Source organism: Myxocyprinus asiaticus, chromosome 48 (genome assembly GCF_019703515.2).
Source record: "Myxocyprinus asiaticus isolate MX2 ecotype Aquarium Trade chromosome 48, UBuf_Myxa_2, whole genome shotgun sequence".
Taxonomy (NCBI): Eukaryota; Metazoa; Chordata; class Actinopteri; order Cypriniformes; family Catostomidae; genus Myxocyprinus; species Myxocyprinus asiaticus.
The window spans coordinates 1160188-1270305 of record NC_059391.1 but is presented as its reverse complement, the minus strand read 5'-3'; the positions used below and the strand labels follow the sequence as shown (position 1 = coordinate 1270305).

Here is a 110118-nt window from a genome sequence, read left to right as displayed (position 1 = left end):
GACAACCGTTTGCCACTGAGCAACTTGCAGGACCTCGGAATGGTCAAAAATAGGCTTAAGGAGGAGGCCTGCTACAGTGAAATAGTACATTTGGTTTATTCAAATACCATATTCTATAATCACAAGTTTATTACATTTTCCATTACAGTTTGTTTCTGTCTTATGAGTACACTAATACATTATTACCTCAATTTAGGCAAAGTGCTGTATCTGGCAACAGTTGGGGGGTCCCAACCTATCCGCCAACACAAGACGCATCCTTGTGCGCATGCAAATCACCCCACTTGCTCAACAATTGTGCTGGTGTGGATCTCTTGCCAGAAGTTGGCCTTTGAGGATATGCTGGTCTGCAGAGCAGTCATAGATACAGTATGTAATGTACATATGCGATAAGACCTTAGAAGGGGAACAAAATTAAAAGTTAGGATTTAATTGTAAAGGCCAAATTACAGAATATTTTTGGCTGTGGCTCATCCAGGCTAGACCTTTTTTACAGCTGATATTTGTTAGTTTTGACCAAAAAACAGGATGAACTAAACTGAGGTACTACTACGAAACTAAAAGTTAGCCAACATTTTATAACTAGAGGCTGCATTAACGGAAAAGTCTCTGTCATTTAATGAATTTTAAAAACACTGACAGATAATTCAAAATGCTTTCCATCATTTTGACAGAAAAAAAAAAAAAATCGGCCCTGATTTCAATTTTAAAATCTTTGTTAACATGCACGTTATGTGCTAAACAAAAAATATGACTGGAAAGTGATGTCTAAATTATGGCCTAATAATAATGAAGAATGAAGCATGAATAACATCCCATAATTTGCTTGTCAGGACATTGTTCTGCACGCACCACGAGTGAAAGGGCATGTGAGACCTGATGTGAAATGAAATCATCCGCTCCAGATAAACGCCTTTTTTAAAATTCTGTTAATAATCATTTTCACGTCACAGAAATTTGGCCATAGTCTTTGTAGAATTTTTTTTAATGTAAAACGTAAATGTGTAAATAAAGTGTTGAAAAGTTTCATGGGAATCAATATTAACGGACGTTGACTTTTATTTCAAATGCCGACTAGCAGCACTAGTCGACTAGTTTGAGTTCCTCAAAAGATTTTTGGTGCCCTGGGGAACTTCCTGAGGTAGAAATGCCCTAACAAATGTTTTTTACATTTACTTTTCAATTGTTGTTTTCTTTCTCACTTAGATGCTGTGACAAAAAGTAACCGGGCCACAGCATCCGAAGTGGAAGCTGCATTGCTAGAGACAGAGATGGGGGAAGGAGCTCAGTGGTTAAGGCTCTGGGTTACTGATCAGAAGGTCAGGGGTTCAAGCCCCAGTACTGCTGAGAAGCCACTGTTGGGCCCTTGAGCAAGGCCCTTGACCCTATCTGCTCCAGGGGTGCCGTATCATGGCTGACCCTGCACTCTGACCCCAGCTTAGCTGGGATATGTGAAAAAAAGAATTTCACTGTATATGTGCAAATGTATAAATGTGTGATAAATAAATAAAATTATTATTATTATTATTATAAATGGTAGAGATCCACTGGTGCCCCTGAGGGGATTGATTTATACTTAATGTTTTCTAATGTGGTTCTAAGTGGTTATTGTTCTGTTTTATAAAATGCATTTTACTTATAATTTAATCCATGATTAGTTTTGTACTCAATTTTAAATATATATTTTCTTCATTTTTTCCTGGCTGTGAATAAATGTAAGTATTTGAAACATATGACTGTTAGTTTATAACTGCTACTTTCAACAGTGCAATTATTCTGCATATGCTGTGGTATTCTGCAGGTACAAAGTAAGACCAAACTAATTTTATTACTTGATAAGGACCCACTGAGCACACCCACAGGGCGTACTGTGGCCCAGATACCATACCCACAGTATGCCCACACAACATGTGGGCACACCCGGCTGCGCTTTGGGGTTAGGGTTAAGCAGAGTAGGCCCCCAGTGCAGCCCATTGTGAGCCTGCAACATGCCCACAGTATGCCCACACTTTGAACCTGCAGTGGGACAGCCCAGACCCAGCCCAAAGTGTGGGCATACTGTGGGCATACTGTGGGCTCACAAGCCATTAAACAAAGCCAAGCTGCTTGAATTTTGTACCAGGAGTGGCATAAAGTCACCCGACAGCAATGTGAAAGACTGGTAGAGAGCATGCCAAGACACATGAAAGCTGTGATTGAAAATCAGGGTTATTCCTTCAAATATTGATTTCTGAACTCTTATTAAGTTCAAACATTATTCCAAATCTGTAAACAGTGCATCTTTTTTGTTATTTTGACCAGTCATGGTATAACATACATTTTTTGTAAAAAACAAACAAAAACTGTTTTGGTAGTGGCCTTATTTTCATGGAACACCCTTTACTTATTTGTTTCACATGTCAAGTCACTTAATGACACTTTTAGCAAGTATGTTCAGGTATGTTCAAGGTTTCAGGTAGTTGTGGTCTGGTGTACGTTCACCTTCAGTTGACGTACAAGGTTCAGTTGTTTCCCTGCAGAAGGTCTCTAGCTCTTTCTGTGCTTACTTCCGTGGCCTATGCTGTTTATGACTTGCGCTCCAACTTGCACGAGTGTATCTCTTCTCCCTTCCAATTAAGTCTTTTACATTTTAAATTTTCCCTCTTGCTTACATCTTAATTTTGTATTCTCTTTCTTTTGTATGTTGATATATTTTGGGGCCATCCCTGATCCTCCACCTCTACTCACATAGGCACTCAGCTGTACTCTTAGGCATCTTAGGCACATCTCGTGTCTATCTGTCTGTATCAGTCTACAAGTAAAAAATACATATATTTACACTCACTGAGCACTTTATTGGGAACATTATAGTCTTAATAAAGTGCCAGATGTGGGCTTCTGCTGTTGTAGCCCATCCGCCTCAAGGTTCAACATTTTGTGCATTCTGAGATGATATCCTTCTCACCACAATTGTACAGAGCGGTTATCTGAGTTACCGTAGACTTTCTGTCAGTTCGAACCAGTCTGGCCATTCTCTGTTGACATCTCAGATCAACAAGGATCCAGTGATCATCCGCTCACTGGATGTTTTTTGTTTTTGGCACCATTCTGAGTAAATTCTAGAGACTGTTGTGTGTGAAAATCCCAGGAGATCAGCAGTTACAGAAATACTCAAACCAGCTCATCTGGCCAGAACAATCATGTCATGATTCAAATCACTGAGATAAAAATGTTTCCCCATTCTGATGGTTGATGTGAACATTACTGAAGCTCCTGACCCATATCTGCATGATTTTATGCACTGCACTGCTGCCACATGATTGGCTGATTAGATAATCGCATTAATAAGTAGATGTAGAGGTGTTACTAATAAAGTGCATGTATTATGATAAATTATGCATATTTTTTATAAATAAAATCTGAAAGAACAACTTAATATCACTACCAAAACAAATATGTCAGTACCAAAACAACCATAGCTTGTTCGGTAATGACAAAAAATGTTCCGATATTGACTGTTTCGGCTTTGAAAATTCAAGCTAATCTTGCCTTTGTATTAAAATGTCAGCACAGTAGAATTCTAGACATCACTCATTTGAACAGAGGAAAGTCACGAAAAAGTCATGAAACATTTTGAACACATTTTGTGTTTTATAAGACTAACAATTATTTGGTAATTAAACTGATTTTACAACACTATTATTTCAAAATGTTAAAATACATCTACTCACCACATGGCCCAGGGAGAGGAAATTGATTAATTTGTCTTCCTGGTCATATGGTTTGGGGTGTGGCCATGTTTTGCTTCAGTCCAGAGAGACTGAATTAAAATGGGACAGCAATTTTTCACTCGAAATAAATTCTTTAAAAAATGTAAAAAAGGCAGAAAAACTTATGTCAACTAAATTTCAGTAGGACTTGACAAGGTACATTAGGATTAAGTGTTTAAAAAAAGATTGGGGGACATGTGCCGCCCAATAGAAAAGAACATATAAACCACTGTTTTTAAAGATTTGTAAAGTTATTACATAAATTATTTATTTTGCCTCTGTTAGAACTCAACTCCACTTGTATAAATGTGTGTCAGATGCCTATATATGCCCTTTTAAATATATATATATTTATGCGGGGAACATCATTTTGCACCACTCCTGTAGAATGTATATACGTGTGTGTGTGTGTGTGTGTGTGTGTGTTCAGTGGTGTAACCTCTATCTAGTGGTATTTTCATGTTTACTTAAGGTGGATTGTAAATGTTTAAAAATTGTATAATATAAAGTATATCAAAAATGAAAATTAATTCAAAGTCATGTCATTTTATGTTATTTAATTTGAGTTCTGAAAATGCATTTTAGTTTAGTTTCAGTTTTGGTGAAGTAGGAAGTGTAAGTAGTAAATCAAAAATATGTATCAAAAAGTCATAAAACCACAAGACGGCATAACTTATACATAGAGAAAAATGTGCAAAAAGTGTTCAACTGAAGTGCATAAAAAAGGATTTAGCCTGTATTCTAACTTGCTAAAGTGAAATAAAAAGCAGAACGAGAGGCAAAAACGCTTCATAAACAGTTCTATGTTAACTTGGTGTTGCACTGGTAAATAAGCAAATATGCTTTAAAAACACTCATTAAATCAAAACAGTTAAACCTTCGTTGCTTCAAGCTTTTAAAGTAATTATTCAAGACCCAGTAATTAAATAGAGAACAGACTAAACAGTGTTTTAAGTTTTCAGTAACAGTAGCAATTAAACATGAAAAAATCTATATTTATATAAAAATAATAGAAAAACATGCAAAATGCAAAATATAACTACTTAAATTATTGACAGATTTTACTGTGTGATTATTAGATATACATTAATCTTACTTTGATGCAGTCAGAAAAGTCTGAATGCCTATAACAGAGAGCATCAGGTATACAGTACGAGGCTGCATTGACACAGATCCAATATTTTGAAATATACGATTTTTATCACATCTGTTTATATACTGAATTAACATCTGTGTTTACATTAATATCACATCAAGAGGGGAATTTTGACTTTAAAAAAAAGCATTTGGCTGTTCACGCACGCAGCTGCGTTCATCACAGGACACAAGCCCAGTGGCAGACATTCGCATGTAAGTGTTTGAAAGTAGCCAGCTGAAATCAAACAGTGCATGTCTACCAAGTTGAGTCAGAGCTTGATACTGCCGGTATTTTTTAGCAGCAGTAGCTATTAAAATATTCAACTGAGCGGAGATTTTGTGGCACCCTGCTGTTTGGAAACCACTGTGCTAGACTAACATCTTTGGCCATTGTGTTTCCTATTTTTTTTCAGAATCTCATGCAGGAGCGCTGTTTTAAGTTAAAAAGAACTTCACCCTTTAAAAACGTGTCTTGAAGCAAATTTCTAAATTAGATTTGACCTTGAATAAGATCGCATGGGTGTCTGAATAGAGACTGCGAACTTTCAATGATTAATCTAATGTGAAGAACTCTCACAAATACATAAATATATAGACTCAGATTGGTCATTATATCTGAAATACAGGATAATTCAACATACCAGCATAGATTGACATCTCTCATCCTCTGAAAACCTGAGTCATCGCTTCTTCATTTGGAATTGTACCCTCAACAACAAGTGGATTGTTTCTTCTCCCTGTTTGTGCTCAGATGAACCAGTGTATTTGAATACATTCATGTTCTATGTTGTGTATTTGTGTGTGTGTCTTTACAGAGAAAAGAAGCTAAAAGTTCATGTGGAAGCGGTGCTCGGTGAGACTGTTTGCATTCACTATGAGCCCATGAAACTAAAGTTGCTTCGCTCTCAACTCGCTTTCTTTCTGAAAGCTGATGCTAGTCTCCCCTCATCTTGCTATTCTCCTTTTGTGGCTGTAGAGGGACCACACAAGGAATCGCGTAAGAATGGGATGTTGAGCACTGAGATTATGAGGAGGAATTCTCATCTTTGATATCATTGAAACACTCTGCTAACATGGAAAAGTGGGACATTTAATTGGGTTTCGAAGAAATAAAATTGGGTATCATCGACGTAACAGTGATAACTAATTCCACGCTTCCTGATAATGTCTCCCAGGAGAAACATATACAAGGAGAAAAGCAGAGGCCCTAAATCTGATCCATGTGGCACTCCATTCTTAACTTTAGCTCTATCTGACAATTCCTCGTTTACATAGTCAAAGTGGTAGCAGTCTGATAAATAGGACCTAAACCATGCTAATGCCTGTCCACAATTCCAACATAATCCTCAAGCCTATCAAAGAGAATGCAATGATCTGTAGTATCGAAGGCACCAGAAGAGAAATGCAGCCGCGATCAGATGATAAGAGCAAGTCATTTGTAACTCTGATAAGTGCAGTCTCTGTACTGTGATGAGGCCTAAATCCTGACTGAAATTCTTCACATATAACATTTTTTCTGTAAAAATGAACATGGTTGGGAGGACACTAGTTTTTCTAGTGTTTTCAACATGAATGGGAGATTTGAGATCGGTCTATAATTAGCCAGTTCTCAAGGTTCAAGCTGTGATTTCTTGATAAGAGATTTGATAACTGCCATTTTAAAGTTTCTTGGGACATGCCCTTAAGAAAGTGAGGAGTTAATGATATTAAGAAGAGGTTCTGAGATTACAGGAAACACTTAGTAGGTATTGGGTCTAGCATGCATTTTGTTGCTTTTGATGTTTTAATAAAAAATAAATTGCTCTTCCTGACCTATGACAGTGAATGACTGGAGTCACTCGTAGGGAATAATATGAGACACTGTCTTCTGAGGTGCTGTGGCAAATGGTTGCTGATGTTTCTGATGATTTAAATTATATCAGTAAAGAAATTCATAGTCATTACTACTGTGCTGCGATGAAATATCTGGTTCAGTCGAAGCTTTATTTAGTCAAAGCTTTATTCCTTGTCAATTTTGCCACAGTACTGAAGAAACACCTAGGATTTCTGTGGTTATTTTCAGACCTGGCAGCTTTTAGAGCCTGCCAATAGCTAGAGACACAATCCTACCACGCACCACGAAACACCTCTATTTTTCTTCTTTTCCACTTGTGCTCCATTTTCTGAGCTGCTCTATTAAGAGCAGGAGTGTGATCATTGTACCACGGTGCGGGGCTTTTCTTTTTAACTTTCTTTAATCAAAGGGGGGGCTACATGGGGGCTACTTTTTGGCTTACTGTGTATTATAGACAAATCTGGAAGATTATTAGTGAAGCTAGCCTTAAAGGGATGAGTTTTCGCTAACTGATGTTCCTCCCATTGTAAGGATTCAGCACACTGCCCAGTGCAGACAATACTTTGCTTTTTGCAGTATTTACTCCATCCACACTTAAGGCCTGAGTATACTTCGGTGGTCCTCGTTGCTGATCGCTACGCGCTCAGTATTCGTGATGCAAATTTCTTCATCAGCACAGTCTGCATGGCCCAGATTTCCTTGACCTACGGATGCTGTCCTTGTCTGTACACATCTGTCTGCGCATGCACCTGCCATTGACTTAGGGTTGCCACTTTTGAAGTTGTAAAATAAGGGACACTCAAATTGTGTGTGTGTGAGTGTATCATGGCCCCTTACCACATCCTCCACAGTTTTAGCAATAAATGCACTGAGTTATTAATAAAGATTTTAAGATATTTTTTTCACCTGTACTTCTTGTCTTTATGACTCAGTGATTATATTCATACATTGTTCGATCTGTGTAATTTTGTACATCTTATTGAACCTTTATATATACAGTTTTAGCACAATATATGGACTTTTCAGACGGTCCCTTACCACACCCTCCACAGTTTTAGCACGTTTCAGCACAATGTGTGGACTTTTCAGATGGTCCCATAGGCAAAATTTCCAACTTATATCAATGTTAAATTACACAAAAAAATTGCTGTAAATTTACGGCTAAATTCCTACAGCAATCTACTGTGATTCTTAAATACAGTAGTTTGCTGTTAAAAATGTTGCATTCTGGGAGATCAAGAGCAGTCTCACTGTGAAGTGACTAGTTTCACGGTAAATAGCTGTTCTATGCAAGGTATTAGGGGCAAATGAACATTTCAAATCATGATATCATCTTGGTGAAAGCTATAGTGACATTTTGAAACTTATATTTTACACAATAAAATAACAGTATAGCACTGCATTGTGGGTTATAATGGTGAAATACTCATAAGCCTTTGCACTTGAATAAGTATGTATGCTTTGGCAATGCATTGGGGCTACAAAAAAAAAAAAAAAAAAGTTTTTATTCAGATTTAATAGAAGTATTAGTTTAATTAGTGTTGTTGTTTTGTTATCAGTAGTTGTTTTTTGATTGAAGTCACGATTATGGTGATTAGTGTTCTCTTGAGCTGGCACCTTGGACCTTCTTTATTATTATATTATGTTCTTCCAGCCAGTCAATTTATGTTTAAGTAAAACACAAGTTATTGCACTGTGCTACTTGGAAGACAAAATCTAAGGTCAGCCTGAATGTCTGATCCTACCTTGCAAATGGCACTATATGTGTCAATAGTGATGCATTACACATAAAAGCAAAAACAGTAAATTATATTTCAACAAAATGATATCAGCAAAATGAATGTTTGATGTTTCTGATGAACTTACAGCATAACTCGAGTTGTTATCAAGACACACAGAAATCAACTCTCGGCATACAAAACGCAACAGTGGTGACAATTAACAAACATACTTATTGGTCACTTCCACCTGAGAGAGCCCCTCCCTGGTTTGTTATTGAACAGGCAGTTCTTGCCCCTATTTCACCATTACAAAGCATCTCTATCAAACTAATTGGAAAAGTTACACCCCGTTATTTCGCATTTACACTCGGTATTGTCTAAAGTGTCCAGATTGTTTAAATTGGACACTTATTTAAATGTTGCCTCGAGCATATGGCAGAACCCAAGATTATGTATTGGCAAGTCTCCTTTCTGCTGGCCAGAGTGGATTGTGAGGGGGGTTGCTACACTCGGTGACCTATATGAAAGTGGAGTGTTGAGATCATTTGAAAACTTGGTCCAACATTTTGGGATCCCCAGACCTCAGTTTTATAGATATTTACAATTGCGCCATCTACTTTGTACTATTTTTGGGAGTAGCACACATCCCCCTTTGTTGCAGATGCTTTGCGTGAGGTGATTGGAAAACGTCATGAGGCATCAGTGTATTACTCCCTGTTAATTCAGAGTATGGGGGACAGAGCCTTAACTTCTATTAAGAGATTATGGGAGAAAGATTTGGATTTGGTCTTGGAGGATGGCGTGTGGACTAAGATTCTGAAAAATGTCAAGTCTGTATCTAGAGATGCAAGAGTTCACCTTATTCAGTTCAAGATTTTACATAGATTCTATTGGACCCCCTCTAGACTGTATAGGCTTGGTCTTAAAGACACACCTACCTGCTGGCGATGCCAATCGGAGGATGGAGACCCATAACCCATGTTTTTTGGAGGTGCGTTGAGATCCAGGGGTTTTGGTTGAAAGTTCAGAATTTTGTATGTGAGGTCTTGGGCACTTGGGTTTCATTTTGCCCCAGACTCTGTATTTTGGGAGATGGGCAGAAATTAATGTGGAGAATAAACATGTGGAGGATTGGGTCCTGACCTGTGTTATGGTCGCCAGGCGGGTGATTTTGAGGGGTTGGAAGTCAGTTGGAGCACCCCGGTTTCAGGAATGGTGCTCGGAGATGGGGAGAGTGGCGGCCTTAGAGGAGGGGTCTTATAGAAGACTGGGGAATCCGGATCTGTTTGTGGGAAAATGGGGTGGATATTTAGCATTCTTGGAGGATTCTCGGGTGGAATAGTGGAGAGAGAGGGGTACTTGTCAGTGTGTGTGTTTTTTATATTTGTATATATATGTATTTTTATTATTATTATTATTATTATTATTATTATTATCTTTTTTCCTCTTTTAGTTGTTTGGTTTTTGTTTTTGTATTCTTCTATATGTGTTCATCTAAGACCACAGAGATGTTTGTTGAGGTTTGGGATGGGGTTGGGGAGGAGGAGGGGTGGTAGTGGGTGTTAAAGTTGATTTTGTGTATTTATAATTATGTTTTGTTTTCCTGTGTTTAATAAATAAAAATGTTAATCGTAAAAAAAAAACAAAAAAAAAAACATACTTTTATGTAAAAAAGTAAAAACTAAACATTAAAATACAAGTAACTTAGACTGCTACAAAAACAATGTAAAAATAAACCAATAATTAGTAAAAAATTGAAGTAATTTCTTCATGCCGCAGTGCATGGTGGGAACATAGCTGTTAATTTCAACAACAGTAGATAGTATGTAATTTGACAGCTATATGCTGCTAAATTACAGTTGTATACTGTAGCTGTAAAAACAGTATCTAGCTGTTCATTTCAGCAACAGCAAGACACTGTTAATTTTACAGAAACATGCTGGCAACACTGCTGCCAGTTCTTTACTGTTTTTTTTTACGAGAAAATATTTAACATTGTAGTTATCTAGAACGATTTCACTGTGACGTCATCTGACCAGCTTAAATACAGGACAAATCGCGTCCCTTATTGATTCGATATGGAACGCATAATTTCATCTTTAAATATGGGATGATCCTGTATTTTACGGGATGGGTGGCAATCCTACATTGACTGTACTAAAAGAGTATCACAAAGCAGCTTTTTTTTAGGTCTTTAAAGTACGCCGCTGTCATTTTGACTGGCCATGACCCCTTGGGTGATTTGTCTGCATGGTGAGAGATGGCTGGGACCCTTTTGCCCCACTGCCATCCTGGTCTGGGACTCTAGTGCTGCATGCGCATACGGGTTGCCCATTTGAATCACTAGAGGCAGTAAGTTTATGCGTACTCTCTTTGAAGATCTCTCAGACACTCAGCATAAACGCCATCCATACGACTCCAGTCTTCTAAAGCTAAATGATTGCTTTTGGATAGAAAAAGATCAATATTTAAGTACTTTTTAAATATACATCAGTGCTTTCAGTAAGCAGCAGTATGCACGTTCACGTCACGAGAGGGCTGAGTTCACATGGTCTCTCGTGTGACATATTCACGTTGGCATTTTACGGACGTATTCTCACTTTTTTTTCCTCAGTTGATACTTCCAAGATAAGCACACAAACACACCATTGTGAAAAACAGATCTAAACCAAAACCAGCGAGGCTTCCGTTCAGTGTTCCTCCTCAGTTGTAAATAGTGATGCTCTTCCGGGTGTGTCACACGTGCGTCAGTTCTCACATGAACATATCAACACAATTACGTCACACGCACATACTGCTGCTGAATGGAAGCGATGATTTATAGTTAAAAAGGTATCATTAAATATGATCTTTATTGCACCAAAATTGTGTCACTTTAGAAAACATTAATTTAACCTCTGGAGTTTTATGGATGACTTTTATGAATGTCTGTTCTTTTTGGGGCTTCAAAGGTCTGATCAACATCCACTTGCATTTTAAGGACCTATAGAGCTGAGACATTTTTAGTTTTTCTTCAAATGTGTTCTGGTGAAGAAAGAAAGTCATAGACACCTGGGATGGCATGAAGGTGAGTAAATTATGAGACTTTTCATTTTTGGGTAAACTACCTTTTAGTGCAATCCTCTAAGTAGCAGGCTAGCAGCTACAAGTTTACTTACTCATGGCAGCTGCCAACTCTTCGCGTATCTAATTGCTTTGTGCATCATATGTGTTTGACCAAACACAGGTTGCAGCGTCAGCCTCAATACCTCTTTTCCCAAAGAAGTACCTACCTCGGAGTAGGAGATAAAAGGTCCTTCTAAAGTGCCTCTAGGAACTAGAGCTGCTCGTGTTAGAAAACATCTAGTTCCATGTAAAAGTACCTAAAATAGGCTTTAGTTTCTGCAATGGGAAAGGGCCTAATGAAAATTCTGAATGAAATACTGTACCTTTTGTCATAAATGCAATAAAAGTTCAATGGCAAACATCTCAAAGTGACGCTGAGGATTTGTTTCCAAAATAATTTTAAGCGTAAACTTTACATGATACAAAATAGTCTCTGATATCAGTATTGTCAATTAATTAACACATTTCATAAAATCATATTACCAGTGTATAAAAAGCCAAAGCGCTGATGTGTTAAAACAATGTGTTGGATGTTAGATACTTTAGATCTTAAAAACATAGGGCCCACACTGCTTCCTACCTACCACCTTATCGGGCACACCCTACTTCTCACTAACAACCTTGCAGGGCACCCACGACTATATCTAAGTGATTCCCCTAAATTATATTCAGGGCCTTACTTACATTTAGGGCCAAACGTTATTACATTTGGGGTCTTTATTACAGCACTGCAATATGAAAAACATCATATTGTTAAATAAAGATACAAATACATATCTGTTAAATAAAAATGGCAATATTCATATTTTTTATTATTCATTTTTTATACTTATTATTATGAAATAGCATTATTATTATTATTATTATTATTAATAAAATTTACAATTATAATGTATAATAATTTGTAAATATGTATAAGTATTAATAATAAATTAATATCTTTTTTAACAATAAATATTTTTTAACCAAAACTGAAGCATTCTTAATTTATCCCCAAATTATTATCTGTATATCCCCCATTTGTTATTTTGTATTAGTGTTAATTTAGTTCATGTATTACTTTATTTGCTTGCAGCTAAGCAGAAAATGCCTTGGCAATGCAAGTGTATTTTATTAGTCATGCCAGTAAGGCACAATCAGCTGTAAACTGAACCATGTCTCTAAATATTATTATTTTTATTTTTTTTGTGATTAATAGATGAATCAATAAAACATTTTAAACAAAGAAAAGCAAAACAGTAGTCGCTTGGCACCATGTGAGGGTCGGACGCAGCTCTGCGCACTTTGCTAGTTTTTCCCAAAACTCAAGTTAATTTTGACCCTTTAATAAAAAGGTTTTCGAGCGATGTGGACAGGTGGGCTTCATTACGTTTATCTATGATTGGGAAGGTTAATGTTATTAAAATGAATTGTATTCCAAAATTCAACTACCTATCTACAGTTGCTATCTGTAGATGTCCTCCTCTCTTCAAAAAATTTGATAGCATAACGAACTCCTTCATTTGGAATGTTAGACGTCCCAGATTGCATTTTAATAAGTTACATAGGCCGACTGACAAAGGTGGGCTAGGCCTACCCAAGATTTTGTTTTATTATTATGCATTCGGTCTCAGACATTTGGCTCATTGGTCACTTCCACCTGAGAGAGCCCCTCCCTTGTTTTGTATTGAAAAGGAAGTTCTTGCCCCTATTTCACCATTACAAAGCATTTCTATTAAACTAACCAGAGTAGTTGTTACACCCCATTATCTCGCATTTGCACTCGGTGTGGACAAAAGTGTCCAGAGTGTTTAATTCTGATATTTATTTAAATGTTGCCTCGAGCATATGGCTGAACCCTAAACTATGTATTAATAAGTCTCCTTTCTGCTGGTCAGAGTGGATTGTGAGGGGGGTTACTACACTCGGTGACCTATATGAGAGTGGAGTGTTGAGATCTTTTGAAAATTTTGTTAAACACTTTGAGATTCCCAGATCTCAGTCCTATAAGTATTTACAGCTGCGCCACCTGCTCTGTAATATTTTTGGTAGTAGCTCACACCCCCCTAAAGCGGCAGATACTCTGGGATTACTGCTTTTGGAAAACGTCATTAGGCATCAGTGTATTACTCCCTGTTAATTCAGTGTCTGGGGGATGGGGCTTTAACTTCTATCAAGAGCTTATGGGAGAAATATTTAAACTTGGTATTGGAGGAGTGAGTGTGGGCTAGGATTCTAAAAAATGTCAAGTCTGCATCTAGAGATGCAAGGGTTCACCTTATGCAATTTAAGATTTTACATAGATTCTATTGGACCCCCTCTAGATTACATAGGCTTGGTCTTAAAGACACACCCACCTGCTGGCGATGCCAATCAGAAGATGGAGACACAATACATGTTTTTTGGGGGTGTGCTTAGATTCAAGAATTTTGGTTGAAAATTCAGAGTTTTATGTGTGACGTTTTGAGCACTCAAATTTAACTTTGTCCTAGACTCTGTATTTTGGGTGATGGGTCGGTCATAAATTGGGGGGATAATCACTTTAAAAATTGGGTTCTGACCAGTCTCATGATCGACAGGTAAATCATTTTAAGTGGATGGAAGTCGGATGGAGCACCCTCTTTTTCGGTGTGGTGTGTGGAAATGGGAGGGTGGCTGCTTTCGAGGAAGTGATAAGTAGAAGGCTGGGGTTTTGGGACTTATTTGTTAAAAAACGGGGCAATTATTTAGTTTTTTGGGGGGACTCTCGGGGAGAGGAGGTGGAGAGTTTAGTTTAGTTAAATTATGTATGTTTATTATAATTTCTTTTTTTTTTTTTTTGGTTGTGTCTCTGTGTGTGTGTGTGTTATTATGTGGGACACAGGGGTGTTCGCTGGGGTTCGGGGTGGGGTTTGTGAATGGGGAGGGATGTTAGTGGGGTTTAAATGTGAAATGATGATTCATTTTATATGTAGTGGGTTTTTCTTTGTGATGTATATATGAATAAATAAAACAATTTAATGACAAAAAAAAGAATCAGACTGATCCAGGCTTGCATCATAGTTGGTGGATGCTTTCCATTCTTTAATGATTACGTATAAACTTCTAACAAAAGCGGAGCCAGTTCTGTAGCATAAGATTTTAGAAAATTCAGCGACAAAGCCATCTGGCCCCGGAGCCTTGCCTGTAGGCAGGGCCTTAATTACCTCATCAAGCTCCTCCAAGTTTATCTCAGAATCAAGAGAATTTTCTTGCTCAGTCGTCAATTTTGGGAGTTCTAATGGTTCCACAAAGTTTCTAATATCCTCTTCAGTAGACGAAGACATGGAACTATAAAGATCAAGATAGAACTCTTTAAAAGCATTATTAATATCAATGGCTGAGGTAAATATTTCACCACCAGCAGATTTCACTGAGGGAATGGTAGAAAAAGACTCTCTCTGCTTTATAAATCTAGCCAAAAGTTTTCCTGATTTGTCCACCGACTCAAAGTATGACTGTCTTGCCCTGAATAACCAAAACTCCACCTTCCGTGACAAAATAGTATTATATCTGTATTTCAGTCGGGTCAATTCTCTGAGGCCATGAGACGACATTTGGGGCTTCAGCTCTGCTTCGGCACTTTTAATATTCCCTTCCAACTCCACGAGTTCTTGTGCTTTGGATCTTTTGGTGAATGAGGCATACTGTATGATCCGGCCCCTAAGAACCACCTTAAGTACCTCCCAAGCCACGCCCACAGAAGATACTGAGGACCAGTTGGTCTCCATATAAACATTGATTTCGGTCTTTAACATTTGTTGGAAATAAGGAATTTGCTAAAGGGATATATTAAAGCACCGACTATATGATTTCTTTTTCTCCGTATGTGGCAACACCTCTAAACTCACCAGGGCGTGATCCGAGACTAAGATGTTTCCAACTGAGCAATCCACAACTGATGAAATGAGGGACTTAGATATAAAAACAAATCTATTCTAGAATAAATCTTATGGACTGATAAAACAAATGTATAGTCCCTACCAGATGGGTTCAAAAGTCTCCAAATATCTGTAAGACCAAGATTTTTACACATCCTGTAAAGCGTCAATATTGCTATAGGGGGCTTACACACTTTTGCTTCACTATGATCAAGGACTAAGTCCATCAAAAGATAAAAGTCTCCTCCCAATATTATATCATGAGGGGTGCCAACGGCTTGCAACATCCCTTCAAGATCTACAGTTGTGCTCAAAAGTTTGCATACCCTAGCAGAAATTGTGAAATTTTGGCATTGATTTTGAAAATATGACTGATCATGCAAAAAAACTGTCTTTTATTTAAGAATAGTGATCATATGAAGCCATTTATTATTGCATAGTTGTCTGGCTCCTTTTTAAATCGTAATGATAACAGAAATCACCCAAATGGCCCTGATCAAAAGTTTACATACCCTTGAATGTTTGGCCTTGTTACAGACACACAAGGTGACACACACAGGTTTAAATGGCAATTAAAGGTTAATTTACCACACCTGTGGCTTTTTAAATTGCAATTAGTGTCTGTGTATAAATGGTCAATGAGTTTGTTAGCTCTCACGTGGATGCACTGAGCAGGCTAGATACTGATCCATGGGGAGCAGAAAAGAACTGTCAAAAGACCTGCGTAACAAGGTAATGGAACGTTTTAAAGATGGAAAAAGATATAAAAAGATATCCAAAGCCTTGAAAATGCCAGTCAGTTCTGTTCAATCACTTATTAAGAAGTGGAAAATTCAGGGATCTCTTGATACGAAGCCAAGGTCAGGTAAACCAAGAAAGATTTCAGCCACAACTGCCAGAAGAATTGTTCAGGATACAAAGAAAATACCTACAGGTAACCTCAGGAGAAATAAAGGCTGCTCTGGAAAAAGACGGTGTGGTTGTTTCAAGGAGCACAATACGACGATAATTGAACAAAAATGAGCAGCATGGTCGAGTTGCCAGAAAGAACCCTATACTGTGCCAATGTCACAAAAAAGCCCGGTTACAATATGCCCGACAACACCTTGACATGCCTCACAGCTTCTGGCACACTGTAATTTGGAATGATGAGACCAAAATAGAGCTTTATGGTCACAACCATAAGCACTATGTTTGGAGAGGGGTCAACAAGGCCTATAGTGAAAAGAATACCATCCCCACTGTGAAGCATGGTGGTGGCTCACTGATGTTTTGGAGGTGTGTGAGCTCTAAAGGCACGGGGAATCTTGTAAAAATTGATGGCAAGATGAATGCAGCATGTTATTAGAAAATACTGGTAGGCAATTTGCATTCTTCTGCACGAAAGCTGCGCATGGGACGCTCTTGGATTTTTCCAGCACGACAATGACCCTAAGCACAAGGCCAAGTTGACCCTCCAGTGGTTACAGCAGAAAAAGTTTAAGGTTCTGGAGTGGCCATCACAGACTCCTGACCTTAATATCATCGAGCCACTCTGGGGAGATCTCAAACGTGCAGTTCATGCAAGACGACCAAAGATATTGCATGACCTGGGCATTTTGCCAAGACGAATGGGCAGCTATATCACCTGCAAGAATTTGGGGCCTCATAGACAACTAATACAAAAGACTGCACACTGTCATTGATGCTAAAGGGAGCAATACACAGTATTAAGAACTAAGGGTATGCAGACTTTTGAACAGGGGTCATTTCATTTTTTTCTTTGTTGCCATGTTTTGTTTTATGATTGTGCCATTCTGTTATAACCTACAGTTGAATATGAATCCCATAAGAAATAAATGTGTTTTGCCTGCTCGCTCATGTTTTCTTTCAAAATGGTACATATATTACCAATTCTCCAAGGGTATGCAAACTTTTGAGCACAACTGTATAAAAAAGCTCTGATCATCAACGTTAAGTGCGTAAATATGAGCCAAAATCAACCTTTGCTCCTGAATTTCTGCTAAAACAATAATGACTCTTCCTAATTTATCATTAATCTGTTTGAGACATTTGAATTGTAGATGTTTACTTATCAGTGTAATGACTCCCCTGCTCTTACTGAGCCAGCACTAAAGAAAACATATCCACCCCATATCTTCCCAAATTTTTCAGCTTCCTGCGGGGAAAGATGTGTTTCTTGAAGAATCACTATATCATATTTCTTACGTTTAAAAAAAGAAATAACCTTCCTTCTTTTTATGGGGTGACCAAACCCATTCACATTCCAAGTGGAGAGAGACAATCCACTCATATTAACTTTTGACATATTAGAAAAAACAGATTGTGTGTCAAAAACAAGATTATAAAGACCACATTCCAACATTAGTGCAACAGTCAAACCCCGAACTTCCCCCTGAACCAAACAAACAGAAAAAAGAAAAATGTGCGCATAAACCCCGTGCACGACATCGCCAACCGGCGTCCATCCCTCTAAACTCAAACACTCCATGTACACATACGAGAGCCCCCGCAACAACTTTGCCGTCAGATTGCTCAAGTCCGGTGCTTCTATTCAAATTTTGTGAGACAGAATTACATAACAGAAGAAAATCTATAAAACAAACTCCAGCCAATAGGCAGAATAAACACAAAGAATGTGCAGATTCATCCACATACTGTCCCAAAGGTTTGTTCCTCCCCAAAACAAACTCCAGTCTCTAGCGGAACCAGCACACACACACACAAAAACGTTCAGTTTCCTCGGACAGACAAACGAATGTTCAGTGGGCCGGCCCGTTCGGCTGTTTCATGAGTGCAGCAGATGACCTAATCATTCCAATATCCTGCAAAAAATATTCCACAAAACAAACTCCATCCAATAGGAGGCATAAGCACAAAGAACATGCAGATTCATCCACAACTGTCCCGAAGGAGTGTTATTCCACAAAACAAACTCCAGCCGCTAGGCAGAACCAGCACAAAAAGAAACAAAGAAGGTGCCCAGTTTCCTCAGACAGTCAAGTGAATGTTCAGTGAGTCAGGCTCATTTGCTGCAATGTGAGAATCACAACATGACCTACTCATTCCATTGACTTTATGAAGGACAATGCTTGCTGTGGGCATGTAAATATTTTGCAGCCATCCTTAGTGTCTATCCTCAATTTGGACGGGAACATCAGTGCAAAAGCGACCTTCCATTGATGTAAGAGTTTCTTGCATTCCTTGAATTGATCACGTTTCTCTCGTTGAATTCGCAAAGTCTGGGAACAAGAAAATGCTGTGGTTCTTCCAAAAAAGCCTTCCTTTGCTCCTCGCCTCGAGATGTTTATCGGATGATCTCAGAAATTTGGCCAGTATTGATTGGGGCCTGTCTCCCTCCACGGATCTCTGAACCGGGACCCTGTGAGCTCGCTCGATTTCCAGCTCGTCTAGGAATTTCACCATATCTTGGCCTTCTTTATTCTCAGGAATTCCAACAATTCGGACATTGTTTCGGTAATTACGATTCTCAAGGTCTTCCAACTTTTCCCAGATGAGCTGCAAATCTGCCTTGGTCGCTAGTGGGTTAGCAGCTAATTCCCTCTCCGTTGACTCCAGATAATCGATCCGTTTCTCGACATCTGACACTCGTAACCAACTCAGTGAATTTTGTCTCCATGGAAGTGATCGATTGACGTATTACAGAAAGATCCTCCAAGTCCGCAAACGACCTTCGCCACATTGCCAACATGCTCGACAGTTGACGCTGAATCTCTCCCACCGCACCGTCCAAACCAAGTCCCTGGTCCATGGTCTTGTCAGGTGCATCAGCTTGAGCACGTAAGTGTCTTTTAATGTTTTCAGAGCCCGAGGATTTTGAATTCTTTGACATATTGACTTCATAGAACAGTTATGGAACAGAGTGTATCGAATCTCACCGGTTTATGACACAAAAAGTAATAAAAGCTAGCAAAGTGCGCAGAACTCACCGTTCACACGTCCAACCCTCGCATGGCGCCATGTGACTCCCCCTGATTGAACTGTAATGCTATTTACTTACCCTATACCCTGCACACATTATCTATACTCTCAGAATGAAAATACTGCTTGGCCCTCGAAAATAAATCACTTGGCCCTCTGACCTTCAGTCATTTATACACAGAAAAAAATGTATTAGTACTGTAAATGGTAATATTATTAATATAAGACAATCAGGAAAAAAATTTGTTGTTTCAGCTGAGCTGTGTTTGTGGGAGTGGCCACAGGCCATCTTGCCCCCAAATATTTAATTATGTAGGCCCGGGCAAGGAGAGGTGGCTTATGTGGAACCTTGGTCTCCTTGCATCATCTCTGATTAATGAACATATATTCATTTCATAATTCAAAAGCAGATACCAGTATTGAAAGAAGGCAATGTGAAAAAGGATGAATGCCTTTTCTGAAAGATGCTTATCATTTTGGAGGAATAAGAGGGCAAAGAACAAAATTGCATTTTGTTTTTTATTTAGTACTGCCCTGATGAAGCTATTTGACAAAAATTAAATGCATATTTCCTCAAGATAAAATAACAACTGAATTTACACAAATTATTCCGTTCAAACATTCACATCCCCTTGGTTCTAATATAGTGTGTTACTTACGTTCTTCTGCACATTCGAGTTTTTCGTAACAATGGCTATATAATGCTGACACCCAGCTTTTGACACTTAGGACAATTGAGAGACTCAAACACAATTACAAAACGTGAAAACATTCATTGATGCTCAAGAATGCAACACAGTATTTTAAGAAACAAGGGGATGTATACTTTTGGACAAGATGATTTGTGTACGTTTTTTTTTTTTTTTTTTTAAACTACCCTTGACAGACAGACAGATAGGAGTTTGTGAAAGTATGTTTTATTTTACATTTGTTTTTACCATTTTAACTACAAAGAGCTTATTTTAAAAAAGTGTACAAATACCATGTTGCCTGTTCTGTCATACTGTATGTCACAATATAATGGCGGTCCTCCGACTGACTTAAAACCTGGGACGTCTGGTCAACCTTATGCATTTGTGGAGACTGTTTAACCTTTCTGGCTAAACACGCTAGCTATTTGCAGCAAGCAATGATACATTTATTCTGCAAGTTAAAGTGTCCAGGATTATTAAGATAAAACAATTAATATTCACTGGTAGTGATCTCAACATACAAATGTGTGCCAAGCACCATGTAGAATAAAGCAGCCTTTTCTCTAAGTCTGATATGACTAGTGTCTGGATCTCATGTACATCATTTTATTATATATTTCTAATATTTGTCAAAAATATTATTTATTTATTTCTGTTTAAAAGTTTAGCAATTAGCAAATATCCCTGCACCTTTAAATACTGCATTCACACCAAAACTCGTCTGGTGTTTTGATGTCTCAATGTTTTGCCGTCACTACAATTTTGAACAAAATTAATTTGACCTTTCCTGCCAAAAGTTTGATTTTGGTTCAGTTTTCCTGCAGTACCCTGTTCAGTGTATTCATAAAAGAAAACCACTACTAGAGAAAACACATTTGAAGATAAAACATCCCTGTGTGACAACTAGCCCCGGTCTCCCCTATACCATTAATGATCAAACTATATGTCTGGTTTGATTCAAACTGATACTCTTTTGAGATCTGCTGCTGGATGTTCTGCAAGAAAATAATCCTTTAGATGTACGTCTGCAAGAGTTTTGTTTCCACTAACATTCTACTAATATTAAAACATTTTTATTAATTTTTTAAAAGATGATTGTTCATTAATCAATGTGTTCACAATCCATGACTGGATTTTATTTCAACTATGTACAGTTTAACATGTCATGTCATAAAACAATAATAAAATCATGTCTGATCAACCTTAAAACAATTATTTTCTCTCAATTGTTGCATATACACATACTGATATGATGCATTGAGCTTTGCTTACATCTGCAAATGAACTTCTTATTGTTTATTATAATAATTTCATGATGATTTTTGTTTTGGATGCTGTAGAAGAGAGTTTGAGAGTCTCCTTAATCCCAGTAAAATCAGTCCCCTTTTGATTTAAACAGTTCAGGGAATTCAATTTAATTGCGTTGAAAATGTAAGCAGTTAAATTTAATGTGGTGAATTGTGTCATCATTTGCATGTTTCCTCTACATAGAAATGTGAAATCTGAACTGTAAATTTAGATGTATTATTCCCTGAAGTGCCTAAATGAAATGTCTGAACGACTCATAGGATCATATCATAAATCCATCGGTCCATCGGTAAGTGATCTGTTTAACTATAAATCAATCTCTGGTCTCTTCAACAGAGTTCATCAGTTCAGTCCACATAAGTGGTTTAATGTAATGCCTAGTCAAAGAAAATATGATATTGGTTAAATTATCATCTTGGTCCTGTTCACTCTTGTCCGAATCCCTCCGTTTCCTCGATAGCAAACAGAAGTTTCTCTCGCAGTTGCTCCAGGTTTTTATAAGGCGGCAAATCCAGTCGATTGAAGCTAAAAAATGAAGGCAGGAGGGATAAATAAGTCACTTCTAAGAAAAGTTATTTTCTATTGTCTTCTGATGAAAATATAATCCTCACCAAGTGTGACTTCTTGGCAGCCATGTCTCCTTCCCCACTTTGTCTATGCAGAACTTTTGTGGCCCGTTACTTCCTTAAAAACATGAATGAAAGAAATCGTTGAAAAAATGATAAAAACGTAATACTTTAAAGCACTCTATAACAATGAATGATTAAAGACATTTACATTTGTACTCGTTGATATTGTACAGTGTGGACAAATTTTAGCTAATTTTATTATTTGTTGGTTTTAGTTTTTTGAGGTTTTTAGAGTTCTTCGATATAGTCCTTCCATTTTTATTTGTATAGCGCTTTTCACAACAGACATCGTTTCAAAGCAGCTTTACAGGAAATTATGCTATAACAGAAAAAAAGCTGTAATGCCTTAGCATCATCATTGGGCGCCATCACAACAACAGTATTTCACGTGAACTACCCACCTATAAGTTCAGCAAAACCCCCAACTGGCAGTCGACACGTTCCTGTGACAAACTGAAGCAGGCGAATTCTCTTTTCATTGTCCATTTCCTTCACGACCTATGGCACACATGATGATACATAAGAGAGAGTAGATATGAAGCGATCACACAAACACATGTATGGTTGAACGTGTAAATTACCTGCCAGAACCAGTGGATCTGTTTGCTGTTTTTGGTGTAATGCCGATAGATGGTGTTCTTCTGCCAATCATTCAGATCGATCTCCTGCATCCCACACAACATCAGCTGCAGAAGAACCAATCACACACCATTATACACAATATATATTCTGACCATGCACAACACACTGCTCCTCAAACCTTACCAAAAATCAATGATAATATGAGTGATTCATAGAAAATCATACTAGTTTTTAAGGATAGATTGTAACAGCTTTCTACTTTTTCATTGGGTCTCTTTCATAACCGAGTTTTCAAGAGAATTTCACTATTCTTTGTTCCCTACCCAGACCTTTACCTTTCCTTCTCTAATAAATTACTGTGTAAAGTGTTAAAATCACAGAAGTTCTACTTTGCACTTTCTAATCAGAACTTATATTTATGTGATCTGTTTAGTTATAACAAAGAATCGCTGAGAATCTTGTTTTTATAAATTCAAAATTAATTGACCAACTTTTTTCCAAAAACTGACAAAATAAGAAATAAGAAACAATATAAGAAATCCACAATTTCAAACATTAAACCAAAATCCACTTGATGGGTTATCAAGGCCATTATCAGATCTTTATTACAGGATGTGTGATTAAATGAATTAACACATATGAAACATAGTTTGAAGAGGTTTTATTTTTGATGATTGTGTAGTCGAAAGTGCCTCAAATATAAGAATCACCCTTGTGTCAAGGGGTGACTTGGCCTAAACTTTCCACAAAGCACAAACAGAGTTATTTACAGCTGTTTGCTCAGTGATGTCACTCATGCTGTGTGTCTTCATATAGATGAGAGTTATTTTCTACTGTTAAGTGTTTTTTAAATGTAGCATGTCGCTTGTTAGGAGATATTTTAGTTTGCTAAAAATACAGCAACACCCACCTCCAACTCTTTCTCATCAAAATACCGCAGCCACTCCAAGGGTACAACCTCATTGAAGCCATCCAGGAAAGCCTTTGTTTGCTCCTCCACACCCCGTGTGAACCGCCAATCCGTAAGCAGACTGCAGGAGAAACATGTGATGAGTTTAAAATGACTTAAAAAAAAAAAAAAAAAAAAAAAAAAACTCAATTTAGCAGAAACACTCTTAATTTAACAACACAAATTTCGTTCTGTTTCTCGTACAAAGCTATCATGTTGGTTTTGAAGACTTTGAATATAGTGCATGAGTTGAATGTACTACTTTTACAACACTTTTATGGTGTTTTATTTATTAGTTTTTTGTTATTTGTATCTGGATATTTGTAGTTACCATTCATTTTCATTATATGAAAAAGAGTGACCAGGATATTCTTAAAAAAATAATAATTTTGTGTCCCACAGAAGAAAGACAAAAAGTTAGAGTAAATGGTGACCGAATTTTCGTGTTTGGTTGAATTAACCTTTAACTGTCCAATAAGATAATCACTAATATGACTACATTTGAGAATGGGGCAGCAGTACCTGATATATTCCTCTTTATTTTCCAGAGTGACCAGCTCATTCTCTCCATCGTTTTTCAGCTGGTGTGTCGTCACTTTACCCAGAATCTCCATGTCTTGAGCGAAGTACAGCTCTACACCACACTCTTCCAGATCATTCTCTCTGTGAACATCAGGGTGAATATAATGAGTGTTACAGTATTGAGTCGTATTGCCAGTATCAATTGCTGTAGTACTGATATTCTACAGTCTTTAGTGATGCAGTATTGATACTCTACATTTTTGAGCACTGCAGTATTTACACTCTACAATATTGACTGCTGCAGTATTGATACTCAATAGTATTTAGTGATTCAGTATTGATACTCTTCAGTATTGAGCGCTGCAGTATTGATACTCTACAGTATTGAGCATTGCATTATTGAAACTCTACAGTATTGAGGGCTGCAGTATTGAGACCCTACATTATTGAGGGCTGCAGTATTGATACTCTACAGTATTGAGCATTGCATTATTGATACTCTACAGTATTGAGGGCTGCAGTACTGAAACTCTCCAGTGCTGAGGGCTGCAGTATTGAGACCCTACAGTATTGAGGGCTGCAGTATTGAGACCCTACAGTATTGAGGGCTGCAGTATTGAGACCCTACAGTATTGAGGGCTGCAGTATTGAGACCCTACAGTATTGAGGGCTGCAGTATTGAGACTACATTATTAAGCACTGCAGTACTGACACTGAAATGTGTTGAGCGTTGCAGTATTGATACTCTACAGTATTTAGTGATGCAGTATTGATACTCTATATTATTTAGTGATGGAGTATTGATACTCACTTGACCCACATGATGGAATTATAAAATTCTGGGTCAATGGACTCCAGGTCTTTCAGGGTAGGTTTCTTATTGAGCATGCGCTTGTAGAAGGGCAGAGTGAAGCCAGTGTCTATAAACTTTCCATGATACAGTGCCTGCAGAAACAATCACAAGTCAAAGGTCATAAATCATTAACACTGATCTACATCATCTAACATTCCTGTGAGCTAAAGGAACACAGTTTAGCTTTGCTCTGTGGTCTTAAAAGTTTTTTTCCTCAATATATATAGCCTTGATAAACACACACTGCAGAGTGATGTTTCTGTAAGCAGACTGTTTAATGTAACAGCACAGAACTCTGGGAATGATCTCAAAAACAACACAGACACCCTCAGACAAACAGTCTGTTCAGAGCGGACACGGAGAAGCAGAAACCAGAGCTGCGAATGAATGTGCACACTCAGGATCGAGAAGGTTAAAGGGATAGTTTTCCTAACAATGGGAATTCAGTCATTATTTTCTAACCCTCATGTCACTCCAAATCTGTATACTGAGAACAAATTCTGAAGAATCTTTAAATGTGAACAAGGCTGTCAAGCTCCAAAATGGATGAAAGAAAAAAACACCATAAAAGCACCTTAAAGGTAGCCCATAGCAGGTCATGCTCTATATTCCAAATCTTTTCATACGAGAACAGACAGAAATGTAAGTCTTAAATAAGACGTTATTGATAATCATCGGCAACACTGAGGCTCTATTGTAGTTCACATTCAGAATCAAAAGTGTGCGTCACACCAGGTATAACATAAATCTGAATATGTGGAACAGAGAATTTGTTCAAAATACAGACTTGAGAGCTGCGTTGAAGAAGATTATCTGTGTATTGCAGCTTGAATTTCAGTCTGTTCCTCATAAAAAAGCTATTGTATGACTTCTGAAGACGTGGAATATGGCGCACAAGTCTTTTGGACCACATTTGTATACTTTTATGGAGCTTTTTTTTTTACTTTTTAGATCTTTACAGTTGTGATCACATTATATTGAAAGGACTGCTTGAAAGCTGTATGAAAACAATGTTTATTTTTGCAATTACTTTTGGTGGCGCAAGTAACACAGAAGTTACACACTTAAGCTTTAAGCCAAACAGGTTTGGAACGACATGATGAGTAAATGATGACAAAATATTCAGTTTTTACTGACATATTCCTTTAAACCTAAAAGGGTGGGTTGCGCTCTGCCCAGATCTTAACATAACAATATTATAAAACAGTGATTTCATTCAATGAAAATTTCAATGTCATGATGTCATGCAATTAGGTTTCACCCAACCCCCCCCCCAACCCCCACACACACACACACACACTTAAATGATGCAAAAATTCTGTATGAAATAGAGTGCTGAATGAAACATGTTAATAAAGTATTATGAAACTACTCGTGTTCTCACCATGGCAATGAAACGTCCAATGAAGCGGAAGTATGTTAGATGGTCGGGGTTGATGGAGGAGGCGGGGTTTATCTGCAGACAGTAGTTGTTTTTACCAGCGTACTCAAACAAACAGTACATGGGGTTCAACACCTCATGAGAGAGCAAGAAAAACCACTCCCTACAGACAGAGAGAGAGAGAGAGAGAGAGAGAGAGAGAGAGAGAGAGAGACAGAGGGGAAAAAAGAAAAACAATGTCAGTACGTCAACATTATAATAGAAATTAAAACAAATAATTGAACAGAGAGAGTCAAAGGTCATGTAATATTCCCACTTTCCACCACAAACACATAAGGAGAATAAACTCAATGTAGGCATGTTGCCAAATTAAGTGAACATCAAGACTGGTCTTGGAAACATTCTTTGATCACTAACAAATTATCTATATTTTTACTCGGCATCTTCAGGAAAGGGGAGCGTTTAAATAGTTTTAGCTTGAATAACCTATTTATTTTTAACAAGACAATCAGCCGCAAAAACATTTCAATTTAAAACAAATCAATTAAACATCAAAATAATGAACAATATCAATTTCAGAAGCACTGGGAAACTTCAGAAGCATTTTCTTTTTTTTTTACAAAATAAAATAAAAAGAAACATTACAAATACATGAATTACTAGAGAATAAATCATTCACTAGGAAATAATGTATACTTGTTCACGGAAATCATGTTAAGCTAACTAATAAATCACTGAAAACAAAGAATAACAAATTTCAATAAAAAGTGCACAATAATGATATTTCTGTGGCATAGTTAGAAGAAAAAAATAAAGGTATGTAATATGTACACATTGAAGGAAAAAAAAAAATTTCATAAAGGCATTTGATATGGTTTACAGTTGAAGTCAGAGGTTTACATACAGTTAGGCTGAAGTCATTAAAACTCATTTTTTAACCACTTCACAGATTTCATTTTAGCAAATTATAGTTTTGGCAAGTCGTTTTGGACATCAGCATGACATGAATAATTCTTCAAAAAATTGTTTACAGACAGATTGTTTCACTTTTAATTGACTATATCACAATTCCAGTGGGTCCGAAGTTTACATAAGTTAACTGTGCCTTTAAGCAACTTGAAAAAATCCAGAAAATGATGTCAAGCCTTTAGGCAATTAGCTTCTGATTGGCTAATTGGAGTCAACTGGAGGTGTATCTGTGGATGTATTTTAAGGCCTACCTTCAAACTCACTGCCTCTTTGCTTGACATCATGGGAAAATCAAAAGAAATCAGCCAACACCTCAGAAAACAATTGTGGACCTCCACAAGTCTGGTTCATCCTTGGGAGCAATTTCCAAACACCTGAAGGTACCACGTTCATCTGTACAAACAATAGTACGCAAGTATAAACACCATGGGTCCACGCAGCCATCAAACCGCTCAGGAAGGAGACGCATTCCGTCTCCTAGAGATGAACATAGTTTGGTGCAAAAAGCACAAATCAATCCCAGAACAACAGCAAAGGACCTTGTGAAGATGCTGGAGGAAACAGGTAGACAAGTATCTATATCCACAGTAAAACGAGTCCTATATCGACATAACCTGAAAGGCTGCTCAGCAAGGAAGAAGCACTGCTCCAAAACTGCCATAAAAAAGCCAGACTACAGTTTGTAAGTGCACATGGGGGCAAAGATCTTACTTTTTGGAGAAATGCCCTCTGGTGTGATGAAACAAAAATTTAACTGTTTGGCCATAATGACCATCGTTTTATTTGGAGAAAAAAGGGTGAGGCTTGCAAGCCGAAGAACACCATCCCAACCGTGAAGCATGGGGGTGGCAGCATCATGTTGTGGGGGTGCTTTGCTGCAGGAGGGACTGGTGCACTTCACAAAATAGATGGCATTATGAGGAAGGAAAATTAATGGATATATTAAAGCAACATCTCAAGACGTCAGCCAGGAAGTTAAAGCTTGGTCGCAAATGAGTCTTCCAAATGGACAATGACCCCAAGCATACCTTCAAAGCTGTGGCAAAATGGCTTAAGGACAACAAAGTCAAGGTACTGGAGTGACCATCACAAAGCCCTGACCTCAATCCGATAGAAAATGTATGGGCAGAACTGAAAAAGCATGTGCGAGCAAGGAGGCCTACAAACCTGACTCAGTTACACCAGTTCTGTCTGGAGGAATGGGTCAAAATTCCAGCAACTTATTGTGAGAAGCTTGTGGAAGGCTACCCAAAACGTTTGACCCAAGTTAAACAATTTAAAGGCAATGCTACCAAATACTAACAAAGTGTATGTAAACTTCTGATCCACTAGGATGTGATGAAAGAAATAAAAGCTGAAATAAATCATTCTCTCTACTATTATTCTGACATTTTACATTCTTAAAATAATGATCCTAACTGACCTAAGACAGGGAATGCTTTCTACGATTAAATGTCAGGAATTGTGAAAAACTGAATTTAAATGTATTTGGCTAAAGTGTATATAAACTTCTGACTTCAACTGTATATAAGTAATGGTCTAAACATCTAATTAATTTATTAGGTAATTTATTATACAGATTTACATCACTCCCTATACAATACACACACAAACGTAAAATTCAAAATAAAAAAATAATTTAAGTATTTATGCTTTATATTTTCATGGTGTACATTTTCCAGTTGCACTAAAAATGAGATAAAATCCTTGCTAATAAACTACCAATTAGTTTTTACCAAATTGTTTGAGGTCAAGTGAAGTTTCATCTTATTGTTTGTAATAAAGGACATAAAGCCATGAAAATGAAGACAGATTCACCAACACACACAAACACACACAGCAAACTATAACCACACTAACAGAACCCAGCCCTTGACCTTTGACCCTGGGCTGTTTGGAGAGAAGGTGAAGGGGCAAACAGAGCACGCGATTGGGGGTTTGGGGTGAGGGTGGGGGGCTTGTGACACCACAGGACGACGCAGACACCCCCACACATCCCGTCCGTGGTTCTACCCTGTGGTAGAACAGCATGACGTAACCTACCATAGGGTAAAACCACTGACGCGACGCAGGAGACACACACAGACACAGAGCAACGAGTATGAGGAGCTCCAGAGATACACCAACACCTCCCAGAAACAAGAAACATTGAGTGACTGATATGAGCGTGAGAGATGAGACAGGTGTTCAGTAACACTTGCCTGGCAATGCCTCCATAATCCAGCCCCTCCTCTCCTCTCATGATGATGTACAGCCGCCGACGCAGATCATACGGCTTCATATTCATGATCTGACAGGAAACAGGGTCAGTTATAAAATAATTTCAGATTATTTTATAATCTACATTTAGCATGAATATGGGACTGAATATGCTTTAAACTTTCAAAAATTATGAAAAAATGTAACAAAAAACAAAAAATCAAACAAAATATTATACAAGCTCTTTAATCCTCAGAGACCATTGTTTAAAGCAAGTAAATAATCAAATAAGTCTAATTTGATAAAAAAACAGGTAAAAACTACACATAACTATAGCTGACACTCTGAACTGTATCAAGTTTTGGTGGGGAAAATCTGCACATTAACTGTCACAGCTTGCTAAAATCATACAAAACAGTCACAGCTTGATAACAATTGCTAACACTTTCAGAACAAATGTAGCAATTTTCCAAGTATTTGACCTGTAATATATATATATATATATATATATATATATATAATTCCCAACATGTTTACTGATTAAAACATTATTACATTCCCCCGAAAATACAATCTTTCATAAATTTGAGACAATTTATCTAAGTGTAGCAAAACAAACCGCTGGCCATTAGTGATACAACTTTTTCTATATTCACATAAATGGAGCCTATTCAGTAAATCATAGATATATTATTCCAAATGATTTTCAGGTTCTGTGCTGTCATTTAAAAAATACAACTTTGTTTTATGCTATTCATGGTATATTAAACATACTTTATTACACAGAATTTGATTATTTTCATAATATAATTGTAATTATCACAGTAACAATATCATCACAATCAATAGCCCTTATTAGTTTTAGTCAAATGTCTAAACTATTTACCTTGAATGCATGTAATCAATTATTTTTCATACACTTTTGTGTGTTGAATTGTGTGAATTTTCAACCCTAAATGCCAAGTGTTGCAATTTTGAAAAATTTCCCAAAATGCACCAAAAAAATGTGCATTAAAAAAAATCATCATTTTGATTACCTTCCTAAATACAGTGTCAAGTAAGATAAACAAATAAAAAAAAACATCATCAGTATCAATGCTTGGGTCTCTGGGGTTTAATTTGACATTTATTTTAACTGGGGTTTGTTTTGTTTTTTTTTGTTTTTTTTTCTCAACCAATCAAAATTTGACTAAATACAGCTGAAAAATCAAATTTGTGTAATTTCACTATTGTCTTGTAATAAACATAAAATAAACAAAAAATAAATAATACATTTAAATAAACAATAATACGGGGTTGCAGTGTTGTAGATTAAGCATACATTAAAGCGATCAATCTATAGTCGCTAGTTTGATTGCATGTTACTTTTACTTTTTTTTTTTAATAATTATTTTCCACAAATTTAAGAAAATATTTGTTTGATCATTTTTTCTTACAATAACAGAGAAAAATAAGACAAAATAATGTAGAAAGGGTCCAAATATCACCACCAATTTATGTAATGTCCCATTGTTTAAATAATTATTATTATATTTTTGGTCATTTAAAACTTAATTGCTTTTTTTTCCTAAAATTCAACAAACCTAGTCAAAAATATGACTGTATGAGACCACATCATGTTTGAAGTGTAAACGCTCATGCAAAGCACCTATTCACCTGCTGAAACGAGTCTTCAAACAAAGTCTGTCGTGACACAGAGATCTTCACGTGACTGGGCAGAGCGTTGGACTGCGTACAAACACAAACAGATTGAGCTGCTGCGTAATCATGAGAAAATATTGCTCAAGAATCAGAACGAGAGTGATTCACTCGACTCACATGACACAAGAAGCGGAACTGGTGATATTTCCACCTGAAGCTGCGATCGTATGCGCCCGGAGAGCCGCCCTGCCGCGAACTGCATAGGAAAAGCCAGAAAATAAAACGCTATTAGAACATCATGATGTCATTTACTCCATGAGCTCCAGATACTGGCATGAACATCAAACTCAATGAAAACCAAACAGACACGTAATGAATGGCAGAACACAGTCAGTAATGATGCATTTTCCATAAACAGGTGATAATGACATGTCAACGAGTTTAAAAAGATACACAGACAAGACAGAAGTTAAAGTGAGCCCTGTTAAGCATTCACATCAGAGACAGAACAAGGCGGATACACCTCATTTTTCAAGTTCTTCTGCTGAACTACACAGCTGTGTTAATATAAGCGGAATCACTATATTTGTGAGAATTATGTGCTTTTCCTGTATATCTGTACAGCTCATCAGATAAACAGACTGCTGAAACTAAGAGGGAAAATCTGAGCGATGAAAAACATATGAGACAACAAAAAGATGTATGAAAGAAAAAGAGGGATATCAGGAGAAACAAAGAAATAAAGGAAAGAAACAACAACACAAATTCCACTTGAATTATATGTATATACTGTATATTATGTATGCAAGTTTGCATCTCATTGACTATCTATCTATCTGTCTGTCTGTCTGCCTATAAGTTATAGCATGTGTGATTTTTACCCTGACTCAAAGCCTGGTCGGGGGTCTTTAAAGGTGGTAGTGCGAGAATTGTGGTCCACAAAGTATCGCACCCCCTCTGCTGTGTACTTCATCTCCCAGCCGGGCGGCAGGGGCGGCTCCTGAATCATCCTGCAACAGGAGGAGGGAGTAAGAGCAGCACACCCTGCTGGACGCTACATACACTACCGGTCAAAAGTTTTGAAACACTTACTCATTCTTTATTATAATTTTATTTTTCATATTTTAGAATAATAGTAAAGTCATCAAAACTATGGAATAACAGAAATGGAACTATGGGAATTATGTTGTGACTAAACAAAATCCAAAATAAATCAAAACTGTGTTATATTTTAGCATCTTCAAAGTAGTCACCCTTTGTCTAGAATTTGCAGACATGTACTCTTGACATTTTCTCAACCAACTTCTTGAGGTATCACCCTGGGATGCTTTTTAAACAGTACTGAAGGAGTTCCCATCTATGTTGGGCACTTATTGGCTGCTTTTCTTTATTATTTGGTCCAAGTCATCAATTTCAAAAACTTTTTTTTTTTTTATTACATTTTAGTTTTATAATGAAATAAATTAATATGGTGGCACAATTATATTTTTGTCTACAAAACTAATTTCAAACATTTAAGCATACGCCTTCAGATCAAAAGATTTTTAAGATCATGAGAAACATTTCAGTCAAGTGTTTCAAAACTTTTGACTGGTAGTGTACATATCACCTAAACTGAGCTGAGCATTATAGAAAATAATCCTAAAGAATATAACTGTCTGTAAAATCTACAACACAATGAGAAAATACAAAAATAAACATGAAAACAAATATAAAAAAATGATTTGCATTTTAAGTGAATGAGGTTGATCATAACGTGTTCCTCTGGTGCTGTTCATTTGGTGGTCAGTTGCAATTTATTAGAGTGTATCAAGTATCTATTAGACATATCACTTCCTTTATAGCTTCATAAATAGGTCCAGCGACACTACTAACGTAACTAAATTCAAAATCAGTAGCATGACAGATTTTTGACTATTGGCATAAAGTCTGGTCCATATTGCAGCTTAAGCCAAGTGCAGAAGGTCGTTGGCCTGTACACACTTAAGACTTCACTAAGAGGCGAATTCATTAAACAGTTGCAACACTTTTGTACATAGCATTTCAGCGCAAAAATAGTGCTTTATTCACTAACCATCTGCAATCTAGTTTAACCATGTGCAGTCAGCGCTGAAAAGAGTTGAGTCTTAAATATTAAATTAAGTCTTTGTCAATCCTTTCTCCTCAAACACACCTCCTAATGTAAATTAGGCAAATTGTATAATGAACTTTATTCACAAAAGTCTGCGCTATTTGCCCCGCGCAATCAACATCGTGCTATAACCGCCCGAGGAAAGCAGGCGGTAAACTGATTATTTTTTTCAAAGCGACGCTTGTGTACATTTTTTTCCGATCATGGTAGCCGTAATTGAAAAAATAATGATTAAATGAAGCTGAGGAGTGTTATAACCTGACATATACCTAGCCAGAAAAAAAAAACCTTTCTTTGTCTGTCTCCTCCTTCTGCGCTAGCGTTTCTACTACTCTAGCTAATCATGGAACTTTTCAGTGCATTACAGAAGATATTGTTGAACTTTGTTTTTAAATGAATCATGTTCCTCATTTGTAAGTCACTTTGCATAAAAGCATTTGCAACAGGACTAAATGTAAAGTAAATACATCCAGATGCACAGTGTAATCAAGCACACAGTTAAACAAAAAAGTTGACAGTTTTAGCTTCCCCAACACTTGCAGACACTAGCTGCAGATATATGTCTGGACTCCAGCGTACTGTCGCTTTGCCAAGACATACACTATTTAATACCGGCTGTCTGTGCTCTGACATCCTCAACTGGAATCTATAGTTAATGTGCTATGGGCTGTACGGGTCATGTGACTGTATTACCCTTGGGTTCGAGGGTCCTCCCACTGTGTAGTTCGAGTGTTGTGATTGACGTAGTACACTCTGCCATTGTCCTGACGTTTCTCTGATGGAAGAAGACACATTTACTGAGTCACACATTGTGACAAGAGTTCTACATTTTCAACTGACACACTCAACTTACAGGTGGTTATTACATTCTATTTTGGGCTTGTTTTCCAGTAAACATATCTAAACATTCTTAAAACAAGATAAATTTACATGAGTAACAAAATGATGAGATATTCAAGCTTATTTTAACACAATTTAGTAGCGTTTATGCTTACACCATGAAAAAATGATTTGCCAATGAAGTCAGAAAAAAATACGTAATTAAAAGGGAAAAAAACCTTTGTTTATCTTACCCACTGGAATTTCTTTTCTTGTTTTAAACATAAACCCCACTACATTTTGTTAGAATTCTCTAAAATCAAAACTTATTCTTGTCATTCAGCTTCTCAAGTAATTTTTTCTTGTTTTAAGGATGTTTAAGGATTTATATCAGAAAATAAGACAAAAATACTCCAAAATATTATTGTTTTAAAATTACCCTCATGTCATTCCAAACGCATATGACTTTATTTCTTCCATGGAACACACAAGTAAATTCCAACAACAGTTCAAAATGACACAACAGCACCATAAAAGCATCACAAAAGTCATTAATACGACTCCATATGTGCCTATTCTAGTATGTTTTGCTTTTATGATACTATTATGGTGGTATTTTGTCCTTTTTGGAGCTTGACAGACATGGACACTATGAACTGTTATTTTATGTTTTAACATGTAATGTAGTATTATCTTCCTTTGATCTACCAACAGGCTGACGTGGAAGAGAGTGTAAAATGTGCCAGTGTTGATTGAAAACTGTCATGTTGGTGTGGCATCTCACTAGTACATGCTCCAAAATACATTCCTACAATTCACTGCATTTTTTTTTGACTGGGTTTAACTGAGCATAGACAAAGAGAGTGAGAAAAAAAGTATAAACGCTGAGACACAGGGAACAACCTGAATGAACGAAAATGCAAAAAAAGACGAGAAAATCTGCTGGCTTTTGAGAAACTCCTGTTTCTCAAAAAAACATTCATTTGTCGTGGGTAAGCAGTGTGGTTGTGTGTCTGGTCCCCCTCACCCCCTCAGTCTCTATACTGAGCGTGCGGTTGAGCTCTCTCTGTCTCACATCTTGTTCTCATTAAGAGTCGCTTGTGCAGCACACAGTAGCCCTCACATTACGCCGTTCAACGCTGCTCTCTTCTGCTGCTTCCTCATTAACCCTCTCGCCTCCACCTCACCATTACAGCTCTCTTTCTTCATGTTATATTCCTGCTCTTCATCCGTTTCAACACAACGTTAAAAGTTGACTCATACAAAAATGCACAACTTTTACTCCCATAGATAAAAATAACCAAATCAACAAACGAGGAAAAAACGTTACAAAAATTGAACTATCATCACTCGTTGTTTTCTATATTATGGGAGTGAAAGTAGTACCTTTTCATATGAGCCAAATCACACTATATGTTACGAGTTCGCTATTGTCTCAGTTGTCATGAGACTTTGAAGAAACCAAATAGTTACTAACTCTATGCACTGAAGAGTTCAAATGGGGCATTTTAAATGGCAAGTCATTGAAACTAAATGGCAAGTTTTGTACTAAAACAACATTTCATGATCTCAATATCAGTGCATGCGAGAGGGGATAAGATCAGGTGAATATTAATCTCGTAGAGCTCTAGGAATCTGGTTAAATTAATTCAAGAGATTATTCCCCAAATTCTCCAATGACACAGTTTCTGGATTTTTTTTGTTTGTTTGTTTGTTTTTACAATTATACGAATACATATTGTTTTCCTAAACAGTGATGTAATGGCATTGTTGGGTGTTATGTTTAGAGATAAATCAATAAAACAATGTGTCAAAAGAGTTTGTACATTACAGTAATATTACAGTTGGTAAGGGTGCTCTTAGACAAGCACCAAAAAGGAGTGCTTTAAATCCCCTTATCGGTGGGTAAAATCACTGTAACATGGACTTAAGAGGCTTTTATTGCCATTGCTTTCATAAAATGGCAACAACACTATGAAACAATATTCAATAAAAAGTTGTATTAATTATTAATAATAATCAAGAAAAATAAACAATACTTTCGGCAATGAATATAGTTCATTATTATAACTGTTGGCTATTTGTGATTGCCAAGCAACAAGCATTAATATAAAACGTGTGCATTTATAGTCATTTTATAACTGCTTGAACGCGGCTCATCTAATCAGAATGTTGAGTCATAACTATCCGTTTTAAGGACTCACGACCAAATCAAAGTAGAAAAGTGTGAAAATCGGTATAAAATATTGGTCAAACCCATCATCGGTCTGTCTCTTCCACAAGTTAACGTCAAACTCAAAGTGATCTAATGAGATACACCTCACCTTTAATGCCCTAAAAAGGCAAAATGCAGAAGTTGCACACTGTCAAAATTGAGTTAGAACTGAAATCTGGTCTCTTAGACTTTGATCTGCCCTGTGACCGACAGGTTTGGCTCAATTACGCTACGGTTCTGTGTAAAAGGAATGAAAAACAACAAAATCCACACTATTGAAGTCTCTTTCCTCGGTTGCAGTGTTGCCGTAGTTACAGCGTTTTGCTTTTGTAGGGCAGTGTAGATAAAGTGTGATGACTTACCCCAGCCTGGAGGAAGAGCGCCCAGCGGATCATTCTCAACTGCAACTCCAGACGACTGCGAGAGAGAAACAGACCTCAGTTAGTACACATTTCACTTCTATCTAACTCACTTTCTATCTGACCTTGGGCACAACACTCTTCAAAGCAGAACCCACACAATTAAACTACCAAACCAAACAACAGCAGGACCAGAAAAATGACAGCTGCCGTGGTCATCTACCTACAGCAGCAACGCAGTAAACCCTGCGGAATAGCGTGCTGATTTCCAGAAAGGTTTCTGGAAGGTGTTGAACCCAGCAGATCAGGGAGTTTGTGTCCAAGAGACTGACGGAGGTGTTCAAATGCCTCGCCAGCACCGTCCAAATACTACATGCATGCTACGGCAGAAAAAGACACACACACAGTGCCACACACACACATGCAGTGTTCCAATGATCTCACTGGCTGTTGGAAAGCCCCACCCAGTCTCCATCCGACCCCACCCACGCCCCCGTGCTCTTCGAGCGGGGCTGTGAAAGTAAGCAGGGAGGCGTGATGTCTGAGCATATTGAAGTGAACATTCATGGGACGCCCAGCATCTCCCACCCTCCAACCCCCAACAAAAGCACCTTTATTCACCCGCCGCCACCACTGCAGTTTACTCTGCGCACACATGTGTGTGTGTGTGCTGCATGGAAATGTATTTGTACACCAAAAACATCCACCCAGTATGTGCTTTTAGATGGTTATGATTATAAATTAAAAAGACAAACACACTCTGTTGGCATCATTGTGAATTTATACACTGAATGTCATAGAAAAGTCTTTATAGTGGACACTTAACTGAAAATGTAACTAAAAATCTGCTCTATTGTAAGATAACATTACAATAGAATATAAAGGCCTAAACATCAAACCCAAGAGTTTAAAAGAACTTATATATATACATTTATATATATGCACGTGTACAGTAGTAGTAGTACTAGCTACATATGATGCGTTTCTTCAACTTCAGGCACTTTTATGTCATTTTTGTCAATTTTCTGAAAGTCATGAAAATTCCCACTAGGGATTATACAGTTTCAATATTAACCATGATTAAAAATGTTAACGTTAATTTAACCATAAGAATTTAGAATCTACAGTCTAAACCCACAATAATCTTACAGTTATGACTCCAAGCACTCTGGTTACATTCATTCTGTGCCCAGGATGGAGATCTCTTGTTATATAACTCCAATTTATTTGTTTTGTATTTATCAGTTTTCCTATTGTAGGGCTGCGCTTAGTGTCCACTTATCCCTAAGAAATATGATCACTAACACGTATAGTGCTGTTGCATTATATGAAAATTTGCAAATAATCGTAAAACCGGTAAAAACTCACATCCTTAAATCTCCAATGCAGTGTCGCGTCCAGCACATGTCAAATTCTGTTTTGTGTTTCATAGAATTCTGTGCTGGAAATGATGCTGATGGAAATGACATTTTTAATGTTTTTGAAAGAAAATGGCCGACTCTATTGTTTAGCTACGGCTAATTTATATCTAATAATGTATATAATTTATATGCATAGCTAACATTTTATATCATATAAACACTAAATTAAATATGTTCACACACATTATTTGGCAAAATTACAGCTTGATTGGAAATGACATCCAATAAAAATCTTCTGCTCACAAGTGATATTTCCTTTGATCTTTCTTTGTTTCATCTCAAGCACACTCTTCACTCACACTTTTGTCCACTTGGTTAACAAGTACACTAACTTTTGAAAAACTTCAACAGGGGCAAAATTGTCTGGTGTAGTGAAATGATGCCACAACTGTGGGATAGTCTTTTTTTCTAAAATATTCAAAAGGTTTCTGCTTGTTTCACTGTTTTTTAGATTATTCTTTTTTTTAAACATGTAACAATTAGTATTTGTATAATTTTATAATTAATTTTATTAGTTCAATTTTAAAAGTCTGGGTCTGGGAAAAGGCTAAAACAGTAAAATCTATACACATTTGATCTTTGAAAAGTACCAAAAATAAATAACGAAGGCCTGGTAAAAAAAAAGTTTTAAACTTGAAATTTCATTTTAATAAAAATCAAGCCCTGGTTTGACAGAGGTGTTCAAACGCCTCGCCAGCACCCTCCAAACTAATGCTGAATGTCTTGAATATTGTGCCATCTTTCCAATGGACCTCTACCCCTTCATTACATTCAAACATTTAAACGCCTACAAGTTCCTATTGCAGCCAAGCACTCTGACTAAGCAAATTTAAAACTGGACTCCATCGTTTTGTTCTTTTTCCAGCACGTCATTATATTATGATGTTTGTGATCAGGCATATCCGATATTACGCATGTGCATTTAAGAATTATTACCCTCTGTGCCTTTGTTGGGCTAAAGTTGGTCAAAAATGAGGTGTGTAAGAAATGAGTGTGCGTGTATGCCCCACCCTCAGCAGTGCTTATGACTAAAAAAGGTAGAAAAAAATGAAAGAAAAGCATGACATCATCTTCACTCCCTCCACACGGCCATTACAGTCAAACCAACACTCACAGAAACAGAGAGAGAGAGAGAGAGAGAGAGAGGGCGAAAGAGCAAAGACATTAAAAAAAGAAGAGAAACAAAAGAGTTTCTTCAACTATGGGGACTTTTGGCAAAGTGGACTTTTAGAAAAGAAACTCAAAAACACACACTTTCACACTCTAATGTTGAGCTGGTGACATATGAAAAAAAATCACGATATATTCACAAAGACTTTTCTGGAAAATTACTCCATATCCATATAACTGACAGCATCAAAAACAGACTTTTCTTTGTCTTAAAGACAACAAAACACTAACTTTTATGTCCACAAACATATCTGAAATGTTATGGTTTGGTTTGTCAGAATGGACGCATTTGAGAACAAGAGTGAGAGTATTTTATTTGAGCTGAACGGCGGAAGTGGCGGTTAATGATACGTACGTCTCTCAGGAGAGGCTAATGAGCTGCAATTACTACACAAAAGCCCAGTGTGCCACGAGCAGCGGTGAGAGTGAGAGACGGCTGTGTTGCGTCAATGCCAGCTTGCTGTGTTTTCAAACACTTCTGTAGCAGAACGCAAAAACGTGTAATGTTGGAATCAGGTGACACTTTTGAGACTCATGTGAGAATGAAAGTGAAGGACTCTTCAGTGAGAACAACCGCTGGAAACTATCATCCAAACTCCATGACATGATCATTAATGTTTCTGATGTTAGCCATAAACTTTACACACAACTACAGCTGAAAATGTAGTTACAAGCTAAATATGGAAGCACGAACATGTGGTAAAGATAAAAATGAACACTTTACAATAAGGTTGTATACACCTTGCGATAGTTAACATGACCTAATAATGAACAAAACTTTTACATAAATATTGCTTAATGTTCATTTCTACATATACAAACCCATTTTCAACAGTTACACACATCACCATTAGATGCATTATGAACTAACATTAACTAACGAACATCAACCAAGATTAATAAATGCTGTAAAAAATGCCATTGTAAGTTCATGATGCCTAATGCATTATCTAATGTTAACATGTAGAACCTTAAAGTGTTATGAAGACACTTTTTTTTTTTATTCTGAGTAAACTGAATATACTGAAAATAGTTAGACATTAATTAGTGTTTTGTAGCTAAGGTAAGCATTACTAATTTGGCCTTTGCTATCGCTCATACTTGGTGTTGGTTATTCGAACAAACCCCTGCCCTTAAGTACTGTATATTTATTCATAATTTTTGTCTTTAGACGAAAATGTCTTTTCAATTTAGTCTATATTTCATCATGTCATATTCGTACATTTACTCTATTAATTGTAGTAGACAAAAATAATACATTGTGCAAAAATGACAAAAACATGTATCAAACTGTAACAGACCAAATACAAAAATAAATAAAAATGTAAACATGAATCAAACATATTAAAGATTAATATGCTTAACATGTAAGATTAAAAAACATTAGAAAACTGTCCTGAAAACCGCAACTCCTAAAATACCATATTTTCTGGAAATAGTCACACCAGAATATAAGCCGCACCTGGTCAAAATCATGTTGTTGAAAGAAAAAAAACACACACAGATAAAGCCTACCGCACACCACACAACTCAATCTCGTTTCATTTGTTGTTCTGAGTCGGCGACTCATCATAGATCACACAAATGATGGTCGTGTAGTAGGGGTGGGCGATAAACTGGTAGAAATTTGTCAACCGGTAAACATTTTGGATTATCGTCTCGATCATGGTAATGCAAAATTTCCACACGAGAAATGTGTACAGCACATTACACACATGCATTACTCTGTCGGATAAATGGAAGAGATGAGAGGAGATGCAGATGAGAGGAGATTATGAAGGAAAAAGTGCGTTCTCCATGGTGTGGAATTGGTTTGGCTGTAGAAAACGCGATACCCAGCAGAAAACGGCTATTTGCAAGGTTTGTACATTGCATATGTAGATATATCCATGTGTGCTTATATATATCAGTGGACAGGGCTTCACGTGAGACTGATAAAAATAATGAAATGCAGTTTTTCACTGACAGCCGCACTTGTCATTAGATGAAAAGCTTTTCTAGAACGCAAGAAAATGTCACTGAATCCGCTTCTGTGGCATGAAATTTCGCTTGAATGACCATCAAAGCAAATTCAATGACATTCATCCCGCGCTTCAAACATTCCTCCCATCCAAACACGCACAGCTGTGTTTAGTGCGAGTGTTGCACGGATGCGCAATCTGAAACACACAAGTGTGCATGAGTCTTGAAGTCATCCAATTCCTGTCATTAGTGCTCTAGTGACAGAAAAAGTGCAGATCACACCGTTACTCATTTTGGTTTCTCTCGATATCAAGTGAGTTTTTAAAATACACATCAAAACCATTCTAAAATTCTGTTCAAATGATGTTTGATATCAGGAAACAAACCATCCATACCATATTTTCCTTCAGATATTTTACATTTTCTATATATAGATTACTAAAAACATTAAGAGCCTAATTGTGTTTTATTTACGGATACTTTTTTAATGTTATTTTACTTTTTGCATTGCTTTGAGAAGATGTAAAGTTTCTTGAGGAAAGTTATAACAATAATCATAATACCAAAAACCATTATAATAATAATAAGAAAAAGAAAATTAGTGCACATCATCAGACTGAAATGTGTCATTTTTTTTTTACTTTGACTATGTTTGTCAAGTTCAAAATAAATAAAAAATTATATAAGATGAAGTTTTCATTTATAAAGTATTTAATTCACTGACTGGATTACTCAAAATTACACATTGCTACATATATCATACAATTGTATTGATTTTTCAGAAAAATGAAACTATATCGTGATATATATAGTTATCATGATATAAAATTACTCATATCATGATACAGAATTTTGGTCATATTGCCCACTCCTATCGTGTAGTGTGCGCACTTCTGCCAATTGCCCAGACTAGTCACATACGCTACGACGGATTTCAAACCTGCTTGAAATCTGGGCGATGAGTCATCAGGTGTGCACACTGTCCTGACGAGTGAGAGACCGACAATTAGCAACAGCTAATAAAGTATAGAGTGCACAAACCCGCTGTCTCATCATACATCTCATTCATATGCCATTTTGTGCAAATCAGTGCAATAAACGGGTGCAAGCCCTTCTTTCATGTTGACTGTTGACATGTTAATTACAAATAAACTCTCCCGTTGCTATGTGCGTGACTTTTTGAATCAATTTCAGGATCGTTTTGGCCGATCCATTTGATCCGTTGCCTGTTTCTTGTGGAATTAAAAAGGAAATAACCGTCTGAGCTGAAAATTTAAAAAAGCGAGTACATGCACAAACACTTCACAGACCTGAGTGCCTGATATCAACATGCAGTGACACAGATGAGAAGCACACACATATGACAGTCAATACAGGAATTCAACTAAACAACTCAGACTTCTGCACTAAATGTTATGTTTGTGCTTAGATTAAATATTCACTCACCGAACACTTTATTAGTAACACCTGTACACCCATTTATTCATGCTATTATCTAATCCGTCCTTCTCTGTGGTCTCTCTGTGGTCATTAAAAATCCCAGGGCACTTCTTGTAAAAGAGTTGTCCTGGCCAAATTCCCCCCATTGGCCCTTCTAAATCATTACCTCCTAATAATCCTCATCCATTAATTTGCTGTATCACTCTACTCTCTCCTCTCCACCAATAGCTGGTGTGTGGTGAGCATACGGGCACACTATGGCTGCCGTTGCATCATCCAGGTGGATGCTGCACACTGGTGGTGGTTGAGTCAAGTCCCCTGTTAACTGTGTAAAGTGCTTCGAGTGTAGTGTCAGAAAAGCACTATATAAATGTAATGAATATATATATATATATATATATATATATATATATATATATATATATATATATATATAATTCATTCATTCATACATAATCAGCCAATCAAGTGGCAGCATAAAGTGTAATGCATAAAATCATGCAGATATGGGCAGGAGTTTCAGTTAATGTTCATATCAACCATCAGAATGGAGAAAAAACATTTGATCTCAGTGATTTCGACCATGGCATGATTGTTAGTGCCAGACTGGTTTGAGTATTTCTGTAACTGCTGATCTCCTGGGATTTGCACGCGCAACAGTCTCTAGAGTTTACTCAGAATGGTGCCAAAAACAAAAACATCCAGCAAGCTGCAGTTCTGTGGGTGAAAACGTTTTGTTAATGACAGAGGTCAGAGGAGAATGGCCAGACTGGTCCAAGCTGACAGGAAGGTGACAGTAAATGACCCAAATAACCAAATGTTACAACAGTGCTATGCAGAAAAGCATTTCTGAACATACAACACATTGAACATTGAGGCAGATGGGCTACAGCAGCAGAAGTCCCCTCCGGGTGAAACTACTGTCAGCTAAGAACAGGAAACTGAGGCTGCAGTGGGCACCACCAAAACTGGATAGTAGGCGATTGGAATAAACATCGCCTGGTCTGACGAATCTCGATTTATTCTGCGACATGCAGATGGTAGGGTCAGAATTTGGCGTAAACAACATGAATCCATGGATCCATCCTGCCTTGTGTCAACGGTTCAGGCTGGAAGTGGTGGTGTAATAGTGTGGGGAATATTTTCCTGGCACACACTTAATACTAATTGAGCATAGTTTAAATGCCACAGCCATTCTGCGGACCATGTGCATACCTTTATGACCACAGTTTACCCATCTTTTAATGCAAACATGGGCAATTTATGGCCCATGAGCCGCATACGGCCCGCCACATGGTTTAATCTGGCCCGTGGCTCATTTGTCCTAAAAGTGTTTTTTCATTGGATATTTCAGTTATCTTGCATTGGGACCTAATGTGCCTTCACAAATGTTTAACATGCTCAGGGTTGCCAGATATGAGATGCAAACCCCACAATCAGATATTTATACTTGCGCAAATTGGAAATATTCCACCTAGTGTTACACTTATTTTGTGTAATCTGGCAACCACGCTCTTTCTAGCTCTCGATTTCCCCTTTGAACAAACTTTGTGATCTCTAGCAATATTCTGCTCAATGAAAATTGTGATACGGCCACTCAGTAGCCGGCAAACCTTCTCAGTGTTGAACTTTAATAAAATAAAACATAGATCTCGGCATCATTGACACAAGCAAAAGCAAGCGAGAGAATATGTATTTTTTATTTGTGCAATTTAGAAATTTTGAAGTTCCTCACACCTGTATTTTAATCTAACTCTTGCAGTTATCATTTATCATAGTCATAGTGTTTTATTAGTTGTGTGCTGAATGGAAAGCCAAAACATTGGCAGACAAACTACTGATGAGACCCGCATCATGACACTTTCAACACGTAAACGGGTAATGTTTTGAGAATAAAAAATGTGAATTGGCCCGATTTGCAACAAACATTAAAAGTTCTATAATTTTTTTAAACAGATCCCTGATGTAGAGAGTATTCAATTGAATAATAAATTACAAGGGAAGTAGAGATGGTCAAATAAATAATTTATAATTATGCTCAGCCTTTATTCGTTTTTTTTTTTTAATGCCTGATAGAAAAATATGCCTATCTACCTTTGTAGAGCAATACAATACTTTAATTTAGGCAATTGCAGAATAGTCCCATTAATCACATATACACTTCAGAAAATAACTATTTCTGGGCTTAAAAGATACAAGAACCAAATCAATGCAGAGCATTGTATCTCAAAAGGAGTACAATGTGACCCCCTATGCACTACTTAAAGCCCAATGTACCAAAATAGTTGCCCACATCTGTTCTAATGGCTACTTCCAGCAGGATAACAGGCCATGCCTCAAAGCACACGTCATCTCAAACTAGTTCCAGAAACATGACAATGAGTTCAGTGTACTCCAATGCCCTCCACAGTCCAGATCTCCCCTAGCACCAGATCTCAACCCAATTGAGCACCTTTAGGATGTGGTGGAACGGGACATTCGAAGCATGAATGTACAGCCGACAAATCTGCAGCAACTGCGTAATGTGGTCATGTCAGTGTGAAGCAGAATCTCTAAAGAATGTTTCCAGCACCTTGTTGAATCCATGCTACAAAGAATTCAGGCCATTCTGGGGGCAAAGGGGGGTCCTAATCAGTATTAGAGAGGTGTACCTAATAAAGTGGTCACAGAGTGCAAGTATAATTAAGAGAAACGGTACGTAGGTTAACAGTACTTTTCTTCTTCTTTTACTTTTTGCACTTTATTATCATGCAGTAATACACTGACGTAATGACTGATGCATGTCATCATGAAATCAGAGACTCTACCCTCGAAATACAACACAAGTGGTCAAAAGAGACAACCAGGTCTCCTTGTTATCGGATCACCCAAAATGCATCTCCACACCTGGTGTAAACAGGGCTTCAGTCAGAGATGAATGGTCATGTAGTTGAGATACCCAGTCGTGTAGTGTGCGCACCACCACGACCAAAAACAAAAGACTGCAAGTAGTTAAGTGTGCTTGCTCTGACTGCAAGTCGGGTTGTAAGCGCTTCACTTAATGCCTCCTACACACTACACGACTTTCAAAGACATCGGATTGTGGTACTGTTCATATTACACAACTGTCTGTCTTGTCATGGAAGTTGTAGGGTTTTCAAATTACATGAGGAATCGGCGACAGGGATGAACACATTACAAAACATTTCACTATTGATGAATCCCCGACAACTCTGCCTGGACACCAAATTACGTTTCACAACAGAGTACACGCGAAAAGTGATACGAGAATTACACAAGAAAGAAAACAAATGCATGATCATATGTTATGCATTTCAGAATATGATGTGTATGTTTTTAATCGGCTTTACAAAATGTGTAAAGGCATCATATATTTTATTGGTTACAATATAAAATAGAACCTCCTACAGAAAAATCTACCTATTTGCTTACCTGACTGTCCAAGAGAATTAGCAATTCTTCTCTTTCTCCACCCAGTTGTGGTACAGTTCAGAGGAAACATCAAATAGGCACTGGTGCTCCTGCCAATATTCCACAAATTTTTCCTCCATTTCTTTGGTCCAATGAGACTTTCTTGATATCGCAGCCATGCTAGTTTATGTTCTGTTGCAGGTACATCAGGACTCCTCCCACCCATTTCTTGCTCTCTCATTGGCTGTAGGTCAACGCTGCAGTTGTATTCAGTCAAAACACATTTCAGATTGTGCGATTTGGAATCGCAGACAGGTCCAGATATTTAACATTATAGATAGCTCGCTGAGATCAGTGACGCTTCTCTCAGATCGCGTCTTTGATAATTCATACATTGCGTTCGTCGCTCAAGGGAGCGAGCTCCGATTTGCCTATGATTTCTGGCTTTTGCCGGCGATCTCCACAAAACTGACGACGAGTGAAATTCGGCCCTAAAATCGTGTAGTGTAAACTCAGCATAAGTCGCACTGACAGAGATTGCATGCGGCAGGCACTAGGACCCAGAAGCAGCTGCCCGAACTCCCTTCGGCCGCTCAACACGTCAAGATACACTCCGTCAAGATTACCTCAGGATCTACGCATCTTATCACGCAGTATTTGGCCTTGTTTTAATCGGGAGCACTTGCATTAAGTAAGAGTAAAAACAAAATCATATTCTGTTTATGTTTCATGAATAAAACTCGACAAATAAGCCACATCTGTTTAAAACATAAGTAACTCTATGCTGTATACAAATAAACAGATTTTCCTGTTGAATTTTATTCATTATTGTTAGCAACAGTCTATTTATTGATATTTTTAATATTTGCAACCCTCTTTGCCATTTACTAATTATCCATTTAACGGAGTGAATGTTTTTACTACAAGTATGATGAAACTTTTCAGAGTTTGTTAGAACAACATTATGATGGGACAGAATATTTAAACTGGTTGCATACTCCGTAGTATAGGCTACTTGAAAACGCTACTACCATCTCTATGACTGATGTTTGCATCTGTCTGTGTGTAAGCTTATGTGGTTGGTATGCAGCGTGTTTGACTGGCCAACATAAATTACACATAAATTATGTAAAATAAAAATGATTCACTGTCTTCACTGTCAGATAATGGTAGTGATCTCTGGGAGCGAGTCATGTTGCATCAAGCCACTTGCTTGTGGCTTAAATTGGCCATTAAACCATCTTGTTCTTTAATTAACACAACATCTTCTCTCCAAAATCTGCAGATCTCAGCATTCAAAGCTCATGATGGCAGTTTTTCAATTCATTCCAAAATGTACCCTGACGTAGCTTTACAAGCGTACCAAAAGACTATTATCTTATGAAAGAGAGCAACATCTGGTGCAGCCTAGTTTCTAATCTTTATTTTTTTTCTACCTTGTCTGTCAAAACACCTGGTATAAATAATACAGATTACTGGCTGTGCATTAGTAGTAAATAAATGTAACAATATTAATATAATTTTTCAGCATGTGAAAGATTTGTTTGATTTGTGAAACCATGCACTGAGGCACCTAGGGTTAATGCTTTACATATGCACAAAATAAATAAATAAATAAAACCTGTTGTGTGTCAGGAAACATAATGACAGTATTGAGAGCACTGTACAAACAGTAGAGTGACTATGGAAAAGGTATTATGTAACAGTTGTTGGCAGGTTTGCCAATGATGCATTCTGCCTCCTCAACTCTAAGACTGTAAGGTGGTCAAAGTTCTTACAGTCAACAGTGTGTTCAAATGTGCAGCAATATGCTGATAATTATGAAAAAGCAACTTATAAAAAAAAACATTGTAAGAAACCCGATTTTACATTTATTGGATTATTCTCTGCATTTATACGTCAAAATGTAACCAGGCATGCACTAGGGGTTACACAGCTACTGTTTTTAATAGTCGACTAGCCTAATCCTTTAGTCGAGTCTAATTCGACCAGTCATGACGTCATCCCCTCCGCTCATCCCTTCCACGGGCGGGGCAGAAATTCCACTCTCCTACCCACTGAATTCTGCAGTACACAATAGATAGATATGCGTTCGCTACAATGTGATGGGTTTTAGCTAGTTATATGAACTATCTAATGTCATCAGACATTAGATAGCCAGCTGGGCTATGCCTGGGGTCCTACAGGTTGCCACGGAAATGCACATATGTAGTTTGAAACCTGAGCAGAAATTATGAACGGTCTGATCATTGTTTTATATGTGAGCAGATTGGATGGAACAAAAATCAACCATTATGTTATCTCCATGTAAGCACCTTTTTATTAGAAATGTGCAACAAAAGTTAGGCATTCGTCGAAATGTAACATATCTAAAAGTTAATATAAGTGTCTAAACATATTTTTGGTTAGCCTGGACTACCTGTAGCTTGTACAGATGATTATGGGTGGACACGGAATACGCATGTTGGATGGGGATGCATTCAGTCATGTCATCGTACTCCAACGGCTGAAGCTACAGAGGTTAGTTCACTCTCCGTCTCTTTAGCGGATGTAACCCGATCCTTCCGACGGGTGAATATCCGCAAAGCCGCGGGTCCAGACGGCATTCCGGGCCGCGTCATCAGAGCGTGCGCGAACCAGCTGGCTGGTGTTTTTACGGACATTTTCAACCTTTCCCTCTCTTTGTCTGTAGTCCCCACATGCTTTAAAACATCCACCATTGTGCCTGTTCCAAAACAATCGAAAATAACTTGTTTAAATGACTGGCGTCCTGTTGCTCTGACCCCCATCATCAGCAAATGTTTTGAGAGACTAATCAGAGATTACATCTGCTCTGTATTACCACTCAATCTTGACCCGCTGCAGTTTGCTTACCGCAACAACCGCTCCACTGATGATGCCATTGCATCTACAATACACACTGCTCTCTCCCACCTGGAAAAAAAGAACACTTATGTGAGAATGCTGTTTGTAGACTACAGCTCAGCATTCAACACCATAGTGCCCTCCAAGCTAGATGAGAAACTCCGGGCTCTGGGCTTAAACAGCTCGCTGTGCAGCTGGATCCTGGACTTCCTGTCAAGCAGACGCCAGGTGGTTAGAATAGGCAGCAACATCTCCTCATCACAGACCCTCAACACTGGAGCCCCGCAGGGCTGTGTTCTCAGCCCACTACTGTATTCCCTGTACACACATGACTGTGTGGCAACACATAACTCCAATGCCATCATTAAGTTTGCTGATGACACGACGGTGGTAGGTCTGATCACTGACAATGATGAAACAGCCTACAGAGAGGAGGTGCACACTCTGACACACTGGTGTCAGGAGCACAACCTCTCCCTCAACGTCAGTAAGACAAAGGAGCTTGTGGTGGACTTCAGAAGAAAAGACAGAGACAGTCCCATCACCATCAATGGAGCACCAGTGGAGAGAGTCAGCAGCTTCAAGTTCCTGGGTGTCCACATCACATGGTCCATCCACACTGAAGTCGTTGTAAAGAAGGCTCATCAGCGCCTCTTCTTCCTGAGACGGCTGAGGAAGTTTGGAATGAACCGCCACATCCTCACACGGTTCTACACCTGCACTGTAGAGAGCATCCTGACTGGCTGTATCTCCGCCTGGTACGGCAATAGCACTGCCCACAACCGCAAAGCACTGCAAAGGGTGGTGCGAACTGCCAAACACATCATCGGAGGTGAGCTTCCCTCCCTCCAGGAAATATATACAAGGCGGTGTGTGAAAAAAGCTCGGAGGATCATCAGAGACTCCAGCCACCCGAGCCATGGGCTGTTCTCACTGCTACCATCAGGTAGGCGGTATCGCAGCATCAGGACCCGCACCAGCCATCTCCATGACAGCTTCTTCCCCCAAGCAATCAGACTTCTGAACTCTTGATCTCCCACGATCAAAATACATCAGCCCTGCACTTTATTACTCTTTTATCTCACACCGGACTGTCATAAATTATATTACTGTCATTATAGTATGTCTCTCTTAACAACTGACTATCAACCGACAGCCTGAATGTCAATACAGTACAATACTGTACATTCTATATATATACTTTTTTTCATATATATTTTAATTTTTATTGAATAATGTGTATCTATATAGTATCTATATAGTAAAAAACAAAAAAATTGTATACTGTACAGTGTATGTTATTATTTGTATATTGTTGAGTGTAATTGTGTATAACAGATGTTTAAATTGTGTTGTGTTAATTTGATGTTTTAAGCTGTGTAATTATGTATAACAGATGTTTAAATTGTGTTGTGTTAATTTGATGTTTTAAGTTGAGTGTAATTATGTATAACAGATGTTTAAATTGTGTTGTGTTAATTTGATGTTTTAAGTCGAGTGTAATTATGTATAACAGATGTTTAAATTGCGTTGTGTTAATTTGACGTTATTGTAAATTGGTATATGTCTCATCACTGTCACGACTGCTATGTTGATCGGAACTGCACCCAAGAATTTCACACACCATTGCACTTGTGTATATGGCTGTGTGACAATAAAGTGATTTGATTTGATTTGATTTGATTTGAAAGAGCTTTTCTGTCGCCGAATTGTGTTCTTGAAGGAACAAACAGCAACAGGTCAGATGTCCGAGCACACAAAGTTGTGCTGATCATATTGAAAATCACTAACTAGCACCAGTGCCTGCCTTTTTAATGATTCCTCACAGCACTAGTATTTCTGTTATATTAGAAGGCCACTTCATCACTGCATCATCTTTATAAAAGTGCATTTAAGCCACTTCACTGTTTCAGAGCAGAGCTATCGGCCTGCACACCCGCTGGCAAGTTTCCCAAATGTAGGATGGCAGGAGAAGAGTAAAATACTGTACATTCATGAGTAAAGCGATAACTGATTAGACGATTCAGTAAAATTCATCAGGAAACTATAACCCAACACCTAACCCAAACAAATCAAGTACAGCTTTCCTCAATACGAATCTCAAGTCTTCCCTTGCCATCCTATGTTTCGGAAATCCACCACCCGCTGTTTTCCTACAGACACGTTTTGTAAATCACGTTGAAAGTGACTAGTCGACTACATTAGTTATTGTCGACTAGTCTATGCAACCCCTAGCATGAACAACCCTTGCGCACATTGGATAATCTGGTAAGAGCACTGACAAAGGTCTTTTAATGCAGAGCAAAATTGAAATAGGAAAACATTTTACATGTGTTGATTGGTTTTTACTTAACCCGTTATGTCCTTACCTTTTTAAAGGAAAATCATTTAAAGCATATGCATGACCTTACATACTGTCTGCTTATTAAGCATAATCATTGTAAAATTGTGCATGTAAACACACTCAGTATAAAAGAACTATAATTGTATGATTGTCAGGGTCATCATTGGTGCTAATCCCTTATTATCCAACGTCCTAGCTTAGAAACAAATGTTTCATGCAATCTCACAACAAGGCTTAATTGCAACTAACAGTAAACTTCATCATCACCAGCAATTTCACCATTATTTTCTCTTGTGCTAGTTGTATACTGACTTTTTTGTGAACATTCATAAGGGACTTTCAATTTTACACCAGCTCTAAAATTTCTAACACTATGCTTTAGCTCGACAAGTGGTGGATCACGAATTTAGTTGCTTGTGTTGTGTATGGGGACAGCAGGACGAAAACATCTTTGTCCACAAAAATAAGGGGAGTGCATGCCAGATTCCTGAGATGCAAGTTTGTTTGGAGTGTTGACATGCATGGCAAAATGCTTGCAAACTGATTGAGACTACTGAAGCGAGCCTGAAAAATACTGAAAGTGGGACATTTTTTTTGTTTTTTGTTTTTTTACAATTGCATGACAACGAATACAGCATGAATCTTGAAATGGAGATATACAAGCTCTGTTTCTAACCCGCAGCATATCAACTGCAGAGGACATTTTCTCCACCCCTCTGAACTTGTAAGAAATGAAACCAATGATGGTGCACGCCATGTGTAGAGTCATTGACATACAAGCAGCTTTCTCACAATAAACAGCTTTCTGGTGTTCATGGCTGGCAGAGTGATTTCTGAATGATGATTATGAGACGAAAGCTGAGAGGAGGTTAATATTCTGAAAACAAGGCCCTCACAAGATCTGTGACTTTGCTTTTAAATACAGAGCTTTGTGCTTAATACGGAAAGTAACATGCAAGCTGATGTAATATAAGAATTGGCTCTCTGATAGAACAAGATTTAGTCTGATTTGAATCTGGCCCAGGCTTTTGTCATTTCAAGGCCGGTCTGTCTTTCAGCTTGAGTGATTAAGCCTCTACAGATGATCCAATATACAGTCTGGTTTTTAACCAACCAAAGAGGGCCAAAGTCACACCGCTCTTGGTCTTACTCCACTGGCTAACAGTGGCAGCCCAAATTATATTCAAGGCTCTAACAATGGCATTCAGGACTGCCACTGGAATAGTGCTCCTACAGATCTATATTTCCTCCAGAACTCTGTGGTCTGTGAGTGAGTACAAAGTCACAATCCAGAACTTTAACTCTCTCTGATCCTCTGTGGTAGAACAAGCTTCCAACCTTCATACGATCTGAAGAGGCCATAACAACCTTCAAGAAAGAGCGGAGGACAAACCTCTTCAAGCACTTTCCTAAGCCATAACAAAAACCTTTTCTCTCATTCTCTCTTTTCTGCTCTCGCTTTTGTACTATTCAAGCTTACTCTTGAAACTCTGTATTGCTTTACTGTTGGCTCCTCTATGATAAACTGCTTGTGATGCTCCTCATTTGCAAGTCGTGTTGAATTAAGGCCGATTTATACTTCTGCGTGAACCTATGTTGTTGGCTCCGCATAGCTAAGGCGGTTACAGAGTAGCCTACGCTATAAATGATGTGCACCTCTTTAAAAATGTAACTGCGCGTCGCGTCAACGCAGACCACACCAGTCGTGCATTAGCCATTGATCTAATATGACAGCTGTTCTGTAAAGAACGTTAACCTATAACAGTTACGATTTAAAAAAAGAAAAGCTATAGGATAGAAAAATAGGCCTGTGATGTAGCCTATAATAAACCTAATGTATTCTAAACATGACATGCACACAGAATAAATATAATTGAAAATAGCCTTCTTAATCAGCAGATTTTAAAAATGGCATTCCTTGCCTAAAACAGTAATTTTCTAGACTACTTACTCAAACGCATACATTTTTTGATGAGCAAAATGAACATGTCCATATGGTCTGGTGAAAGACGGGACTTTACTCACCTGAGGTGACAATCCTGCACTTGAAAAAGCCCACTCAGTGGAAAAATAACTTACAAGCATGCACAGATTTAAAGAACATTCAAATGGGGGCCTGGGTCGTTCAGCGAGTATTGACGCTGACTACCACCCCTGGAGTCGTGAGTTCTAATCCGGGGTGTGCTGAGTGACTCCAGCCAGGTCTCCTAAGCAACCAAATTGGCCCGGTTGCTAGGGAGGGTAGAGTCACATGGGGTAACCTCCTCGTGGTTGCGATTAGTGGTTCTCGCTCTCAATGGGGCGCGTGGTAAGTTGTGCGTGGATCACAGAGAGTAGCATGAGCCTCCACATGCTGGGAGTGCACGCGAGCCACATGATAAGATGCGCGGATCAACTGTCTCAGAAGTGGAGGCAACTGAGACTTGTCCTCCGCACATGGACTGAGGTGAGTAACCATGCCACCACCCACTAAGTAGTGGGAATTGGGCATTCCAAATTGGGGAGAAAAAGGGGATAAAAAAAAAAAAAAAAAAAGAACACTCAAATGTGCAAACATCCGACTTTCAAGCCGTTTTGGAAATCCGCTTCCCACACCACCACCGAAGTGATTTCTATAGCTACTTTGCTGAGTTTTCTTGTCTAGCGAGAGGACATTTTCCTTTGCGCGCCGCGAGTGAGAGAGGGAAACACACACAGCCTGCGGTGAAATGAAACTTTGTATCTTCTGCAGATATCCTCTTTTTTAAATAATATTTGTATTATTAATTATATTTAAAATGTGTAACATTAATATGACAGTAATTTAAGTGCAGCCTCTGTAAAAATATAAAGCCAAACTTAAATGTGTAAAAATGTTTACAGGGAAAAATATTAACCGACGAGTAATTCCAGTTTAGATTAGTCGACAAATCTCGCACATCCCTAGCACTCATAGAACGACACAGACAAACCAACACAGAACTATAAATGCAAATGAACGCGTTGGCCACTACGCGGAGCCTACGCCGTAGGTTTGATGCAGAAGTATAAATCAGCCTTAAAAGTGACTGCTAATTGATTAAACGTAAATGTCAAAGCTGATTCTCCAAACAAAAACAAGAGAAGTCGGAAACAACTCATGGCTCCACTTTCCAGTCATGCCGGCACAAATGTCATGAAATCTGTGTCCAAATCCACCATAACCAGAACTGGTGATTTTTGCCCATCCTACTTCATGGCCGATACTTCTGTGTCATGGATGACACTAGTAGAACTCTTTAAATCCCAAGAACCCTTGTGGAACAAGCTTAAGCTCAGAAAAGAAAACCAAGTAGAGGGTAAAATGACCTGCTTGCCAAAGCTGAGATTCAGGCTGCTTTAATCATAACTGATGCAATCTGCATGGACAGAAAATACATTTTTCTTTCCATGTTTTGTGTGACAAAGTTCTCACTGTACCCCTCATATGGGATATGGATTTCCTCATAGCCTCTGGTCTCTTCCTGGACTTCAGAAAGGACATCTTACCCTCTCAAACTGATGGAGAAGACTGTAGTATGTAGAGTTGTCTTCTCTTGCCTGTCTATCTTTCCAGCTTTCCCTCTCACAGAAAATGTTCTTCTGAAACCTTCTCTTCTGTAGACTTCAAGTCCTTATTGGAAAATATTGTACTGTAATGTTGTTACAACAGATGAGGTCCAAGTATGAAAAAGGCCCTTCAGAGTGTCAGCAGGTCACTAATAATTAGATCAAAAGAGAAAGATATGACACAATGTCTCATTGGGCTTTACCGGTCATACGTGTTCCCCAAAAAGGTGGTACAAAGTTCTGTGTATTATTGTGGTCTGGATGCCAGGACACACTTGGATGGCTATCATATGCATCAAATTTATAGGACGGTGCTGTGATGTTCAGAATGTTGGATTTTAAAGGTGGGTACTGGGCAGGTTATTAGGTCCAGAGAGCATAGTCAAAACAGTTTGTGTAACCTGAGCTGGTATATGGGAGTTCCTTAGTCTCCTGTTTGGCCGTAAAAATGGCACTACATCTTTCTAAATGCTCATGGAGAATGTTTTTAAAAGACATATAGGAAAAAAGCTTTTTTGTGCACGTAGATGATGTTCCAAAATGTATGTGTATGTGAACTTCAAATATAAAAAAGAACACCATAATTATGTTGGGCAAGTTTCATCTCTGGAGTTCTGTTCAGGTTCATTCACCCTGAATTTGAAAAAGTGTAACAAGGTATTAAGACTTCCCAGTTCCACAATTTATTAAGAATGGGCAAGCCGGTACCATTACTTCACACCTGTTGTAGAACCCAGAAACATGGCAGGGATAGGGTCCCTTAGCATGTAACTCTTCCCAAAAAGACCATCTGATAGAGCTGTAGAGCTGTTTTCCTTGGGTGTGGCAAAAGTGTTATGAGGTTGTTCAGTTTAAAAAAAAAAAAAAAAAAACATTAGTCATTACAATTACTATGTTAAAATATTTGATTTTGAAACTTTGAAACTTTAAAATTACTGTCATTACTATTATTCTTTATTTGATAGGTAAGGAAAGGGAAACAGGGAACAACAGGGAGAAGGGGCAGAATTAGGTCTAAAAAGAACTTTGAGTTGAGATTCAAACCACCAGTAATGCTACTACACCATATGTCGGAGAACTGCCCATAAGGCTACGGCCCCAACTTAAGTATTAAAAAAAATTATAATAATAATAATGCTATAGACATCAATTGCATGGCAATTTTTAAGTACTTGCAAATACTTTTCAAAGTGATCAGGATTATTTCACCAGGCAGTTATCTGAATACCTAAAATGGGCAAAACAAATCCCATAGGGACCCAAGCCATATCTAGAGACCAGAATATCATATAGACCGGGGTGGGCTCTGGACTTGGGCCAGTGAGTAACCACCAAGCACTCAGAACACCCTAGCAACCACAAAGTAACATGCTAAAACCCCTCAGAACACCGCTGGCCCTTCTAGATGTTCAGATCATATTGAAAGAAGCGCACAAAAAGCTTCTTTATTAAGCTTTACATTATGCTTTTCATAAGTACATGATGGCTTGTAATACTTCAAGATAAGATTTGAATGATTTATGTCAGCATGCAGGGGGATACATGCTATTTACATAAAACATGTTATTTACTCAATATAAATATAATTGGGAGGGTGAGAGTGTTGCAACAGTGGGCTGAAGGGAAATGACTCTGTGAGGTGCTGTGTTTGGGAAAATGTGTTTACTTGTAAAAAGGTCTGTCAGTTGCCTTTTTTTACCGGAGCAGAGGTCTGTAAGGTGCTGTATTTATGGAGCAGAGGTCTGTAAGGTGCTGTATTTACGGAGCAGAGGTCTGTAAGGTGCTGTATTTATGGAGCAGAGGTCTGTAAGGTGCTGTATTTATGGAGCAGAGGTCTGTAAGGTGCTGTATTTATGGAGGAGAGGTCTGTAAGGTGCTGTATTTACGGAGCAGAGGTCTGTAAGGTGCTGTATTTATGGAGCAGAGGTCTGTAAGGTGCTGTTTTTATTAAATAGAAGTCTGTTAGATGCTGTGTTGACCTGGTAGAAGTCAGTTAGGTGATGTGTTTACTGAGCAGAGGTCAGCTAGATGCAGTGTTTACCTGGTAGAGGTATCTCTGGTTGAACTGTTGCATGGCTCCCTGTAGCTGACTGCGCTGTGACTGCCACTGCTCATAGTTACGCACAGACTCTTCGGTGGGACGCTGCCATGTGGTGGTTCTAGTGTTGTGATCCACATAGTAGAATCTACCACGCTGGTCCACACGCTTCTCCCAACTACAACAAGAGTAAGGGAGATTATGGATTAACACCCATCCAAATGACTGTATTGGTGGTTATGGTGGCCATGCACAAAAGTGAAATGTCAATGCACATTCTCTCTCTCTCTCTCTCTCTCTCACACACACACACACACACTAGCGTCTCAATTACACAATGTTCAATGCAAATTTCCTAGAGTGCTGATCCACTGATATTTTTATTGTTGTAGCATTCTTACTTGACTTGTATTCTTCACAATATTTTCTAGTAAATACCCCTTTACCTAAGCTGTACACCTCTTTGTAAAGACGCATGTGTTTAACCATGATTGTTAATGATCGACATTGACCTAGTCACTGCTTTTATAAACATGTCTGTGATTAGTTGAAATGACAGACACACACCCGGGTGGTAGGGGTCTCTCCCACGTGGTGGTCTTTGTGTTATGATCCACGTAGTAGACCCTTCCATGAGGCAGAACTCGCTGTTCCCAGCTGCACAGACAGGAGTCGAGCATGAAACTCTAAGATACGACATGTGATCGTGTTTAAATTCAAGTACCCACACGTAACTCAAGCCCTGCTCTCTGTGACATACCCAGCAGGCAGAGCATCAGTGGCGGGTGTGTCTGTAGTGGTCTGATCGCTGCTGGACAGGGTCTCTGTGGCTGGTGGCAAAGCAGAGCTGTCCGTGCCAGCCGGGGGGGTTGAGTTCAGAGATGGTGAGGATGGAGCTGCACGTGACAGTCGACCGCTGTCTACCCCATTAGCAGCTGTCTCACCTTTACCTGATACAAGATGAACAAAAAGTTCATAATAAAATATAAAAATAAAAAACAGTTATTAAGGTGCAAAAGAATGGGCAGAAATTCTACACATTTTCTGCTATATTCTTTATTGTCTGTACAAAAGGTAGCAGAGACTGCAGCTCTGAGTGTTTTTCCACAAGGTCTATTATTGTGGAATAATCTATTTCAAATAAACTGTAAAGAGCATATACAATCAAAGGAACTGGTTGGTTTGCTGCAGTCAGATGCCTCTTCCTGTCTTTAATGGGAGGTTATTGACCAGAATAAGCTGCAATATGGACCAGACTTTATACTGCGAGTCAAAAGTCTGGCTACGCAAGACCAGGGGTTGCATTAACCATCATTTACAGACTTTTTAAAACATTGACCAATTTAAATGTTTTTCCATTTGAACCATCTTTGTGTGAATGACAGTATATGCTTGCCAAATTTTCAATTTTCAGATCAGATGTTTTTTTTCCTTTAAAAAGCAGCATGTAAGTTTAAGACTTGTTTTAGCGCAGCGGCTGATTGACAGGTAGAACTCACATGTTTCACGCTAGAACTCCTTGGTTTCACTAGACTCTTGCTTGGGGGAGTCAAATATCTATATCCAATTTATTGTTTGTAATGTACTGTTGCGGAATGCGGCTCTTGTAATTTCCTGTCATGCGAATCAGTTTGTCATATGTCTGCTTGGATGTATGTTAACTGTTGCACTGTAGCTTACTGAGTGAACCTTATTTTGTTTTGTTCATTGCTCTGCAACGTGTATAAATGACAGTAAACCAAGAAATGGAGGATTCTCATGAAACTTGCCAAGAAAATGTCCTGGTCATATTTAATCCCAAATCAATACAAAGTAAATATGAAATTATATTTTGCGTAAAGAAAATGAAGCCTACATGAGGGACTATAAAGATATTTTGCATTGTGACATTATTTTCAAAACATTTTATCACTATTATTCTCTCACATCTTCCGTACAAAACTTCGGCACCTAACTCGTCCCACAACGTTTGTCGTACACCCTTGAATGAGGTGTCAAATCGACTTATCAGCTTATTGAGGAGAGGTATCCTATGACTTTTCTAAGCGATCAGGGGTACGATGTAACCCCTGGGGGGCAAAAAAACTGCCCCAAAAAATCCCATTGACTATACTGACATGAAATTTGACAAATCATATCTCCGGATCAGAATGTTCTAGAGACTTCAGGGTTGGCTTGTTTTACTTTGTTTAGCAAAAATATCTTTGAATAACACCTTGGAAACTACTTAGCCATGCCCTAGCAACCATTTAGAACACCCTAGCAACAAACCCCATTGACTTCCATTCAAAATGGCATAGAGAGATATCTTTGGATCAGAATGTCGGAGACTTCAGGTTTGGCTTATTTCTCTTTGCTTGGCAAGCAGTCTTTAAGTATCCCCTTAGAAACTACTTAGCCATGCCCTGACAACCATTTAGAGCACCCTAGCAACCATCCGCATTGACTTCCATTCAAAATGGCTCAGTGTGATATCTTCAGGTCAGAATGTCATAGAGACTTCAGGATTGGGTCCTTTGACTCAGACTAAGCTAGCAAGCAGCTTTTTCAGTATCACCCTGGCAACTGCCTAGCAAACAGATGTGTTCACCATAGCAACTGTACTGCAAAGCCCTTATCTCTACAACAGATGAGTTATTTTGTCTCGGGCTAGCAAGTAGCCTTTAAGTGTCACATTGGCAACTGCCTAGCCACGCCCTAGCAACCATGCATTTTACCTTAGCAACCATATAGAAACATGCTGCAGCCATTTCTCTACCTTAGAACATCATACAGTCGTATGGGTGGGCTCGTTTTACTTGGGGCAGTATACTGAGGCCCTTGGTGATGATTTTTGCCATGGCTAGCAATACTCACATTTTATTCAGGAAATGTACCTATCTAGTTACTTTTGATTTTGGAGTAAAAGAGAACCAGGACATTTTATTGACAGGTTTCCTGAGGATCACAAAATGCTGTGAAAGTTTCATTCATTGTTATTTTATGTGAACTAATGTGTTAACTAATGTTAACAAATACAACCATACTGTGAAGTGTTACCATGTCTAAAGCTACAGAAGGCAGCTAGTGTACTGCAAAAACAAAACAATGTGTGTTGTAATCACAATCAACAGTAGCCTGACTTGGGTTAGTGAATTCTTAAGTGTGTGTGTGTCTGACCAGTGTTACTGGGGCTGCTGTTGGCCGTCTTTGTGCTGTGGCGGTGTGTGGAGTCTACAGGTTCTCCGTTCAGTTCTCCATTAGTGAGAGCAGTTCCTCTGACGTCAGCTGGAGAACCTCCTCGGGAACCTGCTGACGAGTGACCTACACTGCTGAACACAAACACAAGAGAGGTCATATGAGTGATCTGGTGAACACACATACTGTACAAACACGTCATATCAGTGTGACTTTATACAGGTCAGTTATTTCTCAGTCACACACAAATATACTAAAATATCCTTAAACTGTGTTTCTATCAAAGGAAGAGTTTACCTAAAAATATAAATTCTCTCATCAATTACTCACCCTCATGCCATCCCAGATGTGTAGGGCTTTCTTTCATCAGCAGAACACAAATTATGATTTTTAGAAGAATATTTCAGCTCTGTAGGTCCATTCAATTCAAGTGAATGGTGATCAGACCTTTGTAGCTCAGAAAATCACATCAGGACACAGAAGTAATCCATAAGACTCAAGTGTTTTAATCCATGTCTTTGGAAGTGATATGCTAGGTGTGGGTGAGAAAAGATAAATGTATGTCCTTTTTTTACTCTAAATCTCCACTTTCACTTTCAGATGTAAAAGTGAAAGTGGAGATTTAGAGTAACAAAATCTGGTTGTGGGTTTCTCACCCACAACTTTCATATCACATCTGAAGACATGGATTTAACCACTGGGGTCTTATGGATTACTTTTATGTTTCCTTTATTGATTGTTGGAGCTACAAAGGTCTGATCACCATTCACTTGAATTGTATGGACCTACAGAGCTGAGATATTTTTCTAAAAATTTTAGTTTGTATTCTGCAGATGAAAGAAAGTGAGGGTGAGTAAATGATGAGAGAATTTTCATTTCTGGGTGAACTATTCCTTTAAGATAAAAAAAAAAAAAACTCTTCAAGACACATTTATACAACCATCTGTTGTCTTTTACTTTCTGAACAGATACTGTAAAAGCTTTCCACAGCCAATTATTACTGGAATGAAGAGCAATTTCAAAATGTATTTTTAAAAACTACATTTTCCCCTCTTTTTCTCTCTGTACTGGCAATGCATTTACACAATCATCAAGCAAGCAATGAAATCTGCACACTTTAATATTCATAAAGTGAGCATAAGATATGTGATGTTGGTAAATTTAGTCAAATATTTTTTTGGTAACAAAATATACTTTTGGCATAATCATACTGCTGTGATACACGTGAATAAAAACTGAAAACTTTCCAAAGATTGCAGGATTTCCCTTATAATCATCCACAGATGAGACTCCTGCACACATGGGGTACATGCAGAGTGTGTGTGTGTGTGTGTGTGTGTGTGTGTGTGTGTGTGTGCATGCTCTCATAGGCTGTCATGGGAGACTGAAAACACACAACACAGCAGCTCTCTTTCCTCCCATGATCCTGTCTTTGTGTGCTGAATGAAGCCGTTCACTGGATTTACACAGATTACTTTCCAGCTAATATGCGTCTGACAATCACATTCACTCAAATCTAATGCGGATCATGTTGTAGTACAGACAGTGCTGTAGAGATGTGTGATGTATAAAGTATGAAGCATACACAGAGAGGACTATAAAACGCACACTGATGAAACTTCTATCTATTTAGGGTGTTATGTATAAAAATCAAAAACATGTGTTTGCTGGGAAGTGACAGAGAAAACAACAGAGAAATATATCACATGACATGACAGAGGTGAACACTGGGAAAATACAGAGATATTAGTGCTGACCGTCCACGGGAGTTGCTGGTGCTGGGGGTCTCTTCACTCTGAGCTCTGTGCAGATTAGACCTGCTGGAGTGAACAGTTTCTACACACACACACACACACACACACACACACACACACACACACACACAAACACACACAAACACACACACAACATTAATCACTGCATTAACAACTAATGCAAACACATCATGTAGAAAGGTGTAAAAAGTGAGACATTTTATGTGAATGGATTTTTAAATTTTATTCATTAAATCTCCTTGCTTCCAATGAAGCACACAAGATGCTCACTGGTACAGGTTTGGTTGTTTATCATGCCAGCTCCTGTGCATGCTGTCATTTAAGCAAAAAGGAGGCACACCAAATACTAAGATATTCTGAAATCCCAGTTTTTCTATTCAACTTTCCAGTCAAATTGTTATAATGCTAATATAATGTGTGATATATATTTTTTCACTCAGTGTGTATCTGTAATTTGAAATGTTAATGTATGGCCCAAACAACCCTCAGACTGTGGCGTATATGTTCATACTGCCAATCAACTCATCCAGCAGGTGAACTGAACGAAAGTGAGTCTTGAACGTTTTCTTTCTCGTAGAACAAATCAACAACAAACTCGTCATCGCTGCTGCAGCTTGTAGAGAAATCCGTTTCCTTTGATTTTCTTTTTTTGATCGACTCGCTAGAGAACTTGCTTGCTTGTCTTTTGTATCCATGGTTGTTTTGGAAACTTTTAGGTTGTTCTTCTGATATGTTATAGGTGAAGGGTGGACCAGCTGAAAGATGTGTTGTGCCACTAATTGTACAGTAAAATTAACTATTTTTCACTAGACCTTTATATTTTTAACACAATTTCCAAACTTAAACTAAACTTGGGACACCAGGATAATCTGAATAGGCATCTCATAACATAAACATATCACATCATTTGATTGCAGGTGTTGAACAAAAGATTTTTCTTCAGCACAATTGGACAAATTGATAAAAATGGCAACCAACAATTTCAATTTATGAATGGCTGATCATCATGGAATTTGGAGTATGCATGCAGGACGTCTTTAAGAGGCAGTGTAATAAATTTTGTGAAAATCACCCAAAATATGCTGCTATAATAGGCAAATTTACATTTTCATTCATAACTCTGGAACCATATGGGCTACCATCAAGATTATTTTCCCTAAATAGTTGTGCTCTTCCAAATTTCCTGGTTTTCTATTTCTATCTACAGTTATTGAGGGAATTTCGATTCATCAAAATGTTTAGCAAAATTTCCTACACTTTCTCTGCAGTGTTCAATTGCCAGTGGTTGTATTAACAGGAACTGGATCTCATTTGGTTCCATTTTAGTTTGAGAATTTACTGACTTGACCCCACAGCAGTGATTAACTGCATTTTCTGTGGCTGCTTCAGTTGAACGTCATCATGTGTGTTAACTACTGCTGTTAAGGAGTGGGAACCTGAAACCCCCTAAGTTCAATGCAACAAAGGTTTTTTTGTTTATGGGGTGTCAAGCCTAGCCTCAACGCCCACCAATTCAAGCCCTGGATGTAATCAAAGAAAATTTGCATGTGGAAGACATTCAGCTGTCTTAAGATATCTGAAATGAAATGGTGTATTGCCACACTACTAATGTTGTTAGCTTCTTAAGATGAATCGCTTGTGTTTGCGTTTTCCTTCCATGTGTAAGTGGTTTTGAATAAAAGCATTGGCTAAAACAATAACTGTAATCTCCAGGAGAGCCATCACTCCACCCACTGCATTAAAACTTTTATTATATAAACACAGTTACTGTAATAATGCTTCAGTATGAAGCTTAGCGAGAAAACATTTGAGCACAAGTTTCTGTTTAGTCAATGTTTGTGTGTGTGCTTCCCCAGGCCTGTGCTACACAAAGGCCTGTTTATGGATCTGCATGTGTGTGTGTACTGTGTATTTCAGAAAAACTGCCAGGGGAAATGAGGGAAAACATTAAACCAACAAGAGCGCGTTCAGAGCGAACAGAGAACCTTAACAAACTTCACTCGACACACACTCTAATATTTATACACTTCTGAGGGTCAAACACAAACTCACACTCTCCACGTCTTCATACCCTCCACACACACAGATATACATTCATACATGAGTGGATGCCCACCTTGAGCTCAAGAGCCCATCACAGAGCCAATTGTTCTGGCAAGTGGTGAAAGAGAACCAGTCTTGTAGAACTCAACATTTACACCAAACAGACAAATTATTCATGTGTGTGTGTGTACTTAGCTATAGTTTTGGGACAAACTGTGTGAGCTAAACGTGACAAAACCTCCCTAAAACTAGACATACTCCACTGAAAAATAATCAAATTAAAATAAATATATGAATATAAAATAAGTGCAAAAAGTTTTCTTTTAGTGGTACAGTTAGGGTTAATCCACAGTAATTAACAAGCCTTATATAAAAGCAACAGATGTCTTTAGTTGTACTAGATGGCCAAGTAAACATTTGTACATAATTACAATGAGTAACTTAAAGACAGAATCAGATGAACCACTGAAAAAATAAACATGATGAAATTAAAATCAACAGCATCTTCAGGGCAACAATAAAACCTCACACAAACACACACACCACAGTTCATAAAGAACCTCTTACACACTCAGAGCTTCTATTGGTGTTTATTTCGACCTCATTAATGTTTTAAAGAGACCCATCTGCTCAATGGACAACACACACACTTTTTATTTTTATTTGTCTCCTTAGAATGAGTGTATGTACATGCATCACAGGAGATTTTTTACTTTGTCATGTTTTTTTTTTTTTTCAAAAGTCATGATAATTTCCACTGCAGTGTCACTTCCAGCACATGTCAAATTCTGTTTTGTGTTTCATAGAATTCTGTACTGGAAATGATGCTGATGGAAATGACATTTTTAATGTTTTTGAAAGAAAATGGCCGACTCTATTGTTTAGCTACGGCTAATTTCTTAGCTAACATTTTATAATATATTCTAAATACATCCTACATTTTTGCATAATGACGGCCAAAACAAATCTTCTGCTCACAAGTGATATTTCCTTTGATTGTTCTTTGTTTAGTCTCATATTTTAAATCAAGCATGCTCTTCACTAACACTTTTGTCCACTTAGTTAACAAAACCACAAACTTTATCAAGGACAACATTTTTTGATGTGGTGGAAATGACGACTCAACTGTTAGACAGATATTTAAAAACAAATTAATGATATAAATCATTTTTCAAAGTGTTTTTTGTTTATTTCACTCTTTGTTTAGATTATCATAGTTTTAAATGTAATGATTTGAGTTTATAATGGGTTTTCACATCTTTCCTGGTAAATGAACAACATTTGGGATAACTCTGTGGAGTTGTTTAAATTGCAGCAGGTGAATGACAAATAACCAGAGGTGGACTGACCACTGGGAGAATCGGGACTTTTCCCGGAGGGCCAGCGTGAAAACGGGGTCGCGATATGCAGAAGGGGACAGCTAAACACATTGCCACAACAGTTAACCAGCTTTATGTCATATGAAGCACTTTACAGACTGTCATTCAGTCACTGGGCTCATAATACACCTCTCACATGTTCTTTACAAAGCTTTATACATGCAGAAAGAAATTTGACTTCAGCAGCTATGGAGTCCTAAATAATGGTTAACATTTTAATAGAAGCAGTGTTTTATATGAAGTTGAAATATTTATATTGTGCATTGCAAATAATGGTTTCTGGTCTCATCTGGAACTTAATTTGCATATTGCATTAAGGTTTGTTACAATGCAGGTTTTTTTTTTCTTCTCCCCAATTTGGAATGCCCAATTTGCTCTAAGTCCTCGTGGTGGCGTAGTGACTCGCCTCAATCTGGGTGGAGGAGGACGAATCTCAGTTGCCTCCGCTTCCGAGACCGTCAATCCGTGCATCTTATCATGTGGATTGCTGAGCACGTTACCGTGGAGACATAGCATGCGTGGAAGCCCACGCTATTCTCCGCGGCATCCACGCACACGCCCCACCGAGAGCAAGAACCACATTATAGGGACCACGAGGAGGTTACCCCATGTGACTCTACCCTCCCTAGCAACCGGGCCAATTTGGTTGCTTAGGAGACCTGACTGGAATCCCTTAGCACGCCCTGGATTCGAACTCACGACTCCAGGTGTGGTAGTCAGCATCAATACTCGCTGAGCTACCCAGGCCCCCCACAGGAGTATTTATAAAAAGTCCACATTTACTGCTTTATTACAGTTTCCTCCTCCTTTCTACAGACTGCTTGGAAATCATGAGATTAATCACAATTATTTGATTCTATTGAGAGCCAAAGTTTCTCCTTTAGCTTGCTCATTGGAGGCTCAGTGGAGTATTCTTTGTAAATCTCCCTTATAACGATATTTCTTGTGAAAAGTAGGGATGCACAGATAAGAAATTGAATGGCCGATACCAATAACCAATAATTTAAAAGTAAATTACGTTTTAATTTGTAATCTTTTAACCTGGATTTGCTAACAAATTCATTTTAAAATAACTCATTTGAAAAATGTGTAATTTAAAAGCTTGGAAACTCTTAACTACTGCTATTTAAGGTTAGCCAGCTGTAACTTGAACCAGAATGTGCCTATATTACAGATGTATGCTGATTTGAATGAGAAATAAATGACAATACACCTGCATAAATTATTTGGTGCCCATTTATACGAGTACTTGCGGTAATCCTGATGAATCGTTCGAATATTGAAATTCTAACAGCTTTAATAATCCATTAAACCAAAATGAGGCGATAGATTAACAGCATGTAACGAACATTAAACATCAAAACATACAATACAAACCCTAATCTCTGTATACAGTACATGGTGTAATATTTATACTAGCAGCCAGTGCAGCGGTCAGTTTGACAATCCCAGTCTCTATTCACAATCATTACAAGGAAAAGAGCAGCCAGAATATTCTTCAAAAAAATCCCCTGTTGTGTTTCACAGAAGAAAGGTCATCATATGGGTTTGGAAAAACATGAGGGTGAGTAAATAATGCCAGAATTCTCATTTTCAGCTGAACTATGCCTTCAACACAAAATAACTTGGTTATCGCTGGTTCCCAATCCAAAATCAGTCTAGATGAGTGTGAAACGGAATCGGTTTGCGAGTGGTCAGTAAACCCACTGACTTCCTCGGCTCGGTTTGTCAGTGCTGGGCCAAACAGTTCAAGTACACAGAGGAGATGTGTAGAAAAGCGACTCTTTCCACTCAACCACAACCTCCTCTCCCATCCTGCTTTTAGTTCAGGTGGAGTGGCATGAATGTGCAGTTGTTCATGTGTTCTATGAAGTGTGCTCTATGAAGTGTGCATGTGTGTGAACAGAACTTACTGTCAGAGGCAGCACTGCCGTTGGGCAGAGATCCCAAATCAACAACCAGACCATCCAGACAGACGTTAAGCTCACCGCCTGCTACAACAGAGCCTTTGTTCTCCGTCTGCAGAACCAGACTGAGCTGAACGTTCTCCACTGCCAGAGAGAGACATTCACGTGTCAGCAAACACATTTGATTTTACATTCTCTACATTTCATTCACATTCACTCCATTTTAATAAGAGGATAGATTCTTTGTTTTGTCATATTTTGTGTTTGAAATGAAAATGGGGGTTAAAGGGGGTTTGGGAATCACTCGGCTGTTTTTGCACTGGAATCTGACTGATACTTTACTCACTCACAATCACATGCGTCAGAGTTTGAGGCTGGTGAAGTAAAACCGGCACAACCCCTTAAACACTGCACGAGCAAGAATGTGCTTATTTCTGATATTGTGATCTGTAAGACACGTGCTGACATAATAACTATGGGTGCACCGATCAAAATTGGCCGATGTTCGTCTTAAATCCGTGGTCGGCGATCGGCCGATCGTGCCTAGAATCAGGGCCGATCATTTTTGCAGCACGCAGGAAATCACACAAACACTGCTCCTCTAATAAATGAGTGCTTGCTCAGCCCTTGAAGCATGACAGAGAGGCCTTTGGAGGGCGAGTTGTTGGCAATTCTAAGCATTCATGAATTTAAACTTTTAGACATTATGTAATTCACATGAATATAACATTTTGTTTTTTAAAATGTGTAAGAACTACTTGTGTATGTATATTAAGTTGCCCATTTTCTAGAGTCATTATGGTAGTAATTCTGACACTGTGGTAAAGTTATTTTTACGTTTGGCATTCGTTGGATATTCTTTTTCATACACATTATCCTTCAGGACCATTTGACCTAAAGATGTCAAACCAACTGTAAATTACTCACAATATTACTCCCTCTGTTGCACAAGGCTTCTTTTTGGGCGTTTTTATTTGGTAATTTTTAAAAGACTCCTTACACAGCACAAAGCTTTTTTTTTTTTCTTGTAGAATACTTTAGTTTGCTTTATAAATATATATTTATATATATGTATGTATATAAATGCAAACTAAAATATACTGAGCTTTGTGCTCAGTAACAGCCTCAAATTTCCTGATCGGTGCACCACTAATAATAACTGCTGTGGGAACCTTACAAATGTAAGAATAATACTAGCTGGGTTTCCATCCATGTATGTTTATGCAAATTTTGGAACATTGCATAAAAATGCTGAATGGGAACACCAAGATGCGGAAAAAAAAGCACATTAAAAAAACGTATGCTTGCTATAGGTGAATACATTTTTATTTGGTAAGATCACATGCGCATAAAATTCAATGGAAACACATTTACTGAAAATATATCAATAGAACTTATACAGCATCAGAAAAGTCATGTGACTTTGCCTCAAGTCAAGTGAATACATAATTCACTCAGAGAATATCATCACATAGCATCTCAAATGTTGCTATATTTACTGTGAAATCAAAGTCTGTTATATAAAATGATTGGCTATAATTAACTCCCAGAACTGTCTGACGCACTTTCACTCTCAGACAGAGTGTTTTGTATGTGCGCTCTAAACCGCAAGTAAATTATTACATTTAATAAAAGAGCTTCAACTTCCATTTTCATTTCTATTTTCTGGCAATTTCCCCTGAAGTGATGAATTCGTTCTCTTCAACACATGGGATGGAAACGCTACTTTATTCTCAAATTGTTTTCGCAATATTCCAGTTTTGCACATCAATTTATAACTTGAAATGAAACAAGCTGGGTTTCCATCCAAATGTTTCAGATATTTGAAGCGCATTTCTAAAAATCTGACAAAAGAAAATGCGAGTCATTACACCTGGTATGAAGTATTAGTTGGGTGATCCAATCACAAGTGGTCAGCTGTAAATAAAGGTGTAAACCGGGTGCAAACATTTTGTGATCAGATCACAAAAAACATATGGAGTTAGTCAAAAACACGTGACCACATCGCATTTGAGGTGTAAATGCTAATCCATCCTGAATGCGTCCCAGACAGCAGTCAAGCGCCACTCCTCACCGGTCAATCAACCGATGCACTAAAACAAGAGTTTAAACATTGCTGGTTAAGAGCGGCTTTAGGGCCCCTGCACTTCCTACGAATTCAAAGAAAGAACGGGGTGAGACATCATTTAGAACAAAATCTGGCCATAAAGAAAGTGTTGTTTGTTTTGGTAGTTCCTAACAGCTCGCCAGGGTGAACTTTCAGGAAAACTTCTAACCAGCTGCTAAACATCTTCTTACCGCCATTGGTCCATGTCATCGGTAGGTGTGACCTGGAGCTCCACCTTCTTTGAGGCCGAGAACTCACGGTCAACATGAACACACATCGGAGTGCAGAATTATTAGTGAGGTGGTGCAAACTTACAAACATCTGAATAATCGTTTGCATAGAGACATTTCCCAAGACCATATCATTTGATTTTTTTTGTTTTTGTTTAATTACTCTACAAAAGGAATCATATCTACTCAAATACTCTTAAGTATCCATTCACAGATATGCCTATTCTTTTGTCTGTATTCTACCCATTAACACTCTTTTATACACCCATCTTTGCAGTAGTGTCAGTGTCACCATAAATTACAATAACAGAGTGAAATAATCGGCCCATATTATGGCTGTGTATCCTGTGTTAGCGCATTAGCCCCATGAACGCACAAGGTAAACACATTTTAATGTCAAACTGGTTGTTTTACATGTAGTTTTGAGCCTCCTCTTATTTTAATGTTCCTCTAAACACCTCCCACAGCAGCATGTACAGTGTCTGAATGTTCACAAACCTTATGTTGTTACTCAGCTGTTTCAAACTTCTTTTTGGCTCTGAGCAAAGAACGAAAAAGTACTTTGCCTTGAGTGTGCTGGGGCCTTTAAAAGGAAATAAACGTCCAAACAAAAAATTTGAAAAAGCAAATACATACACAAGCACAAGATCTTCTTAAAGCTACACTATGTAACTTCTGGCCCTCTAGCATTTGAAGCATAGAACTGCAAATTGCTTGCGGAGGAACACTGTACTGGTAATTACGTCAGTCGGGCTTTGGCTCTGCTTTTCTGTGTGGATGAATCTGATGGTTTGAGGTGTACCGGTGTAACTATGGATACAGATGATCAACTTATCAGAGCGAATGTCACTAACAACAACAAAACTCGCCCCCTCCCCTAAAAAAATAAAATAAATAACGAAAGGAAGAAAAAGATGGATATCCGAAACATGTGTCTTATTAGCAGGTAAGTAGCATATCTTCTGCTGTTGTTTTGACTTATTAAACAATTGTTTAAAAATAACTAACGTTACAAATGTTAGGCAATGATGACATTAGACTTAACGATTGCTAGTTATATCAGATAAAGTCAAATGGTGGAAACTATTATATCTTAGCTAGCAGGCAAATAAACTAAGGTAGTAATTGGTTTAGAGATTGCCATTGTTACCAGCATATAGTTATTTATTTCCCATTGTCCTTCCTTGAAAATGAAATCGAGCACTGCAGTACCACAATCCATAATACATTGTCACATTAGAGTGGCTAACACTATTTAACAAACTACCGTGCTAAGAGAGCTTCCTGGCTAACAATCGGTCCAATAAAATATCTTAAAGATCAAGAAAGAATCCATCTCTGGGTCGGTTTAAAATCCTTTCTGATCTCCGAGTTGTCACCACCTCTGAAAAAGCCAAGCCGATGTTGTTTCGCGTTTTATTATTACAGCTCTGTCACTTCCCTCAGACTCTTCTCATTTCAAGGTTTCTTTATTTTGAAAATGGGTGATTCCCCAGAGGGATGCCTTTTTGAATGAGCCATGGTTAATGTCGCTCAAACTACCACCACACCTATCACCGCGCACATACACGCACTGTAGTAGCTCCGGACCTTCTTTTCTTTATTTACGGACATGACGTAAATTACTCACGGACGACTGATGAAGTATGCAATTTCCCAACAAATCCGTCCTGACAGCTCTAAAATATAAATCATTATTATAGGCTTACCATAGTGAATCGGGGTAACATGGTTTGGAAGATGGATTGTTTGTGTACTTGATCATTAATAAAATTTTGTTAATTTCTAACAAAAAAGTCTTACATAGTGTAGCTTTAAGTGTTTCTGATATTAACATGCAATGACACAGATTAGAAGCATACGGATATGACTCTCCTTTAATACAGGTATTCAAGATAACTGAGAATTCTGCTCGAAATCCAAAAATCTAAATCCAACTGCATCTAGAAGAAAATTCAGTGCTGGTTTTATTTGTGCTTTATTTGTATTTATTTGACTTTTTTGTGGTTTATTATTACACAGTAATAATGACATGGTGATTGATGTCATCATTTAATCAGAGACCCTCCCCTTAAAATCCGAACACAAGTGGTCACAGGAGAAACGACCAGGAGTAAACAGCGATATGTCTCGTCTGACCACATGGGATTGGATCACCGAGATGCATCTTAATACCAAAGTAAACAGGTCTAGGTCATGCGCATTATCTTGAGGGAGCAGCCTTGTCATGATGGAGTAGCTGAATGACCTACTTGCTTTGGAAAGAGTTGTGCTTGCAGTATTGGAGCAATTGTACATCATTTTATTAAATGCTGCCAGAAGACGCCACAGAATGAGTGTAAAATCACATATAATGAGGGCTGAAATGGTTGCTATGCCCATATGCCACCCGCCCCCATAAACCTGGGAGCGCCAGAGCTCAGAACGGTTCTGGCAGATTGTGAGGACCCACTTTAACAGCCAGCTGTGGGTTAAACACTTCTGAATGTCAAGGGTTAAGTTAGAAGAATTGCTTTGTTGTGAGGAGCAGCAGAAACTCAAGCACAAACTGTCAAAACACGTCATCGTTTTGCTAATAAACTGTTTCCATTGCCTTAATGCGATGTTTTGAAAATCTACCTCAAATGAAGTTGGTTGAGAGAATGAACTGAGTGTATGGAGCAGGAAACATACAAAGGGTGAACATTTTCTCTCTATTTTACATTATTATTTACAAGATGGATGGTTCCAGTTCTGATGCTGACTGGTCAATACAACACCCACAGACACCAACTATTAACTGTAGTTTATATGTCAGGGACAATTTGTTCTAGTGAAAGAGTGACACTTCATAACACTTAAATGAAAATGTGTTTCCTAAAAGAAATGGTTCACCCAAAAATAAAACTCATAACAACATAAGTTTACATGGAAATGAATTAAAACATCTTTTTTTGTGTTCCGCAGAACAAAGTCAAATGGGTTTGGAATGACACAAGGGTAAGTCAGTGATGACAGAATTATTATTTTTGGGTGAACTATTCCTTTAATATTTTTATAATGCAATATCCGTATAATTCACGCAATAAAGCACTCAAGACATGCTAAAAAGTGAATATTCATTAATGTTGCTTCATCAAAAAATGATCTGTTTTGTGTTTCATCTTAATATAGTTGGTTATACTGTATTATCCTATTCAAAGGAAAGGGTCTGATGTGACTGCCACTGATTTGAACCCTTTTATGAGCAATAACTGCACTCTCAATACAGGTTTGTAGAGTTTAATATCCATTGAACATAACAGAAACTCTACTGTTCCTGTGTGTGTGTGCTCTTACTCTTGCCATCATGTGTTCGTAGAGTGTCCAGTAAGTCAATAGTGGCACTGCCTAAAAGCTCCTTCCTCAAAGTGTGACAACTCCACAACTTCAGGTCTAAATGACTCTCAGGAGTCACATTCCTGTGGAAAAATAAATATTCATCTAACAGAAGCCTTCATACAGATGCATAACTCTTTTACCTCTCATTAGTTCTTACAGTAATATCTGTGTCTGTCATGATGCAAACATGTTTAAGTAGAGTCTCCTAAACCTCACAAATAGTAATTCAATGTTTTGCACTCTTCTCAGGGTAATAAAAGCAAGGGTCAAACAACTTAAGCTTAGGTTGATTGATTGATTACAAGGGGAATGTATTTGTTTCCTTGAAATCAGTAATATATACTTGAACAGTGTTGGGAAAGTTACTCTAACAAAAGTAAGTAATTACTAACTACTAATTACATATTCTACAGTGTAATTAGATTACTGTACTAATTACTCTTACCTAAAAGTAACTGCATTACTTACTACTAATTACTTTCTAAAACCCTTATCAACCTCAACCAGATGAAAAATACAAAGATAGACATTAAACTGTTATTTTAATTCTTTCAAATAAATCATATAAAAATCAAATAAATTATTCATGAACTGGCCAAAGAATTTAAGGGGGCAGCGTTAAATTAGAAAACATATTTTAACATTAGATGTTAAATTTAGATTTTAAATTCACTATTGTTTTATATAGAATTGTCTGTTCAGTATTTAACACAATTACATCAGAAGTAACTGTAATTAAATTACTGAAAAATTAAGAGTAATCCCTTACTTTACTTTTTTTTTCAATGAAAAAGTAAATTACAATAATTAATTACTTAGTAATGCATTACACCCAACATTGTTCTTGAATATGTCATGATGGAGCTGTCTTACAGGGTGAGGTCCTCATTCCACTGCAGCTCGAGGTGTCCTGTGCGTTTGCCTGTTTTCTTTGTTTCACTGGTCAAACCGTCAGCAGTCACCTCCACAAACGAATTCAAACGAGAGTGACGACCTGGCAGCTTCGGAGACTGAGGCTTAGCTGACAACACTGAGAGAAAAGAGTAGAATAAAATTAGAACACAAAACCCAGCACAATATTGAACAGAATGCAATAGAAAAGAATATCGATAAAAATCCAAAAAGAATATAATTGAACCCTTTCATGGTCTTAAAAATCATCTCCCACTGTTGATCTCACCAGGTCAAATTGAAACGGCTCGTTAAAACAGTTCAACAGTCATGATTTTCTCCTCAACAACTGTTTTATCATCAATAACTGACCTTTCACTAATTTACAAATGTAAAATGTACTCATTTTGTATGCAGTAAATGCTCCAAATATACATTAGAATATGTGTGTGTACAGTATGTATTTATGTATGTTTGTGTGTGCATGTGGATGGATGGGTGGGTGGGTGTGGGTCAGATCTTGCATGAACTACACATACACACACACACACACACACACACACACACACGTTCCCATTGACAACTTAAGTGTGTGACTGTGTGTATGTGTGCTTGCTTTAATGCGTATGAGTGTACTTATACTTTACATTTTTAACTATTCTACCATTTTACAGCTTTCTCATAATTCTTTATATGAACCAGGTAAAATTGACCCAGAGGACTTTTGGCTTTGTTTATAAGTTCAAAAGTTACATTACCAGGATCAGATGACCTCTGTAGAGGATGTCAGGAAGTTTCAGGCCAAAAAGTTACGTTAATTTGGTTTAAATCAGTGTTAAATTTAAACGGGTCAAATTGACCCGTGAGAGATTTCAAGGGTTAATAGAACACAGAATAGAGATCACAAGAAACATAGAATAAAATACACAGTGGATATAAAAAGTCTACACACACACTTCTAAATTTGCAGGTTTTTGAAATGTTAAGACAGAAACAACAACGTTAGACATTTTCCATCTGTAATGTTATCTTCCAACAAACAAAAATTCAGAGAAAAAAAACAAATAGTTAATTTTTAGGAACATTTTAAATAAAATAAAAATACAAACACCCTGATTGCATAAGTCTGCACACCCCGCCTAACTAATACTTTCTGGAAGCACCTTTTGCATTTATTACAGCAGCAAGTCTTTGTGAATAAGTCCCTATTAAATTTGCACATCTAGACTTTGGAATGTTATCCCACTCTTCTTGCTAAAAAGTTAAAGTTCCTTTAAATTGCGAGGGGATCTCCTGTGTACAGCTCTCTTTAGGTCATTCCACAGGTTTTCGACGGGATTGAGCACTGGGCAGTGACTAGGCCATTCCAAGACTTTGATTTCCCTTTTCTGAAGCCTTGGTTGACTTGGATGTCTGCTTTGGGTCATTGTCATGTTGGAATGTGAAATTTCTCTTCATTTTCAGCTTTCTGACCGAGGCCAGATTTATTATCCCATCTATCTTGACAAGAGACCCTGACCCAGCTGAAGAGAAGCAGCCCCATATCATGATGCTACCACCACCATGCTTCAAAGTCGGTAAGGTGTTCCTTGGATGATGAGCTTTATTGGCTTTGCACAAAACATATCTTTGACAATTTAGGCCGAAAAGTTCAAACTTTGTCTCGTCAGACCATAGCACATTTTCCCACATGGTTTGGGGTGACTGAATGAATCTTTTGGCATAATTTAGACAGGCTTGGATGTTCCTTTTTTTAAAAAAGGGTTTCCGTCTTGCCACCCTAACCGATGGCCCACACGTGCAGAATACGAGAGATGGTAGTCACATGCAAGGAGTGACCGGTACCTGTAGCTCCTTCAGTGTTGCTGTTGGCCTATTGGTAGCCTCCCTTATAAGTTTTCTCCTCGTCCTCTCATCAACTTTGGAGGACCATCCTGATATTTGCAATGTTTTAAGTGCCGCATTTTCTCCACTTATTGATGATGGTTTTGACAGTGATCCATGGTACATCCAGGGCTTTCAATATTCTTTTATATCCCTCTCCTGATTGGTACTTTTCAACAATTAGCTTTTGCAGTTTCTTTGGCAACTCTTTGCGGACCATGGCTCTCCCAGTAGGATGCAACCCGAAACATTCAATCAAATCCTACAGCAACAGTTGACTTTAATCTGGGTTGAATCAGAATAACTTTCATTGATGGCAGATGTATGCTATTTACCTACAGGCATGATTTCGAATGTGATTGGTTAACTGTGAAAGTAGCTAGAGACTACTACTTCTGTGCAGATTTATGCAATCAGAGTGTTTGTATTTTTTTTTAATGTTCCTAAAAATTAACTATCTGTTTTTTTCTCTGGATTTTTGTTTGCTGGAAGACCACTTTTCAGATGGAAAAAGTCTAACATTCACATTGTTGTTGTCCACTACACCACACAGCCATAACACTGACAGTCAACAAAGGGATATACCAAGCAGAGAATAATCACAGCCAAGCACAGCAGTCACAATGGTCAATTTCGTATTCATGTAACGTTTCAAACAAAAATCAAAATTTGATTGGGGAAAATTCCAGCAACCACTCAGAAAGCATAAAACAAAAATCTCCAGAACTACAGAAATATCTACTACACGACTTGCACAGGTGGGGATTGAACCCACAAACCTTGAAACTATAGTGCAGAAACTTACACAATGTGCCACTCAGTTGACATGAAATTTAACAATGCTTTCAAAAGATATTATATATAACTTTTTAATAGAAATCAATATGGCCGAGAAGCAGTACGGCTGACATGGGAAGAATTTGTGTTCTTGAAAACCTCATGACACAAGGAATCCATAGACACCAAGCTCATCATTTTAGGACATATGGTTCAAAGGTTATGGGCCAAAATAGCCATTTTTTTTACATTTCTTGACCCATAGGTGGCACTGTCACAAGTTTACATGTACCCACAGATCATGGTTCTGATGAAGAATACCAAGTTAAATTTCGATAGGACAAAGCGTTCCCGAACTACAGCCTCATTTTCTGTTATACATTGACATTAACTTTGCAGTAGTGTAACTTTTCAACAAGTCACATCTGTACGGCTCTGTCTGGAGATTATTTTGAGCCATTGTTCGAGCAAATCAGAAAAAATGTCAAGGAACAGTAGCGGAAAAACCATAACCATCATGGCTATTTCTACAACTGAGTCAATAGTCACTGTTACTACCATTGAATACAAACAAAATGCACAAATGTTTTGGCTGATACAGGTTTTGCTTGGGAATTAAGATTTAAAAATGTAAAAAAGAGGTACAAAAGCTATTTTTTTGTTCTAAAAAGAAATAATTTCCATTGAAGATCTGTTGAATACATGCCAAAATTTTAAAAGAGCCACAAAGTAGAATATAAAAAAAAGAGTTAAAAATAATAATTTGACAATTGATGTGTGTGTGGGGGGGATGTTATTTTACACTTCTAAAATATTTTTGCACTGCTGTTTTTGCAGTTCTACACAACAGAACACACACATTATAAATTATGACAGAACATTGCAAATTCATAACATGCATTATTGAAATGATATAATGTTTCGTATTTCATTTACTTGTGCAGGTATACTGAAAAAGGATTATAAACTTTATACAATGCAATACATTTACATATTTAACTATAAATAATACATCTGTTTTTTATTTCTGCATTTTCATGCTTATGACCGGTATGCCGATGGTTTTCATTTGGTCAGTAACTAACCGATAAATATCAGTGGCTGATACATCAGCGTATCATTAACTTCTAAGCAACATTAAGACAAGATTCATAAACCGATTTCAATAATAAAACAGTATGAAAGTGCATACTGATCTTAATAAATCCCAAACCAGTGAACGTTTCTTTGTTTATTAAGAAGGCCTACTAGCTTAAATAGAAGACATTCTTAAGTTTCAACTGCAGCGTTCAGATTGCACTGTTCTTCATTAATATACACAAAATGAAGTGTACTTTACATAAAGCAGGTTTTGTTTAATTAAAATGTTCATCCTGTATGATCACATTATACAGGTGCATCTCAATAAATTAGAATGTCATGGAAAAGTTCATTTATTTCAGTAATTCAACTCAAATTGTGAAACTTGTGTATTAAATAAATTCAATGCACACAGACTGAAGTAGTTTAAGTCTTTGGTTCTTTTAATTGTGATGATTTTGGCTCACATTTAACAAAAACCCACCAATTCACTATCTCAAAAAATTAGAATATGGTGACATGCCAATCAGCTAATCAACTCAAAACACCTGCAAAGGTTTCCTGAGCCTTCAAAATGGTCTCTCAGTTTGGTTCACTAGGCTACACAATCATGGGGAAGACTGCTGATCTGACAGTTGTCCAGAAGACAATCATTGACACCCTTCACAAGGAGGGTAAGCCACAAACATTCATTGCCAAAGAAGCTGGCTGTTCACAGAGTGCTGTATCCAAGCATGTTAACAGAAAGTTGAGTGGAAGGAAAAAGTGTGGAAGAAAAAGATGCACAACCAACCGAGAGAACCGCAGCCTTATGATTGTCAAGCAAAATCGATTCAAGAATTTGGGTGAACTTCACAAGGAATGGACTGAGGCTGGGGTCAAGGCATCAAGAGCCACCACACACAGACGTGTCAAGGAATTTGGCTACAGTTGTCGTATTCCTCTTGTTAAGCCACTCCTGAACCACAGACAACGTCAGAGGCGTCTTACCTGGGCTAAGGAGAAGAAGAACTGGACTGTTGCCCAGTGTTCCAAAGTCCTCTTTTCAGATGAGAACAAGTTTTGTATTTCATTTGGAAACCAAGGTCCTAGAGTCTGGAGGAAGGGTGGAGAAGCTCATAGCCCAAGTTGCTTGAAGTCCAGTGTTAAGTTTCCACAGTCTGTGATGATTTGGGGTGCAATGTCATCTGCTGGTGTTGGTCCATTGTGTTTTTTGAAAACCAAAGTCACTGCACCCGTTTACCAAGAAATTTTGGAGCACTTCATGCTTCCTTCTGCTGACCAGCTTTTTAAAGATGCTGATTTAATTTTCCAGCAGGATTTGGCACCTGCCCACACTGCCAAAAGCACCAAAAGTTGGTTAAATGACCATATGTTGGTGTGCTTGACTGGCCAGCAAACTCACCAGACCTGAACCCCATAGAGAATCTATGGGGTATTGTCAAGAGGAAAATGAGAAACAAGAGACCAAAAAATGCAGATGAGCTGAAGGCCACTGTCAAAGAAACCTGGGCTTCCATACCACCTCAGCAGTGCCACAAACTGATCACCTCCATGCCACGCCGAATTGAGGCAGTAATTAAAGCAAATAGAGCCCCTACCAAGTATTGAGTACATATACAGTAAATGAACATACTTTCCAGAAGGCCAACAATTCACTAAAAATGTTTTTTTTATTGGTCTTATGATGTATTCTAATTTTTTGAGATAGTGAATTGGTGGGTTTTTGTTAAATGTGAGCCAAAATCATCACAATTAAAAGAACCAAAGACAAACTACTTCAGTCTGTGTGCATTGAATTTATTTAATACACAAGTTTCACAATTTGAGTTGAATTACTGAAATAAATGAACTTTTCCACGACATTCTAATTTATTGAGATGCACCTGTATATATACATATACACACACACATATATATATATATATATATATATATATATATATATATATATATATATATATATATATAAAACAACTTTAGTATGTCAAACTATAAAACTAACGCAAGCACTTATTGTCTTATTTTCATTCCTACAAACTGCAGTCATCTCATGTTTCCGTTTAATCTGCTCTTGGACATTCAGGAAATGCAAGTGAATGTGTCCTGCCATGAACACAGCTGATATATCAGTTATTATGCAGTGCACACCCCCCTCTAGAGGACACACAGCACACTGCAATAACACATGAAGTTCTGATAGTCATTTCAGCTGATACATCAAATCAAACTGATCAGGTTAGGATGAATCAATCACACACGCGATGAGCACAGATGTGATGCTGAGACAGGGCTGCTGAAAGATGATCTGTATGAGATGAGACTGGGATTCTTACCCTTCAAGGTCAACTGGGATTTCTCTGTGGCCTGAACGCTGGCAGACTGAGACACACTGGCAGATGCCATCATCGCAACACATCACAGTAAAGCTATGCCTGAAACACGCATACACACGCATTTATAACACAGTCATAACACAGGGTAATTCAGTGCCGATATTCATTCAGCTTATGTAAATCTCGGTGATTACTATAATAAAACAGAGGCATATACTGTGTTTACTGAGTGTACTGGAGCATACACTCAAACACACAGTGATCTTTCAGTTGAAGAGCGAGCGCGCGCACGCACACTATTGTTTATTAGCTACATGGTTATTTTACCCAAACAGTTAAACTATGAACAGATAACAGTGAAATGACATCAGTAAGGAATGAATACATGGCTTCTAAAATCATGATGAAATATAAGGCTGTCACACTCAGATAGTGACATATGTCAGTCATTGCTACTGCTAACCAGACATCAACAATCAGTAATAACCTAAAAATAACAAATACAAACATGAAAAACATGAAACGGTTTACATCGAGATCGGCTCATTACGACATCGCATTTATTCTTGGCACTAGAGTTAAACAGCAGAGAAACTCAATCTGAGATCATTTCTGCAGTCATTAAACGTTTATAATCATTATTCATAATTTACAATAGTTTTTAATGTTCAGTTGAATGTCGCGCGATGTGTAAATACTGTCGCTGTTTGACTAGCCGCACATCATTCATGCGTCACAAATGACACATTAATCAGAAACCCGTCAAGAACAAACCCAAAACAATGTACAGATTAATAATGCATCATTCAAGGGGTTATCTGCTTATGATAATGATAAAAATGTGTTTATTCGTACCTTTTAGCTCCCGTGAGTCTGTGAGGAGCTGACTGTCATTTCCGCTTTAAAATCACGGTCACGTGACTCACATGCGCGCACTGAATCATGGGTATCTTTTCTGTTCGATAAAGGTGATTTATAAATTGTGTTGATATACTTGTATATTAAGCATATCATTAATAACATTTTATAAAAATTACTCAAATGTACCTATTAGCAATTCAATTCATTCTTCGTCAGATAAAATGTAAATATAGTCTTTATGTGAGACTGTACTGTATGTGAATTGATCTATATATATATATATATATATATATATTATATATATATATATATATATATATATATATATATATATATATATATATATATATATATATATAGGTTATATAATAAATAACATGTTTTTATTACGTAAAAATATTTATCTAATAATCAGATGTTTACCATACAAAATCATGCTAAAAGGTTTGACAGTTTTAGGTCGTCCACTATACTGACAAACATTTTAGATTAAATAAATATTAAAAAGCTGAACATTAAGTTGTCCTAGCAATGTATACTTGATGAAATTAAAGTTTCTGAAGCATCGCTGTTTCAGTAATATTGATATAGGTATAATGATATAACATTTGAATAATTTGAACATATAGCTATATTTGATTTGACCCCAGTGTAAACTTGTCCCGTGTGTAACAATATTCTTACAGAATGTATAAAATTCATATAATATTATTCTTAATAATATATGTTTGACTTTAATGTAAAATACTAAATGAAATATTTTATGCAATTATGTATTTTCACAAATATAGAGTAGATGAAGTATTGAACTGAAACTGAATAATGACAAATCAAATAACAGAATCATAGTCAAAGAAATTCATATGAATGGTAAACTTATTTTATTATATACTATATAATTATATTCTGTGCAGGTCTATGAATATATTGGATACTGTACATATTTAGATGCCCATATTTTTAATTTAGGGGATGTTATAATAGAAATACTGTGAATTCAGATTGAATTCCACTTAATTAAAATGTAGGTTATAATGCATAGTGAAGATGTTTGAAATGTGCATCTAACACTGGAATTATTCAGCAATAACTCCATAACTTACAATAATTATTCAATTAAATAATAATAACACCAGAAACAACATGCCCCAATTCTGAGAGGGACATCTTATACCAAGGGTCAAACTTTACCGTTTCACTTCAAAATTAAAACAATATTTTTCACTCCACAAAATGCATTACAGTGTCCACAAATCTCCCGTCAATAATTAGACATAAAAACTTTAAAAATCTAACATAACAGAATGTCAAAGACTAGGCTACTATCTTCCAGTGACACAAAATTAGATCAACTGACCTGATGAATTAAATCTCATATATGTTGATCTTGAAATTATGAAATTATGAGATGAAATGTCAAGATTAAGAGCAGCACAGCCATTCAATAACTGCGAATAATTGCCATCTTTAGTGCCATTGTGTTCTTCCCCTAAATGTTTGGAAGACATTTTTGTTCTTGAAAGAAATTGATGCTTCTCTTCACCTTGTATGCATTAAATTAATTAATAACAAAATGAATAATGCTGAACATTATTTTTACTGATTAAAATTGCTGTTTAATATTTTCGTTTATTTTAAAATTCATTTTTACCCGTGATGTCAAACCCCCATTTTTCACAGTCATTACTTCAGTCTACTAAGAAAACAATGAGTCACATAATCCAGTATTATTCAAAAGTGCTTATTTGGTAATCAAGAAACTTTATTTTATTATTTTTTTTAGAACTGTTGAAAAGAGTTGTCCCACAATGAAGTATGTACATCACAGTCCTTGCAAGTCACTTTACAACTGCAAGTAAACTTTTTTTTTTTTTTTTTAATGAATAAGAAGAAACAAATCTCTCTAGAAATTCATCAGTCTGTTGTTTTTTAACAGATGAAGGCTATTCATGCACTACTGTCTTGAAAGAAGAAATCAAACTGGATCTAAATGGGACAGAGAGAGAAATGGACGGCCCAGATGCAAGTATAGACAAGAAGACAAGAAGACAAGTATACTTGATATATCAGAATCTCTAGTTCGAGAAACAGACCCCTCACAGGTCCTAAACAGGCAGTTCAATGAACAGTACATGCTAAACAGTTTTATCTGCACCAGAGAAGAGGAGCCTCAGGGATGTTGGCATTTTAGGCAGATTTTCAAAGAAAAAGCCACATCTGCAACTGGCAAATAAGAAGAAAAAAATATTTGTTAGAATGTAAAAAAAAGAAATACAAAATAATAATAAAACAAACTTCAAAGATTGAGTGGTAAATGATTAGAAATTAGTATTACGTATGGAAGAATTACAGTTTGAGGTGCTGAGCTGTTGTTGGAATATCTGTGAGAAGTGCTCTATATGAGCCAATGACATCTTTGGGAATTGTTGTAGAAAGCATGAGAAGAAACTTTACGAAGATCAAGGAAAACGTGAATGATGCTGCGATGTCATTACTGCAAATGAATTCTTGGATGAACAGAAAGTTTGAGGAACGCAGCATTTATTTATATGCAAACAGTCATTTTTACCATTATAAATGTCTTTACAGTAATTATTGATTAATTTAAATCATTATTTGTAATAAAAAATAATTTTCTTTCACAAGCATAACAAATCCATACATTGCCCCCAGTTTCAGTTCACAAGTTGCGCCTAATGGGAAATACGTGAAAAAATATAGTTTATATTTAATATACACTGGCGGCCAAAAGTTTGGAATAATGTACAGATTTTGCTCTTATGGAAAGAAATTGGTACTTTTATTCACCAAAGTGGCATTCAGCTGATCACAATGTATAGTCAGGATGTTAATAACGTGAAAAATTATTATTACAATTTAAAAAAAATGTTCAGAACTTCTTGAACTACTTCAAAGAGTTCTCATAAAATTTTTTTAAAAAATCCTCCATGTGCAGCAATGACAGCTTTGCAGATGCTTGACATTCTAGCTTTCAGTTTGTCCAGATATTCAAGGTGACATTTCACCCCATGCTTCCTGTAGCACTTGCCATAGATGTGGCTGTCTTGTCGGGCACTTCTCATGCACCTTACAGTCTAGCTGATCCCACAAAAGCTCAATGGGGTTAAGATCCATAACACTCTTTTCCAATTATCTGCTGCCCATTGTCTGTGTTTCTTTGCCCACTCTAACCTTTCCTTTTTGTTTTTGTGTTTCAAAAGTGGCTTTTTCTTTGCAATTCTTCCCATAAGGCCTGCACCCCTGAGTCTTCTCTTTACTGTTGTACATGAAACTGGTGTTGAGCGGGTAGAATTCAATGAAGCTGTCAGCTGAGGACATGTGAGGTGTCTATTTCTCAAACTAGAGACTCTGATGTACTTATCCTCTTGTTTAGTTGTACATCTGGCCTTCCACATCTCTTTCTGTCCTTGTTAGAGTCAGTTGTTCTTTGTCTTTGAAGACTGTAATGTACACCTTTGTATGAAATCTTCAGTTTTTTGGCAATTTCAAGCATTGTATAGCCTTCATTCCTCAAAACAACGATTGACTGACGAGTTTCTAGAGAAAGCGGTTTCTTTTTTGCCATTTTTGACCTAATATTGACCTTAAGACATGCCAGTCTATTGCATAATGTGGCAACTCAAAAACAAAGACAATGTTAAGCTTCATTTAACGAACCAAATAGCTTTCAGCTGTGTTTGATATAATGGCAAGTGATTTTCTAGTACCAAATTAGCAATTTATCATGATTACTCAAGGATAAGATGTTGGAGTGATGGCTGCTGGAAATGGGGCCTGTCTAGATTTGATCAAAACTGACTTTTTTTCAAACAGTGATGGTGCTGTTTTTTACATCAGTAATGTCCTGACTATATTTTTGTGATCAATTGAATGCCACTTTAGTGAATTAAATTACCAATGTCCTTCTGAAACAGCAACATCTGTACATTATTCCAAACTTTTGGCCACCAGTGTATGTGTTAAAGATTTTAATACATTAATATATTTTTAATAATATACAGTTATGATTATTTTTCGTAGCCTGTGTGACAAACATCAGTCACTAGGGATCCGCAACTTAAAACGTATCACCCAAATTCTATGACCTATAATAACGTATGAGCAGGACAAAATGAACTTTATCTTGAACTTTCCTGAACGTTGTCTGGAAAAGGTAATCAAGATATGGAGTTCCAAGAAGTACAATATAATCAAAGGAAAAAAGGAAATAACATGGGTGATGAGTCTGAATATGAGCAAAGGTGTACAAGTAAAACCAGGTATACAGGGCAAAGGGTGATGAGAAATAGTGAGGGAAAAGACATAAAAGTTATGATCACATTTGTCAAACAAGCAGAACAATACATGCATCCTGTTAAATTATCAAAAGCGATAGAAAAAGAAATAGGATCAGTGAAAGGGGCAACATGTCTGAGCAATGGAAGAGTCTTGATTAAGTGTAAAGATGAAAATCAGAGAGCAAAGTTTCCAAAACTAAAATCACTGGCTGGTGGTAAAATAAGCTGTGCTGGAGTAGATGTGAAGAAGCGTGGGGTGATTTCAGGAGTGCCCTTAACTATGGAAGAAATAAAAGGAAACTTGATTGGAGGCAAAGTTGCTTTGGCTAAAAGATTGATGACATGGAAAGATAATGAAAAGTGTGATAGTCTTTCTGTGTTGACACACTTTGAAGACAGCAATTTACCAGTAAAGGTGAAGCTTGGTTTCATCAGTTATGTGGAACGGGAATATGTACCCCCTCCTTTGCGTTGTTATAAATGTCAGCATATAGGACATACTGTTGCTGTATGCAAAGGGAAAATGCATTGTGCAAAATGTGGAGGAGAGCATGAATATGGGAAGTGTCAGGAAGGAGCTGAGATAAAATGCTGCAACTGTGGGGGAGAGCACAACGCTGCATATGCAGGATGTCCAGTACAACAGCAGGCTCGTGAAATCCAGAAGGTAAAGTCCACCCAGAATTTAACAAATGCAGAAGCAGCTCGCAGAATAAAACATGTAGAAGAAACAAGAGTACAAAATGGACAGATGCAAACCTCTCAGACTAATGAGCCAATGACACAGCTGAACTTGTTAAAGAATGACTCAACTGACAATATTAACATGAGCAACATTGATTTTGTGGCATTTATCTGTGCAGTGGTGAATGGCACTGCACTGGTAGAAAGAAGATCTGACAAAATAAAAATTGTGGTAGAATGTGCAAACAAATTCTTGAACTGCATTGGTATATCAGCAGAGCAAGTTCACAAGATATTAAAATCTAAAGAAGGGAAAACAGAAGGAAGTATAACAGCAAGCTATGATGCATCTCAATGTAGTGATATATAACATTATCATGTCTTTCCTGTTGCTTCATTGGAATGCCAGAAGCTTAATCGCTAATGGACAGAATTTAAAAAATATATTGCAGATATGAATAAATTACCTGATATCATCTGTATACAAGAAATATGGTTATGCAACTCATTGGACTTTAGGCTGAATGGCTATGAGACAATAAGGAAAGACAGGATTAATGGTAGAGGTGGAGGTTGTGCGACATTCATAAAAGAAAATCTGATATACAGATATGCAAAGAATGAAAGTAATGCAGAGTGCATATGTATAGAAGTAATGGGTACACAGGGGGTAATCAGATTATTAAATTTCTATAATCCATGTTCAGAATTAACAGTAGATATCCTGAAAAGTGCCATGGGAGAAATGTCAAACAAAATTATTATATGTGGTGATTTTAATGCTCACAATAGCATTTGGGGTAGCATGAATACAAATAAGAATGGAGAAATAATAGAAGAATTCATGGAAGAGAACTCTTTAGTGTGTCTAAATGATGGCAGTCCAACAAGAATAGACATAACAAGAGGTGGAATGTCATGTTTGGATATCACAATAGTTTCAGCATCATTAGCTGGTAAATGTATATGGTCAGTATCTAAGGATAATACAGGAAGTAATCATTTTCCAGTGACCTGTGAAATTCAAAATAAGATTCAACTACAAAAATGTAATTATGGTGTAAGATGGATATATAAAAAAGCAGACTGGGAAAAATTTCAAATGTTATATGAAGAACAATTCGATAATCTGTCAGTAGAGGGTAGTGTTGATGATAGGTATGGTAAAGTAGTGAACAGCATTTATTTTGCAACCTCTCAGTCTATCCCACTATTAAGTGGTACAAGTACAAGAAAGAATGTGCCATGGTGGTCAGAGGAATGCTCGACAGCAATCAGAGAAAGGAATAAAGCATTGCAGATTTTATAAAGAACACTCACCCCAGAAGCAGTCACAGATTATCAAAGGAAAAGAGCTTATGTTAAAAAGGTTATTAAAAGTACAAAAAGGACAGCATGGCAAAACTTCTGCAATACAATAGGGAGGGAAACTGAAATAAATGTAGTCTGGCGTATGATAAAGAAGATGAATGGAACTGACAGCTTAAAAAAGATACCTGTAATGGAGGAAAATGGGAAGGTAGCTATTACAAATAAAGACAAGGCTACAATGTTGGCTCAAACATTTGTTAAAGCTCATAGCTTTGAGAATTTAGATGATACATTCTTAGCAAGACGACAACAAATTAAGAATATATATGGAAATACTTGCAAGAAAAAGCAAGATTTTAATAGTAGTTTAGATGACGAGTTTAATTATATTGAGTTAAAAACAGCTATTAATAACTCAAAGAATACAACACCAGGTAAAGATATGATAAGTTATAAAATCTTAAAGAAATTATCACCAAAAGCATTAGAAACATTACTGGACTTATATAATTATATATGGAATGTGGGTGTCCTTCCTAAAGCAATGGAAAACTGCAATTGTGCTCCCTCTAGCTAAGCCTGGGAAAGATATAACAAAACCTAGTAGTTATAGACCCATCGCTCTTACCTCTACACTATGTGAAGTAATGGAAAAAATGATTGTGTGGCGACTGAATTACATTTTGGAGAAAAGGGAAGTGTTATCAACGTTTCAAAGTGGTTTTAGGAAATGTAGGTCTACAGTAGATCCTTTGGTATTGTTTGAAAATGAAGTTAAAAAAGCGTTTGTAATGAAAGAATACATGATTGCAGTCTTTGACATAGAAAAGGCTTATGACACTTTGTGGAGGGAAGGTTTGCTAATTAAACTGAATAAAATTGGAATAGGTGGCAAATTTTATAACTGGGTTTTAGACTTTTTATTCGAATGCACTTTTCAGGATAAAACTGGAGAAGAACTATCAGCTCCTTATAACATTCTAAATGGAACTCCGCAGGGTAGTGCAATTAGCCCAATATTGTTTAATTTAATGATTAATGATGTTTTTGATAAAGTTAAAAAACCAGGAATAGGATTAGCTCTTAATGCAGATGACTGAGCATTATGGAAGAGAGGCCATAATATTAAAAATGTAGTTAAAGGCATACAGGAGTCAATTAAAGAAGTAGAGGAATGGTCACTGGATTGGGGTCTAAAGTTTTCAGTCTCAAAAACAAAATACATGTTATTCACAAAGAACAAGAGGACTGAACATTTAGATCTGAAGTTGTATGATCAAACATTGGAAAGAGTACCCGTTTTTAAATATCTTGGTTTATGGTTTGATGAAAAATTTACATGGAAATTGCATATAAGTAAAATTGAATCAAAGTGTAAAAAGATCATAAATTGCATGCGTACGGTTGCTAGTCACAATTGGGGAGCTAATCATAGTGCATTGTTGTGCATGTATCAAGCATTGATTCGTTCTTGCTTTGATTATGGATGCATTGTATATGGGTCAGCAACCAAGTCTTTACTGAAAAAAACTAGATGTTATTCAATCCAGAGCATTAAGAATATGTTGTGGAGCAGTTAAAACATCCCCTGTAGATATTGGGGTAAAAATGGGAGGGATGCCTCTAGATCTTAGAAGGGAAAAACTGGCAGTGACATACTGGGTATTCAACGAATAATCATCAACAATCAACGAATAATCATCTTACTCACAAAGTATTGGAGGAGTGCTGGGAATATTCATATGATGGAGGACATAGTTTTGGATGGAAGAGTAGAATGTGGGCTAAGGAATGTGGCATGGACAATAAGATCTGTCCTAATGTACCGCTTACTGATGCTCCACCATGGAGAGTCCCTGAACCGCTTGTAGATTTGAGCTTACTAGACAAGTCCAAAGAAGAATACAATGGAAACGAGGTTAATGCTATTTTAAATAACACATTTTATTCAATTTTACAAATATTTGCAGATGGTTCTAAGGAACCTGTCGTCAAAAGGTTGGAATAGGTTTATATATTCCGAAATTTAAAACACAAATTAGTATGAAATTGCCCGATGAATTATCTGTGTACACTGCAGAGTTAACTGCTATAATAATAGGAATACAGTGGGTTGAACAAGTCAGACCAAACAAAAATCAAATATGCTCAGATTCTTCTTCAGCTTTAATTAGTATAATACATGCAAGATCAGACAGAGAAGATTTGTTAATGGAAGTATATTTATCATTATAAAGACTGAAAGAGGCTGGAATAGTGGTGTATTTTTGTTGGGTACCAGCACATGTTGGAGTATCTGGTAATGAAGTTGCTGATAAACTAGCAAAAAAAGCACTAGACAAGAGGGAGGTGGATGTTAAAGTACCTATGGGTTCTAAAGAAAAAGTTAATAAATAAATGGCAAATTAGATGGGACAGTAGTAACACAGGGGATGGTGTTATAGTATTACACAGACAGTAGGGAGGATAAATTGCCAGGGAGGAAATAGAAAAGAAGAAGTATTGCTGTCTAGATTACGACTGGGACACACAGGGTTGAAATCAACACTGGCACTTGTGGGTTTGCATGAAAATAAATTATGCGATGTGTGTGGTGTATCTGAAAATGTATGTCATGTGCTTTTTATTTGTAATAAATATAATATGTATCGTGATATATTATTTGGTCACTTAAAGAATGGGGAGGACAGAATGAAGTATGTGGATATTTTAGGAAAAGGTTTAATGGACAGACAGGTATAAAGAGCACTAATTAAATTTATATATGACTCAGTTCTAGGGTCTAGAATATAATATGTGTGGATGGAAATACTCTACCTAATCTGGAGCATGAAGAGCTAATTGTGAATGTTAGAGGAACTGAACACAAAGCGCTAGCATGAGCATGCGCTCTGATTGGTCCACTGATTGGGAAGGAGTATGAAACATCCATACAGATTTTAAACTTCAGACTCATCACCCATACAAGTTTAATTTGCCATCCAGTACAGTAGGTGGCGATAATGCTCCTAAAGAGTTGATCGCCATTAAACAAGAAGAAGAAGAAGAAGTTGTCTGGAAAATGGTGCTAATTTTACAACGCGCAGTAGTTTTGATCCAGTGTAGACAGTCCATTCTGCGCTCAGTCTCGAGCGCGCGCTGAACGTCACTCACGTAAAATGACTCATCCGCGCGCATGCGCAGTGACACGCTAGGTAGAAGCTAACGCTAGCACATACTGACCCACAGCGAGCGACAAAACAAACCCACAAATAACATTCAAATCCGATTTAAACTAGTTTCTTTAACATGCACATCGACTTTAAAACATCACGTGTGACATAGGACGGTTACAGTGTGTTTTGCACGGTTAGTTTGAGTTGATCTGAGTGAAAGAGAAGTTATTTTGGCGGTCAGGCGGATCTGTGCTAGTTAGCTAGTTAGCTAGTTGAGCTAGTGACTAACTCATAATAAAATTAAACAGATAAACGTGCGATAATAATGTAGACTATTAAGCGATGAAAACACTCACCTCGACTGATTATGAGCTTCACGTAAGTATTAATGTAATTTAATTAAGGGGATATGTGCATATATGAAATGAACATATATTAGTTGTGTAAGCAACATGAAGAGATGCACATATGATCAAATACTGAATTTATGCCTTGAAAAAGTGTTGTACAGAGATCTAAACAGTGGTTAGTTAGTTAAATTGAAACTATACATGCTATTTAAATGAAGCAGGTTTCACTTGTTTAAACAGACTGTAGTGATGGAACTTTATTTCAGTGCTCAAATGTGATACATGTCCCTGTTTGAATTAAAATAGAATCAAGTTTACGAGTTATTGTTTTGATTTGCCCAAGTAATGACAGTGGTTTTGCGTTTGTTTACTCTAAACATTTTTTAGCAGGGTAATGATTATGATGACTAACAACTGTTAGTCATCATAATTAGTTATGTTAGAATTTGGCAGCATCTAAATGCATGAAGGCCGTCATAAAAGTACAGAAGTTTGAAATAATTTTATAGGCTGTCAAAAGGAGATACGGTTTGGTGAAATATGGTTTTCTTTTACGATGAGTTTCAATGTGAGAGGGGAGGGGTGCTGTGTGAAAATATTCCAGGAATGTTTAATTTTCCAAACCATTTGATCCATTAAGATAACTCACCTCATCCTCAGGACAGGAGGCTTTTCATGGCCTCTTACAGTGACATCATGCACAGAGCTGAACTTGAGCTCGAACTCATCAGCTCCCATTTATGCCTTTCTGAATCTCTGTCATTATACAGATGCTGTTTAGACAGTTCCTTCTTTTAGCATTGATCAATTCATGTGTTTTGGGAACCTTGTTTCATGAGAGTACAGTAAGATGGTGTTATGACATGCATCATATTTGGTTTATGCTTTAACAGGTAATAGAGTTGCTTCAGACTGTCACATCCATATAGCCATTCTACATTCAGAGAATGACTGTTTGCTTTGGGCTGGGGAATGAACCAGGAACCCTGGTGGCTGGATCTGGGTAAACTGTCATTTCATCATTTTAAAAATGTCACTACTAAGTAATGGATCAGTGACATGACACTCGTTTGTTTTTTATTGGTCAGGATCTATCAAGTTATTAATAAATACATCAAAATGTAATTCATGCAAAACCTCTCAATATGATGAATATGTTGTCAGTTACTGAGTCCAAAGTTTTTGTTTTTATTACTTTTCTAGGGCTATAGTAAAAAATGCCATGTGGTGACATCCACACACCAAAATAAAAAAAATGTAATTAAAAGCTGAAATTCTTGAGAAAAGAAATGTTGGTATGAGCAGAGCAGAATAATCTTTTATTATTATTTCTTAAAAAAAGAAACAGTGAAACACTTTTGTTTAAAAAATCATAAGTATTTGAAAAACTTTTCCCACTAAATTAAAGTGAGGTGGTGGACACAAAGTTTACATTTCTACGAATTTGACACTTATTTTTTTAAGCTATATTTTTAAGATTTCTCATTTTTATTAGTGCTAATTGGCAATGACCATTTCACTATTACACTACTAAAGCTGTGCAAATAAAAAGATAAATGAATAAATAGTATGAGGAGATGTTTAAGAAACATTAAGGACAAGTGCGTCTTTGTTTGAAACAGCTGAGCAACGACATACGGTTTGTGAACATTCAGACACCGGCCACTCTTCTGTGGGAGGTGTTTAGAGACCATAACAGAATATGAGGATGCTCAAGACTACACGTAAAACATCAAGTAATATGGCATTAAGATGTGTTATCAATTATCAGTAAAAGAAGCTGTATTAACTACTCGATGATCATTTATAGAGTTATATACATGCAGTAGATGATGTGTAACGTGTAAATTGTCTTGTTTACATTCTGAATCTGATCTTGTTTGAATTCTGCTCACACAAGCTAATATGTGCGGTTACCCTCTGTTACTGTAATTTATGGTGAAACTGACACTACTGCAAAGATGGGTGTATGAAAGAGTGTTAACGTGTAGAATACAGACAAAAGTATGATTAGAGATGGATATGTGAATGAATGTGTGATTGGCTTTTGGCTGCAGACAGAACATGAGTGAAGCAGCATATAAAACAAATGAATGGACACTTAAGTGTATTTGAGTAGATTGATTCCTTTTGTAGACTAATTAAACGAAAAAAATTGTATGGTCTTGGAAAATGTCTCCACGCAAACGATTATACAGATCACCTCGCTAATGTGTGTTCATGTTGACCGTGAGTTCTCGGCCTCAAAGGAGGTGGAGCTCCAGGTCACACCTACCGATGACATGGACCAATGGCGGTAAGAAGATGTTTAGCAGCCGGTTAGAAGTTTTCCTGAAAGTTCACCCTGGCGAGCTGTTAGGAACCACCAAAACAAACAACACCTTCTATTTGGCCAGATTTGATTTCTTAGGAAGTATATAGGGGCCTTAATTTTCCAATGATAAATGTTTGTCTTTGACTTAGGTATCAAATGGTCCTCTGAAGAAGCCATGGGAAGCTGTTTTAGCTGTCCAGATAAAGAATCGATCCCTGACAATCACCAGAGTAAATTTAAGGTCAGTATTTATATATTAGATTGTGAGGCTTTTCTATGGTAAGATATTTCAGTTTAGTCTATATTTTGTCATGTCATATTCAACTTTCTGTTCATGCAGCTCAAGCGGGGAAATCCACAACATACTGGATTATTGGATTAGATGAATTATTTCTAGATGTTTCTTCTAAAATCCTGTTCTTCTGTTTGTGGACTGTTAATTTCTTGCAACATTATATTTTTTCTCGTCAAATTTTCGCAGGGATTAAAAACAAAATATTTTTCATTTGGATCATTCTGAGCAAAAACAGTATTTTTTCGTTCCAGTTCAGAAGTTCTGCAGCCACCTTTCCAAATGGTAACTGGTTAGAACAAAATAAAAGAACAGTTAATAACGTTCTTTTTAAAATGATGTTACTTTGCGCTAAGAGGTGGGGGAAATACCAATTGCAGTGTTACCAGATCTCGCAAGATTAACAGTTAAGTATAATTTTAATTACAGATCTGCTTCTGAGTCAAAACCCGGCAGCATCAAATCTGTATTAATGCATCATATAACAATAATTCACTGAAGACATGAACACAACTGAGAAATGTACTTTTTACCTCTAATAATGTTTTCCTTGTATCTGGATTAGCAGGACATGTATATGTAGTAATTCTACATAGTTGTTAAAGGTCTTCATACACAGAATGCAACATCCACAATGGGCAATTAGGCAAAAAAAAAAAAAGTGTGGTGCAGCAGTTTCCTTCAGGATCAAAGCACATGTTTCATTTTTTTGGGCAATATGAAGTGGTGTAGTTCCAAAAATGTACTGTGATAAACCCTTTGACCTTTGTTTTCATGAAAAAAAAAAATTGGAACAAAATTAACCGGTTACCAGCTTTTATAAATAACGTTTCACTTCGGAACAATCTAAAATCACTTTTTTTCTTTTTTTTCTTTTTTTTTTTGGTTACGTTCTGCAAAAAGTTTTGTTCGTTTTCAGTTTTTGTTCCTTGAACTGTTTTTAGTCCCTGAATTTTCGTCACCATTATGTTTTCATTCAAATCGTTTAACGATCGTCATGATGCATCCTTTTTGTCTCATCTTGGTTATTGTTGACATCAAAAACCCTTTGTAAGCAAACATTTTTATCAGTAATTTTTAACACTGGTTTGGGTTAATGTGTTGAGTTGAATTTGCTTTGTTGTGTTTGGCCTGATAAGTGTGAGTTGTTTGTTTTGATGATTTTACATTTAGTTGGGTTTGTTTTGCTGTGTTCAGGTGGTGAATGTAGATGATGATGGGAATGAGCTGGGAGCAGGAATCATGGAGCTAACAGAGGATGAACTAGTCCTGCGGACACGCAAATGTGATGCTGTCAAGTGGCCTTACCTGTGCCTGCGTCGCTATGGCTACGATTCAAATCTCTTCTCATTTGAGAGCGGCCGGCGCTGCCAGACGGGTCAAGGTAAAGGCAAAATCTCATGATTTACCAAACTCTTCATATTTGTAAGTTCTTCAATTATAAAAATGTAAACACCAGAATAAAATGCAGAACCACCATAAACCAGCATTTCATTTATATTTTTGGGGGGAATAATTGGCTGTTTAGACATATATAGTTGGTAAGAGTCTTCACTTTGAAGACGTCTGCAGTGATTAATGCAAGAATGTTAACTTTGAACCCATGCTTTCACAAGGATGAGCTTGAGAGAGTTTGCATACTTGATCAGGTAAGTACGGCTTGCTGTGCACCACTGCAGCTCCTAACAGTAGCAGTAAATACTGGCATCCCTGTTTAAGAATCAGAATAATGCCACAATACTGTTGTATTGTGTTGTGTGTGTGTGTGTGTGTTTTTATGTATCCATCATGAAGTGTGTTTTATTCTGAATATTATTTGCCAGTATCAACATTTGAACCACTCTGTTCCAAAACCTAGTAAGCTCCCTTGCTGCCTACATAAGCAGAAGCCAGCTGCCTTTTATGGCAGCATCCTAACTCTATTCTAAATCTTTCACAAAGGACTGAATGTGAAATGCTGTACATAGGCAGTAACCCTGCAAGCCACATGTAAAGCACAAGGCTTGGGATTAATGCCTTTTTCACGCAGCGATAATCGGATGATTTTCACGATGATTATCATCTCATTGTTCGTTGCACAAAAGTCTTTATCTTTTCAAACATATTTCTCAACACAGCTTCTTCCTTCTCAACAATGTCCTGACTGTTTTAATATGTTAAGTAACTTTTACTTGGTGAATTCCATTTAAAACAGGCTATTAAGCCACTTTTCACTGTGTCTGATGTTTGCATATGACTGTCGTATTTCTCCCCCTAGTGGCAGTCGTGATGATTTGTCATTTTGCTCGCAATGGATTTTATTCATTGAATAAGCTACCAGAGGTTTACCTCAGAATTACATTATTGTGTGTGATTTTTTTTTTTTTTTGTGTGTTTTTTTTTTTTTGTTGAGCAGATTAATTCAATAAAATTCAGGATTAATATTCACTCAGTATTTATTATTAAGAGTATTATTTATCATTATTACTGTTCTTATAGTTAATATTATGATAACAGCAACATCAACCCTAAATCAGCAAATAAGAATCAGAAATAAAAAAAAAAAAATCATCAAGATGGCGCCGCGGATGGCCGCCTTGGTGTGTAGCTCTTCAGTTCTTTTGCTGTTTTTGTTTGTTTGTCCTGTGTTTAGTAATAATTTTCCAGTCAGTTTTACCAGGGACGAACTGCTGAACATTCGGCAGCATATACCAGACAACCTTTTCCCGGTTTTTGAATATTCGGACGTTTTGCTGGACATTTTAGTCGGAGGCGCGGCTGTGTTGTTTAAACGCTATGAGATGCAGGCGAGGGAGACGAGCAGGCGCGCTGGTCAGGCTCCGTTGGCGCAGCTTTCGAACAGCACTGCCGAGCATTCATCTAGCGAATCTCCGGTCTCTTCCTAACAAAATGGACAAACTACATCTTCTCACCTGTACAAACAAGGACTTTTCAATCTCTGCTGCCTTGTGCTTCACAGAATCCTGGCTGAGTAAAGCCATTCCGGACAGCGTGTTACATCTGCCGGGCTTTCAGCTGTTCAGAGCGGATCGCATCGCGGAGTTAACGGGGAAAACGAGAGGCGGTGGAACATGCTTTTACATCAATGAAAGTTGGTGTGTGAACACAGCGCTGCAACAGCTGACTGATCAAATCACAGACACAGAACAACAATACCCAGACTCAGTTATTATTATTCTTGGGGATTTTAACAAAGCAAATCTCACACGTGAACTGCCCAAATACAAACAGAACATTACATGCCCCACCAGAGACAGGAACATACTGGATCATTGTTACACAACAATAAATGATGCATATCGCTCTGTCCCTAGCAGCTTTGGGACTCTCTGATCACTGTCTGATTCATCTTATTCCAACCTACAGGCAGAAATTAAAATCAGCCAAGCCAGTAGTAAGGACTGTAAAGAGATGGACCAATGTAGCAGAGCGGGAACTACAAGCCTGCTTCGATGCACGGATTGGAGTGTTTTTGAGGCTGCAGCCACAGACCTGGACAAGCTCACAGATACTGTTACATCATATATCAGTTTCTGTGAGGATATGTGCATTCCTACTAGGACTTATTTAAAGTTCAACAATGACAAACCGTGGTTTACAGCAGAGCTCAGGCAGCTTCATCAGGCCAAAGAGGATGCTTACAGGGGTGGGGATAAAGTCTTGTACAATCAGGCCAGGAACACACTGAACAAGGAAATCAGAGTGGCTAAAAGAAGATACTCTGAGAAGCTGAAAAACAAGTTTTCAGCTAAAGACCCTGCATCAGTGTGGAGTGGCATGAAACAACTCACAAATTATAGGACTCCTACCCCCAACCCTCTGGTGGACCAACAACTGGCTGACGACCTGAATGTGTTCTACTGCAGAATTGAAAGGCCCAATCTCACACCCCACACCCACGCTGACCTTCACTTCACACAAACACCAACACCTCCTGCAACCCCATTCCTCCCCCCTCCTGCTACTCAACCTGCACTTAAGATCTGTGAAGATGATGTGAGCCGCGTCTTTCGGAAACAAAAGACGAGGAAAGCTTCAGGCCCAGATGGCGTCTCACCAGCGTGTCTTCGATCCTGTGCTAACTAGCTGGCCCCCATCTTCACACAGATCTTCAATAGATCACTTGAGCAGTGTGAAGTCCCATGCTGCTTCAAACACTCAATCATTATGCCTGTCCCAGAGAAACCAAAAATCACAGGACTTAATGACTACAGACCTGTCGCCCTGACGTCTGTGGTCATGAAATCATTTGAGAGACTGGTGTTGGCCCACCTGAAGAACATCACTGGACCCTTTCTAGATCCCCTTCAATTTGCTTATCAAGCAAACAGGTCTGTGGATGATGCAGTCAACATGGGATTGCATCATATCCTGCAACATCTGGATAGACAAGGGACATATGCAAGGATCCTTTTTTGTGGACTTCAGTTCAGCTTTCAACACCATCATCCCAGCTATACTCCAGAATAAATTACACCAACTCTCTGTTCCCATGTCTATTTGTCAGTGGATTACCAGCTTTCTGATGGACAGGCAGCAGCTTGTGAGACAGGGGAAACTCACTTCCAGCACCTGTACAATCAGCACTGGTGCCCCCCAGGGATGTGTGCTCTCCCCACTATTCTTCTCCCTCTACACCAATGACTGCATCGCTAAGGACCCTTCTGTCAAGCTCCTGAAGTTTGCAGATGATGCCACTGTCATCGGCCTCATCCGAGATGACGATGAGTCTGCATACAGAAGGGAGGTTGAACAGCTGGCTGTCTGGTGTAGTCAAAACAACCTTGAGCTGAACACGCTCAAAACGGTGGAGATGATTGTGGACTTTAGGAGGAGCACCCCAACACTGACCCCCCTCACCATTCTAAACAGCACTGTGGCAGCAGTGGAGTCATTCATGTACCTGGGCACTACCATCTCACAGGACCTGAAGTGGGAGACACACATTGACTCCACTGTGAAAAAGGCCCAGCAGAGGTTGTACTTCCTTCACCAGCTGAGAGGATTATTGGTTGACCCCCTGCCCTCCCTTCAAGAACTATACACTTCCAGAGTGAGGAAAAAGGCTGGAAAAATCACTCTGGACCCCACTCACCCTGCCCACTACCTTTTTGAACTGTTGCCTTCTGGCCAACGCTTCAGAGCTCTGAGCACCAGAACCGTCAGGCACAGGAACAGATTTTTCCCTCAGTCTATCCATCTCATGAACAGTTAAATTGCCCCATTGAGCAATAACTATGTGCAATACACAGTTTAGTATTTTTTATATTTATCCAACACATCCAACCTCTTCTGCCATTTCATTCCTCTGGGAAAAAAACAAACAAAAACATTTGCACTGTGCATAACAGATTTGTATTTTGCACTGTAGATAACAGATTTGTATTAGATTTGCACTACGTATGTCTGTGTGTGTTGTTGGGCCTCATGTATTCAGATAGAAGACAAAGGCAGGCCTAATACAGTCGTAAAAACCTAACTCAAGCCCCCACCTTCCAAGTCGTAAATCTTACTGATAAATCGCGCCAAAATCAAACAAAGGGAGTCCAAAACAGACTACAAATCCATGAAACCTTGCTCACTAAAGGATCGAACTCTCAACTCCTATTGGATGAGGCACACAACAGAACATCCCTCAAACATGACATCATCAGGAGTTGAAATACCTCTGAAATGTTTCGTGAGTTGCTTCCAGCGACTTTGTTCACCGAATATAGACGTAGCTCTTTGCTGCTCTCAGGTGCAACCTCGTGGCACAAGGAAGTAACGTCCGACTTGAAACTGTGGCCGTACAATCTCCATCTCGCTGGACGAGTTGAGATTACTCTGTGTTCAACCAAACACTCTAATGGATCCGAAGGAGACCGTCGAGCAATTCGCATCTTCATCCGTTTGCCTACAGAATTGAAGAGATTAAAGATTTCTCTTCCATCTTCAATGAAGTCGACATTTCTGAGTTCTCCGCCAGCCCGCCTAGAATCAACAGCCGTGCCCGCCGACAGAGCGAGGAAACGGCCTCCCGTCATCACATGAGCCTCAAGGAACCGGGTCAGAGTTAAAGGACGGAGGAAAACACATTCTACCTGTGTCCTCATGCGATTCAAGTAAGAGGTTTACGTCTGGGCAGAGATAGAATATTATAGTGTGTTATTCTTGTGTTTCAAGGTTTTTGCTTGTACAGTTTACGGACCGCCATGTCCGCTCATTATGAATACTCAGGGTATTAATTATCACAAATTTGTTTTGCTGTATTGTGGTCCAACCAAATTGGATTGTTGTGCAATTTCGCCGTCGCGGGTGAGACAGCAACTGAGTTCATCTATTAAAGAGTCAAATAACGTGGGACTTTTACGAGTCCCGCTCGTAAAACGGCGTCTCTGAGTGATAAACTGAGAGCTGCTTTCTCTCCCACTATCGCAAAATCGGCTTTAGGGCTGTCACTTCTCTCTCTCTCACTAACCACACTGACACACACACACACTGTCACACACACACCTTATGTGTTAATGAATTATTTCATTTCCATATCTAATCATATCACTGTTTAGTTTGTAGTTGTAAGTCGGAAGTTTATTGACTGCATTGTATTAATTATTAATTGATATTACTGCATAAATAAACTTTTGTTTATATTACAAAGAGAAGTGTTTTGGTTTGTTTTGCATACGCCTGTGTCATGCTGACGGGATGTCAGTGCTCGGATTCAAACCTTCATTCATTGCTTTTTTTCCCCGAAAATCGATATTCTTCGGATGTCGATTTTCCTAAGAAAACAATCTAATATTGAAACTGTTTTACTATTTGGTTATTAGTCCCTGATTTCAGGGTGGTGCCCCGTCACTGTTAATCCTTATTAATATTCTATTTATTTTTGATAATTGATAATTATCTTTGATGATTGAATTTGAATGATCAATAAGCTAGTGTTAATTTTAATTAATATTTCAACGATGTTAACAATTAACGATTATCTTTGATAATTGTTGATATAAAGGATTTTAAAAAGCTAACATTGATTCTCATCAATGTTCTATTGATTTTAATAATTATCTTTAATTATTGCTAATAACCAAACTTGCTCCTAAACATAGCACACTACATTTACTGGAGCCCCATATGAGGTTTTAATGAGTTAGATTCAATTAATTAATTTAAATATTAATTAATAACTAAAGAATTAATTATTATTTCTGATAGTAACACTGATCTAAACAAACAGTAAAGCCCTACAGTGTGTACGTATGTGTATAATTATTTTTTATTATTATCCATGTCTTGCTGCTGTTTTTGTATTGTTTACACTGGTAGTTCCTGTCAAATTCCTTGTATGTGTGTAGTGAGTGGTGGTGGCGTAGTGGGCTAAAGCACAGAACTGGTAAGCAGAAGGTTGCCAGTTTGATCCCCACAGCCACCACCACTTGAGCAAGGCACTTAACTCCAGGTTACTCCAGGGGGATTGTCCCTGTAATAAGTGCACTGTAAGTCTCTTTGGATAAAAGTGTCTGCCAAATGAATAAATATAAGTGTACAGTGCATCCGGAAAGTATTCACAGCGCTTCAGTTTTTCCACATTTTGTTATGTTACAGCCTTATTCCAAAATGGATTAAATTCATTATTTTCCTCAAAATTCTACAAACAATACCCCATAATGACAACGTGAAAGAAGTTTGTTTGAAATCTTTGCAAATTTATTAAAAATAAAAAACGAAAAAAAATCACGTACATAAATATTCACAGCCTTTGCCATGATACTCAATTTTGAGCTCAGGTGCATCCTGTTTCCACTGATCATCCTTGAGATGTTTCTACAACTTGATTGTAGTCCACCTGTGGTAAATTCAGTTGATTGGACATGATTTGGAAAGGCACACACCTGTCTATATAAGGTCCCACAGTTAACAGTGCATGTCAGAGCACAAACCAAGCCATGAAGTCCAAGGAATTGTCTGTAGACCTCCGAGACAGGATTGTATGGAGGCACAGATCTGGGGAAGGGTACAGAAAAAATTTCTGCAGCATTGAAGGTCCCATTGAGCACAGTGGCCTCCATCATCCATAAATGGAAGAAGTTTGGAACCACCAGGACTCTTCCTAGAGCTGGCCGCCCGGCCAAACTGAGCGGTCGGGGGAGAAGGGCCTTAGTCAGGGAGGTGACCAAGAACCCGATGGTCACTCTGACTGAGCTCCAGCGTTTCTCTTTGGAGAGAGGAGAACCTTCCAGAAGAACAACCATCTCTGCAGCACTCCACCAATCAGGCCTGTATGGTAGAGTGGCCAGACGGAAGCCACTCCTCAGTAAGAGTATGCCAAAAGGCACCTGAAGGACTCTCAGACCATGAGAAACAAAGATTGAACTCTTTGGCCTGAATGGCAAGCGTCATGTCTGGAGGAAACCAGGCACCGCTCATCACCTGGCCAATACCATCCCTACAGTGAAGCATGGTGGTGGCAGTATCATGCTGTGGGGATGTTTTTCAGCGGCAGGAACTGGGAGACTAGTCAGGATCGAGGGAAAGATGAATGCAGCAATGTTCAGAGACATCCTTGATGAAAACCTGCTCCAGAGCGCTCTGGACCTCAGACTGGGGTGAAGGTTCATCTTCCAACAGGACAACAACCCTAAGCACACAGCCAAGATAACAAAGGAGTGGCTCCGGGACAACTCTGTGAATGTCCTTGAGTGGCTGAATCATTTCTGACTTCTACATTATTAACTGGCCAAAATACAGAAGTAGCAGACATTTATAAAAAAGTTTAGGACGAAATCTATTGATGTTTCTCAATTCGCGCTGATAGTTTTGCATGAATGCATCACTTCCGGTCATGGGGTTGCATAAGGTCTAGTCGCATGAGTTGAAATATTTTAACGCAGCAGAGGCTCAGATCGGATCTGAAAATGTTGCATCCGGAGATGGTTGGAACCTCATGCAGCCCCTGTGTGACTCTCCATTGGAAATGAATGAGTTCTGGTCTATCGTCTGTTGGATGCAGTGAAAAGGCAGCTTTAGGGTTGCTCTATTGATCCTGCATTATTCATTCAATTGTTTTCAATAAATAAATCTGTATTCACAAAAAGGTGAATGTGTGTCTATACTTAATGTTCAGTGATCATAATGCAAGGCATGCACGTCGCAGATAAATAGCCCTTTTCAGCAGAATTTAGTGTTGGATTTGGCTGTTGGAATAGATGAAGTATTTTAAATGGGTCACATAAACACAATGATTTTTGACTGTTTTCTGAGGGTTTCTTTTTAGACTAGTCAACTTAAAAAATTACGTTTAAATGTCAGTGCAATTACACGTTCTGCACATCCCTAGCCTACACACATTTTGGTCAGAGTTTGGTTTTTATATTGTGAAAATGACTGTCTGACTGCTAACTATCAAGCTTATTACAAGACTACTTAACAAATAAATATATGGACAAGAAACATTGATTTGAGTTGAAAGTATTTCATTGTCATACTTGTGGAGAGTTATGTAGTAGAGATGACTAGAAATACCCGCATGACCGGTTTGATATCACCAATCAGAATCGAGTATCTAGAGAGCTATGTAATAAATTCTATTGATCAGCCTGTTGACAATATTGCGTGAGATGTAACAACATGTTCCCTTGGCTTTCAAATGTCACCTCTATAGGCAGCACACTAGTTTTTGGAACAGAGCATTAGCGTGCACTTTTGGTGTGTGTCAACTGTCAGAGCAGAGTAGCTTGTGTTTGTAACCACATGTGCTCACTGTCTGCAGGGATCTTTGCCTTCAAGTGTTCCCGCGCTGAAGAGATCTTCAACATGTTGCAGGACATCATGCACAACAACAGTATCAGTGTGGTGGAGGAACCGGTGTTTGAACCCAACCTCACACCAGCTGAAGCAGACCTGCCCCTCACACCACACACACCTACCAGTGAGTCTACACCCCATTCACACAAGTATTGGTTCATTCATACATAAAAACTCATTTATTCACCCTCATGTTGTTCCAAACCCATCTGATTTTCTTTCGTTTGCGTTATTTCTGCATTAAAAAGTGCCTGTTCTCGCAGTCAAAAAGAGCTCTCTCTCACCTACACAAACACACAAAATCGTAAGGATGATTACAGTTAAAACTGATGTGCTAGTTCTATTTCACACCTCCTACATGGTTTTCTTTTGGTTGGTAACCACTGACTAAAAGTGTCAGGAAAGTCCCTGGATGGGAAGGGGTCAAGCACAACAACTCGCTCACTGTCACTCATGATAGAGATGGCTGAACATGAATCAAAATGTGAGAGGAAACAAAAGCAAAAGAGTTTTGGGGCATCAAGTATTGCATTTGTTCATAAATACTACAATTTTTATTTTAAAAACTAGCTACATTGACCTAACCGCAGTAATGAGGAGCCATCTATGGTCTTACCTAAGCAAGTACATAAAGGGGCTTAAAGTCTGGACAAATTACAGACAAGGTTTTTTACTCCTGTCTAATATGTTCTGTTCAAATGATGTTTAATATTAGGAAATAAACTCGCCTTTTTTGCCTTCAGATATTTCTGAAGATTATTTAAATCATTAAGCCTGATGATAGGAAAACAATATCTGTAATGGAGTTGGAAAAAAACATTTTCACGAGCACAGTCCCAACTCCGTAAAGTGGTCTGTGCATGGGTACAGTCACAATATTATAACTAGTCCCATAGAAATAAGGTGTTATTTAAATTCAGTTAAGTTTAGTTTGATTTCACATAGGACCTTAAAGGAATATTCCGGGTTCAATACAAGTTAAGCTCAATCGACAGAATTTGTGGCATAATGTTGATTAGCATAAAAGTAATTTCGACTCGTTCCTCATTTTCTTAAAAAAAAAAAAAAGAAAAAGAAATTGATGTTTACAGTGAGGCACTTGCAATAGAAGTGAATGGAGGCCAATTTTTTAACATTAAAATACTCACTGTTTCAAAAGTATATGCATGTAAACATGATTCTAGTGTGATAAAATCACTTACTAACCTTTTCAATGTAAAGTTATTGCTAATTTTACAACTTCATTGTCATGACGATGTAATGTTAACAAACCCCTAATATGTCTGTAAAAATGACAATTTCAACAACTTTACAGCTCAAATAATACATGAGTTTTGACAGAAGAATTAATGTAAGTGCTTTTATAAAATTATAAACTTCAAATTTGTCTTTAAACACTCAAAAAATTGGCCCCATTGACTTCCATTGTGCTTCACTGTAACTGGATTTTTGCTTTTTTTAATGAAAAGGAGGGATGAGTTTAAATCAATTTTTGTGGTAATCAGCATTATGCCACAAATGCTGTCGATTGAGCTTAATGTTTATTGAACCCGGAACATTCCTTTTAAAGTAAAAAATTCTGTTGAATTCCAAAGGTTCCAGATGCTTATATGATGACAAAAAGAATGTAAATGTAAAATGCAGTTAATTAATTATTATAATTCATTACAATATGTAATAAACCAACTTCGAGCATATGGATGACCATATTTGGAAGACCATTTGTGGCCCAGGAAAAAAACCCTCTGATGACTACCAGTGGTATGATGGTGTTGAATGATACATTCAACAGCATTGCAAACATAATCCTGTACAATTGCATATCATGTTTGCTTGTAACAGTTCATTTGATTTTCAGATATAAGTATTCAAAGGTTTCATAGTGTAGTTCATTTTTTGGAGTCTTAATTCTTTCAATGTTTTTCTGTTTTAGCTCCTGGCAACATCCTCCCTTCTTTACCCAATGGCAGCTTGCGGTATCCCTCTTTAGGGGACGCTTCGTCTCACCCCTCCAGTCGGCATCCGTCTGTGGGGAGCGCGTGTTTGCCCTCACTGGGCGAGGAGTCCACACACCTCTTAGTTGCAGATGAGGCTGTAAGAGTAAGTGAATATGAATATTTGTGAATTGGGTGTTTCTTCAACTATGGCCACTTTATGTATCAGGGGTTGCTTTTTATTAAAACTAACAGATTTCAACATTTATTTCAAGTTTTTTGTTTTATGAAAATCACATCAAAACTTTCTGGGAAACTTTTATCCATGCCTTTAATCATTTATTTTGGCTACTGTTCATAGGTGGCCTTATTTATTGTTTTACACTTGTACCAGATCCAGACTTGCAATCTTATAATATGAAAGTCCATTAAAAAAATATTTTAACATTTTACAAAACTATGATAATCTGAACAAAGAGAGAAATAAACAGACCGTTTCATTATTTATTGTGTGAAGTTGATTTATATATAGTTTTACTCAGTTGTGACGTCATTTCAACCATGACCAACATTTTTGGCACTTTTTTTTTTTTCAGAAGTTACTGTTCTTGGTTACCAAGAACACAACAGTGTCTGTGAAAAGTATGCTTTAGGTAAATTATGTGACAAGTGATGTGTGAAGTAAACAAAGTAAATATCACTTGCGAAGGAGAATACTATTATGTGGGTCAATGACGTAACACACTATTTAATTATTCAAAAATAGTGAAAATGCAATTCACACAGAACAATTACTTGAATAGACCTCTTCTATGATGAACATGTTTTCAGGTACTGAGTTAAGTCATTTTGATATTTTTTTTAATGTGGTGTTAAGAAAATCACTCATTAAATGCAGATTTTTTTATTTATTTTTTAAGAAATATTGGCATGAGTGGTGCAGAATAATCTTTTATTATTAATTCTTAAAAATAAGCAGTGAAACAATTTTATTAAAAAATATTAAGATATGAAAAACTTTTGTCCACCAAATCAGTCATGTGGTGTAACCAACATGTAGGTAGCCATTTTGTTGTCTTGTCACACACACAAAAAGAAAAAAAAATTAAAGAGGTTCTCTTTAGACCTTTTTGTGTGTGTGTGTGTGTGTGTAAAAACAAAAAAAATATGTTTTTCAGAAATGTGTGAAACCAACATGGACTCGAAGATTACATTTCTACAAACTTGACGTGTGTTTTAAACTAGATTTATAAAAGATTTCTCTCTTTTTTTGCATTAATTTTATCGAAGTATGCAAAACTGAAAATATAATTTTATTGTGTTTTATTAAAATACATAATATGAAACTAGATTTAGCATGATAGTCTGCATTTGTATTCTAAAAATGTTTAAAATGTAATTTCCACCACAGAATGAATGCTAAATGAAAGTGTGCAAATGACAATATATCATGATAGTTCAGACAATATGGCAAAAATGATATACAGTAAGAAAGTATTCAGACCCCCTTTTTTTTTTTTTTACATTTTGTGTTGCAGTCTTATGCTAAAATGCTTAAAATATTTTTTTTTTCACATCAATCTACATTTATATCCCATAATGGCAAAGGAAAAATCCGATTTTTGATAACTTTGCAAATTTATTAAAAATACAAAACTGGGGGCCTGGGTAGCTCAGTGGTAAAGATGCTGGAGTTCGCTAGTTCGAATCCCAGGGCGTGCTGAGTGACTCCAGCCAGGTCTTCTAATCAACCAAATTGGCCCGGTTGCTAGAGAGGGTAGAGTCACATGGGGTAACCTCCTCATGATCGCTATAATGTGGTTCGTTCTCGGTGGGGCGTGTGGTGAGTTGAACGTGGTTGCCGCGGTGGATGGCGTGAAGCCTCCACACGCGCTATGTTTTCGTGGCAATGCGCTCAAGCCACGTGATGAGATGCGCGGGTTGACGATCTCGGATGCGGAGGCAACTGGGATTCGTCCTCCGCTATCCGGATTGAGGCGAATCACTACGCGATCACGAGGATTTAAAAGCACATTGGGAACTGGGCATTCCAAATTGGGGGAAAAAATCCACACACAAAAAAAAACTACAAAACTGAAATATCACATTGACATAAGTATTCAGACCCTTAACTCAGTACTTAGTTGAAGCACCTTTGGCAGCGATTACAGCCTCAAGTCTTTTTGGGTATGATGCGACAAGCTTTGCATACCTGGATTTGGGGATTTTCTGCCATTCTTCTCTGCAGATCCTCTCTAGCTCTCTCAGGTTGAATGGGGACCGTCAGTGGACAGCCATTTTCAGGTCTCTCCAGAGATGTTCGATTGGGTTCAAGTCTGGGCTCTAGCTGGGCCACACAGGGTCATTGTCCTGTTGGAATGTGAACCTTCGGCCCAGTCTGAGGTCCTGAGCACTCTGGACCAGGTTTTCATTAAGGATATCTCTGTATTTTGCTGCATTCAGCTCTCCTTCAACCCTGACCAGTTCCCCAGTCCTTGCCACTGAAAAACACCCTTACAGCATGATGCTACCACCATCATACTTCACCGTTTGGATGGTACTGCGCAGGTGATGAGCGGTGCTGGTTTCCTCCAGACATGATGCTTGGAATTGAGGCCAAACAGTTCAATCTGCTTTTCATCAGACCAGAGAATCTTGTTTCTCACAGTATGAGAGTCCTTTAGGTGCTTTTTTTGAAAATTCCAAGTGGGCTTTCATCTCCGTCTGGCCACTCTGCCATAAAGCCCAGATTGGTGGAGTGTTGCAGTGATGGTTGTCCTTCTGCAAGTTTCTCCCATCTCCACACATGATCTCTGGAGCTCAACCAGAGTGACCATCGGGTTCTTGGTCACCTCTCTTACCAAGGCTCATCTTCCCCGATTGCTCATTTTGGCCGGGCGGCCAGCTCTAGGAAGACTCCTGGTTGTTTCAAACTTCTTCCATTTGAGAATTATGGAGGCCACTGTGCTCTTGGGAACCTTCACTGCAGCCAAAATTTTTGTGTAGCCTTCCTCAGATCTGTGCCTCCATACAATCCTGTCTCTGAGCTCTGCAGGCAGTTCCTTTGACCTAATGGCTTGGTTTTTGCTCTGATATGCATTTTCAGCTGTGAGACCTTATATAGAAAGGTGTGTGCCTTTCCAAATCATGTCCAATCAATTGAATTTGCCACAGGTGGACTCCAATCGAAGTGTAGAAACATCTCAAAGATGATCCAGAGAAATGGGATGCAACTGAGCTAAATTTCAAGTGTCATAGCAAAGGGTCTGAATACATACATCAGTGTGATATTTCATATTTTCTTTTGAATAAATTTGCAAAGTTATAAAAAATCAGTTTTTTGCTTTGTCATTATGGGATTTGGAGTGTAGATTAATGTAAAAAAATAAAATGAAGCCTTTTAGCATAAGGCTACTAAAGCCTTAAGATTGATGTAAAAAAATGGAGTCTGAATACTTTCTGAATGCACTCTCCACTGTTGGAGATTGTTAGTAGATTAAACATTAAATACATCAACTAGTGAATGTGAAGAATGTTTTTTAAAAGAGAGTTTGATTTGAAAGTTCAAGTGGCAATATATGAAGAATCACCTGAATATGACAATTTGCATCACTATTTTAACACAATAGTCACTGAAGCATGTCTTCTGTGCAATGTCTCCTCAGGGTCACACATATGTGAACACCACCGGTCTGCTGGAACAGCACAGCCAAAATATTGTAGACAATTCTACAGACCCGAGTGTGTCATTACCTGAAGCAGAAGATGCCATGCCTGAGGAGGCTCCTGACCCAGGCCCCCGAGTTCAGCTGGAACCTGAAGGCGTTCGGTTCGTGCTAGGCCCGACCCCCGTGCAGAGACAGAGACAGCGTGAGGCTTCAATGTCTGGACTGCAGTGTGTTGGGGCAGACTCCACCTACAACTCTAACGGCACGTTTTTTTCACAAAACACAGGAAGCGTGGAGCTTGAAATCAGTCGGCCTGACGACACCTCTACAGGAGTCTCGGCAGCTCCGGAGAATTCCAATGGTTCGCTCTCGGCTCTCTCGCGCCGTCGAGCTCGGCAGCCACCACTTACTCCTGACGCCAACATCAACAACTCCGCCCAACGGAGAACGGTGTTACTGGACTACGAAAATCTACCGGCGCTGCCTCCGTTGCGAGAGCACCCGAAGGGTGGGTCAGATGATGAAGAAAGTGAGGAGCCCGTGGAGCTCAAGTCGCAGCCAATCAATGGCTTCCACAACCATCAGCACTACAGCCCCGACCCCACTCACTACTACATCAACACAGAAAATGTTACAGCCCCGCTCAGTGCCAACAAGGTGGAGTCGGCCCGCTGGCGGGATCGATCTGCCCCGACATTCTTTAACTTTGATTTCCACAGGCCGGGTCTCGAGTCACACAGACTGAACTATATCGAGGTGCAGACCGAACCCGAGAGCTCTAGCAACCCACAGACCCCAAAGACGCCCACTTCACCGCTTCCACAGACACCCACGCGCAGGACAGAGCTGTATGCGGTCATTGACGTGGAGCGCACGGCTGCCATGTCGAGCCTGCAGAAAGCGCTGCCCCGTTACGACGGTACCTCCAGGAAAACACGCCATAACAGTGTTGACCTGCCCATGTGATGGTGCCCGCTGCTGCCCGAACACTCGTTGTGTTTCTAAAACTGATTCGAGGCAGAGGGGCCCAATATCACAAATGTCGTTTTGTTTGTAACACTTATAGAGATTTCCTGTAGTTTAAAGAGAGTCTCATGTTCACTCAAAGTTAACAGAGGACCTCACGATATACTGTCATTTTATTCCTATGGTAATATACTACAACTTTTCTTACACTCGTTCTCCAGTGCCTGTTTATTTTTGTTTTATTATGTTAATAACAACTTTGGACGACATTCCACAGGTTTATTCCATACGGTACAAATCAGTATTACTGATCAGACATTGTGTTTTCTGTATTTGCCCTATATAATGATGACACTGCAAGTTGTTTTAATATCTGTATGTAAAGACTTCACACTACATTTGCATTTGGCTGCATATAGCAGATTTCAATATTTGGCACAATAAAAGTCTATTTTGTTTGATTTGAGGTTGTTAGTTCAAAAGCTGTGCACTATTCATACACTATACTCCTGTTCCAAAATCTAGTGAGGTGCCTACTGCCTACATGCAGTATGGTAACTGAAGTGACCAGTTTGGAATGCTCTACATCGGAAGCAACTGTCCATGCCACGGAAGATTCGACTCATAGTTGATTCCAATAGAGTTTCATGTTATACTGTTGCTAAGTTAGCGGTATGAAATTTGAAGCATAAAAATATATAGCACACAGATATTGAGTAA

The 110118-nt window shown here is 37.8% G+C and overlaps 3 protein-coding genes across 5 annotated transcripts; 2 read left to right on the top strand and 1 right to left on the bottom strand.

The window, feature by feature from the left end:
• Window positions 1-21168: 21168 nt before the first annotated feature.
• On the bottom strand, window positions 21169-80719 carry wwp2 (WW domain containing E3 ubiquitin protein ligase 2). 3 transcript variants are annotated; one of them, XM_051692040.1, is made up of 24 exons: window positions 80635-80719; window positions 79780-79878; window positions 73685-73841; window positions 72770-72891; window positions 67121-67258; window positions 61768-61846; window positions 59993-60144; window positions 57594-57783; window positions 57401-57490; window positions 56837-57011; window positions 36619-36673; window positions 33916-33997; window positions 31973-32101; window positions 31269-31347; window positions 31107-31178; window positions 29449-29541; window positions 26286-26441; window positions 24860-24993; window positions 24049-24189; window positions 23488-23608; window positions 22577-22681; window positions 22397-22493; window positions 21978-22050; window positions 21169-21891 (listed from the first exon to the last, which is right to left on the bottom strand). In XM_051692040.1, the coding sequence occupies exons 2-24, from the start codon at window positions 79850-79852 to the stop codon at window positions 21792-21794; spliced, it is 2613 nt and encodes an 870-aa protein (XP_051548000.1). In that variant the 5' UTR covers window positions 79853-79878; window positions 80635-80719; the 3' UTR covers window positions 21169-21791. The 3 variants fall into 3 exon arrangements, with proteins under 3 accessions (XP_051548000.1, XP_051548001.1, XP_051548003.1); XM_051692041.1 differs by having other exon boundaries at window positions 59993-60141; XM_051692043.1 differs by lacking the exons at window positions 56837-57011; window positions 57401-57490; window positions 57594-57783; ... (5 more) ...; window positions 79780-79878; window positions 80635-80719 and adding an exon at window positions 36843-36949.
• A 9242-nt stretch (window positions 80720-89961) lies between these two features.
• Window positions 89962-109859, top strand: frs2b (fibroblast growth factor receptor substrate 2b). The gene is made up of 7 exons (XM_051692058.1): window positions 89962-90466; window positions 91332-91441; window positions 92902-92993; window positions 94242-94428; window positions 102796-102954; window positions 104764-104930; window positions 108430-109859. The coding sequence occupies exons 2-7, from the start codon at window positions 91411-91413 to the stop codon at window positions 109396-109398; spliced, it is 1605 nt and encodes a 534-aa protein (XP_051548018.1). The 5' UTR covers window positions 89962-90466; window positions 91332-91410; the 3' UTR covers window positions 109399-109859.
• Window positions 94727-102789, top strand: LOC127437252 (uncharacterized). Its single transcript, XM_051692073.1, has 2 exons — window positions 94727-96139; window positions 96411-102789. Exon 2 carries the CDS (start codon window positions 97384-97386, stop codon window positions 98257-98259), a length of 876 nt encoding a protein of 291 aa, XP_051548033.1. The 5' UTR covers window positions 94727-96139; window positions 96411-97383; the 3' UTR covers window positions 98260-102789.
• Window positions 109860-110118: the final 259 nt, after the last annotated feature.

Coding starts and splice junctions, on each gene's coding strand:
- wwp2 (XM_051692040.1), bottom strand. CDS start 79,852: ATGATGGCATCTGCCAGTGTGTCTCAGTCTGCCAGCGTTCAGGCCACA. Junction 24,190..24,859: donor AATTCCATCATGTGGGTCAA/GTGAGTATCAAT, acceptor TGATGTTCACAG/AGAGAATGATCTGGAAGAGT. Junction 22,494..22,576: donor AGATCCACTGGTTCTGGCAG/GTAATTTACACG, acceptor TGTGTGCCATAG/GTCGTGAAGGAAATGGACAA.
- frs2b (XM_051692058.1), top strand. CDS start 91,411: ATGAACCAGGAACCCTGGTGGCTGGATCTGG. Junction 102,955..104,763: donor CACACCACACACACCTACCA/GTGAGTCTACAC, acceptor TTTCTGTTTTAG/CTCCTGGCAACATCCTCCCT. Junction 104,931..108,429: donor TTGCAGATGAGGCTGTAAGA/GTAAGTGAATAT, acceptor ATGTCTCCTCAG/GGTCACACATATGTGAACAC.
- LOC127437252 (XM_051692073.1), top strand. CDS start 97,384: ATGATGCAGTCAACATGGGATTGCATCATATCCTGCAACATCTGGATA.